This window comes from Lycium barbarum, chromosome 2, assembly GCF_019175385.1.
Source record: "Lycium barbarum isolate Lr01 chromosome 2, ASM1917538v2, whole genome shotgun sequence".
Taxonomy (NCBI): Eukaryota; Viridiplantae; Streptophyta; class Magnoliopsida; order Solanales; family Solanaceae; genus Lycium; species Lycium barbarum.
This window is the reverse complement of record NC_083338.1, coordinates 145,831,346-145,960,007: the sequence shown is the minus strand read 5'-3', so window position 1 is coordinate 145,960,007 and position 128,662 is coordinate 145,831,346. Positions and strand designations below refer to the sequence as shown.

Genomic DNA, 128,662 nt, shown 5'->3' with positions numbered 1-128,662 from the left:
CAAAATGGTCTTGTCAACTGATAAAATTATCTGTACCCGTAAACTTCAAGTTTACCATGACGAGTGCTATTTATTTTAATAAACTTCTGGATTACAATTGCATGAAATTGTATATCAATAAACTTCTGGTTTATCATGGTATGTGATCTCATCATGCTCGAGTAATATTTTACATGTGTATTTCTTACCCGTAGTAACTTGAAATATTTAATATTCCGATCATTTGTAGTCTCAATTTGATAACCATTTTTATTGTTAGTAAACTTCAGGTCTACTACAGTGTTCCAGTCGTACCAATTACGATCCACGATGAATGGTATTATCATATATAACATCTTCAAGAGACTTCAATTTATTTATCATAATCAAATATTATTTGGACACTGCTAGTCTCATGATACTTGCAGATAAATAATTAGCTCTTCTGGAGCCTTTGATCATTAATTTCTATTACCAAATATTTCTTAAATACTTTTGGTACCATGGAAGCAAATTTCGACACTATTGGCGTCACGAAATAAACATTGAATTCTAAACTTCAATATTTCAAACATCTTCTTCAGGGAGATTCATCATTAACTGAATATTTTGTCTTACTGCTTTAGGAGTGAATTTAAAACTATTTACTAATTTAAGAGTAAATTTCAGAATTCTACTACTTCGGGAGTAGATTTCAGAGTTGTACTATTTCAGGAGTAGAATTAAAAGTCTTACTACTTCAGAAGTAAAAATTCATAGTCTTACTACTTCTGGAGTAGAATTCAGAGTCTTACTATTTCGTGAGTAGAGCTCAATGTTCTACTACTTCGGGAGTAGAGTTGAAAGTTTGCTACTCGAGGACCAAATTTATGAGTTTAGTACAATATTCAGAATATTTCTTCTCAATTATTCTACCTCTTCTGGAGATGAATCACGATACTTTCACAATCAAATGCACGTTCATATTTATAGGCCTTACTACATACTATCGCATTCACTTCAGAGAATGGATCTGTATTTACAACATTTATCAGAAGTTTTCATTCTTCAGGAATAAAACATAATTGTCTGAACGTACCTTAAGCATATCAAATCGTGATAGCTTATAACCTCTTTTAAGATATTGCTACTTCAGGAGCAAATTGAGTCATACATATTTAGTCCCAACAATAAGCCCATAAAAATAATCCCACTTCTGGTGGTTATAGACATAAATGAATTTAATCATAACGAGATTTAATAAATATTATCACTTCGAGTGTCTTGTAAACTCTCATTCTTAGTCATTTAAGGGATATAAAATTAGAACCATAATCCCTTGTAACAATATCGTTCTTTAGGAACACTTTGAGGCATACATGATCAGAACCAATTAGGTTCCATGGATCAAACGAAGCACCGAGTCATACTATTAGTAGCAAACTCGTGATAGCCATATCCTTTTTGTGGGCCATCCTTATTACTAACCATATGTTACTGCCACAAAATATGATAATTGCAATTCATTATACTTACGTGGCTAATAGTCCAGATGTTCATGTTACCACTTCAAACATAGTAGTGCAACCAAGAAAGCTTGGATTATTTTTTACCTGCAGCCATCTCGATCTACCGTTTTCATCATATAGTTTAAACCAAAATTTGCTTTTTCCTAAAGATTAAAAGTGAGCGAGCAAATATATGAAGAAATTGGCACGTTATTATAAGCACTGATTAGTTTGGTAACTAAGTTTTGTAGAAAATTTTGTATGATCAGTTTAAAATTTTCGTAGTTGTTAAAGTCAACAACAATCAACCATCCAAACAAAGATAGAAAAATACTTGGAACATGTTACCTGAACTGTTTAGACTAAATAAGTACCGCAAGTCCTTTACTTTATCTCCAGTGAGGCAACGGCTTGTACTCAGTGTAATTCCAAGAATTGCACCTTCGAGGCTTTCAAAGTATTTGCTCAAGATGGTAGAGGCTCGTGTTGATAACGTGTTATGAAATAATAGTAAAACTACACGACACAAGAGATATAGCCAAAGAAGTTAGGGGAGAGAGAGAGATTTTATTGTCTCTATAATTTCTACAAGTAAACTCCTATTTATAGGAGGAAATAAGGCAACAACTTGGTGGCCACACATACTTGATGGGCAAGTATTCTTAGTGCCCAAGTAGTCTTGGTGCCCAAGTTCATGTGATGGGCATCCACTTTACAACAAATACATCAATTTAAAAAATATTTAAGCATCATCATAATTAATTTATTAAAAGACCTCCCCTCCCGTCACCAACAGCAGACAACTCCTCGATGTACGCTTCTCACATTTTCCCTTCTCTTTTTTAACAAATATTGTATTTACTTTAACATTGATTATTGTTTTTCAACAATGACTTATACATTTATTGTTTGACGTGATGCACACGTGCAACACATGTACGCCAAACCTAATAAGAAAGAAATGCATGGACTAGCATCAGCATGATTCAGAGAGAAGAAAATAATTCATCCGCTTAATCCAAGAAATTACAAAGAGAAAAAAATCGAAAGAAAATGTGGAAGATAGTATATATCATTTGGCTACTAGAACAAAATTTACATAGAACGTAAACCATATATAGACAACATGTACCTGGCAGTTACATAGTAATATAGTAGAACATATTATAACACCCAAAAGACCCTTTAATTTCTTCCTAAATATTGAAAGGGTCGTTGGTTCTCAAAGAAAACAAAACACCACAACACAAAAAACACCAACTCAAAAAAAAAAAAAAAAAAAAAATGAGATACAAAAGACATAGAAGCAAAGCCAGCCTAAGAAATCCTGAAACCCCATTTCGAAACATATTGAACAAGGTCATTCATCTCATCTTCATTAATATATCCATCACCATTTGTATCTGCATAACGAAGGGCCCTTCCAGCTTTCCAACGACAAAAATGCAACCCCATCTCTTTAAAAGCTAATCTCAATTCTTGCTTGCTAAGTTTTCCATCGCTATTTTTATCATATCTCTTGAGCATACCTTTCACTTGCTCATCACTTAGTGGATGACTGACTCTTCTTCTAGGAGTGAACCAAGGCATTTTTTTTTGCTATACTTTTTCTTTGTCTTCTTAGGATATATAAGTGGTGGTGGATGAATTTTCAACAAGGGGTGATTCATATATATAGTATACAGGTCAGCTTAGAGTTCTTGAGGAATCATTTTCGATTCTAAAAATATGTTTTTTCCGTGGATAAAGGATTAGGAATTTATTCCTTCTTAAACTGTTTCCTTTTTTAAAACTAAAATTGAAATTTTATCGGTCCATAGAGATCATAAATTACTTGAAGAAAAAGTAACATCTTTCTTTTATCCCATCCGGGCAATACGAAGAATAAAGAAGTAGTTAATATATTTAAGATAATTATGTATTTACTTTAGGAGCTCCGTCTTATTTTCTCATGTAGGTTGAACCTAAACATGTGCTCGATAGATAATTGGCCATACACTGATAAGAGATGTGTGGATTCTCAAGAAGAGAGGAGTGGCGGTCCAATAAAATCTTAATGGTGCTCCGTGTTAAAAAAATTGGGTTCATAGCAGTGGCGGATCCTGTGTGTTAGCGACGGGTTCACTGGAACTCAATAGCTTTTTTCTCATACGTTGTATATGTATTACTTATATCCGTAGAATACCTAAAATATTTGATTATAAACCCAGTGATTATTGTATATTAACTTAAAATCGTTGTAGAAATCCATAAACTTTAAATCGTGAATCCGTCTCTGGTTCAGAAGGCAACATCTACCTCATGATAGTAGGAGTATTTAACAAAAAGTATATCAGTTAAAAAGGGAAATTATCTTAAAGGAGTGTCTAATAATTTTCTCTCTTTTGTTGTTCGTTATCGATGCTTTTGAAGATCTTCAGTATCTTTGAACACGTGCTTCGGGCCGATCAACTTGATCAAATTAAAGTGGCCGAAGTAATTAAGAAGAGGAAACAAGTAAGAGAATTGTAGTTCAGGCTATGAATCAATATTGTTACTCCTTTTTTCGGTGAAATCAACAGTGACCTATGTAAAAATTAAGGGAGGGATTGTGCGTACAGGTTAGGTAAATGTAAATTCGGAAGAACCGTGATATGTAATAATTGAAATTAAATATATTAGACTATTGATCAGAATAAGTTCTAGCTTGTCGACATAACTTAATTAATTATTAATAAACCACATATACCAAATGTTGATTGTTGAACTACTCGATATTTCTCGAAACCTTTTTCTGTCGAAAATGTCGATAAGTTCTATCAAATTAAATTAAAGTAACTTCCTAGAGCTTCATAGGTGAACGAATTGACAACTCGATCGATCCATTTGATTGAAATATCTAATTAAGAATCTTTTTGGACTCTTTTTCGTTGTAACTATTAAGTTTCTCTACTTTATAGTATTTGTTTAATTTTGTTCCAGGCCGGTAGCTTGCTCGCAAAGCACTAAATTTATTAAAGCGTACTGTGCTCCTTATATCGGAGTAACTTTATACCGTAGATGTAGAACTCAAAGCACTAAAAGATTATAAAGCAGTGTAACTTTTTAATTACTTCTTATCCACTTACACTTTTACCTGAAAATTTCTGGTATGTGTTTGACGCAGATTTTATCAATCTCGTGATAAAGAAAGCTCTTTATTATATTGTAGGGGAAATGGTGATTTTAGTCCCTGTATTATTACATAATTTCTATTTTGGTCCCCGTGTTAGTCGACATAACATATTTAACCTTGAATTAAATAAGGTGAGTGATTATGTTCCAAACTCCAACGGAACTTCACAAAACAAACGGACTGCCAACTGCTCAAAGGCCAAATTGGATATTTCTCATGTTTCAACGCAAGAAAAAAGAGAAGAGAAAAAACATTTGTTTGTCCTTTTACTAACACCCTTATACGACGAAACCCATTTTCAGATTTTCTCTATATATGTGTTGCAAAAATAAAAATAATAAACCTTTCCTTCTCTCGTTGGTAACAGGAATTCAAAAGAATATATAAATTTTCTGAATCCTAAAATCCCCCAGTAATTTAGATCTACAGTTAAAATCATAAACTACACTAAAATAAATTAAACCAAAATTACTCATCTTGTTTAATTCAAAGTTAAATATGCTAGGTCTAGTAACACGGGGACCAAAATAGGAATTACGCAATAACACAAGGACTAAAAAACCATTTTCCCTATATAGTACTATACTAATTTAGTCATAACTCAAAATTTTCAAAATCGGATTGTCAGGCATTCCACCTCATAAGGACAACATGCACATCATCTTGTTTGGTCAGATGCAGATTCAGAATTTGAACAATATAACAAGTTTGAAATTCTACCACAACACGACGAATAAAGAATAGATAGTCGTCCAATAAAATAAAAGCATCTGCGTCAACTCATACCCATTACAATTTCATTCAATTAATAATAAGTATCATAAAAAATAGAAAAACTTCTTTTTTCCTGGTTAGTTCGATAAAGTCATGAAATTCTTCATTTTTTTTTATTTATAAAAAATGAATTTATTTGAACCAATACATGATTTTCTTTTAGTCTTTCTAGAATCGGGTCTTATATTAGGGGATCTAGCGGTGGTATTACTTCCCACTCCATTCTATTATGTCGAGTCCGAAATTCCTTATTTGTATTAAGCTTAGAACTTAGTTATATTTTGAAGTAAGATCCCGGACAACTAGATTCAAATGAACCCGTAAATCATACTCCACGTCCGCCCTTCGTTCCCTACAATAACTCATCTCCACATTTGTGTATACATTATACTTAGGCTTAAAAGCTTTCTTTTTGAATAGCAGAATAAGTTTCCCTAAAATTCCAGATTCGTTTGGGCAATCATAGATGAATTAATTTATGGATGGATAATAGAAGATGCTACACAGACCGACACTAGAAATATATAGCGAAAGTTTCAAAGAATATACAACAAAAATAGAGCAATATCTCGCCAAGATACTTTATTATTTATGTTGATTTTTAAACACATTTGGTGGGTTCGGTATGGAAGAAAATGTTTTCTTAGAAAATAAGTAAATTTCTATTTATTTTCTCATGTTCGGTTGGTTTGTAGAAAATATTTTTCGGAAAATACCACTCATGCCCCACCAAACCCACCACCCCATACCACACCAACCCCCATTCCACGCCACCCCACCACCCACCCACCCACCCTCCACCACCCACCACCCCCAACGCATTTCATCTTCACCCATTCCCTCCCAAATTTTCAATTTTATATATTTTAGTTTACTTTTATAAATAATGGAAAAAAAATTCTTATCCACCCCACCCTCACCCACTATTTGTAGATACGTAATTTTGACCCTCTCGGGATTCGGGCACCGTTTTTAGTGTTTATATATTTTTTCCATGTCTTGTTTTGTCGTTTTTACTTTTATTCCATTTTTAGTAGGTTTTGTTTGAAAAATCGAAAATCACGAAAATAGGTGTTGCCTTTCTAGGATTTAAATATTTTATTTCATTTTTTTAAAGAAAAAGAAAATTTGCCAAAAATAGGTTTTTCTTTTAATTTAAGTTTAATTATCCGATATAGTATCTCTTAATCTAGAATTAACTATTCACTTAGTATTTTTATTTCTATTTTTGTTCATCCTTTTAGAATAAAAAAAATGACAAAAAAAAAGAGGTGGGGGTAGGGGCGGGGTGGGGACAAATGGAATTATACCACCTCACCACAAAAATGACAAAGTTTCATAACAAATCTTATCACAAAAGGGGCAGAGAGTCACGTTTTTTGGAGAAATATTATTGATGGGGGCGGGGACCCACACACAAAAAAAAGGAGGGGGGGGGGGGGGGAAACAGAAAAAACAAAGTTAAATACGATTAGCATTAAAAAGGAGGGGGCATTATGAGCCTGTTTGGATGAGCTTATGCCTATAAGCTGTTCAAACAGCTTGTGCCTATAAGCTATAAGCTAAAAAAATAAGTTGGGTAGTCTAACTTTTTTTTTTTTGGCTTATAAGTTGTTTTCAGCTTATAAACTGCTTTAGATAAGCTAAGTCAAATGAGCCCAATTATTTTTTGAGCTTATTTTAAGCACAAAATGACTTTAAGCTGGCCAGTCAAACACTCAAAAAAGCTAAAAAATAGCTTATAAGCAACTTATAAGCCAATCCAAACGGGCTCTATATAGAAAAAGGGGGTTCATTATTTTATAGAATGGAAAAGGGGAAAGAAACAGATTGAGATAGAGAAATAAAAGTGACGGACAGACAAAGAAAGAGAACAAAATATCAATCTTCTTTATTTTTTTTCGGAAAAGGGCCAAAATTACTCCTGAACTTTGGGAAATAGTTCATCTATACCCTTCGTTATATTATAGGGCTAATTATATCCTTACTGTTATACTATAGTCCAGATATACCTTTATGTTAAACGATCTGCCACGTGGCATCATCCTAGATGCCCAACCCATTTTCACCCCCAAATAATTTTTTACCCACCAATTTAACCCAACCTGACCCGGATATAATTTTTTCACCCAACCCATTTTCTTTTCTCTTTCTTACTCTCTTCTTCTTCCTCCATGCCCAACTCCTCCATGTCCACAATCTCCGATCCCTCACCCCGGCTCCTCCAATTTCCAAATAGTACCATTTTTCACTTTGAAAACAAAAACCACTTTTCTCAAATACTTCATGGCCAAACGGTCCTGGAAAACATTTTGCAAGAAAACATTTCCTTCATACCAAACACACCCTTTAATCTCAATCAAACTGGGTCCATAGTATAAATGAATCATCTATACTTATCATTCTTCCAATCAATATAGTTTTCAAATTTGTGAAACTTAATAGATGAAATTTAACATAATTATTACCAGAAAGTTAAGATTGTAAAGATGTACCTTGTTGGATTTAACACGGATTTTGACGGCATAATCAACAACACGTTTTATGGCTACCATTATCTTCATCGTTGTAAGTTGAGACAATTTTGAGCTACACACGCAATTTGCTATTGGTTTGAAAGTCTATTTTAAGAAAATGAAATAGAGTTGTATAATCCAAGGGGAAGAATTTAAAGCCCATTAATTTTGACCCTTAATCTAGTGGTACATGTTTGGTAATTTGGATAGAGTTAACTTAAAAAAAAAAAAAAAAAAAAAAAAAATGACATGGAGGAGCTGGGGTGAGGGATCCGAGATGGTGGACATGGAGGAGTTGGGCATGGAGGAAGAAGAAGAGAGTAAGAAAGAGAAAAGAAAATGGGTTGGGTGAAAAAATTATATCCGGGTCGGGTTGGGTTAAGTTGGTGGGTAAAAAATTATTTAGGGGTGAAAATAGGTTGGGCGTCTAGGATGATGCCACGTGGCAGACCATTTAACATAAGGGTATATCTGGACTATAGTATAATGATAAGGGTATAATTAGCCCTATAGTATAACGGTAAGAGTATAATTGGCCCTATAGTATAACGAAGGGTATGAATGAACTATTTCTCAAAGTTCAGGGGTAATTTTGACCCTTTTCCGTTTTATTTTACCATTAAAACCATCATCTCCCTCACCATTAAACCACCACTGTCCCACCTCCAAACCCACACCGTCTCCATCACCCAAAATTGCCGCCACCCCCACCGGAAAAACCAAAAGACCCAGTCGCCAAACAGGCCCTGTTCACCACCACTTGACCTTCGACCTTCACCACTACACTACCAAAAACCACCAGAAAACCCCCATGAACACCGAAAACCCAAACGAACCACTCTAACAATATTAAAAAAAAAATAGCAATCATCCCTCCGTCGTTCTTATTTTAGTTTGATTTTTTCCTTTTTTTTAAAAAAAAAACTTTTGAGGTGTGTGTTCGGGATTGCGGGTATCGGATTCTGCTATAGATCCGGTTTAATTTGGGTTTTGAGTTTTCACGTAGGGTTTTTGTCGAATGCTGGTTCAAAGCTCCGTTTGAGGTCCATTTCTATCTTAATCTCTTCCTCTTTTGAGTGTTTTTTATCCGGTGTTGAATGATTGTTTGAAGTGGGTTTTCATATTTATTTGATAAATATTGAAATAGAAATTGTTTGATTCAGAAACGAATTGCGTTGCTGGGTTTGGTGAAAATTTATTTCTCTCTTTGTTTGGCCAAAAAATTAGAGCTAAATGTTTAAGGCGAGTTTATTTATTCTGAAACTAATTAAATCTGAAAGGACCATTTGGGGTATGAAATTCAGTGGATATGAGATAATTTTGGGCTTAGAATTTTATTACTGCTTTTAGTAATTGGATGGTAGTAAAATGGACGATTGATATATTGGGGGGTTCGTAGGCAAATTTAGGTCCATTTGTGGTGTGTTTTCTTTTACTCGCTTTAAATCTCATGTATTTATTTCCCGGGTGGGATGTCCCGGAAGAAAACCAAAAATGTAAAAAATGGTGGCCGCTCGTGGAGAAGACCCCGGGATGTCGGGAATAACTTAGAATAAGTTAGCATAGGATAGTATAAGTTTATTTTATCGCAGTTTTCTTTTATTTTGGGTTGTAATAATTCGGACTTTATACTTGAGTTTTCTCGCTTGTGTGCTTGTTTGTTTTATGTGAGTTTATGTGATTGAGTTTCTATTTAAGCCAATATGAGTTAATTAAAGCGACCGTGCTAAAATCACGGGACTCGAGGGATGCCTCACACCTTCCCCTCGGTCAACAGAATTCCTTAACTGGAATCTCTGTCGTTGATCAGTTTTTAGAGTCAAAATTGTTTTGAAAGGGATATTGATTTTACGGTGACTTGGCACACCAAAACTTGATGTCAGGTGGCGACTCTTTTTCTCTAAATAAAATTCCTTTTCGAAACACAATTTTGTCACTTTCGATTTGAAAACCCTTTTGAACTTAACATAATAAATCATTATTTTGTGGGGAAAAAGGGGTGTGACACTATCCCTCACCACCACCCACGCCCACTACCCACCCGCACCAAATTTAACCATACAAACATTCCATTTTTATAAGGTAAAATTGGAGGGGGGGGGGGGGGGGGGGAGGGGTGGAGGGAGGGTGTCGTCGAAAACCAAAATTAAAAAAAAAAAAAAACTTTTTGGTGGGGTGTTGGGGCCGAGAGGTGGGGTGTCTTAGGAAACCAAAAAAAAAAAAAAACTTTTCAAAACTTGTTCTTTTAAAAAAAAAAAAAATTGGAGGGGGGGTGTTGGGTTTAGGGGTAGGGAGTCGTTGAAAACCAAAATAAAAATTCAAAACTTTAAAAAAAAAAATGGAGGGGGTGGGGGGTCCCACGGGACCGGGGGAGGGCGAAGGGATATGTAGTGTAGAAAACCCAAAAAAAAAAACTTTAAAAAAAAAAATTAGGGATGGGGGTGGGGGTGGGGTGGGGGAGGAGCGTGGAGTTGTGGGAGTTGTTGGGGTTTGGTGTTTGGGGGTGATAGGGTGGTTGGTAAAATGTTAATTGTAAACTTGTTTTTCTACTTTGATTAGGGAAGTCATTTTCTCAATTTTTAAGGAATTTTTTTTCTTAAAGAAAATATTTTCCAAGAATTTTGACCAAACAAACATGAGAAGATTGAAAAATATTTTCCTTCGTACCGAACACACTCATTATATCTGTTTTTTTACATTAATTTTAGTGTGGTTGTATATGCATTATCAATAAGCATGCTATTCTTTCCTAAAGACAAAAAAGCATATCTAAATGCTTATTTTTATCTATTAAAAGAAACTTTTAAGGATCATATGTACACGTAATCAATAAAAATGAGCGTTGTTATTCAACAAAACAATATAATTAGTAGCACAAAGGCGTAATACATACATAAGAGTTCGGCAGTTTCAATCTTTTGCTTTTCTAATATAATTTTTTATGAAGCATTTGTTGCACAATAACACAATTTATTATAATGTAAAATACAATATATCTGTATTACCAAGTAATACTTCCTCTGTTTTAATTTATGTGAATCTATTTCCTTTTTAGTTCGTACCAAAATAAATGACCTCTTTCCTAATTTGGAAATAAATTCACTTTATGAATGATTTACAGCCACAAAAATATTCAAGACTTATTTTGACCCACAAGTTTCAAAAGTCTTCCCTCTTTCTTAAATGTTGTGCCCAGTCAACTGGATTCACATAAATTGAAACGGAGGGAGTATTACTTTAGCTATATATTCCTGTATGACCAACAAGGTTTACTGAGGAGTGGTAACTGATAAGTACTCCTTCATCCTTAATTAGAGATCTCATGTTCGAATTTCATGGGTAACGGACACCGGGTGGGAGAAAACCAAAAAAATATATATTCCCACATGCACGTGGCACTTGCCACTTCTTAAAAATACTAAAACGTATTTTAAAAGGAAAAGTAATAACTTGATAAAGACAGCAATCATGAAAGTCTTTATCTTAATCCTACTAAATTGGAAGATTGCCTAAATTTCGGCTGAAGATTATCAGATGAAACGTGTTCTTAATAAACAAGTTTAAGAAAATAACAATGCGATCACATACATATATTTGTACTTTACTTTGCGACAAAAGGATTCTGCATTTGCCAGCCGCGCAAGTCTAGGTTGGAATCAAATCATATGATTATAAGAGTGGATACCTCCACTGACAGCTTAAATATTTTTTTATATATTCAGTGCAATATTTTAATAAGCTCTATAAGCTAAGTTTACTTGCTTTATTTTCAATATTGCAAATTGCATTGATTTTGTAATCTCCTTCGATTATATCTTTAAGATGACTTGATGACGGCGTAAGAAAAAAAATTATATTATCAATGAAAAAGAACCTTAAAACTAGATAAGAAATACTAGAGGCACAAAACAAAAATTAAGTAGCTACAGGAAGGATTCACAGCGTTTATCTTAATCCTGCTAAATTGGAACGTTGCCTAATTTTTAGCTGAGGATCATTTAAGATAATATCAAATATGTTCTAATTAAACTAGTATTTGTATAAAAAAATATTGACACATTAATCAAATATCTTTCTAGCACGTTCTCTTTGTTATTTCAATAAGATTGCAACTATTGTGGCTACACAAGATCATAATCCAATAAGATAACATTGCAACGGTAAAGCTAAGACCTTTAATTGTCATTATGATGCGTCTCCTTCACATGGTTTGTTACTTTTTTTTTTTTTTTTTAATTCTTGTAAACGGGGAGCAGGGTACGTAGCTCCTGAGAATAAAAGGGTAGATGTTGTAAAATGAAGCTAAAAGAGTCACAATATTAATGGATGAAAACCATAGAAATAGAATGACAAAAGAGGAGAGATTTTTACTATTCTTCCAAAATGTTTTTACAAGTGTATCTCATATGAAATTTATGCCTCTATTTATAGTGATACATATGTATTTAATATATGAAATGGTGGAAGAAAATGGGAGAGCCATTAACATGGTGGAAGAAAAAGGAAGAACCATTAACATGGTGGAAGGAGCATTATATTTGAGAAATGGACATTCATAATTTCATAACACTCCCCCTTGGATGTCCATAGATGATGTGCATCGTTAAAAACCTTATTGGGAAAAACCCTGTGGGAAAAAGCCTCAATGAAGGAAATAGAGTACACATATCTAGTAATACGCTTTGAGAGTTGCCTCATTAAAAACCTTACCAAGAAAACCCAATGGGACAAAACTTGATTAAGGGAAAAAGAGTACAACGCGTATTTTCACTCCCCCTGACGAAGACCAAGATTCAGATGTCGGAGTCTTCGCATTCCAATCTTAAATATCATCTTCTCAAGAGTTGAAGTTGGCAAAGATTTGGTGAACAAATCTGCGGGATTGTCACTTGAACGAATCTGTTGTACATCAATATCACCATTCTTCTGGAGATCATGTGTGAAAAATAACTTTGGTGAAATGTGCTTCGTTCTATCTCCTTTTATAAATCCTCCTTTTAATTGAGCTATGCATGCAGCATTATCTTCATATAATACTGTGGGTATTTTTGTATCACACTTCAAACCACATCTTTCTCTGATGAAATGTATCACTGATCTCAACCACACACATTCTCTACTTGCTTCATGAATAGCTATTATCTCAGCATGATTAGAAGAAGTAGCAACAATGGATTGCTTTGTGGATCGCCATGATATAGCAGTACCTCCGCATGTAAACAGATAGCCTGTTTGAGATCGAGCTTTATGTGGATCAGATAAATAACCTGCATCTGCATAACCAACAAGATCTGTACTACCTTTGTTAGTATAAAACAGACCCATATCGCTAGTTCCCTTCAGATATCGCAATATATGCTTAACTCCGTTCCAATGTCTTCGTGTAGGAGAAGAGCTATATCTTGCTAGCAAATTAACAGAGAACGCTATGTCAGGTCTTGTAGCGTTAGCAAGATACATAAGTGCACCAATTGCACTAAGATATGGTACTTCAGGACCAAGAAGCTCTTCATTTTCTTCTTGAGGTCGGAATGGATCTTTACTCACTTCAAGTGAGCAAAAAACTATTGGAGTACTTAAAGGATGCGCATTGTCCATGTAAAATCTTTTTAAAACCTTTTCGGTATAAGCAGATTGATGGATAAGGATCCCATCTGTCAAATGTTCAATCTGCAAACCAAGACAAAGTTTTGCTTTTCCCAGATCTTTCATCTCAAATTCTTTCTTTAAATATTCAATCGCCTTTTGGAGCTCTTTTGGAGTTCCAATTAGGTTTATGTCATCAACATAAACAACGATTATAACGAACTCTGATTTTGCTTTCTTAATAAAAACACATGGACAAATGGCATCATTTATATAACCTTCTTTTACCAAGTACTCACTGAGGCGATTGTACCACATGCGCCCTGATTGTTTTAGACCATACAACGATCTTTGTAATCTGATTGAATACATCTCCCGAGACTTTGAGTTAATTGCTTCAGGCATTTTAAATTCTTCAGGAATTTTCATATAGACTTCATTATCAAGTGAGCCATAAAGGTAAGCTGTAACCACATCCATCAGATGTATTTCAAGGTTTTCATGTACAGCTAAACTGATGAGATATCGAAATGTTATGCCATCCATAACTGGTGAATATGTTTCTTCATAGTCGATACCGGGTCATTGAGAGAATCCTTGTGCAACAAGGCGTGACTTGTATCTCACAATTTCATTTCTCTCATTTCTTTTTCGCACAAAAACCCATTTATGGCCAATTGGTTTTACACCATTAGGCGTTTGGACTACAGGTCCAAAAACCTCACGTTTGGCAAGTGAATTCAATTCTGATTGAACTGCCTCTTGCCATTTTGGCCAATCATAGCTTCGTTGACATTCTTCGACAGATTGGGGTTCCTGATCGTCAATGTCTTTCATAATATTTAGGGCAACATTATATGCAAAAACATTATCCACCATAATCTTCGATCGATTCAAATTTATCCCATCACCAGAAGAACTCAATGATAGTTTTTTATTTGCTTGAGTCTCGAGTTCCCTAATATCTTTCGGAGTATCAGGATTAGTCAGACCTTGAATATCTTCATGATATTCTTTCGTAGTGTCATTTTGATCATTTTTCGTGTTTCTTTTTCTAGGATTTTTATCCTTAGATCCCAATGGCCTACCACGCTTCAGGCGCGTATGAGATTCAGAGGCTATGACACTAGTAGATTGTCCCTTTGGGACATCAATTCGGATAGGCGCATTCTCTGCAGGGATATGTGACTTAGTTATCCTTTTCAAATCAGTAAATGCGTCTGGCATTTGATTTGCTATTTTTTGCAAGTGAATGATCTTTTGGATCTCCTGTTCACATATAGGGGCACGTGGATCAAAATGAGATAGTGATGGAACTTTCCACGCAATTTCTCTTTTAATTTCTTTTTTCTCTCCCCCTAATTGTGGGAAATTTGTTTCATCAAATCGACAATCTGCAAATCGGGCAGTAAATAAATCTCCCGTCAATGGCTCAAGATAGCGAATAATAGAGGGTGATTCAAACCCAACATATATACCTAACCTTTTTTGGGGGCCCATCTTAGTACGATGTGGTGGTGCTACAGGCATATATACAGCACAACCAAAGATTCGGAGATGAGCAATATTTGGTTCATGACCAAATACTAATTGTGATGGGGAGTATTTATTATAATGAGTCGGTCTGAGACGAATAAGAGATGATGCATGTAAGATAGCATGTCCCCAGACGGTAGTGGGCAACCGTGTTTTCATAAGCAGTGATCTTGCTATCAATTGTAGTCTTTTAATAAATGACTCAGCAAGGCCATTTTGGGTATGAACATGTGCTACAGGATGTTCAACTTTTATCCCAACTGATAAACAATAATCATCAAAAGATTGAGACGTAAATTCTCCGGATTTATCGAGGCGTATAGACTTAATGGGATGGTCTGGACACTGTGCCCTTAAGCGTATTATCTGTGCTAATAATTTCTCAAACGCCAGGTTGCGAGAAGATAGGAGGCACACATGAGACCATCTTGAAGATGCGTCTATTAGGACCATAAAATATCTAAATGACCCACAAGGTGGATGAATAGGTCCACATATATCCCCATGTATACGTTCTAGAAAAGCAAGAGATTCAATGTCAACTTTCATTTGTGATGGCTTAGCTATCAATTTACCCTGATAACAAGCAGCACATGAAAATTCACCACTTTCAAGAATCTTCAGGTTCTTAAGTGGATGCCCATTTGAATTTTCAATAATTCGTCTCATCATTATTGATCCAGGGTGACCTATTCGGTCATGCCAAAGCAAAAAAATACTTGAATCATTAAACTTCTGGTTTACGATCGAGTGTGCTTCAATTGTACTAATTTTTGCATAATACAGTCCAGAAGATGAAGTTGGCAATTTCTCGAAAACATATTTCTGGCCGGAGACATTCTTTGTAATAGCAATATATTCATCATTTATTTCGTTTAATGTCTCAACGTGATACCCATTACGGCGGATATCTTTGAAACTTAACAAGTTTCTTGGGGATTTAGAAGAAAATAATGCATCTTCTATAACAAGTTTCGTCCCCTTAGGCAGAAATATAGTAGCTCTTCCGGAGCCTTCAATCAATTTCGAATTGCCAGAAATTGTATTAATATTTCCCCTTTTTCTACGCAAGTTAGAAAAGTATTTCTCATCTTTGAATATGGCATGCGTTGTTCCACTATCAATCACACAAATATCTTCATGATTGGTCATTGATCCAAATAAAATTTGAGGAATTTCCATAGATTCTTCAAAAATGAAATAATAAATAAAGTGAACATCGAAGTAGATATTATGATTAGACAAAGTATTACACACATTTTATTATATAAATATGAAAACATAACCACATACAAATGACAATTATAAAATATCTAAGTTTTCACAGATCCATCACCGATCAAATGATCTATTTTCCCTTCAGGGAGTTCAAAGAAATCTGTCACATCTAGATGCATGGGCTCAATATTATCTTCAGAAATAAAATTTGCTTCAGCATCTTTTTCTGCCTTTTTGAGAGAGGCTTGATACAGATCAACTAGGTGCTTTGGCGTACGACAGGTACGTGACCAGTGCCCCTTTCCTCCACATCGGTAGCATTTATTTTCTGAGATTTTCTTTTGCACAGCTTTATGCTTTTCATCTTTCTTTTTACACTGCTGGTGGTGAAAGATATTATTTGGTGCAAAACGAGAATCATGATTAAAATTTCTTCCTCGACCACGACCATGACCACGACTGGGACCACAATCTCTTCCACGCCTAGAATGGCGAAAATTTGCCTCATTCACTTCAGGGAATGGGGCAGTACCAATGGGTCGGCTTTCATGATTTTTCATTAATAATTCATTATGTTGTTCAGCCACTAGAAGATGTGCGATTAGATCAGAATATTTCTTGAACTTCATTTCTCGGTATTGCTGCTGCAGGAGCATACTCGAGGCAGGAAAAGTGGAGAATGTTTTCTCCAGCATATCATGATCAGTGATATTTTCACCACATAATTTCAACTGAGAAATAATTTTAAACATGGCAGAATTATATGCTTTAATAGATTTAAAATCTTGTAGCCTTAAATGGAGCCAATCAAAACGTGCTTGTGGAAGTATGACCATCTTCAGGTGGTCATATCTATCTTTTAAATTATTCCACAGAGTAAGAGGATCTTTAACAGTGAGATATTCCATTTTCAAGTCCTCATCAAGGTGATGGCGAAGGAATATCATTGCCTTGGCACGGTCTTGGTTTGATGCCTCATTTTTATCTTTGATGGTGTCTGCCAGACCCATCGCATTAAGGTGAATTTCGGCGTCAAGAATCCAAGACATATAGGTATTGACGGATATATCTAAAGCTACAAATTCACGTTTGGTAAGATTTGCCATTAGTAAAGAAAAATAGAAAATCAATACCTTCGAGGCTTTAAAGTATTTTCTCGGAACGGCAGAGTCTCGTGCTGATAACGTGTTGTAAAATGAAGCTAAAAGAGTCACAATATTAATGGATGAAAACCATAGAAATAGAATGACAAAAGAGGAGAGATTTTTACTATTCTTCCAAAATGTTTTTACAAGTGTATCTCATATGAAAATTTATGCCTCTATTTATAGTGATACATATGTATTTAATATATGAAATGGTGGAAGAAAATGGGAGAGCCATTAACATGGTGGAAGAAAAAAAAAGAACCATTAACATGGTGGAAGGAGCATTATATTTGAGAAATGGACATTCATAATTTCATAACAGTAGAGTGTTTTAATATGGTTAATAGATGAATATATCATGATTCTTTGTAAACTATAAGCTCCAAATTAGCATGATCAGTTCCCACAACTATTCCTATGCTCCTTTGACTACATCTTGTTTATGGCAAAAGAAAGAACGGAAAGAAGAGAAATAAAATTACCTTTCGAGATAAGGTAAACGAGGGATCGGATATGGACAAGTCAAAAAAGAGTTAAACAAAAATTGATAAATTATTCGATCCCCTCATATTTAACATGGATAAAAAATGGTTAATGGATGGATAATATGGATAATATTATCCGATTCATGGTTTTAGGAATTGTCGAATGTTGGGTTATGAGCATTTTAATATTATAACACAGTGACTCCTAATAAAGTACCTTGTTGCTTTGCCTTTCACATTTTGTGATAGTGGAATTTTGCTTTATTACTCCTACACGTTAGTAGCCATTAAAAGGCAGATTGCGGCCTTAACTTTCCCTCTAACCACTATCTCCTTATTCATATTAGTTCTGGTAGAATGTGGCAATTCTTTCTCTTGTAACTCTCATAACCTCCAACTCTTTACTACATATTCTTTCAATTGATTACTCCACTCTCTCACTACTTACCCAATTCACCCCAAGGATGAACTTTTTTACCTATAAATAGAAGTCATCCTTAGCTTTTGGTGGGTAGAGAAAAGGATAGAGTGTATGAAAAAGTGAGTTAGAGTTTACTTAGTTGAAGGAAGGTGTTTTTATGGTGGAGCTTTGGACACTTCAACTAGTCCGGCGTTGTTTGAGGCACACGATGTTGTCGGGCTATGTATCCTGAAGGGGGGACAAGTCAGAGTTATACTGCTGGATAGGTGAAGATTATGCTGCAGTGGGCTTGAATCTCTTTAAAGAGAGCGAGAAATCCGCTCCTCAGCCTGAAGAATGTTTAGTTATATTTTTATTCATTTTGTTCATTTTATTTTCAACTATAATTTGTGGTATATTCACTAACATCAGAACACAAGCTAAAAGCTAAAATAATTAAGCTCCATATTTATTAAGAACTCATGAAAAATAGCAACCAGACGAATGGCTATTGATGATACAGAAAGGGCCTATGCCCCCGGACTATCTCAAACAATCTAAATACACCATTCATCCTTCATCCACCCATTTTTCTACCTCTGCGCTCACCTTTTGGCTCACTTTTGCATTTAAAACTAACAGACCTCTTATTTATTTATTTTTAATAATTTTTTTATTTTCTTTCTATTTTTCTTCTCTTTTGTTTTTAAAGTGACAATTAAGGTTGATCTATTTTAATGCTCAAATATAATTTTTTTTAATTATATTTATTACGTGTCATATTCTTATTAAATGAAATCAAAATATTTTTGCTTTAATTAAATTCGCCCCTACCCAACATACTCAACTTTATCATTAAACATAAAAATTACTTTATTTGTGGGTGTATAGAACCTTGACAGAAATTACCACATGGATCTTCCCGTTGAGGGCTCTCACAATTGACCATTCCATTTTGCCTAACGTTTAATTTCTCCATTAACGGTTTAAAACTTAAAATATTCAATAATTCTTCCACGTCATGGTACCTTCGCTTGTTCATTTTGACAACAAGAGACAAGCATGCGCCATGTTGTAATGTCACGTGTTTTTTCTACTAGAATAAGAAATCAATTTTTTTAATTTACATAACTAATCAAATTAGATAGTCCATCTTCACACAAAAAAGGCCTACACTAATGATCCTTGCTTCTCGTATCTTGTGGACAATTTGCATCGCCACGTAGACGGTATTTTTCTTTAAATGAAAGTTTTTTCCGTCTCCGTTAAAAATGAAAAAATGTTAAGTGTGCCTCATTTGATGAAAAACAATAAGCTAAAATTAATTTGGGTGACTCACACTAACAAAAAACAAAATAATTTCTTTCTTACAGTGTAGTATTTTTAAGTATAAAGCTTTTAAATTTACATAGTAATATTATTTCTATTATTAATATTAGTAAGAATTAATTCAAGCTAATAAGATGTTAGTCATGCATTGCAATACAATTCATTGGATGTTATTGTATAAAATTTTATTTAATGTGAGTAATTTAATTCAAAATTCTAAAATATTTCTATAAAAAAGTAGACAATTTTTCTTTCTTTGTTTTTTATAAAGATTTTTTACTTTTTATATTTTTTTTCCTTACAAAACATATCAAAAATTCACTATCAATTAAAAAACTCGAGGTCTCAAATTTTTGGGGCCTGAAGAAAAATCTTTGCTAGCCTTTCCATTGAGCCACCCTTGATTAACTAATTTAAGTCTCTGCAAAAAAAAAAATGGTATGAACATTGTTCATTTATTAATTTTCTCTCTTGCCCTGAGCGACGCAGCAAAATGGACATGCATACGACTTCATATATTTTGGACTTAGAATAATGTATTACATTAGTGGACAAAACAATAACTGGCATTTGATCCCTACAAGCAGGGGAGTATAAATAAAATCGACAATCCGAGTCAAACCGAGAGAGGAGAGGGAGAGAGAAAAGAGAAAGAAAGAGAAGGGAGAAAATGAAAAGAAAATTAAAGAGACTAGATTTTTGTCTAAATTTTTTGAAATTTTCGATTACATTTGGTCGAAAATAATTAGGTCAGATTTGACCGAATTTGCTTAATTATTTAGACCACATGTAGTCGAAACTAGATTTTTATTTTTATTTTTTAATTAATTTTTTTATATTTATATAATTTAATTATGTATAAAATGTTTTTTTCCTATTTATTATTTGTATAAAAATTAATTTCGACCACACGTGGTCGAAATGCACTTTTCCCGTTAAAAAATCGACCCGGTGTGGTCGAAATTCTATAAAAAAATAAATAAAAAATAAATTCTTCAAATTTCGACCCCCAGTGGTCGATTTTTTTCCGACCAAAAGTGCGGTCGAAATTTTTAGGTCGAAAATGCCCATTTTTTTAGTAGTGCTAGTGGTTTGGTTTGACTTGATTTGGTGTTGAAAAAAAACCTGATCATAATTGGTTTAGTTTGGTTTTAACTAAAAAAAGTCAAACCGAACGAAACCAACCCGACATTACATGTATATAATTTTTAGAGATATTTTATCATAAAAACATTTATTTATAATGTAATTTATAAATATTTGTAGGTCAAAGGAAGCCTAATAGTGGTGACTAGCTAAATGAAAATTATTCGTTGCAATGTGTAACCCGAGTGTTATGTCCACGAATGACCCTGCTGGACCAAAAAGCAACATAGTTCAGGAATAAAGGCAAAATAATAAACTGGGAATTCTCTTTAGAAAAAAAGGTGATGAATTTTTTTTCACCGGCCAAAATTGAAAATACGCAAGTCTGATGATGTCATCATAGTGATATCAGATAAAGGAAAATAAAGACTCTTTGAGATCGTATGATTTCTATGATAAATATTTGTCTAGGACTAGAAAAAATATTAAGATTACCAGAATAAACACAACGAAAGAGATCATAAACATAAAATAGTTGAGTTTAAGTTCAATGCATTGATAATATAATAAGTAATTATTTTCTACCGCTAACGAGTGGCTACCTTAAGTACGTTAATAAGATCAATCACCATGTATATATTATAAAGGTTGATATACTGGTTAGCGGATAGAGGCAATATTGTTCTCCTAGAAGGCAGAGATGAATCTGACGTTTCAGTATAGGTTCATATGAACTTGATATTTTCAATACGAAACTATATATATTTATATATTTAAATTCATTAAACTTGCATTAAATATTAGGTTTCATAATTTTAAAAATAAAATGAGTTCAATAGATAAAAAAACTTTAAAAGTTAATTTCATCAAATTTAAATTCTAAAATCTTCTTGATCCTACTGTATGCACAGGGTAAAAAGAGAACATATGCCTTTCCTAGTATACTTTTGGTGTTTGAAGATAAGTGGGAACATGATTCGGTAAAGTCACATATATCTCCTTTTGGATGAGCTTGTGGAGGGCACGCTTTACAAGAATCTAAACCTGGCTAGTCCAGAGTGATTCTAAACATATATTGTTCCAAAATTTTAGGCAAAGTCACATTCCACTAGTAGCGTATTTTAACTGCCTGGAGGAATTAGGAATTTAAATTAAGAGATTAAAAAAAAATCAAATATCGATATAAGAAGATTCAATAACTTATATATAAATTATTTTTGTCCTATTTACGTAGTAATATAATTTTTTAAAGACGGAGTTTAATTGAACTCCTTACACCTCTGCCTAAGGCCTTAAGTCTCCTTCTCGTCCACTTTCTAAATTCGTTATACTTCTTTTTCTGTTAGTATTCTCAAATCTCAATCTTGAACAAGTTCTAAACTTTTGAAGTCCTCGAATTTCAAAATTACTTTTAATCATGAGTCCCTTTCATACAAGGGTCACACCAACACCATCTATAGTTTGGACGGTTTTTGAATACGAATCTCAAGAATATTTGAATAGAAAAGAGAGAGGTAGGAGGGAGATAAAATAAATTGGGATAGTGCACAAGGTGGCAAACTGTGGCTTCAGATTTTTTCTTTGTAGTGCTTCACTGCTTCTTACTCTAAAAAGTACATGTAGAAATGTATATGGTCTAATCTAAAAATTTAAGCGGTAAAAATAATACTTTTAATTAATTATACTATTATTTTTATAAGGAACAATCAATTTTTTGTATTTAATGTAACTCATATTATATTGAAAACGTCAAGTACATGAATAAAGATCAGGATGTACCAAATACATGCACCATTCAGTAATTCAAGCTTAAAATTCATATTACCAGATCGTTTGCATCCTTGGAGATATTCTAAGTAGTTATACGCATACTTTCTTTATGAAATTGTGAAATTGTGAAACAATTCAACTTCCGAACTTAGATACAATATTTTTCCATGCGACGTAATTTTAATTCGGAGGTGTGTACCTTGGCCTTTGCTAAGCTAAGGTGAAGCTCGATATCTCTTGCACTGAAAGTTAGGGATACACGAATAAGAAGAAGAAAGAAATGCATGAACTGGCAATCTGGCATCAGCATGAGTCAGAGAGAAGAAAATAATTCATCCGCTTAATCCAAGAAATTACGAAGAGAAATTAATTCAAAAGAAAATGTGGAAGACAGCATATATCATTTGGCTACTAGAGCAAATTTACATAGGAAACGTAAAACATATATAGACAACATGTACAACCTGACAGTTGCATAGTCCTATAGTAGCACATATTATAACACCCAAAAGACCCGCTAATTTCTTCCTAAATATTAAAAGGATCTTTGGTTCTCAAAAGAAAACAAAACACAAAAAACACCAACCCCCAACACACCCCCCCCCCCCCACACCCACCCACACACACACACAAAAAAAAAAAAAAAAAAAAAAAAAAAACAAAGATACAAAAGGCACAAAACACATTTAAGAAATCTCAAAACCCCATTTCAAAGCATATTGAACAAGGGCATTCATCTCATCTTCATTAATATATTCATCACCATTTATATTTGCATGACGAAGGGCCCTTCCAGCTTTCCAACCACAAAAATGCAACCCCATCTCTTTAAAAGCTAATTTCAATTCTTGCTTGCTAAGTTTTCCATCTCCATTTTTATCATATCTCTTGAGTATACCTTTCACTTGCTCATCACTTAGTGGATGACTTACTCCTCTTCTAGGAGGAGTGAACCAAGGCATTTTTTTTGGCTATACTTTTTCTTTGTCTTCTTAGGATATATATAAGTGGTGGTGGATGAAAATTTAACAAGGGGTGATTCATATATATAGTATACGGGTCAGCTTAGAGTTCTTGAGGAGTCATTTTCTATTCTAAAAATATGTTTTTTCCGTGGATAAAGATTAGGAATTTATTCCTTATCTTCTTCAACTGTTTCGTTTTTTCAAACTAAAATTGAAATTTTATCGGTCCATAGAGATCATAAATTACTTGAAGAAACAGCAAGATCTTTCTTTTATCCCTTCCGGGCGATACGAAGAATAAAGAAATAATTAATATATTAAAGATAATTACGTATTTACTTTAGGAGCTCCATCTTATTTGCCCATTTAGGCCGAACCTAAACATGTGCTCGATAGATAATTGGCCACACTGATAAGGGATGTGTGGATTCTCAAGAAGAGAGGAGTGATGGTCCAATAAAATCTTAATGATGTTCCGCGTTAAAAAAATTGGGTTCATAATGAAGGCGGATCCTGTGTGTTAGCGACGGGTTCACTGGAACCCAATAGCTTTTTCTCATATGTTGTATATGAATTACTTTATCCATAGAATACCTAAAAATATTTGATTATGAACCCGATGATTATTAACTTGAAATCGCTGTAGAAAACTCATAAACTTTAAATCGTGAGCGCCTCTATTTCAAAAGGGAGCATCTACCTCATGATTGTAGGAGTATTTAACGAAAAGTATATCAGTTAAAAAGGGACTAAATTAAAGAAGTATCTAATAATTTTAGGGACTAAATTGTCTTAAAGGAGTATCTAATAATTTTCTCTCTTTTGAACACATGCACTTCGGGCCGGTCAACTTGATCAAATTAAAGTGGCCGAACTAATTAAGAAGAGGAAACAAGTAAGAGAATTGTAGTTTAGGCTGTGAATCAATATTATTACTCCCTTTTTTGGTGAAATCAACAGTGACCTATGTAAACTTAAGGGAGGGATTGTGCTTATAGGTTAGGTAAATGTAGATTCGGAAGAAACGTGATATGTAATAATTGAAATTAAATATATTAGACTATTGATCAGAATAAGTTCTAGCTTATCGACATAACTTAATTAATTATTAATAAACCACATATACCAAATGTTGAGCTACTCGATATTTCTCGAAACCTTTTTCTGTCGAAAATGTCTATAAATTCTATCAAATTAAATTAAAGTAACTTCCTAGAGCTTTATAGGTGAATGAATTGACAACTCGATCGATCCATTTGACTGAAATTGCTAATTAAGAATATTTTTGGACTCTTTTTCGTTGTAAATATTATGTTTCTCTACTTTATATTCGCTTAATTTTGTTCCCAGTAGCTTGGTCGCAAAGCACTAAATTAATAGGATTAAGTTAATTATATCTGGAGTAATTTTATACTGTAGTTGTAAAACTCAAAGCACTAAAAGATTATAAAGCAGTGTAACTTTTTAATTACTTCTTAGCCACTTACTCTTTTTACTTTAGCCTACGTTCCTTCTGAATATTTCTAGGTGTTAACGCAGATTTTATCAATCTCATGATAAAGAAAGCTCTTTATTATATAGTACTATATTAATTTAGTCATAACTCAAAATTTCTAAAATCGGATCATCGACTAAATTATATCCGATTTTGAAAATTTTGAGTTATGACTAAATTAATATAGTATTATAAATTTGTTATAATGTTCAAATCATGAATCTGCATTTGACCGAATAAGATGATGTGCATGTTTTCCTTATGGGGTGGAATGCCATCATGTTGTCCGGTCAAATGTGGATTCATGATTTTAACATTATAACAAGTTTGAAATTCTATCACAACTGATGTCGAGTTCGAAATTCATTATTTATAAATTTTATATTAAGCTTTGAGCTTAGTTACTTTCGGAAACAGCCGTCCTACCTTGGTAGGAGTAGGTCTGCGTACATTCTACCCTCCCCAGACCCCACGATGTGAGATTGCACTGGATTGTTGTTGTTGTATATCTTGCACAACTGAATTCGAATGAACTCGTAAATCATACTCCACGTCCGCCCTTATCCGTTCCCTACAATAACTCATCACCACATTACCACATATGTGTATACAGCATACTAGCTTAGGCTTAAAGCTTTTCTTTTTGAATGAAGCAGAGTGAGTTTCCCTAAAATTTCAGTTTCATTTGGGCAATCATAGATTAATTTATTTATAGATGGATAATAGAAGATGCTAGGACAGGCAGACACTAGAAATATATACCGAAATTTTCAAAGAATATACAACAAAAAATAAAGCCATATCTCGCCAAGATACTTTACGCTTTATGCTAATTTTTAAACTCGTTCTCTGGTTCTTTTACATTAATTTTGGTGTGGTTGTATATGAATTATCAATTAGCATGCTATTCTTTCCTAAAGACAAAAGAGCATATCTAAATGCTTTTTTTCATTTATTAAAAGGAACTTCGTAAGGATCATATATACACGTAATCAATAAAAATGAGCTTTGTTAGTTAACAAAACGATATAATTAGTAGTACAAAGGAGTGATACTTAAGAGTTCGGCAGTTTCAAACTTTTGTTTTTCTAATGTAATTTTTTATGAAGCATTTGTTGCACACCAACACAATTTAATACAATGTAAAATAACATATAGCTACATTACTAAGTAATATTACTTTAGCAATATATTCGCGCATGACCAACAAAAGTTATGGTAGAGAGGTAAGTACTCCTTCATCCTTAATTAGAGGTCTCAGTTCGAGTTCCCCCGGGTATAGAGTTGTTTTTGTTAGGGAGTGCTTTACCCCAGTGTGGGACTTCCCTGCTGGTACCGGACACCGGGCGGGAGGAAAAAAAAAATTCCTGCATGCACGTGGTACTTGCAACTTCTTAAAAATACTAGTAAAACGTATTCTAAAAGGAAAAAGTAATAACTTGATAAAGATTGGGCAATCATGAAAGTCTTTATCTTAATCCTACTAAATTGGAAGATTACCTAAATTTCGGCTGAAAATTATCAGATTAAATATGTTCTCAATAAACAAGTTTAAAACAATAACAGTGTAATCATATACATATATTTGTACTTCACTTTGCGACGAAAGGATTCTGCATTTGTCTGCCGCGCAAGTATAGGTTGGAATCAAATCATATGATTATAAGAATGGATTAATTACATCCACAAACGGAGTAAATAATTTTTCATATATTCAGTGCAATATTTTAATAAGCTCTATAAGCTAAGTTTACTTGCTTTATTTTCAATATTACAAATTCCAATTATTTTGGAGAATCTCCTTCGATTATCTTTAAGATGACTTGATGACAGCGTAAGAAAAGTGTTGCATTATCTATGAAAAAACTTAAAACTAGATAAGAAATACTAGAGGCACAAAACAAAAATTAAGTAGCTACATGTAGGGAAACCTATACACAATTCTAGAAAGAGAAGGTCTCCTTTCTCTCTAACTTTATAGCCGTTATATCATCAATTCTACTGTTAAAAGTACATTTTCTTTCTCTCTCTTCTCGATGGGTTCACCGGCCGGTGACCCATCAACAATTGCAAATACTCAACCCCCTTCTATTCCAGAACCCATCTCCCCTAAGGAGCCCCTAGCAGGTAGCTCTTATGCTACCACTCTATCAGAGCCTCCAAATTTGACAAATCGAGATGAGCAAAACAACACCATAGCAAAACGGACTGTACACAACAGAATGCAGGCTTTGATTGTCAAAGCATGAGATTACTATGGAGCTATGGCCAATCCCTGCAGGCGAACTATTGTTGGTCGATTTTTGAAGTCAAGACCCCAAATTGACATAATAAGATCTAAATTCTCTGAAAATTTTGCTTTGAAAGGAACGGTCACTATTGGGGTTTTTGACAACTTCAACATCTTCCTAAACTTCAACAATGATGAAGATTACAGTGTTATATTATACTAGAGAGCAATTGAAATTGAGGGATTCCAGATTTGGCTCCAAAAATGGACTCCGAACTTCAAACCAGAGGAGGATATTCCGATTGTCCCGGTGTGGGTGCTATTACCAGGTTTGTCCTTTCATTTGCACACATGGAACTATGTTAAACAAATAGAAGATATAATAGGTACCCCTATTGAAATTGATGCTGCTACTAAAACAAGAAATAGACCAAGTATGGCTAAGATTCGTGTAGAAATTGATTTGATGAAGCCTCTTATTCATAGTGTTTGGATTGGCACTGAAGATGAAAATGACCCTTTAAGAGGATATGCTCAAAAAATTGAATATGAAAATATCCCCAAATACTGTAAACACTATAAGAAGCTGGGGCATGCTATAATAGAATGTCATGTGTTGAAGAAGAAAAAAAGAAATTGATAAGAAGAAGGCAGAAAGAATGATGCAACATGATACCTCAAATATAGAGATGCCAATAGAGCCTGTGAAGGAGACAACTCTAACTGAGAATCAAGGAAACCAGGGGAAATATGGAAATCAGGATACACGAAGAAAACAGACTTTTCAAAAAGATCAAATCAGAACTAGACCAAGGGGTAGGAGTGAACCACCAAAAATGTTCAAACCTACTGGAGCAGTATTTGGAATTGATAAACCTTTGCCAGATGCTGATAATTATAATAAAAAAGGTATCCAAATTGAGAAGGATGAAGAGACAAATGCTGAGGTGGTGGAACATATTGAAATCACTGAGATTCACCAACAAAATAAGCAGATTGAAGTAATTCAGGATACTTCATGTGAGCAAAGGGCCCAGAATAATGAAGTTCAGCAACCAATAGAAGGAGAAACAAGTTCTTATGTCGACAAAAGTTCTAGGGAGGAAGGAAGAACTGATGCTTCCAAAGGTAATCATCACCAAAAAGAACATGAGAAAAGACATGTGATTCTGATGAAAGATGCCAATGAGTTGAAAATTTATCTTTTTGGAGATAAATAGGAGGAAGTTGGGAGAAAAAGTGCAAAAAAACATTCTAGTAAGAAGAATGGAAGTCCAAGAAAAGATAGGAATCCTAGAGATGAGAACACCACAATTACTCAAAATAGTTTTGATGAACTTATGGAAGAGGCTGAAGAAATCATTTCCAATAATGTTAAAAGTTGCACTAGTCAGAGAAAAGATAATTTGATTCTACAAATGAAACAAACAAGGAAAATAAGGATGACTGGGACTATAGAACCTCGTCAGAAGAGGATAACACCTCTGAAGAATCTAAAGATATGGAAGAGGAAGAAGATGATGAAGAAGATGATAGTAAACAGGAGGAGGAACAGAAAACTACTGAAAAATAGGCCTCAACAAAAAAGGAGATGAGCATTCCTAAAAAGATGCAAAGAAGAAAAACTGAAATGAAAAAAGCAGGGAATCTCCTATTACAAGGAAACAAAAGCAGAAACAACAAAACTTTACCAAATTGAGTATTAATGATTAAGCTACTCAACTGGAATATTAGAGGTATGAAATCCCATGCTTCTATAGAAAGGGTAAAATTTCTTATTGCAAAGCATAGAATCCATTTGATTGCCATACAAGAACCATTTATTAAGGAAGAAAAAAATTGATAGTTACAAGAAGGATCTGGATATGCATGACTACTTTGCTAATTATAGCAATAAAATTTGGGTCTTCCGAAATCAAAATCTGGATTGTACTATTTATGCAAATGAGGATCAGATGGTGACCTGCAAAATAAAAGATAATGGAAAAGAATTCTACATATCCATTGTTTATGCAAGATCATCAAGTTTAGACAGAGAAGATCTTTGGAATTACATGAGATTTTTTGCTTCAACTATTAATGCTCCTTGGGCAGTTACTGGAGATTTCAATAGCATTCTGGAAATTGAAGAAAAATTTGGAGGAAATCCACACAAATTGAGTAAGAGCATTCCATTCATGGAATTCCTTAGTGACCGTGGTCTGAAGATAGTGGTTATACAAGTCAAAATTTTACTTGGTGCAATGAGAGAAAAGATGAAGAAATCATTTGGAAAAGACTTGATAGAATGGTTCATAATGAGGAGTGGGATGATTTGTTCTCAGTTACCAATGTTCAACATCTTCCAAGAGTTGGATCAGATCATTGTCCCCTATTCATTACCTTGGATAACCCACAGGACACTCATATCAAATACTTTAGATTTTTAAATTTTTGGGTGGATTGTGAGGACTTTCAAGATGTTGTAAAAAGCAGTTGGAAATCCCATACAAGTGGTAACATCTTCTGGGAGGTACAACAAAAACTTAAGAATACTAGTAGAGCTCTCAGTTTGTGGTCTAAGAGCAAGATAGGCAATATTTTTTAGAACACTCAACTGTTAGAGGATAAAGTCAGTAATTTGGAGCAGAAATACATGGATAGCTTGGATCAGGATGATAGAATAAGTTTGAATAAGGCAAAAGCTGATTTGATAATTCATCATAAGCAAGTGAATGATTTCTGGAAACAAAAAGCTAACCTCAAATGGAGCCTAGAAGGAGATGAGAACACAAAAAAAATCCATTCCATTGTGAAAGGGAGGATAAATCATCTACAGATACACAGAATATTGGACAATGATGTATAGATATAAGACAATGAAGAAATTGGGATAACTACTGAGAATTTCTACAGAAATCTTTTCTCTCAAGAAGGTCAATGCATTGATTTGAGTATATTAATGAATCATATTCCTAAGAATGTGTCTGAGGATGATAATCAAATGCTTATAAGCAATCCCACAGAAGAAGAGATCTTCAAAGTTGTTATGGACATTAATCCAAACAGTTCACCAGGTCCTAATGGTTTTAGTGGATTATTTTTTTAAAAGACTCGGGGCACTATTGGAATGGACATTATCCAGTTGGTTCAAGCTGTTTTCAATGGTGATCAACTCACCATATACTATACAAATACTTTCTTAGTCCTATTTCCCAAAGTTGAAGATCTTCAGAGTTTTTCAGAATTTAGGCCCATTAGTCTGAGTAATGTTTCCCAAAAAAATCATTTCCAAAGTCCTGAAAACCAGACTTACCAGTATTTTACCAAAAATATTGTCTTATAACCAAAATGGTTTTATAAAAGGCAGTGCTATTGGAGAAAATGTGTTATTGGCCCAAGAAATCATCCATGATATGAAGAACTCCAACAAAGGGGGTAATATTCTTGTCAAGATTGATATGAATAAAGCTTATGACAGAATATCTTGGCATTTTATATGCTTTGTTATGAGGAGGATGGGTTTTGATGAAAAATGGATCCATATTATATGGAATCTATTATCCAACATATGGTACACAGTGGTAATAAATGGCAAAAAGCATGGTTTTTCCAAATCAGAAAGAGGAGTTAAACAGGGAGATCCAATTTCACCTTCTCTTTTTATTATTGCTTCAGAATGTTTGTGTTCTTTGCTAAATAAGTTATATGAGAACTCTAATTTCAATGGATACTAATGGACTAATGATTAATCACCTAGCTTATGCAAATGATTTAATCATATTTTGTTCCGGAAAATCTCATACTTTGAACCTCATTACTGATTGTTTAAAAAGATATGAGGAAAATTCTGGTCAACTTATTAATAGAAATAAGAGTTGTTTTGTTATGAATAATAAGATTTCTCAAAAAAGAATTAACATAGTCTCTGAAATTCTTCAAGTGAGACAAGAGTCTTTTCCTATAACTTACTTAGGTTGCCCCTTATTTGCAGGAAGGAAAAAGAATCAGTTCTTTACGGAGATGGCTACTAAGATTTTAAAAAAATTGAATAACTGGCAAAGTAAACAATTATCCACAGGAGGAAGAATTATTATGGCAAAGCATGTGTTGAACGCTATACCAATGCAGCTTTTGTATGTATGTCAACCCCCAAAAACAATCTTGAAGCAAATGAAGGGTTGTTTGCTAATTTCCTATAGGGAAGCTATAATGGGAAACCTAAATACCATTGGGCAGCATGGAACAAGCTTTGTTACCCCAAGGAGAAAGGAGGAATTGGAGTAAGGTCACTACATGACATAGCAAAAAGCTTTGAAGCTAAACTATAGTGGCAGTTTAGAACCAAAGACAACATATCGACTCAATTCATGAAGGCTAAATACTCTAAGAGACTGTATGGCTAGAAAATGGAGCTACAAACATTCACATACTTGGAAAAGACTATGGAAGATCAAGGATAAGGTGGATCATAATATTCTATGGAGGATTAATAATGGAAATTGCAATTTCTGGTGGGATAGCTGGAATAGGGAGACTAAGTCAATTTGTAGAGGCATCAACTTCCATCAAATCTAGAGTGTCAGAATTTTTTGACAATGGGCAATGGAATATGATCAAGATTAGAAAATGTATCCCCTATAACATTGCTAATCTAATCCAAGAAATCCCAATTGAGATTGCTTTGGGAGATGATCATCCAAACTGGATTGCTAACAATGATGGGGGATTCAATTGCAAATCAGCATGGGAGATTATTAGGAAAAAACAAATCACATCTTTGAGCAATAAAATGACATGGCACAAATAAATTCCATTCAAAACCTCCTTCCTATGGAAGCTTTTGAGACACACTGTGGCAGTGGATATCAACTTAACCAAGTTCAAAGTGCACCTGCCTTCAAGATGCTCCTGTTGTATCAACTCTGAGCAGGAAGATGAAGAACACTTATTCTTCAAAGGTAAGATAGCTCAGGATATATGGAAGTACTATAACAATATTTTTGGAATTTTGTAAGTAAATGGCTGTTTTAGGCAGCAAATTTTTTCTTGGTGGATGACAAAATCTAAAAATCCAATACAGAAGATGTTGTTTTAAATTTTACCAGCTATCACTTCTTGGCAGATCTGGAAAGCAAGATGCAAGCAAAGATATGAGAAAAAAAGGATGAACTTAATTAACATCAAGTGCAACATCAATGCACAAGTGTTACACCTCGGAAAAATTTTCCGTTGGTACGTAAGTGAACGAACTAGTGATAAGTATAAGTGCATGATGTCCATGACAAGAAACGACGTTTGATGACCTTAGGCGAGATTTCGAAGGTATCCGATGTGAGATGAGAAAGTTGGCTAAATTAAGATGAGATATAAGGTGAGCAATGCATGTGCATGGACGTAGGTGATTAAAATGAGAAGTCTAAGAAATATGGGAAGTTGCAGAATTGCAACTGCCCAGTGGTCGTAAAGTGCTAGGACGGACCGTAAACTGGTATACGGTCCGTAAACTAGCAGGTCGTAAACTGCCATGCAAGGCTTCAACTTTCTGTCAGTCGAGAAATGGTAAAATACGACCTGGAGGACGGACCGTAAAGTGATTTACGGCCCGTAAACCATGGTCGTAAATCACCATGCAAGCAGCCAAAGCTTCTGGTTCTGGAAATGGTTAAAGACGATCGCGAGGGACGGTCCGTAAACTGCAATACGGGCCGTAAACCATGATGGACGACCACTGTTCACCTCAGCACAGATTTTGCAAGTCATTAAATAAAGGGACCAACACTTGTTTTATTTCATTACAACATTACACCACTTCTCTCTAAAACCTCTCTCTACATTTATTATACAAGTTTTTAAGGATATTTGAGGATCAACAACATAAAACAAGGTGAATCACGAGTAAGAACATCTTCAAAGATCATCTAGGTCAAGAAATTCAAATGGAGAAAAACTAGGGTTTTGCTCAAAGTGGAGTATTATTAACCAAAGCTTGTTCCTACAACTTCTAAGGTAAGATTCATGATTTTTACATGATGTTTAAGGTATTGAAGAGTTGAAATACATGGATTGTAGAAAATATGGTCAAGTACGTCATGAATGATGAATAGTGACATTTTGAGGAATAGTTTGAATTGAATCATGAATGTTGTTGTGTTGTGATATGAATGTATTATAAATGGTACTAAGATCATGAACTAGACACTTTAGACGAATGGACGAAGTTGGATGTTATGACCATGAATATGGGTGAATTAGAGGCAAATTAAGGAATCTAGATAATGTGGATAATGTGAATGACTAATGGCCATTGTTATGATATTAATGAAGGTATAGACGCTAGCATTGGAAGGAAGCGTGCCAGTGTAGAATAGTCCGACGAAAAGGTATGTAAGGCTAACCCTTCTTTCATAAGGCATGGTTCCTTGGCCAAACTCTTAAATCTTCTATATGAGTATGTTGTATTCAAATGATTGACACTCCGAGCTCATAAGCTCACGATCCTCGATACGTGCTACGATTGTACTACGCACCCCATATGATGAGTAAGCATAAGATATAGATGAAGCGAAAATGATGATGATAGTGATGACGATGATAATAATAATGATGCTAAAGGTGCCTACGGGCTATTATACTTACATGTGCCTATGAAGGGCTATAATGACACCCCGAGCTTATAACGCCGGGTAGGATATATGTATATGAATATGTATAAAGTATGTATACGATTACGAAACGCGTGCACACCTCTGCAGATGGTACAGATAACCCTGAAGCCTTAGTAGGGCCAGGTATGAGTAACCTTGAGCCTTGGTTGGCCAAGTATGTATGAAACACCGATCCTATGAGGTCGGGTATGCTATGTAAATGATATGTATATGAAATGACTATATATATAATATGAATATAAATGTCATAAGATTATGTATAAGAATACGAATAAGGACATGTATACGAATATGAGCGCAAGTATGGTACGAGTACTATTATGGAATACGGATGATGACGTAGGTGTACAAATACGTATGAAAAATGAAAAGTCCTACGAAAGGCAGGTAAGTGCTATGACGATGATATTATTGTCTCCCCCTCCTATGCTATTTCATATGTTGTTCATGATGCTTATTTATTGATGTTGCTCATGCTTTACATACTCAGTACATTCTTCGTACTGACGTCCTTTTGTTTGTGGACGCTGCGTCATGCCCGCAGGTGCACAGGGAGACAGACTTGATCCATAGCTGCCTATTCGGAGATTACATAGAGAGCTCCATTTCCTTTGGAGCCATATTGATACGTTGGTATTTTACCAACTTATCTCTTCTTTAATCTTATATTTTTGCTATGTTTGCTTGAGAAAATAGTGCATTTAATATCATTTACATCTATTTTATAGGTTTATGTGATTTAGAAGTGATCGGAAGAAACCAAGTGAAAATAAAGTCAAAAAGAGGTCAAATTGGACAAAACTGCACAGTTTTGCAAAACTGCACAGTTTTGCAAAAACGGGACAGATTTGCAAAAAACGGGCAGAACTGCAAAAACGAAAATCTGGGGCATATTTTATCATTTTTTGGACTTGGAAAAACGGGGAAACATAAAAGGAAGACTAGGGGGCAAAACATTTTCATCTTTTGGCAGTTTTCACAAGTTTGGAGGCTAGGGTTTCATCACCAACAACTTGGAAGAGAAGATTTGGAGACACCAATGAGAAATTCTTTACCCATTTCTTCTACTCTTGCTATGTATTGAATATTTATGTGTGTAGTATTTCATTTCAATACTTGAATCTCGTTTATGGAAATATTCTTGATTAAAGTTTGGATTGAATCTCTTGTTTTGCTTATGTGTTGAATGATTTTATTCCTAATGAAGTGAGTTATTGTTTCTTTAATTAATCTCATTTTGAATGATTCTTAAGGGAGTAGCTAACCCTAAGACTTGCCCATTTATTTCGGTTTAAACTTGGAAGAGGCAAACTCGGGATTGGAAAAGATTAATTAACAAGAATTTGGGGCGTTAACCCTCATCTAATGGAAATCGACCTAGGGATAGGCGACACCACTTGTAGTCATATTCGGGTGTTCTTAATGCTCCTAATTGCTTTAGAGATATTCAATTAGGTAGTCTAGTTAGTCTTCGGAAGAAGCTAATTTAGAGTCATTATCCGAGGCTAAGTAATATAAACTCACCATTATTTGTAAATCATGAAGTACATTGGATCGTTACTTGAGCGTAGTTTCCCTTGTATCCATGCTTGTGGCCATTGATCATTTTACTTGCTTTCTAGGTTAGTTTACATTTTTGCATTAGTTATAATTCTCTCAAAAACCCAAAATATTATCCATCGTTTGGCTTTAGCTATTATTGGTGAAAATTCCTACTTTTCCTAATCGCCTACATATTGTTCTCTGTGCGATTCGACCCCGACTCATAGTTGGCTAAATTATATTTGCATACGACCGTGCCCATTCTAATTAATAGGGTGGATTTGGACGTTATCAAAAATGGCGCCGTTGCCGGGGAACAATTTGGCGTATTTGGGTTAGTTTGGGATTTAAGCTAACTTGCTTTGGTCCAAACTTTCTTTGCTTTATAAAAAAAAAAAAAAAAAAAAAAAAACTGTCCAGTTTCTGAAAAACTGTCCAGATTTTGCTTCTGCAAAACTGTCCAGTTTCTGAAAAAACTGTCCAGATTTTGCTTCTGCAAAACTGTCCAGTTTTTGCTTTTGCTAAAAAAAAATGGCATCATATAATGAAAATTGGTTGGATGGTAGTTATTCATACTTTGATGACCCATGTCCATATTGTGAAGGACCTCACTTTTGGCAAGATTGTGAAAATGCTCCCGGGAGAGAGATGTGTGCACCGTCTCAATCCTATGATGGGAATATTTGTAATATATGTGGTGGTCAAAATGGACATTGGAGTGATTGTCCTAATTATTTTCCTTCCCCTCCCCCAAGTTGTTCTAATGAAAATACTAGTTGTGCTTTTGAGTTTGATAGGAACAATGATATGGCAAACGAAGGGCAAAGTACCGGATATGAAGGTGTCATGGAATTGCTCCAAGCATACTTTGACCGGGAAAGGGAGGAGGAGCGAGAACTCATCGGGCAATCCATTTTAGAAATGAACAAATCACTGGAGAATCAAAAAATTTCAATTTCCATGGATGTGCCTATTCCTCAAAATGAAGTAGTTGAAGAAGAGATTTCAAATTTACAAGATGAGCCTGAAAATTCTTGTGACCACAACAAGAGTTGTGAAATTGAAGAAGTGGTTCAACTTGAAGAAAATGAGCTAAGTCATAAAGAAGAAATCTCCAATTCTCGAAAAGAGGAAATTGAGAAAATGTTGAGTGGCATTATGGGGAGAAATGAAAAATATGGGAAAATTGTGACCAAATGGTGGGAAGTAGTTCAAAATAGAGATGATGAAGCTATCCAAAACATGGATTTCACCATGTTAGGATTTTTACAAGCTTTGGACGATTCTCACCATGAAGAAAAACTTGACAAAGTGGATATTGTGAGCCAAGATTGGCTAATGAATCAAGCTCAACATCTTGAAGTCTATGGGGATCACCGTGAAGGCTTTTCACGGATGATGGAAGAATATCTAAAAATGCATGTTGAGCAAAGTCAAGAAGTAGAGCTACTTGAAATTGCTATCCGAGAATTGAAGACCGAGTTGAATGCAAAAGTTGAAGCATGTGATGCTCAATATCAAAGGGTCATGGATTGTAATTTTGAGTTGGTTTCCAATGAAGAAGAGGTCAAGATTGATTTTCATGAGCTAATGATGTATTGCCTACCGACCAATCCAAAAATAATGCAAGATGCCAAAGTTGAAGAAATAATACTAGAGTTGCATAAAAAAGTTCATAAAATAGTTTTTGAAGACTCTAGTTCATTTTTGGGTGAGAATGTCAAAAGTCATGCAAGTTTGGAATTTGAGCGCATTGGACCACATTCTAACCATTTTTCAACATTGTGCTTGGTTGATGATATGGAAGTTGAACCAATCAAGTCAACGGAGATTTTTGGAGATGAAGAAGAAAGCGTTTTTATTTTGAAGTTTGCTATGCCAAGAAGACAAAATGGCATGCCTCACTTAAGGGCCAAGAAGTGCAAAATGCGACACCCGAGAGTTTGGCCTCTTTGCTTTCCTACCACCGCCTCATGAGCATCACCGGAATCTTGATTCAAAGTTGGGGTGCAAATTCATATCTTCCAAATGGAGGGAAAAGTGGTAAAAGGTAACCGTCGTGCCGCGACGTTAACTTAAGCGCTTGGTGGGAGGCAACCCATCGTTTTAAAAAATTTAAATCATTTTTGAAATTTGATTTTTTGGAATGTTTTTGCTTATGGTTTTTGACTAATCTGCAAAGTTTCAAAATTTTTGGAGTTGTTTTGAGCAGGTCGGATTTCCGGACAGCCCCAAACCAGTAGCTGCTGAAAATTGCAGAAACTGTCCAGTTTCTGCAAAACTGTCCAGTTTCTGAAAAACTGTCCAGTTTTTGCAAAACTGTCCAGTTTTTACTTGTGCAGTGAGGACACTGCAATATTTTTAGTTGGGGGTGGCATGTGGTAGCACGTTATATTTTGGTTATGCTTGATTGTGTGCCCTTGTCGGGCTTATTTTGTGACTGTTGGTGTGGCTGTGGATAAACGTTACAAATGGAACTTGCTCAAATTTTTGAAAATTTGGTTCTTTTTGCATGTTGTGGATTAGTCACTTTTGTTATTTTATTTCCGTTCTTAGTTAGGTAGTTTAGGAGTAAAAATGGTGTTGGGATGTGATTTTTTACCCCTTGGCTAATTTTTGGCTTGCTTGGTACCAACATATTTAAACCTTGGCATATGAATTCTTGAATTTTGAAAAAGAAAAATGATTGAAGGAAGGATTCTTGTTGGGACTTTTAGACTCAATTTTTGGCTCTTACTTTCACTAATTAGTCTCTTTAGGCTATAAGTGACTTTCTTTGAGTTCATTTGTTTCAATTGGATTTTGGATACATATTCTACTTGGATTATCATGTGCCATGTGTGGTGAGATTTTTGTGAGTTCTTTTACATTACTTGTGGTCTAGAACTTGCCCGGAATGTGTTTCAAGGCGAAATTCTAGGTTACACTTGGTTTGAAAAATGATGTTAGGCCTTCTTTGGATCGTTTTGCCTTAAATTTCCTACCCTTGCATATTTTCCCTAGTCAACCCCGTTTGAGCCTTTAACCTTTTCTTTGGCAACCATGTTACAAGCTTTAACCTTTTGTTCTTCATTGATCCATCTTTTGGTACCCTACCTCCTTAAGTGCGTTGAAAGTGCAAACGTTGGCTAAAAGCCTAAGTTTGAGGGTGATAGTTGGAAAAAGTTGTGATGTGGGAGTTACTTTAAGGTGAAAGAAAAAAATGAAGTAGTAGAAAAAAAAATTGGAAACTTCCTTGTTATTTTGAAAAAGAAAAAAATAAAAATAAAGAAGGAATAATAAAGAGTTGTGAATAAAGGGAAGACTAGTTGGCGAAATGAAAAATGAAAAAAATGGTGGAAAAGCTTGAAAGGAAGTGTGTTTTGATTGTTGAAAATTGTAGTGCTTAGGGAGGTTTTTGAGTCACTATTTCCAAATTATGTCCTACCTTAACTAAAAGCCTACATTACAACCCTTTAAGTCCTAATTGATTTTGAACCAAGTGTGTCTATATTAGTGGAGAAATACATGAAGGGCAAGCTTATGGTACTACTTGTGCAATTGAACATCTTTGTGAGAGAAGAGAGTTAATTCTTTCTATTTAATATCCCATTTGTGTTTTGAATTACATTTTCTAAGTGTGGGATTCTCTCTTGAGTGTGAGGGCACATGAGAATTTAAGTTGTGAAATTGTTTTATTTTCCAATTGAGAGAAATGAACAAAAGAAAGTTGTTTTGTGGTAAGGAGACAAATTTTGAAGCTTTAGTGTCATGACTTGATTGCTACTTTGATTAACTTGGTGTTTGAGCACTTGAAAGGAAAATGAAGTTTTTAAGAAGAAGTTGGTGATTCATATGTTTTGAATTAATTGTTGGTACCAATCAAAGTTACGTTTTTGTGCTTAAAGTAGACTTTTTAACTTGGTATGATGTTGGTGCACTATTGAGTCGATTTCTTCGAAAGAGATTGTATGTTTTGAATTGCTTGAGGACAAGCAATAGTTTAAGTTTGGGGGTTTGATAAGTTGGTATTTTACCAACTTATCTCTTCTTTAATCTTATATTTTTGCTATGTTTGCTTGAGAAAATAGTGCATTTAATATCATTTACATCTATTTTACAGGTTTATGTGATTTAGAAGTGATCGGAAGAAACCAAGTGAAAATAAAGTCAAAAAGAGGTCAAATTGGACAAAACTGCACAGTTTTGCAAAAAATGGGCAGAACTGCAAAAACGAAAATCTGGGGCATATTTTGTCATTGTTTGGACTTGGAAAAATGGGGAAACATAAAAGGAAGACTAGGGGGCAAAACATTTTCATCTTTTGGCAGTTTTCACAAGTTTGGAGGCTAGGGTTTCATCACCAACACCTTGGAAGAGAAGATTTGGAGACACCAATGAGAAATTCTTTACCCATTTCTTCTACTCTTGCTATGTATTGAATATTTATGTGTGTAGTATTTCATTTCAATACTTGAATCTCGTTTATGGAAATATTCTTGATTAAAGTTTGGATTGAATCTCTTGTTTTGCTTATGTGTTGAATGATTTTATTCCTAATGAAGTGAGTTATTGTTTCTTTAATTAATCTCATTTTGAATGATTCTTAAGGGAGTAGCTAACCCTAAGACTTGCCCATTTATTTCGGTTTAAACTTGGAAGAGGCAAACTCGGGATTGGAAAAGATTAATTAACAAGAATTTGGGGCGTTAACCCTCATCTAATGGAAATCGACCTAGGGATAGGCGACACCACTTGTAGCCATATTCGGGTGTTCTTAATGCTCCTAATTGCTTTAGAGATATTCAATTAGGTAGTCTAGTTAGTCTTCGGAAGAAGCTAATTTAGAGTCATTATCCGAGGCTAAGTAATATAAACTCACCATTATTTGTAAATCATGAAGTACATTGGATCATTACTTGAGCGTAGTTTCCCTTGTATCCATGCTTGTGGCCATTGATCATTTTACTTGCTTTCTAGGTTAGTTTACATTTTTGCATTAGTTATAATTCTCTCAAAAACCCAAAATATTATCCATCGTTTGGCTTTAGCTATTATTGGTGAAAATTCCTACTTTTCCTAATCGCCTACATATTGTTCTCTGTGGGATTCGACCCCGACTCATAGTTGGCTAAATTATATTTGCATACGACCGTGCCCATTCTAATTAATAGGGTGGATTTGGACGTTATCACATATCTTTTGGGTACTTATTCTTTTGTGTATATAATTATGGGCATAGCGGGGTCCTGTCCCGCTAATGTGATATGTTATATTCTTAGAGGCTCGTAGACAAGTGTGTGTGTGGGTAGATGCGTTTGGCCTTGTCGGCCTATGTTTTGTATATCATTTTGTCGGCCACGTTGGCCCATGTACATTGATGTGGCATAGATGCCTATGATGATATAAATGTGTTGTTGTCCAAATGGGACTAGTTGACGAATGAATGGAAATGCATGTATAATTATGTGGCTCACCTAGATGTAAGCATAAGAGTAAGCTAAGAGGGTGCCCGGGTGGGCTAGCACCGGGTGTTCATCGCGGCCCCGAGTCGGGTCGTGACAACAAGTGGTGATGACTGCTCACAAACAGTTTAACGGGATTAATCCTTTCATGAAAGGAGAAGATCTTTATCAGATGATGGATCAAGCTACATACCAGATCAAGCATATACATGTCATATGGAAGAGACCTAAGGCTGATTTTGTCAAATAGAACTCTAATGGTTGTGCAAAAGGTAATCCGGGACCTAGTGGTGCTGGAGGCATTATAAGAGACAATCAGGGAAAATTAGTTGCTGTTTATGGAAAGTTTCTTGGTCATATTACTAACAATATGGCAGAAGTCGTAGTTGTTGAGATTGGTATTGAATGGTGCAGAGATAATGGTTACAGGAAAGTAGAGATAGAGGTTGATTCCAACTCCTAGTAGAATGGCTGCAGAATATCTCTAAGGTTCCTTGGAATGATTGGAATTCAATCAAAAAATCCAAGAGTTTGCTAGATCAAATGGAGGATTGGAACATTAAGCACTGTTTTAGGGAAGGAAATAAGGTTGTGGATGGACTGGCAAATTGGGGATTGAGATGCAATGACATAACTTGAATTAATCAATATCATCTACTGCCTAAAGAGATTAGAGGTGCAATTCTCATGGATAAAATGAACTTTCCTTCTTTTAGGATGAAAAGAATTAAGAACTCCTTTTCTCTGAATAGGAACATGTATAGAATTTATTCTTTTGATGTACCTTGAGAGGAATCCCCTCAAATTTTTTTGAAAGCTTAAGGTGAATCCTACTTGTCTCATAATTGGAGCCTGTTCCAATTAAGTAGGTGTAGGGAACATTGTTCCTCTGTTATGTAAATCATTTTTTAGTAGTGAAAGGCATCCACTCTTGGAAGTGGATGAGCTAAATAAAATAAAATAAAAAAGGTAGCTACATGTAGGGGTGGGGATAGTTTTTCGAATTTCGAATTTTTTAGATATTTGGTTTGAATTTTTAGATTATGGATTGGACTTCAGATTTTATTTAAAAAATTTGGATTTCGGATTTAGCCCTTCGGGTTTTTAGATATCCGAAAATCTAAAATTTTTATACCTTATATTTAGCCCTACCCATATTATATGTGCTCAATACTAATTAGTCAAAGGTCCGATAGATTAGTACCCTACCCATTATAATATTAAGTTCAATATAGAATTTTCTACTGAATTAAATATAATATAGCTTGAAAAGTTGGAGTTTACTTCACTACTTAAAGAATAAGGCAACTTCCGATGAAACAAAGGGAATAATGTAGAATTGAACTACGTGACTTGATGCCTTTTGGTTTAGTGGTAACAACTCTTTGTTGAACCCACATATTTGGTTTCACATTATGTTATGACCTGCAATCTCGTAACCCAGGCACATGAATTTCATTCTTAAAGCATGCCTTAAAAGCTCAAAAGTCAAAACTGAAAATTCGAAATATCCAAACCGATTAATCCGAAATCGAACTTAAAAAATTCAATCCATCCGAGCTTATTCGGATTGAATTTGGATTGTAATTTCTTCAATCCGAAAATCGAAAATCCAAACCGAAATTTTCATATCCAATCCGATGACCGGAACGCTCACCCCTAGCTACATGAAGGATTCACAGCCTTTATCTTAATCCTGCTAAATTGGAACGTCACCTAATTTTTAGCTGAGGATCATTTAAGATTAGATCAAATATGTTCTAATTAAACTTGTATTTGTATAAAAAAATATTGACACATTAATCAAATATCTTTCTAGCACGTTCTCTTTGTTATTTCAATAAGACTGCAACTATTGTAGCTACACAAGATCATAATAATAAGATAACATTGCAACGGTAAAGATCATTATTATTCGTCTCCTTCACATGATTTGTTACTTTGTTTATTCTAGGTATTTTTTTTTAATTCTTGTAAACGGGGAGCAGGGTACGTAGCTCCTGAGTATAAACGGGAAGAGTGTTTTAATATGTTTAAAAGATGAATATATCATGATTCTTTGGAAACTATAAGCTCCAAATTAGCATGATCAGTTCCCACAATTATTCCTATGCTCCCTTGACTACATCTTATTTATGGCAAAAGAAAGAACGGAAAGAAGAGAAATAAAACTACCTTTCGAGATAAGGCAAACGGGCGGGTCGGATTGGATATGGACAAGTCAAAAAAGAGTTAAACAAAAATGGATGAATTATCCGATCCCCTCATATTTAACATGGATAAAAAATGGTTAACGGGCGGATAATATGGATCATATCAATATTATCTGATTCATGGTTTCAGGAATTGTCAGGTGTTGGGTTTTGAACATTTTAATAATACAAATAAGGGCAAAGGTGCAAATATACCCCTCAACTTTGCGATTTAGACCTCTGTCGTTACAAAACGGTACAAATAAACCCCTGTCATTACAAAATGGTGCAAATATATCCCTACCGTTACAAAATGGTGCAAATATATCCCCGCCGTTACAAAATGGTGCAAATATACCCTTTTCGCTGACGAGATTTTTTTAAAAAATAAATCATTAGGTTATTTTTTAATTAAAAAAAAGCCACGTGACTTAAAAAAAAGTCTATCTAATTTTTTATTTTATTTTTACTACACATATTTTTTAAATCCACATGGTAATTTTGTTTCTGGTGTGCCAGGTCTGGTTCGTTGACTTAAAAAAAATAACTCTACCCATTTTTTTAAACAAACCAGACCCGACCCACCAAAAAAAAAATTACTATGTGGCTTTAGAAAAGTATGTCCACTAAAAAAAATGGGTAGACTTTTTATTTAAAGTCACGTGGCATTTTTGTTAATTAAAAAATAACCTTAATGATTTTTTAAATAAAATCCCGTCAGCGAAAAGTGTATATTTGCATCATTTAATAATGGCAGGGGTATATTTGCACCATTTTGTAACAGTAGGGGTATATATACAACACTTTTACAACGAGGAGTATATCTGCTCTAAATCACAAAGTTGAGGAATATATTTGCACCTTTACCCTACAAATCTATATATAATATAAAGCTAAGCATAAACAAGGTGATGTGGCACCTCTCTATGGCTAGCATTCTTATTTATCTTTTTTCTCCTTTTTTTACATTTTTTGGTTCATTTTTGTACATAATCTACTAAGTAAATGGACTAATAAAAGCTTCATAAAATTATTGAAATCATACCCACATAGCAAATAACCAAGGCTATCATAAATCTTTGCAATAAATCCAATTTACCGTTTGGATAAATCAGCCCACGTAGGAGCAATAAAACCCACGTATAGGAGCACTATAACATGACCGTAATGGCAATTAAATTACTATTGATGCATTACATAAATTTTGCATATTGCAAGTGCTATATGTATATCTATATTCAACAACACACTTATAGGAATAAACTGCAATTTAGATGAACATAAATTTTCTACTCTCTTCCTTTTCTTGTAGAACAAACTTTCTTTCAATTGAAGATGTTGTTTCAATATATTTCAATTGACAATCGGTTTTGATATGAAAATAGCAGTATGAGGTTTAAAGAGACCTTAATCAACTACACAAATCATCCGGCTTACAAATTTTGCAAAAGGATTGAGAGTATAAGATGCTACAACAATTTGGAAATCATTCTTTGATTTCTTATTCCTTCTTGAGCATCGGATATTGTAAATTAATATTTTTTATTTCATGAGACTCTATCTAAAGTTGTCCTTTCATTTTATATTTGAAGTAGCAATGTCGTTATATTTACTACAGTATTATTCACGCTTTAATTTGACTTGAAGAAGAAGAAGGCTCTTGAATGGGGATCAGCTTGTGGTAGTGGATATCGACAAGAACTCAAAAAGAAATTATGTATTAATTTCAATTTTTTTCTTCTATTTTTAATGATTAAGGTCGTAACAATGATGTGAGTATTGTATTATTTTCTTCTTTATATATCTTTTCCGTATGTTCTCTTTGTGATTCCTCTTTAGCTTGATTTGTATATGAATTTTTTTATTATCGTAAGTGTATAATTTTTTTTGGTTCAAAATAATTACTTATGATTTTTTTGGAATGCTGCTAACTACTAACTAAATTTTTCCTCTATGGAATCAATTGTACATCAGCGTATTTATATAGAAATGGCCAAGTGAGTGATTTTTTTTCCCTATTTTACATTCTTTTTATGTAAGGAGAAACTTTCGAAAAATATTTAAGAACCTTGACTTAGATATATATATATATTAAACATATATTATTACATAAGAACATTATTATTTATATAAAAAAGGATATATTTTTCTTCAAACTTTAAGAAAGATAATTGATTAATATCAACTTTAAAAATATAATCCATTTTTATAAAAGCCGGGCATTTGTATGCTTTTATAGACAACTTTTAAGACATAATAGCTCTTAAAGCATGAAAATTGTCACCAAATTACTGAAAGCGCTTTATATTTCCGATTTAGCTAATATAAACAAATTATATTATCTATATATTATAAATACCTCTTCTATCTGTATTATATATAATAAATCATCGGTGTTTTTTATCACTGTGCGAAGCGCGGACAAATTCACTAGTAATTATAATAGAGTGACTCCTAATAAAGTACCTTGTTACGTTGCCTTTCACATTTTGTGATAGTGGAATTTTGCCTTTACTCCTACACGTTAGTAGCCATTAAAAGCCAGATCGTGGCCTTAACTTTCCCTCCTAACACTATCTCATTATTCAATTCATATGAGTTATGATAGGATGTGGCAATTATTTCTCTTGTAACTCTCATAACCTCCTACCCTTTACTACTCCATATTCTCTCAATTGATTACTCCACTCTCTCACTACTCATCGAATTCACCCCAAGGATGAATTTCTTTACCTATTAATAGAAGTCATTCTTAACTTTTGGTGGGTAGAGAAAAATATAGAGTGTATGAAAAAGTGAGTTAAATGAGAGAGTTTTATTTAGTTGAAGGAAGGTGTTCTTATGACGGAGCTTTGGACTCTTCAACTAATCCGGAGTTCTTTGAGTCACACGACATTGTCGGGCTGTGTACCCTGGAGGGGGAAAAATCAGAGTTATACTGCAGGACCGGTGAAGATTACGCCGCAGTGAGCTTGAATCTCCTTAAAGAAGGCGAGATATCCGCACTCCAGCCTGAAGAATATTTATTTATATTTTTATTCATGTTGTTCGTTTTATTTTCAATTGTAATTTGTGGTATATTCACCAATATCAGGTAGAACACAAGCTAAAAGACAAAATAATTAAGCTCTATATTTTTCAAGAACTCATGAAAAATAACAACCAGACAAACTACTATTGATGATGCAGAAAAGGGCCAATGCCTCCGGACAATCTCAAACGGTCTAAATACATCATTCAGCCTTCATCCACCCATGTTGCTACCCCTCCACTCACCTTTTGGCTCATTTTTGCATTTAAAACTAACAGACCTCTTATTTATTAATTTTTAATTTTTTTTCTTATCTTTTTGTTTTTAAAGTGACAATTAAGGTTGATCTGTCTTTTGCTCAAGTATAATTATTATTTATTACGTGTCATATTCTTATTAAGGGAAATTAAAATATTTTTTCTTTAATTAAATCCGCCCCTACACAACATACTCAGCTTTATCATAAAACATAAAAATTACTTTATTTGTGGGTTTACAGAACCTTGACAGAAATTACCACATGGATCTTCCCATTGAGGGCTCTCACAATTGACCATTCCATTTTGCCTAAAGTTTAATTTCTCCATCAACGGCTTAAAATTTGAAATATTTTAATAATTCTTCCACGTCATGGTACCTTCGTTTGTTCATTTTGACAACAAGAGACAAGCATGCGCCACGTTAGTAATGTCACGCGTTTTTTCTACTAGAATAATTTGGCAAAAAATCAATTTTTAAAATTAAATTACTAATCAAATTGGATGGTCCATCTTCACACAAAAAAAGGCTTACGTTAGTAATGATCCATCTTCTAGAATCTTGTGGACAATTTACTTCGTCACGTAGACGGTATTTTTCTTTAAAGGAAAGTTTTTTCCATCTCCGTTAAAAATGAAAAAATGTTGACGGTCCCTCATTTGATGAAAACAATAAGATAAAATTAATTTGGGTGACTCACACTAACAAAAAACAAAATAATTTCTTTCGTACAGTGTAGTATCCTTAAGTATAAAGCTTTTAAATTTACATAGTAATATTATACCTATTATTAATATTAGTAAGGATTAATTCAAGCTAATAAGATGTTAGTCATGCATTGCAATACAATTCATTGGAAGTTGTTGTATAAAATTTTATTTACTAATATGAAAATGTGAGTAGTTTAATTCAAAATTCTAAAATATTTCTATAAAAAAGTAGACAATTTTTCTTTCTTTGTTTACTATAAAGATTTTTTACTTTTTATATTTTTTTCCTTGCAAACTATATAAAAAATTCACTATCAATTAAAAAACTCGAGGTCTCAAAATTTTGGGCCATTGAGCAACCCCTGATTAACTAATTTAAGTCTCTACACACACACAAAAAAAAAAAAGGGTTCAAACGTTGTTCATTTATTAATTTCTCTCCTGCCTTGAGCGACACAACAAAATGGACATGCATATGACTTCATATATTTTGGACTTGGGATAATGTGTTACATTCGTGGACAAAACAATAACGGGCATTTGATCCCTACAAGTAGCTAGGGAGTAACAAAGAAAATCGACAAACCGCATAAAATTGACAATCTGAGTCAAATCGAGAAAAAAAATCCGACTAGTGATTTTGTTTCATTTATTTGTAATGTAATTTATAAATGTTTTTAGGTGGAAAGGAAGCCTAATAGTGGTGACTAGCTAAATGAAAACTATTCGTTGCAATGTGTACCCCGAGTGTTATGTTCATGAATGACCCTGCTGGACCAAAAAGCCACACATAGTTCAGGAATAAAGGGAAAATAATAATTGGGAATTCTCTTTGGGAAAAAGGTGATGAATTTTTTTTCACCGGCCAAAATTAAAAATACGCAAGCCCTGATGATGTCATCATAATGATATCAGCTACAAGGGAAAATAAAAGTCTCTTTGAGATCGTATGATTTCTATGATCCATATTTGTCTAGGGCAAGAAAAAATATTAAGATTACCGGATCGAATAAACACAGCGAAAGAGATCATAAGCATAAAATAGTTGAGAATTAGTTGAGTTTAGGTTCAATGCATTGATAATATAATAATTATTTTCTACTGCTAACTAGTAGCTACCTTAAGTACGCTAATAAGATCAATCACCATCTATATATTATAAAGTTTGATATACCTATTAGCAGAGAGAGGCAATATTGTCCTCCTAGAAGGCAGAGACAGATCTGACGTTTCAGTATTGGATTCGTATGAACTTGATATTTTCGAGATGAAATTATAGATATTTATATATATATAAATTCATTAAACTTGCATTAAATATTAATTTTTATAATTTTAAACATAAAATGAGTTCAATAGATAAGAAAAACTTTAAAAGTTAATTTCGTCAAATTTAAATTCTAAATCTTCTTGATCCTACTGCATGCACTGGGTAAAAAGAGAACATATGCCTTTCCTAGTATACTCTTGGTGTTTGAAGATAAGTGGGAGCCGGGTAGGGCACGCTTTACAAGAATCTAACCCTAGCTAGGCCAGAGATTCTAAACATATATTGCTTCAAAATTTTAGGCAAAGTCACATGCCACTAGTACTGTATTTTAACTGCCTAGCGGAATCAAGAATTTAAATTAAGATTAAAAAAATTGTATACCAATGCAAGAAGATTCAATAACTTATATATATAAATCATTTTTACCTTATTTAAATAGTATAATTTTTTAACGACGGGGTTTAATTGAACTCCTTATACCTCTGCCTTAGGCCTTAAGTCTCCTTCTCGTCCACTTTCTAAATTTGTTATTCTTCTTTTTCTGTTAGTATTCTCAAATCTCAATATTGAACAAGTTCCAAACTTTTGAAGTCCTCGAATTTCAACATTACTTTTAATCATGAGTCCTTTCCATACAAGGGTCACACCAACACCATCTATAGTATGGACAGTTTTTGAAAAAAGAATCTCAAGAATATTTGAATAGAAAAGAGAGAGGTAGGAGGGAGATAAAATAAATTGGGATAGTGCACAAGGTGGCAAATTGTGGCTTCAGATTTTTTCTTTGTAGTGCTTCACTGCTTCTTACTCTAAAAAGTCACGTAGCTAGACTTGTTTGCTAAGTAGCTTTGTCCGATTTTTTTAATATTATAATACATGTAGAAATGTATATCTTCTAATCTAAAAATTTAAGTGGTAAAAAATAATACTTTTAATTAATTATACTATTATTTTTACGAACAATCAATTTTATGTATTTAATGTAACTCATATTATATTGAAAACCTCAAGCACATGAATAAAGATCACGATATACCAAATACATGCACCATTCAGTAATTCAAGTTTAAAATTCATATTACCAGATCTTTCGCATCCTTGGAGATAATCTAAGTAATTATATACGCGTTCTTTCTTTAAGAACTTAAGCTTTTAGACAATGAAATTTTGAAACAATTCAACGTCCGAACTTCATAAAACATTTTTCCATGCACTGTAATTTTAAGTTTCCATTTCTTTTGTCAGATGTAATCATTTTAATTTGGAGGTGTGTACCTTGGCCTTTGCTAAGCTAAGGTGAAGCTTGATATCTCTAGTACTGAAAGTTAGGGATACATGAATAATAATAAGAAAGAAATGCATGAACTAGCATCAGCATGATTCAGAGAGAAGAAAATAATTCATCCGCTTAATCCAAGAAATTACAAAGAGAAATTAATTCGAAAGGAAATGTGGAAGATAGCATATATCATTTGGCTACTAGAACAAATTTACATAGGAAACGTAAAACATATAAAGACAATATGTACAACCTGACATTTACATAGTACTGTAGTAGCAAATATTATAACACCCAAAAGACCCTTTAATTTCTTCCTAAATATTAAAAGGATCTTTAGTTCTCAAAACAAAACAAAACACCACAACACAAAAAACACCAACCCCAAAAAAAATATATATATATACAAAAGGCACAAAACACATAGTACTAAGCTAAGCCTGCCTAAGAAATCTTAAAACCCCATTTCGAAGCATATTGAACAAGGTCATTCATCTCATCTTCATTTATATATCCATCGCCATTTATATCTGCATGACGAAGGGCCCTTCCAGCTTTCCAACGACAAAAATGCAACCCCATCTCTTTAAAAGCTAATCTCAATTCTTGCTTGCTAAGTTTTCCATCTCTATTTTTATCATATCTCTTGAGTATACCTTTCACTTGCTCATCACTTAGTGGATGACTTACTCTTCTTCTAGGAGTAGTGAACCAAGGCATTTTTTTTGGCTATACTTTTTCTTTGTCTTCTTAGGATATATAAGTGGTGGTGGATGAATTTTCAGCAAGGGATGATTCATATATATAGTATACGGGTTCAATGGATAACAGATTAGGAATTTATTCCTTCTTCAACTATTTCCTCTTTTTAAACTAAAATTGAAATTTTATCAGTCCATAGAGATCATAAATTACTTGAAGAAACAACAATATCTTTCTTTTATCCCTTCCGGGTGATACGAAGAATAAAGAAATAGTTAATATATTAAAGATAATTACGTATTTACTTTAGGAGCTCCATCTTATTTTCCATTTAGGCTGAACCTAAACATGTGCTTGATAGATAATTGGCCATAATAAGGGATGTGTGGATTCTCAAGAAGAGAGGAGTGGTGGTCCAATAAAATCTTAATGGTGTTTCGTCTTAAAAAAAAAAACGAGTTCATAACAGTGGCGGATCCTGTGTGTTAGCCAGAGGCGTATGTAGCCTATAAGGTTGGGGTTCAACTGAACCCCAAACTTTGAACGCGGAGCCTAAATTTATGTGTAAAAAATTATTAAAATTGCAATAAGTAGTAGATATGAACCCCTAATTTAAAAAATATAATGGGTTCAATGCTAAAATTCTATAGATTGAACCCATAAAATTTAAATCCTGGATCCGCCTCTGGTGTTAGCGATCACTGGAACCCAATAGCCTTTTCTCATACGTTGTACACGTATTACTTTATCCATAGAATACCTAAAAATATTTGAGTATAAACCCAATGATTATTGTATATTAACTTGAAATCGCTGTAGAAACTCATAAACTTTAAATCGTGAATCCGCCTCTAGTTCAAAAGGCAGAATCTGCCTCATGATTGTAGGAGTATTTAACATAAAGTATATCAGTTAAAAAAAGGATTAAATTGTCTATCTAATGCTTTTCTTTCTCTTTTGTTGTTCTTTATCGATGCTTTATTAATTTTGAAGATCTTCAGTATCTTTGAACACATGCGCTTCGGGCCGATCAACTTGATCAAATTAAAGTGGCCGAACTAATTAAGAAGAGGAAACAAGTAAGAGAATTGTAGTTCAGGCTATGAATCAATATTATTACTCCCTTTTTTGGTGAAATCAACAGTGACCTATGTAATCTTAAGGGAGGGATTGTGCGTATAGGTTAGGTAAATGTAGATTCGGAAGAAACGTGATATGTAATTAATTTCAGTCCATTGAACAGAATAAGTTCTAGCTTGTCGACATAATTAATTATTAATAAACCACATATACCAAATGTTGAGCTACTCGATATTTCTCGAAACCTTTTTCTGTCGAAAATGTCGATAAGTTCTATCAAATTAAATTAAAGTAACTTCCTAGAGCTTTATAGGTGAACGAATTGACAACTCGATCGATCCATTTGATTGAAATTTCTAATTAAGAATCTTTTTGGACTCTTTTTCGTTGTAACTATTAAGTTTCTCTACTTTATATTTGTTTAATTTTGTTCCCGGCCGGTAGCTTGCTCGCAAAGCACTAAAATAAGGATTAATTTATTAAAGTGTACTGTGCTCCTTATATCGGAGTAACTTTATACTGTAGATGTAGAACTCAAAGCACTAAAAGATTATAAAGCAGTGCAACTTTTTAATTACTTCTTATCCACTTACCTTCTGAAGATTTCTACGTGTTTAACGCAGATTTTATCAATCTAATGATAAAGAAACCTCTTTATTATATAGCAGGAAACGGTAATTTTAGTCCTTATGTTATTGTATAATTTCTATTTTGATTCCGTGTTAGTGGACATAGCATATTTAACCTTGAATTAAATAAGGTGAGTGATTATGGTCCAAACTCTATCGGAACTTATCAAAACAAACGGGTTGTAACTGCTCAAAGGCCAAATTAGATATTTCTCATGTTTCAGCGCAAGACCCTTCAAGAAAAAAGAGGAGAGAAAAAACACTTGTTTGTCCTTTTACTAAGACCCTCGTACGACGAAACCCATTTTCAAATTTTCTCCTCGTACGGGCCTAACACTTTAGATTATAGTGCATCTATGTGTATGTAGTTATCTTTGAATAGTGATTATATATATATATATATTATGTTCAAAACACGATTAATATAACATTGTAGTTTGTGTTCCGTATCTAAAATTTTATTATATTAATGTTTGCTACGAATACAAAATCGGCAAATTTATTAATATTTTTTAAAAGAGAAGACTTGTTTAAAAGGAAACTATTTTTCTCTCTTTGAGATAAAACAATAGCAATATTTAAGCATCAGTTGATACTTTCAATTTTAATTCGATTAATTTAAAGATGTAAAATACTTATTATTTTTTATCAAATTTTGATTTGGATAATTCTAATTCAAATTATTAAATTAATTTTACATGTTTAAAACGAAACAAAGTAGAAATTGATTTTCTATTTAAACGAAGAAATACTATTTTTTAATTTTTGGTAAATATTCTCGGTTTAGCTCATTTTACTTGTCATGTTGCCTTTTGCATGGGTTTTTAAGAAAACGTCGATTAGAATTATAATTTGATTAATTTACCTTATTCATTATTTGATCTCCATTTGATATATTTTTTTTTTACGACATTAATCTCTTTTCACATTTATTAGAGTAATAATAAAAATAAAAAGTAATTAAATTCTATCTTATTTTAAAATATAAATATTTTAAGTATATTTATTTTAGTGAACATAACAAATAAATGACATTGCGGAATAGCAAATACAACAGTTTAATATCTAGATTAGATCTCAGACTAATATAAAAAAAGAAAGAAAACTGTATGGTTTGACTACTTAACTTTTTGAAGAAAAGCAATTTCATTTGCTCCCACTAATGGATTGATACGCACATGACAATGAATCCATCATTATTGACTTAATGAGATACTCTGGAAATTACATGAATATTGTTTGATTTTTTAATATGGAGCGCACTTTTTTTTTTACATTATTTTTTTTTAATATGGGGTTCACTTTTTTTTTTTGATATTGCTTGATTTGTTAATACGGGGTCCATTTTTTTTACAGTGAGTTTGGAGATGGTGGGTTGCACCTTTTTTTTTTATATATATTGTTTAATGTTATTTAGTATGAGGTTCACCCTTTATGGGTGCACTTTTGTTTTTTTACATTATTAGTTTGTATTATTTTTATGCATATAATATATATACATATACTATGTTCAAAACACGATTAATATAACATTGTAGTTTGTGCTGCGTATCTAAAACTTTATTATATTAGTGTTTGCTACGAATACAAAGCCAGCACTTTTTTTTTAACATTATATTTTTTTTAATATGGGGTTCACTTTTTTTTTATATTGCTTGATTTTGATAATATAGGGTCCACTTTTTTTTTCCCATGAGTTTGGAGATGGTGAGTTCCACTTTTTTTTTCTTCCTTTTTTTTTATTGCTCGGTGTTATTTAGTATGGGGCCCACCTTTTTTTTAAGGGACAACAGACGACGAAGCATATAGTTTCTTCTTTTTTTGTTTTTATTTTTTATATTGCTTGGTGTTGTTTAGTATGGGGCCCACCCTTTTGGACATTATTAGTTTGCACTATTTTTATGCATATATATATATATATATATATATATATATATATACTATGTTCAAAACACGATTGATATAACATTGTAATTTGTGTTCCGTATCTAAAATTTTATTATATTAGTGTTTGCTACGAATACAAAGTCTGCACTTTTTTTTTTGACATTGTTTATTTTTTTAATATGGGATTCACTTTTTTATATACATATATATATATTGCTTGATTTTGTCAATATGGAATACTATGTTCAAAACACGATTAATATAATATTGTAGTTTGTGCTCCGTATTTAAAACTTTATTATATTAGTGTTTGCTACGAATACGCACGTGGCAATGAATCCATCATTATTGACTTAATGAGATACTTTGGAAATTACATGAATGTTGTTTGATTTTTTAATACGGGGTGCACTTTTGTTTTTTGACATTATTAATTTGCACCATTTTTATGCATATATATATTAGAATTATGGGGCCCACAATTATTTTTTGCACTTTTTTTTTGACATTGTTTGTTTTTTTAATATGAGATTCACTTTTTTTTTTATATATATATTGCTTGATTTTGTCAATATGGAATACTATGTTCAAAACACGATTAATATAACATTGTAGTTTATGCTCCGTATTTAAAATTTTATTATATTAGTGTTTGCTACGAATACGCACGTGGCAATGAATCCATCATTATTGACTTAATGAGATACTTTGAAAATTACATGAATATTGTTTGATTTTTTAATATGGGGTGCACTTTTTTTTTTACATTCTATTTTTTTAATATTAGTTGTTATTTAATATATATGAGGCCCACAATTTTTTTTAATTAAATTGGAACGGATATATATATATATATTAGAATTATGAGGCTCATAATTTTTTTTTATATTAGTTATTGTTTAATATATATGGGGCCTACATCTTTTTTTAATTAAAAATTGAAACGAACGACGAGAAAGTGAGCCCAACCGGCTCTTCTTAATAGTAAAAATGTGTTGCAAAAATAAAAATAATAAACCTTCCCTTCTCTCGTTGGTAACAGGAATTCAAAAAAATATATAAATTTTCTAAATCCTAAAATCCCCAGTAATTTAGATCTAATGTTAAATTCATAAACTGCATTAAAATAAATTTTCAAAACCACTGTTATTCTTATACAAAATAAAGCTCACTGTGGGATGCATTCCTATTCTTAATTCACATGAAAGCTTTTTCAAAGCACATGCAATCTCTGTTCTTAATATTTCAAATAAAAAAAGGTTACAACGAGAAATTTTCAGAAACAATAGAACGCTGATTTTGTTACATTCAATGCCATTTTCTATTTTTCTTCATATGGAATTCCCCGGTACTTCATCACTTTAAGTTGAAAACCAACAAGAAGGAGCTCAACTTTAAAAGAAAAATCAACACTGAAAGGCATGTCGTTAGGGGGGGAGAAGATAGATTAAATCAATAAAATCATCTAGAAAAATGCAACGGATTTACAGAAAATAAGAGTGAAAGCTGAACCTCGAATGGAACGCAAGATTGATAAGGGATAGAAAGAACCATAAAAGTCCTAGCTCGAAATATTAGGGAAAATTGAGCCGAGAACTCAAAAATCGAAGCAAAACTAAACTCACCTTATGAGGTCCAACATAAATTTTACAGTGATATCATATTCTAGGATTCATAAGTTTTAGCTTGAAGAGCTCTACATTCTAAGTGAGAAGCATCTGATAGAGAAAGGAGAAGCCATTGTCTTGAATGTGCTCTGCACTTTTGATTTTTTTTATTTTTTATTTTTTATCTTGGAATTGTTTATTAAAAAATTACAGCCACGTGGTATCAACATGTAATACCAATTCTATACAAGAAAGAATGTTGTTTCGTGTAATTTAAACTGGAGAAGTAAATTCCAAAAGCACCCTTGGTAGCAGTAATGATCTGTTTAGCTCTGTCAAGTCCCATTAGAAATTGGACCAAAGTCACTCAGCTTGTTTAATTCAATGTTAAATATGCTAAGTCTACTTACACACGGGGACCAAAATAGGAATTACGCAATAACATAGGGACTCAAATCACCATTTTCCCTATATAGTACTATACTAATTTAGTCATAACTCAAATTTCAAAAATCGGATTGTCAGGCACTCCACCCATAAGGACAACATGCACATCTTGTTCGGTCATATGCAGATTCAGGATTTGAACATTATAATAAGTTTGAAATTCTACCACAAGTCCACAACACTCTATTGACAAATAAAGAATTAATAGTGATCCAATAAAATAAAAGCATCTACGTCAACTCATACCCATTACAATTTCATTGAATTAACAAGAAGTCTCATAAAAAATAGAAAAACTTCTTTTTTTCGGGTTAGGTCAATAAAGTCATGAAATTCTTCGTTTTTTATTTTTTTTATAAAAAATGGATTTATTTGAACCAATACATGATTTTCTTTTGGTCTTTCTAGGATCGGGTCTTATATTAGGGGGTCTAGGGGTGATATTACTTCTCAATCCAATCTATTCTATCGAGTTTGAAATTCATTATTTATATTAAGCTTAGAGCTTAGTTACATTTTGAAGTAAGATCCCGCACAACTAGATTCAAATGAACCCGTAAATCATACTCCACGTCCGCCCTTCGTTCCCTACAATAACTCATCTCCACATATGTGTATACATTATACTAACTTAGGCTTAAGGCTTTCTTTTTGAATGAAGCAGAATAAGTTTCCCTAAAATTCCAGATTCATTTGGGCAATCATAGATGAATTAATTTATAGATGGATAATGAAGATGCTAGGACACGCCGACACTAGAAATATACACCGAAAGTTTCAAAGAATATGCAACAAAAAATAGAGCAATATCTCGCCAAGATACTTTATTATTTATGTTAATTTTTAAACACATTGGGTGTATTCGGTACGAAGGAAAATGTTTTCCTGAAAAATGTGTTTTCTTAGAAAATAAGTGGATTTCTACTTATTTTCTCATGTTCAGTTGGGTAGTGAAAAATAAGTGAATTTCTTAATTATTTTCTCATGTTCGGTTGGTTTGTAGAAAATATTTTTCGGAAAATACCACTCATGCCCCACCCCAACCCCACGACCCCATACCACACCAACCTTCCCATCAACGCCACCCCCATCACCCACCCCAAGCACCCACCCACCCTCCACCACCCACCCAATCAAATCCCACCCCACCCAACCACCACCCTCCAATGCATTTCATCTTCACCCACCCCTGCGCCACACAACCACCCACCCACCCCAGCCCCACGCCACCGCTCTATCCAACCCTCCCACCACCCAAATTAAATATGAGGCAGAAAATTAGGGAGGGGGTAAGGGCGTGCGGGGGGGGGGGGGGGGGTGTAGAAAATCAAAAAAGAAAAAAAATTCAAAACAATTTTGAAAAAATTAAATTTTTTGGAGGGGGTGGTGGGGTGTCGTAGAAAAGCAAAAAAAAAAATCAAAACTTTTTCTTTTTTAAAAAAAAATTAATTATTTTGAAGGGGGTGTTGGGGCTGGGTGGGGAGTCATTGAAAACCAAAATAAAAAAAAACTTTTCAAAACTTTTTTTTTTTTTAATTTGGAGGGGGTGGTGGGGTGTTGGGTCGGGGGGTGTCGTTGGGTTGGGTGTAAAAAACAAAAAAAAAAAAAGCTTTTTAAAATTCTTTTTTAAGAAAAAAAAAATTGGATGGGGAGGGGGAAGGGATAGGTGGTGTAGAATATCCAAAACAATTATGGTGGGGGGTGGGGATGGCGTGGATGGTGGGGTAGAGGGTGGCGTGGGTTGTGAGAGTTGTTGGGGTTTGGTGGTTGGCGGTGGGTTGGGTGGTGATTGGGTGGTTGGTGAAATGTCAATTGTGGATTTATTTTCTTACTTTGATTAGGGAAGTCAGTTTCTCTATTTTAAAGAACTTGTTTTCCAAAAGAAAATGTTTGCTAAGAATTTTAACCAAACAAACATGAGAAAATTGAAAATATTTTCCGTCGTACTGAACACACTCATTATCTCTGGTTTTTATACATTAATTTTGGTGTGCTTGTATATGAATTATCAATTAGCATGCGATTCTTTCCTAAAGACAAAATAGCATATCTAAATGCTTATTTTTATTTATTAAAAGAAACTTTTTAAGGATCATATATACACGTAATCTATAAAAATGAGCGTTGTTATTCAACAAAACAATATAATTAGTAGCACAAAGGAGCAATACATAAGAGTTCGGCAGTTTCAAACTTTTGCTTTTCTAAATATAATTTTTTATGAAGCATTTGTTGCCCAATAACACAATTTATTATAATGTAAAATACAATATATCTACATTACTAAGTAATATTACTTTAGCAATATATTCCTGTATGACCAACAAGGGTTATGGTGGAGTGATAACTGTTAAGTACTTCTTCATCCTTAATTAGAGGTCTCAAATTCGAGTTTCCTGAGTACAGAGTTGCCTTTGTTAGAGAGCGCTTTACCCCAATGTGGGATTTCCCTACTGGTAACGGACACCGGGTGGGAGGAAACCAAAAAAATATATATTCCTGCGCACGTGGCACTTGCAACTTCTTAAAAATACTAAAACGTATTTTAAAAGGAAAAGTAACAACTTGATAAGATTAGGTAATCGTGAAAGTCTTTATCTTTATCCTACTAAATTGGAAGATTACCTAAATTTCGGCTGAAGATTATCAGATTAAATATGTTCTTAATAAAAGAGTTTAAGAAAATAACAGTGCAATCACATACGTATATTTGCACTTCACTTTGCGGCAAAAGGATTCTGTTGCCAGCCGCGCAAGTATAGGTTGGAATCAAATCATATGTTTATAAGAGTGGATACCTCCACTGACAGCTTAAATAAATTTTTATATATTCAGTGCAATATTTTAATAAGCTCTATAAGCTAAGTTTACTTGCTTTATTTTCAATATTACAAATTTCATTGATTTTGGATAATCTCCTTCCATTATCTTTAAGATGACTTGATGACCGCGTAAGAAAAAACAATGTATTATCAATGAAAAAGAACCTTAAAACTAGATAAGAAATACTAGAGGCACAAAACAAAAATTAAGTAGCTACATGAAGGATTCGCGGCCTTTATCTTAATCCTGGAAAATTGGAACGTTACCTAATTTTTAGCTGAGGATCATTTAAGATAAGATCAAATATGTTCTAATTAATTAAACTTGCATTTGTAGAAATAAATATTGACAACATTAATCAAAGATCTTTCTTGCACGTTCTCTTTGTTATTTCAGTAAGACTGCAACTATTGTAGCTACACAAGATCATACTTCAATAAGATAACATTGCAACGGTAAAGCTAAGACCTTTAATTGTCCTTATTATTCGTTTCCTTCACAGGGTTTGTTACTTTGTTTATTCTAGTTTTTTTTTTTTTTAATTCTTGTGAACAGGGAGCAGGGTACGTAGCCAAGGGAAGAGTATTTTAATATTTTTAAAAGATGAATATATCATGATCCGTTATAAACTATAAGCTCCAAATTAGCATGGGTTAGGATCAAAATAATCAAGGCGTCATGCGGAAGTTAATAATTTCAAAACCTTGAACGACGATAAATCAAAAGACAGAGAAACTATATTAGAAGAAACATAATATTAATATGATTTGGTCAATTGACCTATATATTGTGAAAACTAATATAAAAAGCATAAAAACTTATTGGAGAATAATGTCCCCTAAATAAGACTCTTTAGTGACTACATTTTAGATGCTATTGTGTTAATGTGAGAAAGAAAGAATTTCTATTTATAGAAGTCAACGGATAAATATGGTAGAGTCCTTTTCCACAAAAAAAAAAAATCTATCTAGAAATAAATCATTTTTGAAGTAAAACACAATTATGGTAGAATCCAATAAGGTAGGAAATTCAGGAAACCCTAACAAATCTCACCTTGGGCTGTGCAAATTAATCTTGATCCTCCATCTTCATATAATCTTCATCACTGCTGCCTGTCATGGTTAAAAATAAGATTTAAAATAGTATGAGTTAAAAATGATTTAAAAACATTTTGCTTTGTTTTTAAAGATGTTGTAGTAGTAATGTTGAAAATATGGCACTATTTCTCCATATGTAGTCAGACAAAATCTCCATTATCGTGAACTTGGTTTGCAACTTGATTTGAATCTGCCTTGAACCCGTCTTCAACCTCGTTGAACCATTGACTCTGATACCACTTCTAGGATCGAAATAATTAGGGCATCATGCGAAAGCTAATAATTGCAAAACCTTGAACGACGATAAATCAGACGACAAAGAAACTATACTAAAAGAATTGGTCAATTGACCTACATATTGTGAAAACTAATATAAAAAGCATAAAAACTATTGGGAGAATATTTTCTCCCGTAATGAGACTCTTTAGTGACTATATTGTAGATGTTATTGTGTTATTATGTGAGAAGAAAGTCATTTTCCACAAAGAAAACATTTTTTACCAAGAAATCCTTTTTGAAGTAAAACACAATTATGGTAGAATCTAATAAGGTAGGAAATTCAGGATAAACTAGCCCTAACAGCATGATCAGTTCCCACAATTATTCCTATGCTGCCTTGACTACATCTTGTTTATGGAAAAAGAAAGAACGGAAAGAAGAGAAATAAAACTACCTTCGGAATTAAAAATGGCAAACGAGCGGGTCGGATCGGATCGGATATATGGGTGGGCATAGTTTGGGCCAACCCGAAATTCAAATTTTTAAAATTTTTGGTTTGGATTTTTGGAATATGGATTGGATTGCCGATTTTATTTTTGAAATTCATGGATTTCGGATTGGATATTGAATTTAGTACTATGAATATTTGGGTATCCGAAAATCCGAAATTTTTATATCTTATATTCAACCCTACCCATATCATATGTGTCCAATAGACCAATAATACTAATAAATCCAGTTTCAAAAGGTCTAATAGATTAATATCCTACGGGATATGACCCTACCCATTCTAGTAATAAGTCCAAATACGAAATTTTCTACTGAATCAAATATAATATAGGGTTTTTTCTGACATTTGGATACAATCTTATAATTCTTTTATCTTGCATTGCCTAGAATGCTTTTTGCAGCAAGTACCATTGTGCCAGGTGATCGAACTAGCTCAAGTTATTCAATAAATTATTTCCTTTCTGTTGTTCTTACTATTACAGAGTAATTAAGATCTAGATTTTCCTCTGTGAAACTCAAACTTGAAAAATATTCTTGTGTTGAAGTAGAGGAAGATGCACTTTTGAATTTATGCAGAAAGTATATTAACTGCTTTATTTTCTAGTTCTAATTTGGTTTCACATTATGCGAAGACGTGTAACTTGGTAACCAAGACACACGAAGTTAGTTACAAATAAGCCAATCTTAAGGACTCAAAAGTCAAATCCGAAAATCCAAAATATCCAAACCGATTAATCTGGAACCGAACTTAAAAGATCCAATCCAATCCGAGCTTATTTGGATTGTAATTTCTTCAATCCGAAAATCGAAAATCCAAACCAAAATTTTCAAATCCAATCCGACGGCCCGAATGCCCACCCCTAATCAGATATGGACCGGTCGATAAAGAGCTAAACAAAAATAGATAAATTATCTGATCCCCCCATATTTAACATGAATAAAAAATGGTTAACGGACGGATAATATGGATATGAATATTATCCATGGTTACGTTTCAGGAATTGTCAGGTAAAACACAAGCTAAAAGCCAAAATAATTAAGCTCCATATTTTTCAAGAACTCATGATGAAAAATAACAAGTAGACAAATAGGTATTGATAATACAGAAAAAGGGCAGTGCCCCGAGATGATCTCAAAAGATCTAATTATACCATTCATCATTCATCCACCTATTTTGCTACCCCTCTGCTCACCTTTTGGCTCACTTTTGTCTTTAAAACTAGTAGACCTCTTATTTATTTATTTGTAATAATTTTTTAAAATTCTTTTTTGTTTTTGTTTTTGTTTTTTCTTCTCTTTTGGTTTTTAAAGTGACAATTAAGGTTCAGATCTGTCTTATGCTCAAGTATAATTTTTTTTAAGTATTATTTATTATGTGTCGTATTTTTATTGGACGAAATTAAAACATTTTCCATTTAATTAAATCCTCCCCTAATCAACATACTCAATTTTGTCATAAAATATAAAATTTACTTTATTTGTGGGTGTATATAAACTTGACAGAAATTACCACATGGATCTTCCAGTTGAGGGCTCTCACAATTAACCTTTCCATTTTGCCTAACATTTCTCCATCGACGGCTTGAAACTTGAAATATTTCAATAATTCTTCCACATCTGGTACTTTCATTTGTTCATTTTGGCAACACCAGACAAGCATGCGCCACGTTGGTAATGTCACAGGAATATGAAAATCAATTTAAGAATTGGAGGCTGCCCAACCTTCTTGTTAAGTGTTTCGTTACAATGAAGACTAACATCGCCGTCAAGAGTATCTTCACATAAAAAAGTACTCAAGATATCATCTTCGTCCATTGAATTAGAAATGGATCAAAACAGCTAGTATTTCATAGCATTTAGTAATTTTAAATCAATTAATTATAAATGGGAAAAATATCTCATAAGAAGAAAATACAGGGGAAGTATTTAGACACATACAGATTTCAAAAAAGTATACCTTGACTTTGTTGATCTCGAGTAAACTCTATAAGAATATGTTGCACTTTCTCATGTATAGTCGGCTTAATACCTAAATGGACCCTAAAATTTGACATGTTTTGTAAGATAGGCATATAAACTTATAAGGTGACCAGATAGACACTTAAACTTACTCAAAGTGTATTTTTCAAGTTTTTTCAGTTGTTTTGAAAACAAAAACTATATTTTTCAAACACTCACAATTTTCATGACCAAACAAGCCCTAAATATATCACAATTTTTTTTTTTTAAAATGCAAAAATAAGGCAAACGTATATACATGAGACTATAAATGTGCACTTAAACCAATAAATACTCACTAATCGCAATTTTGCAGCTTTCAATTAACTCGGATTTTTTTTTTACACTTGAATAATTAAAAAACAATAACTTTAACCAATAAAAATCCTTAAAAAAAGAAATTTCTAAGTTCAGTATTTCAAGTGTAAAGAAATTTCAAATTAAGAAAACTGTAAAGCCGAGAAGAAAATCCTTAAAAAAAAGAAATTTCTTAATTTGAAATTTCTTTTTTTAAGGATTTTTATTGGTTAAAGTTATTGTTTTTTAATTATTCAAGTGTAAAAAAAAAACCGAGTTAATTGAAAGCTGCAAAATTGCGATTAGCGAGTATTTATTGGTTTAAGTGCACATTTATAGTCTCATGTATATGCGTTTGCCTTATTTTTGCATTTTAAAAAAAATATTTTGTGATATATTTAGGGCTTGTTTGGCCATGAAAATTGTGAGTGTTTGAAAAATATAGTTTTTGTTTTCAAAACAACTGAAAAACTTGAAAAATACACTTTGAGTAAGTTTAAGTGTCTATCTGGTCACCTTATAAGTTTATATGCCTATCTTACAAAACATGTCAAGTTTAAGGGTTCATCTGGGTATTAAGTCTTTTTTGTTTTTAATTAAGACTTTCAGAAAAGCGATTTGGACTTCAGCAGTAGGTGTTGCTTTAAGTAGCGTTATATTATTCTCACAACTGGCAATGATAACTTTTTCAAACTCGTATGTACTAAACTGATAGGTTACTGGAAAAATACAAAAAATATATCATTTAAATATAATTCTTATGGTAAATTATTTACATTAATTTTGTCACTTTTTTTAATTTTCCTTATTTTATCTACATTCTTATTATAACTGGTCAAGAATGTTGTTCTAATTATAGTTGGAACTTTTTAAAGTTTTGACTTAATAATGGGTAACTACAAGGGTGACTCAAGCCAATTTTATAAAGAGGCTTATACTAATTTTTTTTTTTCGTATGGTGCTGTATCCTTAAGTATAAAGCTTTTAAATTTACATAGTAATATTATTGTTATTATTAATATTAGTAAGGATTAATTCAAGCTAATAAGATGTTAGCCATGCATTGCAATACATTTCATTGGTTGTTGTTGTATAAAATATTATTTATTAATATAAAAATGTGAATAGTTTAATTCAAAATTCTAACATATTTCTATAAAAAAGTAGACAATTTTCCTTCCTTTGTTTTCTATCAATTAAAAAACTCAAGGTCTCAAATTTTTGTGGCCTGAAGAAAAATCTTTACTAGCCTTTCCATTGAGTCACCCTAATTAACTAATTTAAGTCTCTACACCAAAAAAAAAAAAATGTATAAACATTGTTCATTTATTAATTTTCTCTCTTGCCTTGAGCGACACAACAAAATGGACGTGCATATGACTTCATATAAATTGGGAGGGAATACATCGAAACTCCCCTGAAATTGATATTTTTTTCAAAAAGACACTTAAACTTTATGGGAGTCCTATTACCCTCCTAAACAACTTTGAACTGATATAATTACCTCCTTTTTTGTCCAATCCCAATTTTTAACAAGTAGGTGTTAACCACGCACCAATCCCCATTTGACACGTGTTATTTTAATTAAAATTACATTTTCTTTTCATTTTTTGTTTTTGTTTACACTATTTCTTTTTTCTCTTTCTAATTTTTTGAACCCCCAACCTACATGTTCTTCTTCTTCAGCTATGCTCCCTCATTTTCTCTTTCTTCTTCTTTATTTTACCACCATCACCACCCCCATCCCCGATAATAAGACGAAGTGTTTGTTGAGTAGTTGATAACCAAAATCATGGAATATATGCTCATGAACCATTTGAAAACCAATCATGAAGGTGCTTCTTCTTCAGTTTTTCATTAGGAAAACGGGGCAGAAAATAATACCACAGAGAAAAACTTCAGAAAATGGGTCGTTTTTCAATCTCTACTGTCCTGTTCCTTACAGTTCTCCATGTTCTGTTCTTGCGTGCACATTCAACTATGTATACAGTTTTTCTTTTCTTGAGTAAATTTAAAGTTTTGGCAATTACATCAAGTAATTTATCTTTTTTTCATGTAATTTTATTTAGCACAATTATAAATGAAGGTTTTGAAAACAATCAATGAATTTCCCAGAATTTATAAGGGGCTGGGCTGAAACTCGAATAAAAGAGCTAGATCTTGCCTCTATTAATCTTAAAATCTAATGGGTTTTGCAGAATTGTTTGAAATGTAACGAAATTCTTTTAATAAGATTTTGGAATTGAAGAAAAAGTTGAAGCGGTAATAGTAAAAAGAAGATGGTCGGAGTTGTGGCAGAAATAATGCCGTTGGAAGTGGCGGAGATGGTTTATGAGGAAGAAAGAAGAAAGAAAAGAAAAGAAGAATTAGGAGAAAAAGTTATATATAGCCATGGAAGCGTCTGATCAGAAAGGTTTGCACCCTTTCAGAAAAGTTGTCTAATTAATTTAAGAACCTAGGTCATGATTTGAATAATTAATTAATAATTAAATAATTAAAATTAATTAAATTTGATCCAAAAATATTATTAATCAAATCATTTGATCGAAGTCGAGTGATGACGGCGGTGCGAGAGAAGGTCCTCTTCTCAACTCTTTAAAAGCTAGAAGATGTGCTTCTATATATAAGCACAGGAACTTTCCTTTTCACAACCAATGTGGAGAAATGCTTAATCCAAAAAGCAACAAAAGAACAATTCAAAATTTCATTTTCCCTCCATTTCCCATTCATCTAAAACTTAAAACCCAACATACGTTGTTTAACCCAACATACGTTGTTTAAAACAAAAGTGGTGTTAGCAAAATATCATAAAGCAGTTGTAATTAACATCAAAATTATAGCTATCAAACCAGGGGCGGATTTAGTGTGCTATATAGGGTTCTCGGGAACCCCCATACATTTGCGGTTTATGTATTTGTATTGAAAAATCTAGTATGTATATAACAAATACGAATTGGGAACCCATTAACGAAGTGTGCTATTAGTTGAGTGGTAGAAAAATAACTTTTTAAGCTTTGTTCCTCTTGGTTAAGGGTTCGAATCTCCTTGGTCACCATGTATCAATTTTTTTATTTTTTAGCTTAAGACGGGTGGGAACCCCAAACTTCAAATCCTAGATCCGCCTCTGTATCAAACTCAGGATAGAATCCTTGGCAACCAAGTTCCCTCTACGCCCCACCAAACAACTATACCCATCGTCCTCTCAGATCTCAGGGTTGTGTGATTTTGGAGTGAGAGAATACTGAAAGAAACAAACAAATAGTTAGATGATTCAAAATCTATGTTCATCGACTTAGACGTAAGTACATGATCCATCCATCATCTTTATCTAATCCCAAGTAATCGAAATGGGAGGAAACACGTACTCCATGTAACAGCAAACATCTAGAACAGGTAATTAGAGGTCTGTCTTTGCTTAGGCATCAAATCACGCGGTAGTATTTAGTTAGAACTCTATTTTATTAGAAAATATACGTAATAACAAATATTTCTAATTGACTTCTGATATCTTTCTGCTAGAAATCTTACCATAAGAAGAAAATTCAATACACGACACTGGTATTGAGTAATCATACTCTGAATTCCAAGCTCTCGGCTAACATCTCTGCATTAAGAAATTGTGACAATAAAAAAATGATAATTATCACAGCGAATATTTCAAAAAAAAAAAAAAAATCTAATATCCATATACTTTGTTTTATTAAATTACAACAAAATAATAGGTATGAACTCATAACTTTAAAATATAATAAGTCTAAATGCTAAAAGCTTTAGACATTGACCTTAAAGCTCAAATCCTCCTGGAATTGGTTTCCAACACCTTCGTCGTCGTTGAGTTTCTCATTCTTGTCATTGTCTTGAGTTGTCTTCGTGTATAGTCGCACAACCTGAGAAGTGATGTATAATTATATATATATATATATATATATATATATATATATATATATTGGCGGTGAGTTATTAGTGTTCAAAAAGAATTAGAATTCTGTTTGCTGCAATTTTTCTCGTAGAACTCCACCTCCTGACTATGCATATCAGCGAGAATTTTTGGTTAAACAAACCTTTTCTGAGTGAAGAGGTAAAAAGGCAACAAAAGTTGCAAAAGGGCTTACGGGAATACCTTTGCTACGTCCTTTTCTTCCTCAATTTCACGCCTGGACTTTTCACCAGATATATCTTCTTCAAAATTGCTCCCTATGATTGAAAATTCTTAGATATATAGACTCTAAGAATCTAAATAAATCCAATCGGTCAGTGGTAATTATCTCTAGCCATTCAACTTGAACCCATGAAACTCTCCCTTTAGAAGAGAAACATCAGCGGTACTTTGGGCATCAACTTAAAAGCCATAGCCTGAAAAAAAAAAAAACTTGTCATCATGTTTTTTTTTTTTTTTAGGTTAGCAAACAAAATTGGGAACTTGATCGTGACGAACGGTAAAATATATGCCTTTCACAAAGCCTATTCTTCTATCAATTTCACGAAACATAATTCCTCCGTACTACTAACCGATTATTTGGCCCGACTGAAACAACGGGAAAGATTGTCAACTTACATAATCAACTTCTCATACCAAGTAAATTAGGTATCAAATCCCTATAATTCGAGCCATTTTTTTCCGGTTCTTGCACTCGCTGCATTGTTGCTATTAGAATTCGAAAAGATCTACAATATTTGAAACTAAACAACCACGATAAGATATTAGGAAAATAGTCAGATAGAGCGAGACAAGTAAAATTCAATGCAGGAATGACTGATCTTCATGATGCTTGGAAGATTACAAAGCAACGATTGCAATTGTTATAATTCAACTCGATCCAAATTGATCTATCGAACTCAAAAATTAGAGCTAATTATCAAATACATGAATTTTTACCAATAATATCGCGTGTATATTCGAACTCAAAATAATGACTGATCGCAATATACTTTATTAAAAAATAAAACTTTAACAAAATCACGCCAACATAATATTACATAACTGGCAACATAAAGACAGATGCACACGTACAACAACATGAAACTCGGTCGTTAGGAGCAAAACGTTCTTGGCTGACCTCCTTCCGGACAACCTAATCTTTCTTCTTATCGGTCTCGCCTTTTCACGCTCTATTCTCTCCTGCCTCCCTCGACTGCTATCTGCTTGTGATTTAAGTCATTTTTCCTTAATTTTTATGTGGCCATCCGGTTATCAATATTTTTGATCGAATGACTAGTTGTGTCCTTGCCCTATTTCTATTTCTGATAGTCCAGTTATTTGAATCGGCGACTTTTCTAGTACAAAAAAAAAAAAGTTGAACCAAACTAGCGAAAAAAAAAAAAAACAGTACTAGGTTTCACGCACTAAATTCGTGCGTGAGGGACCAAACTGCACAAATGGAACTTGGGCCTTTCACGCACGAATTTAGTGCGTGAAACAGGGCAACAAAAAGCCGCCCCCTCCTTCCCCACCACAGACCCGACAGTCACACGCCCACCCGCCATTAATGGCGATTTCAGGTGGTCCCCAAGCCCCAAAACGCTATTTTGTTGTTATTTTTCAATTCAAAACTCAATATTCTTGGTATATTGAAGTCTAGGAACAAGTTTCTAAGGTTAGATTTTGGAATAGAGCGGCGCAGAGCTCATTTTGAAAACTCAAAAACACCTTCATTCTAGGTATTTTACTACGAATTTTTTATTACATTGCTAAATATATTATTACCTTAGATATGGTGGGAGGGATCTCTGGTGGATTGCACATTTTTTTTGCGTGTTGTGGGCAGTCCACAGTGGTGACTGCCCTTTTTTTTTTTTAATTTGTTTATGTATTGTTAATTAGTTAATTATTTATTACTTGTTTATTTAGTATTTGTTAATTGTTCGATTAGCGACTTAAGTATTTATTAATGGTTAGACTAGCTATTTCAATTGTTAGACTGGCTAATTATTTTTTTAGTTTTTGCTAAGCGAATTGTTTATTTGTTAATAATTTCTTAATTGTTTCATTAGTTAATTAATTGTTTATTTGTTAAATATATGATAATAATTTATTAATTTTTTGATTAGTTACTTAATTGTTTAATTATTAAATATATGAAGATGATGATGATGTTCAAGTTGGTATGACCAACAATATTCCTCAAAGCCAAAACCAACAAGAACCCATGCACCATCACGTACCACCACCGATGGCTGAAAACCCAACTTCTGAAAGCCTAATTCAGTGGCATTCTAACAATATCCCTTATCTTGACAGCCTGCAGGGTCGTGATGATGCATTTGTCTTCCCAAGAGAAGATGATGATAGTCGCCAAAAAACCTGGATTGAACCAAAGGATCTCAACAAAGATCGATGCTACCTTGCAAAGGGAATGTTGTTCGCATCCAAAAAGGCGTTGCAACGGGCTGTCAAAATTTATTGTTTTAAGGACATGAGGGAGTTTAAGGTTGATCAGTCAAACACAAAGATATGGAGACTAGTTTGTAGACGACGGTCTCAAGGCTGTGAGTGGTTGCTTCGGGGAATTGTTAAGCCTGATGGTATGTGGGCTATCACAAAATTCCGCGAAAGACACACTTGTGATATGGAAGAAAATCGAGCAGATCATTATAATTTAGATACAAACATGATTGCTCAAGTATTACTTAAAGACGTTGCTGAAACGCCAAGGTAACTTATCCTACCTAGTACATTATATGTCTTATATCGATTAAAAGATCATTACTAAATGTTGTTTGTTTAAACTTGTGCAGGATCCCCATCAAAGATTGTATTCGAAACGTTCAAACCGTATATAGTAAAACTATAAGCAACAGAAAGGGATAACTCGGGCGTAGACGCGCTTTTGAGATGGTCTTTGGAAATTAGCATACTTCTTTTCAATCGCTGCCAAGGTATATGGCACCTCTACAACATTTTAATAATGGTAGTGTTGTAGAGTGGCAGCTTATAGAGGGTAAAATCTTCAACTTTGTATTTTGGACATTCAAACCATGCATTGATGGTTTTGCTCACTGCCGACCAGTGATATCCATGGATGGTACGCATGTATATGGTGCCTACGACATCAAGCTCCTAATTGCAATAGGAATGGATGCCAATGGGTCAATATTTCCTCTTGCTTTCGCAATTGCCGCTAACGAGAGCAACGACACATGGGGGATCTTTTTTACCCATTTGAAAACTCATGTTATTAAGGATCGTACCGGCATATGCGTGTTGTCTGATCGTCATAAAGGCATATTGCACAATATGGCTAATTTACCGGGGTGGCAGCCTCCCTTTGTTACCATCGCTATTGTTTAAGGCACTTGAAGACAAATTTGCAATCAACGTTTCACAATGGCACTCTAAACAAATTGATGTGGGGGGTTGCGATGGAGCATCAACAACGAAAATGGGCTGCAAAAATGGATCTGATCAGGGCAGTGAGTGAACTCGCATACGTTTGGTTGATGAAGCTCGAAGTTGAAAAATGGACGCTTCATGCTGATGGAGGCAAAAGATGGGGTATGCTCACAACAAACAACTAAGAGTCTTTCAATGGCTACCTGAAATCTGCTCGAGGACTACCTGTCACCGCAATGGTGAGAATGACTTTTAAGCAGGTTGTGGAGCAATTTGTTGTTAGGACAAGGCAGGCTAGAGCGATATTAGCCGACGACGGGACATGGATGCCAAAGCTGTCACGACCCAACCCCGTGGGCCGCGACCAGTGCCCTATCTGGGCACCTATACGTACCCGATACCCAAATTATCATATTATCAGAATAATAATATAATAATAACATTAGTGGATGCTACAGAATTTAGCCGAAGAGCAGACTTGGCACACAGAAGCCGATAAGGCTATCATAAAACAAAACATCCCAAACATATGTACAGAACCCACACAGATGTATCCACAGACCTCTACAGAACATATCATAATCATAAGACGGGACAGGGCCCCGTCATACCCTGAACAAAGTACATATCCAGATAGCAGTGACAGACTGTACCAAAAGATGGGCTCTGTAGAAGAGAGCGCCCCAAAATAGCAGAAATGGGATCCTAAACGTGCGGATCAGCAAACCTGTCGTCTGTACCTGCGCGGCATGAAAACGCAGCCCCCGAAGAAAGGGGGTCAGTACGAAATATGTACTGAATATGTAAAGCGGAATCACAGAAGTCAAATCATAATGATTACAGAAAATGGGTACAAAATCCAGAGTGTCAAATGCATATTTCCAAATCAGACAGAATGTGTACAGAAACATATGTCATATCATATCCGATCCCTGCCACGGGACTCGGCAGACAGAACGTGGTCACCCTCCCGACACTGGTGCCACAATACAGAGGAATCAGAAAAGGGGCGTGGCCCCGTATCATATAATATCATATCAAAATGGCCATAACAGATCAGATCAGAATAGGCGGACATGGCACATCATACTCCACAGACCCATGTACGCGTATACCTGCCCCCTCACATCGGGACGCGGCGAACAATGCAGAGAATTACGCTTGACAACATATCCTGGCCCGGGCTCAGTGGGGGAAACATTGAGGCATCCACGAACGGAGTAGTGAGAAACTAAATGCACTAAAAATACCATATATATATTTCCAGAGACTCAATGAGGCATATCGAATGTCAAATCAAATCAATGAAATCGGACGGAAACATAGTAAGTAAATTTAGATGTCATAACGGGTTACGGAGGCATAATCTATCCGAGATCGTTTTCAAGATTCAAAACAATTTATAAGACTTAATGAAATATTTAAAATAGTTTTTATTTAGTAGATAAAGGAGTAGTTAGAGTATCTCTAACGAAACGCTCGAAGACAAGTCATAGACACATAAAGGGTAAAATTGGAAATAGTGGGCCCACCTCGGGACAAACGAAGCGGTGGGCTCAAATTACGTATTTTAAGCTTATAAAGTCACCTACGGAGGTTCTAGGGACATTCCAAAATTTTCTAGACAATTTGCGGAAGTTTGCACAATTCTTTCAATAAAGCATACTTATAGGGTTCAATTCAATTGAATGAAAAAGGGGTATTTTCAAATGCAGATTCCGATGAGCAGAATACTTTCCGAGGCTCAAATCCGATCCTAGTACACCTAGGACATGCCAAAAGAAGAATCGGGATAGCCTTACATACCTTATATGCTCTTTACGCCTTTCCAAATTCAATTCCCGTTTCGCCCAAAATCTGCAATTGGTCACATTTACCAATTCTCAATTTCCAATCTTTAAGTATTCAATCTTTATTCATAATTGCCTACAGAAATTTGGGCAGCATCTCCCCTATACATATAGCATCCCCGAGAATTTAACTCGGCCAAAACAATCAACAACAACCCAACAACAACATCAACAACAACAACAATCACTATAAACACAATATAACTTAACTAGCTATCTTTCCAACATAATGTCATAACCTTCATTTCAACTTCAATTTCCAAACTAATCCCAATGGTTTCACATTCATCATTAATCTAGATCATCACAATATAATTTGGAAATATTTCATATCATTTCTACGAAATATTCACAAGATATACAAAATATACAAACTTTCCACCAAAACATAATTCACCCAAAACTTCAAATTTTCAACCTACATATTCATAACATATTTCCATCTTCCAATTTCATCAACCATAATCATAATTCACATCTTAACAACTTCATTTCCATAATATCACAAAATCATTCTAAAGTGACATAATCTTCTACATTCCAACTTCAACCAAAATTCATTCAACTTTCATTCCCAATATAATTTTCACCATAACCACAACTAGAATACAACATAAAATTCAACTCATATATGTATACAACATATATACACTCATGGCTACATATATATATACATACCCACTTTGCAAACTTCCTTATTTCCATAATTTCTACTCATTTCCACATACCACAACATAAACAAACCTTCATAACATAAGAAAAAGGAATTGATTCTTACCTTTTTCTACAACTCCTTCACTTGAACAAGTTGTCAACTTGAAGAAATAAGTGCTCCTTCTTCCAAAACAATTACACCAAGTTGTAAAGGACCCTTAAATTAGTAGGAATACCACAAGAAAATAATTTTTGGAGGAAGATTTGGAGGGGTGAATTTTCTATGGCCAAACCCGAAATGGCCCTTTTTTTTGCTCTTGTTTTGTTTGTTCTTTCTCCTTCTAAGTTTCTTGAATCATCTAAGGGATAATGATCCCTTTATAATTAATTTGCCACATGGAAATTAATTAATTTGGTGGGCTTGGACCAGGTATGGCCGGCCACCCTCTCACCTTGGGCCTAAATTTTTCTTTTCATTTTTTTGGGCCAACTCGGTTGGTCCCGAGTTGGGCCTAGCCCACTGACCTTTCGACCTTAAAATGTCCATATCTCCTTGTACCGACGTCACCTGGGAACCCACGACCTATGGTTGGAAAGATAATTCAATGATCTACAACTTCTACTTCTTGGTATTTTTCCAAATTCCAAACATATAATACCGTTTTTGCCCCCCAAAGTCAGGTCACCCGAAAACGTTTTCTTAAAAATATTCGTTTGGAGGACTTCCACTTTGATTTGGCCCAAGGGTCCTTCTTGAGTTGTGTTTAACTTCACATATGTGATTCATATAATTTGTCACATGTCCCAAAAAAAAATAAAAAATCTTGACGTGTGGACCCCACCTCAGCTTACAAATAATCCGACGTTCAAAAATACGGGATGTAACAAAAGCCCTTCAAAAATATGGAGCATTATAGAAAAAAATGTGAGCATCACCAAATGACCGAGTATGACCCAATTCAACATGTGTATGAAGTTAGGACGGGTTATTACAACGGTAAGTGAGGAAACGTGCATACCGTTTATGAGGCAACAAGAACATGCACTTGTGGTAAGTGACAAACGTACTACATGCCGTGTTCTCATGCTGTCAAGTGCTTCGAGAGAATGAGAAAAACGGTAACAAGTTATGTGGCGGGGGAATACAAGGTCCACAGTTACCTTAGAGCATATTCCGGCCAATTCCACCCACTTGGTAATGAAGCTTATTGGCCAAACAAGCCGTTTTCGATGGTTGCTAACAAGGATTACATCAGGAAATTGGGCATTAACTCACGGAGTCGTAGACCCAATCAAATGGATGTTAGTGAAAGAACTTACTCTCGCAAGTGCTCTACATGTAAGCAATATGGCCATGACAAGCGTTCGTGTGGGCAACAAGGCCGTGGTAGTACAAGCACGTCTCGAAGTAATAGAGCCTCTAGAACTTGAAGATTGTATTGTTATAGTAATTTATTATTGTATTGCTTTGAATTAGTATTGTAATTAAATGGAATGAATTATTTTTTAATTAATATAAACCTCTCGTATTGGATGAATTATTATTAAATCAAATATTTATATTTGTACATTCAAATATAATAAAACACTTAAATCAAAACCCTATAAATATGACAAGTTTCAAAACTTACTTCAGGGCACTTTAGAACCCCTAAAACGATGATCCAAACGTTTAGGTGGACTTGATGTAATGAGCCGACATTATTGTACGCAAAAAAAAGATATTAAGTTTTATATAAAATATTGATATTTTGGGGTTTTGAAACATGACTAATCTTTGCCCAAAGTATGGAAAAAAATGTGATTTGAAAGGTAATACCAAAAAAAAAAAAAAAAAAACAGAAGAGCTGCTTCACGCACGAATTTCGTGCGTGAAAGGCCCAAGTTATATTTTTGCATTTTGGTCCTTTCACGCACGAAATTCGTGCGAGAAACCTATTAATGTGTTTTTTTTTTGTACTAGTTTGGTTCAATTTTTTTTTTGTGCTATTTAAGTCGCGAATTCCTAGTTATTTAGAATGGGCCGAAATATTGCAAGCTGTCCCAAGTCCATATATATAAGGGAAAGTCACATAAATATAAGTTTTTGAAAATTAATTTAAAATCATTACAACTACTTTCCAAAAATTACGCAAATACAATTTACTTCAATTTACTACCATTAATGTATATACTTTTTACTTTCTCTTTCTTTAAAATATGGAGAGGACATGAGAGAGAATTAATGTAGCTTTCCAAATAAAATAAAATTAAATGAATGCTATTTTTTAATAGACATTTAAATCCAACATCTATCATTTTGAAAAGATTCTTTTTCAATTCCTTTTACTTTTCACCTGATGCAATTACTTGTTATGACTAAAAGAAATTATTTAAATATATTAATATTAATAAAAGTACATGAATATACAGTAATTATTATCCATGATTCAGCATAAAAACAATTTGTAACTTTTTCATTGTACATATGTGTGTGTGTTTATATATGTATTTTATTTCATTAAAATAGTTGATATACCAATGTTAAATGTTGGATATAATATGCTTAATAATATATAAAGTATACAATATACAATATATAGATAGAATAATATAATTACTTATGGATTACCACTAAAATAGGATCTTAATTAAAATTTGACACCCCGTCCCCTAAAACTTGGCTTCCTTTCTGCCATCACATATTTGTTATTTAATTTTTTTCCTCTCTCTTCAGTGAAATAGGAAAATTAACTCAATTAAATTTATATATATATAACACTTTTTGTTTAATATACATAAGAAATTATTTTATATACTAGTTAATAGACATAAAAATAATATTATTTATAGTATATAATAGTGAAATATACGTAATATATAAGTACAAGAATATATATACTTGTTCAAGTAATTGTATCATATAAACAGTGGTATACTATTTTATGGATTAAAATGCTAGCTGAGTATATTGGGATGTTTAGAAAAGTAATTAATGTATTTTGATATGTATTTAATTTGGTTATCACTAATATAGGAAACTCCTTATTATTAGCCTTTTATTCATAACAATATTTTTTTAGGGAAAGTCACACAAATACAACTTTTTCAAATGGTAATGAAAAAGATTACAACTATTTTAAAAAAATTACATAAATACAACTTATTCAAAATTTAACTTCTTAATTACAAAAATACAACTTTTTACATTCCTAAAATATTAATAATACTTAATTTTAGGAGTTACTACCATTAATGCATATCCACTTTTTACTTCTCTTTCTTTCAAAATCATTAGAATGTAATTTTTCGAATAAACATAACAAAATCACTTCAAATCCCATATTCCATCTACCGTTTTAAAAAAAGACTTTTTTTTCTTTCATTTACTTCTTTTTATTCTTCTTTTTTTTAATTTCACTTGATGATGATTCAATTATTTTTTTGTGACTAAAAGAAATTATTTGAATATATTAATATTAAGAAAAGTACATGAAAAGATATGGTTTATGGAAATATGGTATAAGAAATGTACATGAAAATATACCTTAAAAAGTATATGGTATATTCAAATTGGTATATTTAACTGAAAAGATGATAACAAAATATTTGTGAATATAATAGTAGAAATTAGTATATTTAAGTTTGTTTGTATATTATATATAGTATATAATATAATAATATTATTTGTGTATATAGTATATAATATTACGATATACCTAATATATGAATATATTACTCTATGTGCCAACCAATTGTACTCTAATATAAAATATTCAATAGACAATATATAGAAAGAATAATATAATTACTTATGGATTACCACTAAAATAGGATCTTAATTAATAATTGACACTCATCCCATATAACTTGGCTTCCTTTCTGCCATCACATATTACTTATTCAATTTTTTTCTCTCTCTTTTCCATGAAATAGGAAAATTGACTCAATTAAATTTATATTTTTATATATTTAATATAATAAATAATATATGCCTAATATATACAATAATGTATGTGGTCAAATATATATATATATATATATATATATATATATATATATATATATATATATATATATATATATATATATATATATATATATATATATATAATACTTTTTGTTTACTATACATAAGAAATTATTTTATATATAGTATATACGAGTTAATATACATAAAGAATAATACTATATATAGTATATAATAGTGAAATATATGTAATATATAAGTGTGTGTATGTGTATATATATATATATATATATATATATATATATATATAATACTTTTTGTTTACTATACAGAAGAAATTATTTTATATATAGTATATACGAGTTAATATACATAAAAAATAATATTATATACTCCCTAACGGTGAAATATACGTAATATATAAGTACAAGAATATATATACTTGTTCAAGGAATTGTATAATATATATCATATAAACAGTAGTATACTATTTTATGGATTAAAATGCTAGTTGAGTATTTGGGATGTTTAGAAAAGTAATTAATGTGTTCTGATATTTATTTAATTTGGTTATCACTAATATAGGAAACTCCTTATTATTGGTCTTTTATTCATAGCAACATTTTTTTATTTATGGTATAAAATCATACATATACCCTAAATATAGAATATATATTGTAGATTATGTAATTTAGTTAATAGTTGCAGATTACGAAATATTTTACTTATTTACTTGTATTTATGTAACTTTCCCATTTTTTTTATTTATGGTATAAAATTATGCATATACCCTAAATATAGAGTATATACTGTAGATTATGTAATAGTTAATAGTTGTAGATTATGAAATATTTTACTTATTTACTTGTATTTATGTAACTTCCCTATGTATAATTTGGTGCGGCTCATCAAAGACTCTATGTACAGTATGATATTGTGCAGTATGGTATGGTATTGTACTGTACTGTATTAATGAACATAATATTTGAATACACTGTATCGTTTCTTGTGGTTTAATAACCATCTTATTGTTTGGTTTGACTGTATGGTGTTGTATAATAACATATAAGTTTACTAAAATATCCTTAATTAATATAACTATTAAAAATATCAACAATTACTAGGATAATCCCAATTAAAAAACAATAAATAATTGTTTTCTTCTCTTCTTCTTTTTCTTTGACTCTATAACCTTTAATTCTTCCAGAAACATATGAACAATTATCAGCAAAAAACTTCTCCAATAATATGAAACAATCCAAAAATTGTGCACAAGTCGTATTTGGACCACACATATATATGGCTTTGAAAATAGGATCTATATTTCCCTATTATGTATAGAGATTCCACGTCGGATCCTCCAAAAATGCACTACTTTTAGAGGATACGACACACACCGTCGATATTTTTGAAGAGTTCGAACAAAATATTCTTGAATATATATCTCTTTCTATTAAAAAAAGTTTATATATTCCACGTATAGAGGAGATAAGTCCTCAATCTCGATACATTTGCACAGTATAGTAAGAAGTTAAAAGCACTGTACAGATGGAAGGTATCAATAAATTGCTAAAGATATCAAAAATGTCCAAAAGAGATAAGTTGGACAAAGATACACGACAGCTTAGACAATTGGTTTGAATCCACTAGCAAACCATAAGCCTCAATCAACTGAAAGCAACCACAAGAGATACTTGTTACGCTGGTGACTATATAATAGTTGAAAACACCAATTCAACAATTTTAATCCATAACACCAATTCAGCAATTTTAATCCATAACCTACGGTTACAACTGAATTTCACTGCCGATGGAGTTCATAGAGGAATTGGCTTCAGACGTTTGAAGGATTTGGAGGCAAAATAGAGAGTTGGAGGCAAAATTAAACATCTAGTTTATATATATTAATAAAACTAGGGTAAAGGATAAAATAGGAATTTTAAAATATAAGTAGGGGTATAATGGAGAAATAAAATACGTAACCACGAAAAAATCACCAAATCCGTGGTTACAAAATTTGAGACTTTTCATGGTTATATAATCATGGGATGAACCATGGGTTTACAACACCATACCACATAATTTTAAGAACAATGGAAACAAACATGATTTCTTAGAAAATCATACATTAATGAATCACGGGAAACCACCATCCAAACAGGGTTAAGGGTGGAGGGAATCTGTTCATCCCACCACAATCATGTTGGTAGACTATACTGTGAGCTAGCTGGTTTGATTTTTTCCTTTTTATTATAATTTGGGAGTGAAGCTCTGTTTGCTCCCATGAATTTACAAGATTATTGTATCCAAGGGCGAATTTACACATTAAATTTAGGGCACTTAAATTCATGATCTCTCCGTAAAATTAGATATTTTATATACATATTTTTGAAAATTGGTATAATAATATATGTTGGCACTTGTACTACAAAAAGGCTAAATAGTGCACTTGATTGAAGGTTGAGTTATTTACCTAGAGAATTAGGGATCAATTTCCCACTTAATACATTTTTCCTTCTTTTTTAGTGGTATATCCATATTCTACGAATCCTAGATTCTCTTCTGAATTTGTATCCTAGAAAAAATTGTTTGGCTTTTTGTCAATAGGAGTTTTTTTTTTTTTTTGGTCGTTGTTAGAATAATAATATTCCACACCTCAAATTCCTTGCTTCTTACTCCCACGGGCGAAGCTAGTAAGGGGCAAGGGGGGCTCATCCGAATCTCTTCGACGAAATATTACACTGTATATATAAAATTAAAATTATTTTTTATGTGTTTAATAGATGTTGAACCTCTTGATTTCTTCTGTTTCTTTACTTCTTTGTTTTTTAAACACTCACTGCTCACTCCGTGTCATTGTGTTTTTTAGACTTCATACAGTTATTGTTATTTGAAGCTTAAACTGAAAATTATCGAGGATTACAATGAGTATAGTGCTAACTTATTTTACTCATATAGTAAGTTAGCAAGATCATCGATAACTGTTAAGAACGAGGATCTTGATCTTAGAACTATATATATATATATAGTGTATAACTCAAGAATTTCATGGTAACAATGTCATAATTAATACTCCATTCGTCCCAAACAGTCTGTCTTAGTTTGACTTGACATGAAGTTAAAGAAATAAAGGGAAGACTTTTGAAATGTGTGGTCCAAAACAAGTCTTAGATATTTATGTGGATATAAATCATCTCATAAAATTAAATTGTTTGAAATATAAAAATGTGTCAATCATTTTGGGACAAACTAATAAGAAAATTGAGACAATTTACGTCCTCTCAATCATGATAATGCAAAATATTTGAATGTATTTCATATTTGTCAAAGCATTACTTTTATAAACTACTCCTCTTTTAGAAAAGACACTCTTTATTTCATGTTATTATATGACACTCCAATTAATTAAATAGGTATGTTGGAGTTGGTAAAGATGAGGAGGTGCAACTTTTCTACTACTTTTTGCCATCTGAATCTGACCCTACTGCTGATCCTCTTTTGATTTGGCTATCTGGTGGGCCCGGTTGCTCCTCTGTTATTGCGATGGTGCATGAAATAGGTACTCACATTAATCCTAATCCTAATCCTAATGCATGTTGTGTAGCTTCTTAAAGGTTTTTTTTTTTTTAAAGTACAATATTCATATTGATTACTTAAGAGTGATATTCATATAATTATTTATTGTAAATTCTGGGAATTAAATTATTGGTATTTTTGGATTATCTTTGCAAAAATTTGATTTTTGTATAAATTATTCAACTTAGAGGGAGAATATAATTGTGTTTGAATTATCAAAGAAAATTTTGTTCTAGAAATATCCGTCCCTGTATTTCACCGCCTGTGGGAGAGGTAGGCTATCCTCCTCATCTCCTCTTCACCTTTTCTTAATAGAATTATTTAGGTATCACATAGATCCTTATTCTTCCTATGTGTATATCATACTATGTATTGCTTCATTTGTTTTCTATCTTGCTATTTGATTGTTTTAATTATTTTCCTTGTAATCCTGCATCGACTATGTTTCTTTTGAGCCAAGGGTCTATCGGAAACAGCCTCTCTACCCCATAAAGATAGAGGTAGGGTCTGCGTACATTCTATCCTTCTCATACCTTTCTTGTGGTATTATACTGGGTATGCTGCTGTTGTTTTGTTGTGTTTCACAAATGTTTTCCAAACGCTAAATAATTTTTTGAGTTTCCATAGAAAACACAAGTCCAAGCCTCTTTACCCCACAAAGGTAAAGGTAAGGTATCCTACCCTTCTCAGACCATACTTGTGGTATTACACTGGGTATGTTGTTGTTTTGTTGTGTTTCACAAATGTTTTCCAAAGGTTAAATAATTTTTTGAGTTTCCATAGAAAACACAAGTCCAAGCTAAGATTTTTTCTTGTTCACGAGGGCCATTCCGTTTTGTTGAACAAGTCTACAATGGGAGTTTGCCCACGTTCGTACTAAACCCACACGCATGGACCAAGATAATTCACATGATCAATATTCCATTATTGTTTTAATAAAAAAAATGAATAATAATTAGCGTGCATCAATTTTCAGATTGCAAGTGTAATTTTCTTGGATCAACCCGTAAATACTGGATTCTCATATGCAACAAATGACGCCGCATACAAGTACACTGATGTACAAGCATGTGAATATGTCTATGAATTCCTAAGAAAGGTAATTTTCGATTCTGAAATTAAATTTGCATTCCGAATTTGCTATTATAAAGAAAATTGAAATGTTCTAATATGAACACTTGACGATGAATTCATTAATTATTTCAGTGGCTCAGTGATCATCCCCAATTCATCTCAAATCCATTTTACGTTTCTGGAAATTCATATTCTGGCACTACTATTCCAATTATAACCCAGCTGATATCAATGTTATGATTCATGTATACGACAAAAATACTGAGTATCCCAAAGTAATATGATGTACATGTTACATGGACACATTTAAGAGTATACACGTACTCGATACATATTGGCTTATGTACATTTTTAGTAAAGCGCACTACCAAAATAATACTCCATCCGTCCCAAAAAGATTGTCCTCTTTTGACTTGACATAAAGTTTAAGAAATAAAAGAAGACTTTTGAAATGGATGGTCCAAAACAAGCCTTAGATATTTGTGTGACTGTAAATCATCTCATAAAGTTAAATTGTTTCTAAATATAAAAATGAGACAATCTTTTTGGGACAGACTAAAAAGAAAAAAAGAACAATCTTTTTGGGACGGAGGGAGTACTATTTACCACTGAAATTTTCCACTGAAAAATGTTCAGTGGATATTCCCACTGAATCCTGATCCGATTAAGTACTACACATTATACAGGAAATGCAGCAGGCAAAAAGCCATTGGTTAATCTTCAGGTCAATATATCTTCGTTTCTCTAATTTGGTATCTAACCATACTAATTACCATCATGAAGTAATCCTTTTTCTAAAAGTTGCATGTTTAATTTCAGGGATACTTAATTGGCAATCCTGTAACATTTCGTCCTCAAGAATCCAATTATCGTATACCTTTTAGCCGTGGGATGGGACTTATACCTGATGAACTTTATAAGGTTAAGTCAGAATTAATTTGTTTTCCTGTTACTTAATTTCTATATTATTCCAAAATATAAGGTTTTTTTGAATTTGACATGTCAAACTTGAATATTTGTCTTAACAGTCATTGGAGAAGAATTGTAGAGGAGAATATACAGACATAGATCCCAACAATACGGAATGTGCAAATGACGTTCGAACTTTCAAGCAGGTTATAAGTATTGCTTCTAAATATGTATTAATTTATATATTAAACAGTAAAGATTTTTTCAGTACTATCGATCTAGTTTAACATGTGATAGTAGGTTATTTATTATTTTTATGAAAATTTGCGATAAATTAAAATAATTATGCAGATCGTAAGCAACATTAATGTGGAACATGTATTTAGAGCCCTTTTGCGTAAGTGATGATGACCTACAAGGCCCACACCAACTGTCTGGTGAAAGAAGATTACTTGATGATAAACTCATCTCCTTGCAACGTGGAGACAAGTGTGCTGTAAGTTCTTTCTATATTTATACTAGATGGCGTATGCCCGTGGGATTACAGTGTATATATATATATATGTAATTGTGTTTAGATAGTAATAATATATATATATATATATATATATATATATATATATATATATATATATATATACTATGTTCAAAATACGATTAATATAACATTGTAATTTGTGCTTCGTATTTAAAATTTTATTATATTCGTGTTTGCAATGAAAATTTATTAATACTTTTTAAAAGAGAAGACTTGTTTAAAAGAAAACTATTTTCCTCTCTTTGAGATAAAATAATAGAAATATTTAAGCATCAGTTGATATTTTCAATTTTAATTCGATTAATTGAAATGTGTAAAATACTTATTATTTTTTATCAAATTTTGATTTGGATAAGTCTAATTCAAATTATTAAATTAATTTTACATGTTTAAAACGAAATAAAGTAGAAATTGATTTTCTATTTAAACGAAGAAATGCTATTTTTTAATTTTTGTTAAATATTCTCGGTTAGCTCATTTTACTTGTCATGTTGTCTTTTGCATGGTTTTTTAAGGAAACATGAATTAGAATTATAATTTGACTAATTTACCTTATTCATTATTTGATCTTCATTTGATATTAATCTCTTTTCACATTTATTAGAGTAAGAATAAAAATAAAAAAAGTAATTAAATTCTATCTTATTTTAAAATATAAATATTTTAAGTATATGTATTTGAGTAAACATAATAAATATATTTATTTGAGTAAACATAATAAATAAATGACATGGCGGAATAACAAATACAACAATTAAATATTTTGAAGAAAAGCAATAATATGGGGTCCATGTTTTTTGCTGTGCAATAATTTCATTTGCTCCCACTAATGGGTTAATACGCATGTGCCAATGAATCCACTATTATTGACTTGATGGGGATACTTTGGGAATTACATGAATATTGTTTGATTTTTTAATATATGGGGTGCACGTTTTTTTTTTTTTGAAATTGCTTTTTTTTTTTTTAATATGGGTTTCACTTTTGTTTTCATGAGTTTGGAGAGAGTGGGATCCGCTTTTTTTTTTAAAAAATATTGCTTGGCGTTTTAAGTATGGGGTCCACCTTTTTTTTTAAGAGTGATTGACGACGAAACATGGGTAAACCGATGCTTCTATATAGTAGAAAAATAGAAATATAATAAAATATTTCTATCTATCTACTGACGTTTCTATATAGTAGTAAAATATAAAAAAACATACTACTAAAACAAAAGAAAGAGAAAAAGAAAAAATATGACTTAAAAAACAAATTGTCATTTTGACGGGCTTAACATTATCAAGAGTATATAAACGTAAATTAAAAACAAATTGTTACACTAATATCCTATATAGAAAACTTAAATGAATAAACAAAATACTACTAATTGCGGAAACGTATTTCCAATTACTTCAGTCCGATTGGCGCAAGCATATGAGGTATTGGGCTAATGACCCTGAAGTCCAAGAAGCTCTTCATGTTCGGAAGGTACGTGAATTACAATATGAGTGTGCGTGTGTATATATATATATATATATATATATAAACTAGTGTCGTTTGGCCCGTGCTGAGTCCGGGCCCAAACTACATTAAAATTTATATTTACAACCTTTTTTGTGTTTTTTTTTTGCTACTCTTGCTTTTTATTTTGCTTTTGTAACATTATATTAGTTGTAAAAATAGTTCGACACTTTCTTTATGTTTCTAATATATTGAATCATATAGAAGTTTTTGTAAGTTAGAAAATAATATTTTTCTTAGAGTATATCTAGACTTCCTTTTTATTTTCAAACAAATGCATGCACTTTCCAAAGTTTCTTAAAATTTGCCAAAATGTACAATGACAAATAATATGAAAGGTAATCTAATAGTCGACTCGGTCTATATTAACTTGGGCACACCCCTTGAGAAATCACTTATCCTTAGAAAGTAAAAAACATTTTTACTAAATCACCTTAATTAAAGAGTGCCCATTTAATATGATTTTTTAGTTGTGTAAAAATTCACTTATATAAATAATGATAAATTTGATATATAAAACTATTAATATCTTCTTAATTATATATAAAAAATATTTATTTGGACTAAATATAAAAGCTAAAAGTACCATATAAAAAATATTCACAAAAGTATTATAACTATTAATATACACCAATTTTAGGAACTCACATAGAAATGGACAAGAAAATAGAGTAGAAAATGATAATAGGCTAAGAAAGTCAAAAGGAAAGCCTAACCATTAGTTTGAATCTAACTAAATGACTACAAAATCCTTAAATTCCCCTTTATTATTAGTATATAAATAATATAAAGCACTGAAGTAATAAAATGGAAAGCAAAGAGTCAAAGCACTGAAGTAATAAAATGGAAAGCAAAGGGTATAAATAGCAAGTGGACTTGGACGTGGGCCCACTGCAAATAAGAGATTAGCAAATGCAAGGAACTTAAATTACAGCAGCCACGTGTTTAGTTAGCAAATCTAGCCAAATACAAATCCTTGTAGTTAGCAAATAACCCAATCAAATAGTTGAGATGTAATGAGGGACGACAAAACCCATTTGATTCTCCCTTATTATATCTAGTAATATATATATATTACATAATTAACTACAATATTCGGCATACAGACATTAACTAAACTCATGATTTTACTCTTCGTAGGGAATCATAGGAAGCTGGATAAAATGTAGGAAAAGTATATATAGAAGCTCTCAAAACTACACAATGACTGTAAATAACGCTGTAGCATATCATGCAAACTAGTGGTGGCAACCGGTTGGAACCGGAACCGGTTATGGAACCGGTTAGAAAACCGGCCGGTTCCGGTTCCAAAACCGGAACCGCCTAACCGGTTCCGGTTTAACCGGTTCCGGTTTACCGGTTTTAAACCTCAAACCGGAACCGGTCCGGTTTGGAGTGATTAAAATCTTTTTTTTTTTTGTTTTTTGTATTATATATATATATTATAGTATTTATTTGTATATTGTAGCTATATTTTCATATGTTATACAACTTTATAATTAAAGTTTAAATATTTACTGACTAACAGCCTAACAGTAAATCAGCAATACAGAATAATGCTTTTCGTATACATATATATGTATAACTTACATATACTTATATATAAATATGTACTATATACTATATATACTTATATATATGTATAACTTAATATATATACTATACATACTTATATATATGTACTATATACTATATATACTTATATATATATGTATAACTTATTATATATACTATATATATGTATATATACTAAATATATGTATAACTTATTATATATGTATATATATGTATAACTTAATATATATACTATATATATGTATAACTTAATATAGTATATATACTTATATATATGTATAACTTAATATATATACTATATATACTTAATATATATGTACTATATACTCTATATACTTATATATATGTATAACTTAATATATATACTATATATATGTACTATATACTATATATAGGTATAGCTTAATATATATATATATATATATATATATATATATATATATATATATATATATATATATAGATATAACTTAATATATATACTATATATACATATCTACTATATATACAATATATACTTAATATATATACTAAATATATGCATAACTTAATATATATACTATATATATGTATATATATGTACTATATACTATATATAGGTATAGCTTAATATATATATATATATAGGTATAACTTAATATATCTACTATATATACATATCTACTATATATACAATATATACTTAATATATATACTATATATATATATATAACTTAATATATATACTATATATATGTATAACTTAATATATATACTATATATACATATCTACTATATATACAATATATACTTAATATATATACTATATATACAATATATACTTAATATATATACTATATATATGTATAACTTAATATATATACTAAATATATGCATAACTTAATATATATATATATATATATATATATATATATAAGTATAACTTAATATATACACTATGTATACATATCTACTATATATACAATATATACTTAATATATATACTATTTTTTTTTTTAATTTTAACCGGTTTAACCGGTCCGGTTCCGGTTAAAAAAAATTTGGAACCGGACCGGTAAATTAATATCCGGTTAACCGGAACCGGTTAACCGGTATAACCGGTTCCGGTTCCGGTTCCGGTTTAACCGGTTCCGGTTACCGGTTAAACCGGTTACAGTTTAACCGGTTGACACCCTTAATGCAAACCTAAGCACTAAAGGTTATCGATCACTTATATAGAGGTAATATTCATTGTTACGTTTGTGTCTATGTAAATTTTATATATTTGGCATGAGATTAAAGTCATTGTCTAATGATTACAATTTTAACTTGCATGATATACATCTGAATAATGCGAAGTTTAAATCTCACCAAGGGCTACAGAAGAAAAGATCACTAAAAAAAAATTTGTGTCTCCTACAAAGATATATCGAAGTACTTTTTTCATGTCATTAGAATTTTAGTTTTTGATGTATTTATAAAAATTTGATGAATAAAAATGGAGGTTTTTTATGTTTAAACAGTGGCGACCATGATTATATGGTTCCTTTTCAATCCACAGAAGTATGGATAAAGTCTCTGAACTACTCTATTATTGAAGATTGGTGTCCATGGAACGTAAATGATCAAGTTGCCGGGTATAGCAATCTCTAAATTTAACAGCTTAAATTATAATTATGAATTTTTAAAACTAATTATGTGAGCTAATAATGCTTGATTATTTTTCTGTCATATCTTTGTAGTTATATGAGGTCTTACTCCAACAAAATGACTTATGCAACAGTGAAGGTATGGAAATAATTGTAGAAATAATTTACATGAAAATTGAGAAGTAATTAATTTACGAGACAATGGTCAAAAACACACCTCAAGTATCACTACTCTTTGAGTTTCCTACCTGAATTATCAGGTGTGAGAGTTTCCTATCTGAATTGCGAAACACACCTCAACTATTAGTTGTTCACTTTTCCTACCTGAACTATCACCAACTAGTTTCCTATCTAAACTACCTGAACTAGTTGGTGATAGTTAGGTAGGAAAAGTGAACAATTGATAGTTGAGGTGTGTTTCTCAAATTAGTTGAGTAGTTGGTGATTGCTTAGGTAGGAAACGCTCACACATAATACTTTATAATATTATGTAGAAAACTCAAAAAAAACCCTGATAGTACTAGTGGTGTGTTTTTTCCCTTTAACCCTTAACTTATCTCAATTTAGCCAGATTGAGTTATATTTAAAGAGCTTTGTTTTGGATTTTTTTTTGTTTTTAACTCCGCATTTATTTTTCTTTAATAGGGATCAGGACACACAGCTTGTTCCGACAAACCTGAAGAATGTTTTGCTATGTTCAAAAGATGGATAAATCATGATCCTCTATAAATTGTCCCTCGATTTTCTCTATATATCTTTCTACTATTTCTTTTTGAAGTTTGACTAAAATAATCTCTTCTTAACTCTGCGAGGTGAATTTATTACCCACAATAGTATTGAAAATATTAATTCAACAATTAAGTTTTAATAAATTAAATATTATGTTATCATTTTTGAGTTAGTATTAATAATGTTTGCATTAGTTATGAAGTAATTTTGTTCTGTTATTTCTCTCGATATATACTTATCACGTTATTCTAGCTATTTCTCAGGATATATTGCTATATCTCACGATATTCTAGATATTTCTCGCGATATTCTGGATATTTCTTGGGTTGGGAAAAATTCTTAGTAGGGAGTGCTTATTCCGAATGGGCTCTACGAGACGCAAATCTAGAATGGTTTGGGTCCAATGTGCCTCGTAGGGCCATTCTAATATTACCTGGTGGCACCCATGCTACAAAATGGCGCACTTAGTTGAATATTGAGTTATTTACCTAGAAGACTAGGGACCAATTCCCACTTATTGCATTTTTTCCTTCCTTCTTTTTTTTTTTTTTTAGTAGTGCACCCATATTCTAAAAAACTTAAATTCGTCTTAGAGTCTTAGCTAGTATGTTGATTGCATAGTATGGTTTCAATCAATTGCTATTAACATGTTTTGATCATTTTATTTGAACTAACATCCAACAGTTTGGCATGTGTATGGAGTGAAGTTGATATATCACTCCATGCTTTATAAACATTGATCGGCAAAAGAAATTGTCGGGTGCGGAGTTTGACTGCGATGGCACATCTATTAAAACATAACACATATGTCCTAGATGAGTAAATCCATTTGTCAAAATCAAGAATGAATCTACTGTCAAATTCATTTTCTATATATGTTCACAAAGAACTTTGAAGTTTCAAAAAATAACATTAATATATTTAATAAAATTTACTATTTTTAATTATTTAACACATTATCTAACATATTATACTAGTCAAGTTCTTCATAACATTTTTTCAACGAACATGAAATACTGTAATGATTTTTTATCCGTCATCCATCTGCAAGGAATTGAAACATTAGATTTAATAAGAACACATATTTTAGAGGGTCTGTTTCCGCCTGTTAAACTAAATTTAAAGAGACGGAGATTTTAATTGATGGTTAAAAGGAAATATATTAAATTGAAAAAGTTATAGAACTTTTTTTTAAGATAGAACACACTTCCCTTCTAATTCAATATGTTACATCTTCCTTCTAACAAAATTAACAAAAAAAACTCTACAAATGTTCATATTCAACTGAGAGCTGAAAATGAGAAGGAAGTATTTTGGCCAATCAAAATTCTTAACATTTTGATAAAAAGGGAGAAAACTCGGGAGAAAGTTCATTAAAAGGAAAAAGCCTTTCTTGAACTTGATGAGATGACCCTCATCAAATGCAGCAACACTTTTATAATCCGCCATGATGACGTCGCTATCTTCATCAAACAAGACCTCAGCTGATTATTCTACCAGGATTAGATGACCCTCATCAGATTCAACATCGGGCATAACGAGATCGCCCTTTCCATCAAACAATAAAGAACCATCAGAACCCACAGCAGGCCATTAGAAGGTCACCCCCCTCATCAAATAGTAACAATCCATCAGGAAGACGCTCAGCCTCAATCATTTTGATCCCATTACAATCTTTGACAATCAAGGTTGCCTCCTCCATAATTCTTGAGTGATAATTTTCTTGAATTGAATTTTCTTTCTTGAATTGAGAGAGAGAGTAAGTGTGTTTGATCGTTAATGTTGAGAGGGAGAGAGTGTTTGATCATTAGTGTTGAGAGGGATGATCAAGAATTAAGAAGAATTTAAAAAGAGTGGGGTTTATAGGCTGAAATCCAATACTAACGGCTAAAAAGGAGAATTCGAGAGAAAATTCATGAATTTGAAAACTATAAGCTGTAAAGTTTATTTATCGATTGGATGGAAAAACCCTAAGTGCAAAAAGTGAGAATTTGGGGATTAAGAGGGAATAAAGGAATGAGGAGTGAGAAGTGATGAAGGAGGAGTACATAAAGTTAAAGAACTAAAAGTTACTTGTAACAACTTTCACGATGATTTGGTTTGACTTGATACTAATGGTGTCTTTTGTTCACTCATAAATGAAATACAATATGTATAACTTTGATAGAAAAAAGCTTGTAAAAACAAAAGGAGTTACCACGTTGATACTTCTAGTAGAGCGCAACCGTTCCATTCTGCTAAACGTTTCGCCAGTGTCTTGTGACCTGAAATTTTTAATTTTTTCCACTTCGTGGTACCTTTATGGGTTCATTTTGTAAGCAAAAGACAAGCAGGTGCCACATAAGAACGTCATATTCTTTTTGCTACTAGAGTAATTTGTCAAGAAAATCAGTTTTTCAATTAAATAGCTAATCAAGTTAGATAGAAAATTGTCTCACAAAAAAGTCTTACACTGATGTCCTTGCTTCTACAAATTTATGGATAATTTGTATTGCCATGTAGATGGTGTTTTTTTTTTTTTTAAATAGATGCTTTTCCAGATTTGCACTGAAAAATGCAAAAAATATCTAATGTTCTTTCTTTGACGAAAAAAAAAACTAAAATTAATTTGGGAGACTCACACTAACAAAGAAGTGAAATGATTCCTTTGTACGCTATCTGGTTTGGAATAACGCATTACAGTGTTAGTTACAATGAAGACCAACATCGTCAAGAGTCTCTTCACATAGAAGAGGACTCAAGATATCATTATCTTTTACTTATTCTGAAATCAAATCAAAATAACTAATATTTTAGAGTGTTTCTTAAATTTCAAATCAATCAATTATAAATGGAAAAAATCTCATAAGAAGAAAATATTGGGTAAGTATTTAGACATCTGCAAATTCCCAAAAGATATACATTGAGTTTTGTAGAATATGTTGCACTTTCTCATGTATAGTTTTCGATTTCTAATTAGAAAAGCGATTTGGATTTCAATATTTGTGGCGCAACGTGTTGCTTTAAGTAGCATTGTATTACTCTAACAACTGTCACACACGTGCTGCCAATAATGACGTTTTCAAACTCCCACGTGCTAAACTGAAAGGTTAGAGGAAAAATATTCTATGGTTGTGAAATATCGTTTAAATATAATTCTTATGGTAATTTATTTAACATTAATTTTGTCACTTTTTTATTTTTTTATTTTTTTATTTTCCTTATTTTATCTATATTCTTATTATAACTAGTTATGAATGTTGTTTTAATTATAATTGGAACTTCTTAAAGTTTTTACTTAATAATGGTTAAATACAAGGGTGACTCAAGCCAATTTTTAAAGATTTTATGTTCTTTTTTCGTCTTCATATGATGTAGTATGCTTAAAAGACATAAAACTTTTGACTTTATACAGTGCCCAAAAGCTAGTCTACTTCGAGAGACTCAAGCCAATTTTTAAAGAGGTTTATGTTCTTTCTTCTTCTTCATTGTAGTATGCTTAAAAGACATAAAACTTTTGACTTCATACAATGCCCAAAAGCTAGTCTACTTCGAGAGACTCAAGCCAATTTTTAAAGAGGTTTATGTTCTTTCTTCTTCTTCATTGTAGCGTGGAAGAGAAAGGTGTGATAATTTATTTTAAAAACAATGTTACTTTTTATTTCACTTACTCTTTAATTTTAATATTCTTTTTGTATATTTAAAATCACATAATATAAAAACTATTTTAGTATGTTATACATATTTTAAATTTAAAATTAAAAGATTCAAAAATTCATCTTAGTTTCTTAAATTTCACACTCAACTAAACTAAAACACACAAAGGAATACTCTTTTAATTATAAAGGAGTCGTGTGGTACGCCGGATAAGGCCGTGAAGTATCCCAGGATTACGTTTAGAATTAAATGTATAATGTGTTTTGTTGATGATATAAATTTATCCCATCAAATTTGAGACTTTAATATTTTCTAAGCGAAAGTAAAACCATAAAATCTACTATCAATTAAAAAAAATCGAGATTTCAATATTTTTGGGGCCTAAAGCAAAAATTTTACTAGCCTCCTTTGAGTCACCCCTTATTAACTAATTTAAGTCTCTGTACAAAAAAAGTACAAAAATTGTTCATTATTTAATTTTCTCTCTTGCCTGGAGCTACACAACAGAAGGGGCATGGATATGATCAAATGTTTTGCACTTTGGGGTAATGTATTACTTTTTTGGACGAAAGAATAAACGACATTTGATCCCTTACAGGCTACAAGGAGGCTTGATAGGAAGAAATTGCACTAATTGTCCTTCAAATGGGCTGGTCTTTAATTTTTTCCCTTCAAAATCAAATTTATATCTAGCGAGTTAAAAGATTATTAAAAGCGCGGTATATTATGATGCGAAAATGTATAGTAATGTCCCCCAAAAAAGTTGTTTGTTTGAGGAACAAAAATTAAAGACCAGCACAAAATAGGGACAAAAGTGCAAATGACCCTACATACTATCCAATTACAATTGGACCTAATAATGATGAACCCAAGTCCAACTAACTAAAGCCCAAATTTGAAAAATATTCAGCCTTTCATTCCTCCCTCTCTCTCTCTCTCACTGAACAAACAATGGAGTCCAAACCCTCAACCGGATTCGGACCTTCCACTAGTCCTCTCCTCTCCCTTTCCACCTTCATCCACCAACACGTGTCCCGCCTCGGTACCGAAGCGAAACGGCTCGGTGCCGAAGCTAAACGGCTCGCCGATGGCTTTATTCAGCAACCGTTTCCGGCTGCTGCTGTAGGGCAGAGCTGTTCGTTTCCGGCGAACTCTTATCTTCCGTTTGCTTCGGTGTCGCAACAGCGTCAAGAGAAGGTTTCCGGTTTGAGTTCGGGTTATGTGGCGAAGACATTAGCTGGAACTTGTGTGTATACTGTTAGCAATTCTAATAATGAGTTTGTTCTTATTTCGGACCCGAATAGTGCTAAATCAATTGGATTATTGTGTTTCCGTAAAGAGGACGCCGAAGCATTTCTTGCTCAGGTTATACTTCATTTTATTGAATTGGATTTTTGTTATGTAGAAGAATGCGAATAGAATATTTGTTATACAGAAGAGAGAAGTTGTAAACTAGTCCAAAAGAGCAAAACCAAGTTAAAGATGATTGATTTATAAGATATTATTTACTCCCCCTGCTTCAATTTGTTTGTCTTAGTTTAACTCGGCATGGAGTTTAAGAAAATTTAAGAAGACTTTTGAATCTTGTGGTCTTGAATATGCCATGTAGGATGTTGGGTTTAAAAAGTTAGTAAATATAGAAAGTTGCATTCTTTTTTAAAAGGACTAAAAAGGGAAGTAAGATAAACAAATTGAAACGGAGGGAGTAGTATTTAGCATTGGAAGATGAGATTGCCTTAGAGGACAAGTTATTTAGTATTGTAATGTAATGGACCTGAATAGAGTGGAGCAGATACAGAAAGACTTATAATGTTGACCTTATTAGTTTGGGATTCAGGTGTAGTTTATGAGTAATTGATATAGTTTTTTTGAAACACTAGTGGTGCGGAGAAATGAACATGTGAAGGTTTTTCAGGTGCGGTTGCGGAAGAAGGAAGTGAGAGGTGGAGCTAAGGTTGTTCCATTGACACTTGATCAGGTCAATGTTTTTGTTTCCTTTTGCTTTGAATTTTTCTTTCTAAGATATATCTGCTTTGGTAGTTTTTAATTTGAAGAACTTAAAAGTTAGTAGATTCAATGGAAAAAGATTGCAAACTTTAAGATAACAACATACCCAGTGTATTCCCACAAGTGGGGTTTGGGGAGGGTAGAGTGTACGCAGACCTTACCCCTACCTCATTGAGGTAGAGAGACTGTTTCCAAAAGACCCTCGGCTCAAGTATCGCACATCAAAACAGTTAGAAAAAGAAAATACAGAATTAAAGAGGTGTGGAAAGCATTACATAGCATTCAGGAAAAAAGAAACAATAACAACAGCCAAATAATGCGATACCAAAGCACAAGAAACTACATGTAGTAACAGGAATCGAAGACAAGGAAAAGGCCAATTTATTCTACTGAGAAGGCCATTATCTTGCTTAAAGGTTTGAACTTTAGCGAAATTTTATGACCCTGAGAGTGTCTGGTAATATATTATGGTATTAGTGATGGAGAAAATTTGTCTCTGGTGCTCATCAAGGTTGATTGGTGGAAAGTCAGACAAGCTAGTGGTGATTTACTTTTATGTATAAATTCGATCTAGGTCTGTGCATATTTGACAATTCACTGAGCCACTTCCCTTTACTTTTCTTTTTAGTGATTTGTTCATTAAGGTGTATGCATTATTGGAACATTTCACATCTTTTTTTCATCCACGATAAAAAAGGGATCATTTCATATGGTTTTGAGCCTCAGGTTCTGCTTTGTCCTCTTTAATATCTCCTCTTCTGTTATTAAGTTAAAAGGGAATAGTTGAAGCCTAACTTAAGAATGGAAGCCGTTTTTCTCCTTACTTAACAGGTTCAGTTTAGGTTAAGTAATCTATTGCAATTAGTTGCAGTTATCTGTATGTCCAAGAATTTCTAATGTTATGTTTTTTCCATTTGTTCTTAAAGGTGTTGCTAGGCATCAGCCCCATATTTTGATTGGTTACACATACTTTCTTTTTGTATCAACTTGCAGGTTTACATGTTGAAGGTTGAAGGAATCGCATTTCGGTTTTTGCCAGATCCTGTTCAAATTAAGAATGCAATGGAGGTTGTTATCCTCGTTGGTCTTCCCTAAGTTTTGGTTGGGTATCCTTGTAGTTTTAACTGAATGCAGTAAAATTGCACAGGATGTCTCTTCCAGTTGTGCAAGTAAAGTTATGCTGTATATTCATCTACATGTGATAGTTTCGCGTGAAAGTACACTGGCATGTAGTTCAAACTAATGACCAGATGTAGCAGAATTGGTTGCAGCCCACCAATTCTGAGTTTCACTAACTTGCCCTTATCTTTTCTTTTTTCTGGTAAATAACAATTTTCCAAAATGGATGTCTTTCCGAAATTTGAACTTGGATTACCAACTTGCCTTGTACATAAGCTCTTGCTCACTAGCCTTGAAGATGACACAAAGATTACTAATTGCAGCACCTCCATTGCCACCCAACCTCTTGTCTCCTCTTCCTAAATAATATACCTCTTTGGCTAAACATGTTATTTTAATGCGTGCTTATTAGAAAATCTGTTCGCTTTAACATTTGACTTTTTCTGTGACAGTTAAAAGCTTCTGATGTAAAGACTGGATTTGATGGAGTCCCTGTTTTCCAGGTACCGTATAAACTTCTTTTCCGACTGTATGCAAGAAAACCTGTGAACATTATATACTCTCTCTGTGTATGTTTTAGAATTTTATGAACTTTCACTCACTGGAAAGTTTTTGCTGGAAATTTTATATGTTGGGGGTGGACTGTACTGAATATTGTTAAACTCCGCTTACTTCTTTAGCTTTTTTCCCTTGTGCAGTCAGACCTCCTTGTTGTGAAAAAGAGAAACAGACGATACTGTCCAATATATTTCCGAAAGGTATGCTGGTTTAATATCTTGAAATGTAGCTAGTCAGAAGAAAAAAGAAATCAGATGTGATTATATTTTTATGATGGTTATCATTTGGGTTCATATTTTGGTATGCAGGAGGATATAGAAAAGGAGATATTGTCAAGGGCATCTAGAGGATCTGGTGTCTCTCAGCACATTATGGTATCATAATCACTTTTGCTTTCTGTTTGCTTTCCAATACGGCATGCAGATAGTTATAGGATGGTCAAACATGTTTAAGGTGAATATAAAATGTCTCTGAGTAAGTATTTTTTCTTACAAGTGTCTTGGAGTAAATCTCATTGGCGGTACTCTCTCTTTTATTAAGTCTAGCATTGTCTGACATCTTGAAAGATGCTCCTAATTATGCATAGTTCGCGTCACGGAGGATTAATCTGGCCTTCACTTCCATAAGTGTGTCCATGTCTTTCACTTTTTTCATTTGGGGCATGCAGATAGAAGTAAAATTGCAGGAACAGCTCTTTCTAAACTGAAGGTGTGGAGAGAATTTCAAAATTTGGATTTACGTCAACAGGTTTCACTTGGAGAGTCCATAGTAAATTTTGCATGTAATGGAGAGATTATGGTTGAAAGTCCATTTTTCAAGTAATAACATGAAAAATAGATCTAAGTCTCTCTAGTTAATTATCATGTTAATGCAAAATTTCTTACTTCAATTATGAGAAGGAAATGGAGTTAAGAACCCTGAAGGAGGTTTGATAAATGCCAAGTACATTAATACTTTGATGTATAAAACCTTTTGTATGTAAAAATTATCTTGCCCATCCTCTTACTGGCAATAGCTTTTTTCTAAGTTATCAAAAGAATAGTGTTTCTTTTCCTTTCTAAAGATTCCTGTAGGACTATCATAGGGGCTTGTCCATGAAAGGACAAGACTTGCAGCCTTTTCTGTATTCGTCAAGGGTTATTTGTCATCTGATCTGCCATTATAACAAGACACTATAGCAACTAATGTTGACTTACTAATATTCTTTTTCCTCATCAACAGGTAGGGACTTTGGAAGATGTCCTGAAAAAAATGGAGGTAGGTGCTTGGACATTTCATATCTTATTAGTATTTACATTTTAAAAGGTTGATTATACTTTGAATTCTTAGTCTCATTGCTTCTGTTGGCACCAATAACATTTGTTCTGGCATTACACCTTGTAAAGATGTCTATCGGAAACAGCCTCTCTACCTCCCAATGTAGGGGTAAGGTCTTCGTACACTCTACCCTCCTCAGACCCCACTTGTGGGACTACACTGAGTATGTTGTTGTTGTTACACCCTGTAAAGATGAACTTCCCCACCCCTGAGTTCAGAATTATAATTGATGTCATATCAATTACATCTCGGTCCGAAACTTGTTGGGGAATTGATACCATAGTTATTCATTTCAGTGAAAGTAACATAATGAGTGAACCAGAAGACATGGAAATTAAGACTAATCTACCAGCTTTAACCACTCCCCTTCCTTTTGTCAAAGGGATGAGGAAAAGACTAAAAAATTACACCAGTAGTTCATACCGTCAAAAGATGTTTGCCCATTGTTAAATGGTTCCTTGCTGGAAATTGAAAGGAAGAAGTGTGAAATGAAAACACAAAGGCAAGTGCAGAAATGAAAATTAAAAGGGATGAAGCTCATCCCCAAGTTTGAATAGTATCAAACAGTGCATAGATGAAATGTTTTGTGAGTAATATCCTAAAGCTTTTCTATTCTATCCTTTGTTTAAGCAAAAGCAACAGTATTCCGACATGGAACACCCTCCATTTTTTTCTCTCAGTTACTTCTCTTAACTTTGTATTTCCTGTGGCAGATAAGTCAGAGAAATTCTGGCTGGGAGGACCTTATCTTTATTCCCCCCGGTAAAAGCCATTCACAGCACATTCAAGATGTCACAAAAGCATGAATTTCTTGGAAGCAACTTATGTTTGAAACAAATCAAAATACAGGCAGGTGCACATTCTCCTTTGCACTTGGCCGACCAGAAAAATCCAAATAGTTAAGCTCCGTATGCTTTCTCCCTCTGACTTGTTTTATTATTAGTAATTTCTAGAAGCATTTACTAATGACTTGCTATGTTCAGGTACTGCTGGAATAACTTAAAGATACATCAAGGATCAAATTTTGCTTGAAAATTTAATGGGGTAATATCTAACATGTTGTACATTAAAAGTCAATGAATTGGTAACCAGAGGCATAATTTACTTGGTGTCATCTGTACATTGCACAGTTTGAGTCGTTGAATTATGTTTGACTCGTCTACCATAACTTCCATCCATTGATGAGGTAAATTTTGCTGGTAATGCATTCACTACTTCATACTTTAGGAACTAGGAAGTCATTCTGATGAGTGGCTGAATTTTAATCATATCTCAAATAGCAGTGCAGTGATTTTACATTACGGAAGATGCTTTGCACACTGTCACCTCCCATTTTATTTGAGTGTGAACGAAGTGATAACACATATGGACCCCCCCCCCCCCCCCCCCTTCATGGTGCCCCGAGTTTGGGACGAAATTTTTAAAAATGTGCTCGTCGGTTCCTTATTAAGATTATATTTAAGAACCAGTAGCTGTGTAACCAATTATTCTTGATTTTTGGTGCATCATTTTGTTTATTCTGTCCAGTGTCATCCGTCTTGACTTGTGAGTCATGCTAGAACGTTAAAAATAAGTAGACCACATATTTGAGCACACTGATCTGTAAAGAAATGTCAATTTGACCACCTAACTGCTGATGCTGATGGTGTAAAAATAATTGGAGGCTGAATTAAGGTCTCTTCTGGAATTATAGTGGTAATATAGTAATGAACAATCTGATGAATGTGCCGGCCTTATTTGCAGACTCATATATATTTTTGTGCAGAGTGCCTTTCAAATGCAGTGGTCTTTAATTTTTGGCCTTCGCCTAAAACTCCTAGGTTCCGGGTTCGAATCTCCGTTCAGTCAAAAATTTAAAATAATTTTGTCAGGTAGAACTTGGATTAGCAAGGCAGAGTTTTGCTTGCGAAACTCTCGTTTGAAGGTAAAATTCTGCCTTAAGGCAGAGTTTTGCCAAAACCCTACCTAAGGTAGAGTTTGAAACTCTGCCTGAAGTAGGCAAAATTCTGTTTGCTGGCTTAACTTTGGTTTGAATAGGCCTAAGTTTGTTATAAAATTCTGGCTTGCGATTTTTTTTTCTTGACTTAGCCGGGGTTTGAACTCTAAACTTCATGGTATTAGATTTGACTTAGTCGGGATTCGAATTCTAAGTCTTATGGTATTAAGCGAAGGATAAAAATTAAAGACCACCCCAAGAAGGACATTCCTGCGAATTTTCCCTTTTATATCACTTTGAAGGTTACTTTTTTGACATCTAGATTTGATGACAAATGCCATCAAGAGATCGCGGCTAATAATTGGACTCTCTTGTTTTTCTTTTCATTCTGGTCAGTCTTTTGACCGTTTAATGTCCATTTTACCTTTTCAAACTTCTCTCTGGGAAAAAAAGTTTTTGTGATAATTGTGTTGTCAGAAGCCTTTTGAAACGGAAAATTTTGTGGTGTAGTCAAAATGTCATTGCACTTTTTTAGCTTTGCCAAAAAGGACTTGCAAGCCTACGTTTTACTTCTAAAAATGAATGATATCGAAGCTAGACTATGTACCTAAAAAAGAGAATATTTAGCTCATCCGCAACTACTATGTTCTTTCCATTAACATAGTTTACGATGTTGTTACCAACGTAATTTCGATAATCTCCTTTGTGATTAAAAAATGGAAAAGAAAGATGATAGATAAAAAGGATAAGGTGCTTATTAGTTCCAGTATTGGGTGTCCTGTTATGCGATAGAGTAATATTCATGTAATTATTGAAAGGGTTGACATTGAGTGTGCAACAATGATTTTCTACCCAATATCTCGTGTTTGGTGGACATGGCAGTCTATTGTTTTGGTAAGGAGTGGTTATCCCACCTAAAGCCTATTAAAATGATCATTTGTTAAAGGCGATCATTGCTGTTTCTTACTTAATTTTCTTTTGTTTATTATAGCATGTATACAAGTTCTAAAAATGTGTAGAAAATCAAGGATTGGTGCGACCTTGCGATTTCGTAACAGCTAAAAGCGACATTTGTTTGTTCATAAGACATTGACACGGCAACTACAAAAGTTGTTGGCAAAGGCCTTTCCTTTTTAGCAATTTAGCTAAGCTATTTGGAATCGTGGATTTTCAAATTTTCTCTTCTCACGCTTTATTTTATAACAGATATTGTAAAAGTTTATCTGTACCGGATGTACCATATTAATTTATCATGGTTAAGTCATAAGTGATTTAATGACGTGAGAACATATATTAGTTAATCTTAGTTAAATAAAGAAGTAAAAATATACAAACACGTCATGCATCGATTCGTTTGGTGTATATGAGTGAAAATTATTTCCATCCCCCAACATTGTGTTAAAATTAAAATTTTCAATTAACTTTAAACGATAAACATTCTTCCCCTTTTATCCTAAATGACTTTCGTAAATGTCTATTTTACCCTTATATTATCAATCTTTATCATTTTTTTACTTCTTTAATATCATGATATTTTTCATTTTTAGTCAATGTAACAAATTTTCTATGGAAAAAAATAAATATTGCTTTTACGACGAAAAAAGAAAAGTGAGAAATACCAATTGACGATATACACTAATGATGTTTTATAATAAAATAAATGAGAATAATCAAAAACTAATTTTATTGACAATATCAAAACTCTAGTATCTATTTATTAAATGAAAATAAAAAGTAACAGAAATTTTATAAACATATTTAAATGCAAGTAATACAAAAATAATTAATAAGAAATAGAGGTATATTTTATAACAAAATTTTAAAATATTATATATCTATATTGTAAAAACAACAACATACTTAGTGGAATTCAATCAAGTGAGGATATATTTATATTGTAAATGAAATTTAAAAATAATTTAAAAACTATTCCACTAGAGACAACCATAATTCGTTTAGTTATATGGACAACAGAAAAAATAATGAAGTGAAAATTAAATACACAAACGTACATGTTTAATGTATGTAATATCATTAGGAATATTTTAAACCTTTTATAGCAGGTTATTTATCTCATTTATTATGTTATTAATTCAACCTTTTATAAATAGCTATCTATAGCTTTTTTTAGTGACCTGATCAAAGGAGATAGAAGTAAAACTCAATGACTTGCCCTTCCCTTAAAGAAAAACAAATTGTCTCTACGGTCATTATCAACTCGTTATCTTGACAATTAAGGATACAATAGTTTTTTTTTTCTTCTCAAAATGAATAATAATTAAAAACAACACTCAAAACATATGACAAACAATTTAAAGCTCCTTCCCTTATTTTGATCTCCAAGTGAAGGAACTCTAAAAGGACAAGGAAACAACACTTGGAGCTTTCCTAGTAGTTCTAATTACTTATTCCCTAATCTTTTCATAATTAGGCCTCCTCTCTGTCTCTGTAACAACAATTGCCAAATCCCTTTTAAATATAAGTTAATCACTCGGATTAACTTAATATTCTCTCTACTTCCTCACTATACAATTATTTAGCTTGGAGAGAAAGTGAAAGTGTACATTTTATATAGCACCAGAACTAGCACATTGCTTTCTACACTGTTTCTTTTTTTCCTCTCTTGGGAAGATGATTATGAAGTCCCTTCCTTCTAAAGCATTGATCATTAAAATCAACTTGGTTTTCTTGGCTTGCTTCTTAATTGCTTATGTTGCTATTCTTTTCAAGCCATCAACTTCTGTTTATCATGAATATGCAGCATCCCTTGTTAGATGTTCATTGAGAGAATGCCATCATAAGGTAAGGTGAGCTTTTTTTGTTTCTTTGTAGAAAAAATTACTTCGAAGTATACTAATTTTACACTCCGTTATACTTCGGAGCTATTCATATTCGTGGCATTAGCGAACTGTCCGTCCGGTATTCGCTCATGACTTTAATGGACGAAACCTGGCTGGACCAGGGTATAACAAGACGATTTACTAATGTCAAATGTATGAATGAATCCAGGGTATAACAAATGATAAAATTAGGATACTTTCTAGAGTAAAGGTGAAATTTCCTTGTTTTTAAAAAGATAAAAAATTCAACTTTCTCATTTGGTGTTCGAAATATCTTAATTTTACACTTCATAATGCTTTGTGGTTATTCATTCCATTGTCGTTAGCAAACCGTCTTGTATTTGCTCTTCATTTTAATGAACAAATTTACGTTGGATCCTTGTCAAAGTCAAGAGCAAGTACGATAAAATTTGCTAACACCAAAGGTACGACCGACTCCAAATTATATGGAAGGGTAAACTTAAGATATTTGGTGGGGTACGGCATAAATGCATTTTTTTGTACCCTTTGTCCTCCTTTTTATTCAGTTCAAGAAAGTTATAAATCAAGATTCATCTATTTGAAAAGAGAAAAAACCCATGAAGTATTTTTCCTGTTTTCTTGTTTTAAATAGGGAGAAGGAGGAATAAAGATGAAAGCAGTGTTAGAAGAACGAGCTATAGAAAATGGAGCAAAGGCAGAGAAGATGATGGTGAAGCGCGAAAAGCCAATTTTTTTAAATAAAATGGGGAGAGGAATGAAGATAGGAATGGTGAATATGGAAGGTGAAGATGTTAGTGAATGGAAGGTCCATGGACAGATAATCAAAGTGAATTTCGAGAAAGTTTCGGATTTATTAGAATGGAAAGACTTATTTCCAGAATGGATAGATGAAGAAGAAGAGATGGATGGTAACGAGTGTCCAGAAATACCAATGCCAGATTTCAATAACTATAGTTACATGGACATAATAGTTGTGAAATTACCATGCAATTATCCAGAAGAAGGGTGGGGAAAAGATGTTTACAGGCTACAAGTGAATCTTGTGGCTGCAAATTTGGTTGTGAAAAGAGGAAAAAGGGATTTGAAAAATGGGAAAATGAAGTTGATTTTCCTGAGTAAGTGTAGGCCTATGGTGGATATGTTTAGATGTGAGGAGTTAAAGAAAAAAGAAGGGGATTGGTGGTATTATAAGACAGATATGGAGAAATTGGCTCAAAAGGTTTCATTGCCAATTGGTTCTTGTAATTTGGCTTTGCCTCTCTGGGGAAAAGGTATGTTACACTTACAAATATCACTACTTGTTTGCTACCATTGCTAATGCAAGATTTCTTCTTTTCTTTATCTTTCTTGATATCGCGAAGTTGATTCTAGCCGGTAAAACCATCAAACATTACGTTTTCAAAAAATTAAAATTTCCGTTATAACATGTTAAACTACACTTGTGAGAGACTTAAATCCTTAAGCAGTATTGGAATGTGTTAAATCCAAAAAAGGGGATATAACGCGCCAGGTAGGGGTCGAACCTACGACTTTCTGCTTAGGAAACAGACGCTCTATCCACTGAGCTACAGGCGCTTGGTTGTTTGAGAGTACTAAAATTTTACTACTATTAGTTATCGCCCTTTAAAAAAATCTTTAATCGTAATATTATTTTCAAACGTTTTCGTCCCCTAAGTGTAATAATCGTATCAAATGTTTTGCTCCTCACCTAATTGTAATAATCTTCTTAAATATTGTTGGCAGGTGAGGATTGTCTGACATCTAACTTGGCTATTTTTGTAAGACAATCGATGGTATAATTATGAGTTTTAAGTAATTATTTACACATCAAGTGTGGAATTTTTACACCATCAAATCATTTTACTTATTGTAGCAAGCCAACAGGTAGCCTGTCGTACTTTCAAAATTAAAATTTAAGGAGACTTACCTATAAATATTTTTCGAATAATGTGATAATGTAAAATATTTCTTACACTGAAGGTTGATTTGAGAGTTTGGTGGCAAAGAGAGGAAGAAAAGCATTATCCTGTTAGTCAGTAAAACGTTTGGTAGATGTTGAGACATCAATTGTGTCTACTTACAGTTTTGCATGTAGAATAGAAATACAAAAAAGGCAAAGGCGTGTCATGAAAATTGCACGAAAACGATATCAATTATACTTTTTTCTTCATAGAAACTAGAGAGTCAACGAAAATAAGAGCTAGCCACCATCTTTGCTCTCTTCAATTAATCAAGAAGCTAATAATATAAATTAATTGAACATAAGATGCAAACTAAAATATCTAAGTTCACATGCTGGAGCTTTCTATTACTTCACTAACTTCCAATATTACATTTATTGCTCTTTTTTCAACTACAAGTACCGATTGAAAAATATGAAGTGTTATTATACAACTCGTTTTCATATAATTGCATTCAATATATAGTATTATGAGTTAACTTCTTTATTGCATAATGTATTCACTATCAAACAATTCATAATGAGTGGATTTGGACTCAGAGGCGAAATAAGGATGTGACCCTTATGAGTTCTGGATTCTCGAACATGATTTTCAAGCGTTAGTAATTGAGTTTTAAATTTAATTTTTTTACATATTAAGTGATATTTTTAAGAGATAAAAAAGTTAGACTAAAATTATTGGTTTCTACCCAATCCACATGTTATATATTACTTATGTACCTGGATTTAGTATTAATAAAATAAGGAAGGTTACCTGCTACAAATAGTAAATACATTTTCAAATAAAATTCTTTATACTTTCAGTAGATTCGTATGCTGTTAATGTATTTGTTTTGCATGCTTTTTTGATATTTTCACTCCCAACTTTTAATTTTATAACATGTTTGGCAAACCATTGATTACAGAAATCAACGAAGTCTATGATATATCCAACATCGAAAGCAGCACAAAAATAGCACGAAGAGAAGCCTACGCCACAGTTCTTCATTCCTCAGAAACATACGTTTGTGGTGCAATAACACTAGCTCAGAGTCTTCTTCGAACCGGAACCAAACGGGACCTTATTCTTCTTCTAGATAACAGTATTTCTGAACCGAAACGAGATGCCCTAACTAGAGCTGGCTGGAAACTCCGGTTCATAAAGAGGATAAGAAATCCTAAAGCTGAGAAAAATACGTACAATGAATACAATTATAGCAAGTTCAGGTTATGGCAGCTCACTAACTATGAAAAGATCATCTTTATTGATGCGGACATTATCGTTCTTCGTAACATCGATATTCTTTTCCATTTTCCTCAGATGACAGCTACAGGTAACACCTACGTACTGTGTCGATTTCAATTTATGTGCCTTACTTTTCTTTTTTGTTTATTTTTGAAAAGAATTATTAGATTCCAATATTCCTATTTCACTCTTAGGTGTGTTTGGAAGGAAGGAAAACATTTTGCACGGAATTGTTCTAGAAAATAAGTGATTTTCTTACTTATTTCTACTGTTTGTAAGTAAGCAGAAAATATTTTCATTTACTTATAATATAGGCAAGTACTACAGAAGTCATGAGTGTGTTAGCCGGTGGAGGTACAGATTTAATTTGGGGTGGATCGGGTGAAGGCATCTTGGGTGGGATGTTGGGGATGGAGAAGAGACAATTAGCATGGCATGGTAGTACTTATATAGAACTTGCTATCTCTATACCATCCTCAAAGTCATTTTCCTGATTTAATTTTGAAGGAACTTTCAGATATATATACGCATATACCGAATTGTCCGTTCATTAGTATTTAAATCTTGAATCCGTCATCTGTAGGTAACGATGCGTCAATCTTCAATTCCGGAATAATGGTGATCGAGCCATCAAATTGCACCTTCAAAATGTTCATGCAACGTACAAAAGAGATTGTTTCATATAATGGAGGCGACCAAGGTTTCCTTAATGAAGTGTTTGTATGGTGGCATAGATTGCCTCGAAGGGTTAATTTTTTGAAGAACTTTTGGTCAAATAATTCGAATGAGATCAGTCTTAAGAACCAACTATTCGGGGCAGATCCTCCAAAAGTATACGCGATACATTATCTAGGGTTAAAGCCGTGGGTGTGTTACAGAGACTACGATTGTAACTGGGACATAGGAGATCAACGTGTTTATGCTAGTGATGTCGCGCACAAGACATGGTGGAAGCTTCATGACTCCATGGATGAGACCTTGCAGAAATTTTGTGGGTTGACAGAGCGGAGGAAAATTGAATTAGAATGGGATAGGAAGTTGGCTGGAAAAAAGGGATTTAAAGATGAACATTGGAGGATTAATGTTACTGATCCTAGAAAATTTACTTGATCTCTTTCCCTTTTTTCCTTGTTTTCCCTTTTAATTTCCTTTTTTTCCCTTGAACCTTTGTCGCGTATATATACCACTAGTGTTTTTGCTCAGAGAATTTTATGAACATGGCCTTCACATTTTATTATTTATTTATCGTTGTGTATAGAGGATGGTTGTACTCCATTATTTTTGGAACATGAGAGAAGTAGCTATTATATATCTTCCTTTCTTATTTCCTCCTCTATGTACATTTTGGTAAATGGAAATGGTATGGTAATGTTATTATTTCTTCATATGCTATATGGATTCCATCACGTTAATTACCGGTATTTATTTTCCAACTTAGAAATACCTCATTCCGTCCAAGTTTATATGTCTCCAAAACAGAATCATTTATTTGCTTGCTCTGATTTTTGTTTTTTCCTGGAACGGTGAATTTTGCTTTAGCTAAAAGATTTAGTTGTTTGATATATTAGTTTCAATGTTAGAAGAAACTAAAAGTTACGTTATGATCTTTGATGTTGGATAGAAGAAAAGGTAAATTAGCCAAATGATTGGGGTGAAGGCCAAGAATTGTTATGCGATGGTGATAGAATTGAAAAAACAAAATGAGTATTATTGGTTGAGCAAACTAATTTTAGGTGCACCTAACAAGTGCTAACAAATTGTTTAAATAGTAAATACATTACAATTCAGGTAACACAGTATATTATAGAAGCTTCCAAGAGTGCAAAATCTGAGATGTTGTCGGCTATATATTTTAAAATCAGCAAAAAGTGTCTAATTGGAATAAATTTTAATAGTATAAATGTTCAATATGAACACCCCTAAATTTAGGTATCTAAGTGAAAAATCGTGTCAACTTTAGATGTCTCCCCATGAATTCAACCTATTTAAATTCACAGAGGGAAAAAACTTGTGCATGTTCAATATTTTTAGTTATTTTCTTATGTTGGATCCATAGACATGGGGTCCCCTACTATAAAAATAATTGTGAAAATTTAAATTTCACTTCTTTTACCCACTTCCTTGGTCAATTTTATCTTAATTTGGCACTAGGTGAATGGTCTTTTTTTCTTAAAGAAAATACAAAACTTATTACTCTTTTTGTTCAACTTTATGTGGCAAAGTTAGTCAAAATACTCTATTTTTAAATGAATTCGGACCTAGATTTACTGGGCCATAAGAACCTAGGGTTTATTGGGCCATAATACTTTAGTTTTCGTTAATTGGGCCTTCATCAAGCTTTAATCAAAGTATCAGAGGTTGATGCAATTTGGACTATTGATAATTTAACTGGACTACTGCTCAAGCTCAGATATTGAATCACCTATTTGCCAATTTTTTGCGCAGATTGCCTTCATACGGAGTACCGACTGGTCTTTAATTTTTGTCCCTCAAATCGTTGGTCTTTAATTTTTATCTCTGCTTCTTATTTAATTACAATTTGTGGATTAAAGTATTCTTATTCGCTGGTCTACGAAATCAGAGATTTTACATAGAAATTTTGCCTTGTCCGACATAAGTTCTGTAGAAATGAAGTTATCCGACATAGGTTATATAGTAACTCATTTGCTCGGCATAAGTTTATAGAAACTTTGCCTCGTCCGGCATAAGTTTTGTAGAAATGAAGTTATGTTAGATAACTTAACTCCTATGAAACTTATGACGGACAAGACAATTTTTTTATGTAATTGTGAAATTAGGTCATAGATAAGGGTAGGCCGATTTTTTTTTCGATTTCAGCGGTATTTTCAACCACTTTTTTGTTACTTAAAGTGCCGAAGGACAAAAATTAAATACCAGCGATTTGAGGGACAAAAATTAAAGACCACTCCGAGACAGGAGCATTCGTGCGAATGGCCCCCTATTTGCCCTTGTGATTCTTTTTCCAATTTTGCCCATATGATTTTGGAAGGACATTTTTTATCCTAGTTCATTGCTTATTTTCTGCGTGGCCTAATTTTTTCCTCGGAAAGGAAATGCAGAAGAAATCCTAAGGAATTTTTACTGGTTATAGCTTCTTATAAGACATATTTAATGATAATAACTACCATTTTATTTATTTATATTTAGTAACTAATTTACTTTTTTTATTTACCATCTATAACTACATCAGTAAATTACAGTTATTGATAAATATACACAGTTAAATACACTCAGTAACTGACCGTATTAGACGCTACCATATTCCCATATCCCAAGTTTAACGGATACATCATTATTCAACTTGATTTCTCTCTCATTCTTCATTAATTTTCACCGTTTTTTTCTCCATTACCTCCTTCACGATCAACATTAGCAAAAAAATCTTCCATGATTTTTGGGGAATGTATATTTCTTTAGATTTTTTCTTGCTCTAATAGTGTATTTTCATATTTTAGTCTTTTTCTTTCCACCAATTTCAAGTCAATTGAAGTATTAAATTGCTAGGGTTTCAAGCAAGTGGAAGTTAAATGCTTATACATTAATGGTAGACGGAACAAAATCAAACATGGTTACTCGAGGTATACATTCTACTCTTCAAAATTTTGGTTATCCTTCTTTTGATTTGGGGATTTCTCAACAACAACATGATGTTGTTGCAGGTTCGGCTGAGAGAATCATTGCTGAAAGAAGGACAAAAAATAAGCATGATCCTTCCCACATGCAAAGGTCTAAAAAACCGGTAGTTACAAAATCAACAAAGAAAATAGATACCGGAAAAGAGATGAAGAGGGAAAAAGTCGTACAACATGAAGCAGGAGAAGAGGAAGAGTTTGACCCAGCGATGAAGCAGGTATTTTTGAACTTCCGAATATTTTTGATGTATGTTATGTATTGATGTATGATATGTAATGATGTATGTTATGTATTGATGAATGTATTTGATATATGTTATGTATTGATGAAGAGTGTTTTTTTTTTCGTATTTTTTGAATGTATGTTATGTATTTAGAAAATTGATGAACTGAGAATCATATTTTTTTCTGTGTATCTTATGTTATGTATTTGGAAAATTGGAAAATTGATGAACTGGGAATCACATATTTGGAAATTTGCTGAGTATTTGAAAAGGTTGTTGAACTGAGAATCATGTATTTGAATTTGGAAAATTGAAGAACCTGGAACCATCTTCAATGTATGTGATGTATTTAGAAAATTGATGAATTGAGAACCACATATTATTGAAATTTTACTGTGTATCTGAAAAGGGTGATGAACTGAGAATCATATATTTTTTAATGTACACATGGTTATTTCATCATTTGTGTACATATTTGTTGTAGTTATGTATGGTTCACTATAATTTTCTTCATCAGTTTCATATGATATTCGTATACATATATTTGTTGTGTCTTCTTTTTAATTAACAACTTGTATTTATACAGGATGTTAAATTCTTTGTCCAATATCCTCCCAGTCATGCAATACGATATGCTTCTTACATGAACCCGAAAGTTAAAAAAGAATTGAAGGACAAGCTTACGGATAGACAGTTTGAACTCTTTTCCGAGACTATATTTGGGAAATACCTCGACATGCAGCATTGTGAAGTTCAACCACAGATGTTCATGTTTTTATGGTTAGAGAGCTTAACGGAAGATCGATGAACATGCTATGAGCGACATTGAGGCGCCACCAAAACCAGTTAGGCCAGCAGTGGATTATGGCAAAGCTGACATAATTGATATTACTTAGGATTGATATAGGAATATTTAATTGTAATTTCAGACTATGGCTATTTTGATAGCAAATATTTTAGATTTAGTTAGTTTAAGACTATCTTATCATTTTACTTAAGTTTTAACTGGAACATTTAAGCTTATTCTAATTTATCAAAGTTGTGTGATTTTATTTTGGGAATTTAGATGGATGTGTATATCTGGATATATCTTGGATGCGACTAAGTGAGGTACACTATAAATACGTACACGTATTTAGATATTGAAACAAGGGGGTTATATGTATTTAAAATTGCCAAACCCATAAACATTAACATATTTCAAATACATCTGCAACTTTTTCAGATGGCAGAGTCAGATACACTGTTTAAATTACATGTATTTGATGTATGTTGGAATCAATACTACATTTTAATATACGGTGACCATTTTTTGGATGAATGTGTAAATCTGCCTACATTCTAATATACAGTGACCATTGTGTGATTTTGTTTTTGCAATTTATATGAATGTGTATATCTTGCTATATGGGTTATATGTATTTGAATTCGCCAAATCCATAAACATCAACATATTTCAAATACATCTACAACTTATTAAGATGGCAGAGTCAGATACACTTTTTACAATATATATATTTGAAGTATTTTGGCATCAATAGTACATATTAAAATATAGTAACTTTTTTTTTTTTGAAAGAACTGATGCAGCCTTTTATATTCATTTGTGAATGAATTTAAAGATAATTATTCAATACAATTCTAAATGAAGATATCACACAAGTAGTATGTGAAACAGATTTCGTTTTTCATTAAAAAAAATGCAAACCAACAGTGTATCTAGTGTAACAAATCTAAACTTTTACAAAAAAAAACAACTACTTCCTTCTAGGAGCATTACTACAAGATCGTCTATTGTGTCCAGTCTGTCCACAAGTACTGCAAGCATGTCTCTTTTTTTCAAGAAGCAATTCAAATAACGGTTTATCACACTTTTTCTTCGGCCTACCAGGAGGTCTCTTGTATCTTGGTGACAAAACAACATCCTCTGATATGTATGTTGGAATCTTCCATTCCCGCTCGTCAGGGAGAGGATCCACGGCGACATCATACGTCTTCACCACGGTGTGCGGTTTGAACAATTCGGAACAGTAATCATCAGCCATTAGATTTTTCTTCTTAATGATAGCCCATGATTGTGGGCATGGAATTTCGTCTATTTGAAACATCCGACAACTGCAAGTTTTGTTGTCCAAGTTAACGATGAAACGCCTTCCTGCATCATATATTCTGTACAAGTATTCGGTTGATAGTTCGACCTACAACAGATCAGTCAAATTCAACAAAAACATACTTCACGTGAATTCAAATACACATAAGTTCATGATTACATACAATTATCAACGCTTTTATCAGTTGTAGTTATGCACAAAGGATACATCGCTAACCGTTTGTTCTCTTTCTTCAATTCCACATACACCCTAACACTCATATCATTATGTATTTCCATTGGCGTATCGTTACTTTCAACGATATATTTGATGTATATGTTTTTCAGTTGCATGTCTATATTCAGCTGAGTTGCAACTGCTTGTAATAAATCTATATATGTCGAATATTCTCTGAAAGCCACTGCATCGATTTTGAAATTCACATAGCAGTTTTCATTGTTCCAATTACCTGAGTGTCTTAGCAACGACGATACAGTGGACATTCTTGTACTCAAAATGAATGAATTAGTTGAGATTGATTACAACCTGAAATACATTATAAAATAATAGACAAAATTAATACAAAAATCAACTACATACATATTTTCAAATACATTAACATTTGTGTATCTGAGATAGCTTATGAAAACACTATCTCAGATACATAAATACACACACACACACATATATATATATATATATATATGAAACATATTTCAAGCAGAAACTGTGTTTATCAAATACACACATACTTTCAAATACACCAATACATATGATAATGAACACATGAAACAGTCTACCAAATACATAAATACCTACAGAATTATATATACAGCAATCCATTCTATACAGTATGCCAAATACATTAATACTCGTGACAAACATAAGAGATATACTATACACTGTCTCAAATACAAAAATACATACCGAGATATCGTATGTATTTATGTATTTGGAATGGGAAAACAACAACACAGCAAAAAAACCAAGATTTGTGTATTCACAAATTGAAACAAACTATATAAATACGAAAACTGAATGTATATGTTTTCAACACACAATTCATCACTGGTCAAATACCCAACCAACATACAACACAAAAATACTACATTCAGTTTTTTTTCCGAACATATAACACATTTATTTGAAGCTCGTCACTGAAGAGGAATTCAAAGACGAAGGTACTTACGACAGTTTGACAAATAAGAAGTAAAAAAACTACAAAAATCAATTCCAATCTGAAATACATTTTTAGTGTTTTTATTAAAAAAAAAAACTCGAACTTTCAAATTACCATTAGAATGATCGTATTTTGCTGTGTTGCTGTTTTTCCTCTACAGTTGATTGGTTTGAATTTTTGAATTTTACGTTGCATTTGAAAAAGAAGGGTGGAGAGAAGGAGAATCGTGAAGAATATGGAAATGGAAGCTAAATTTGTGGAGCAGATTATGAAAGATATTATTATGAATTATATTTTCCCATTTAAGACCAAATTAAATGCCTATTTCTAAGGGATCTGTTTTTAAAGATACAGCTTCTGAGTCTATTTACTATACCGTAAATACATGCAATACATATGGTAATTAACTAAAAAGGTAGCTACGAAATGTAATAAATAAAATGGTAGTTACTAATGGTAAGAACCTATAATAAGGTAGTCATTCCTGTAAGTTTGTCAAATCTTAAAAGGGGGAATAGTTGTCCTAATGGGCCTGCGTTTGGCTGGAAAAATCCAGTCCTATGTGTCTCAATTTGTACTGGCCCGATTAATTTGTATTCGAGTCACTTAAGGTCTATTAAAGCAGAAAACACTTTCAATTAGAATTTTTTTCGCATCTAAGATTCGAATTCGAGACCTATTAAAGGTGGATGAATATATTAGCCATCGCCTCAATCATTGTTGGTCATATATTTGTACTTACATGTTTTCCCTTGATGTATCCATACACATAAGGACAAAACTCATAAAATATCTCACATTAATAATCTGGATTTAAGTTATACAATTTCTAATCAATTAATTAATGTGTTTTAACACGTATTTGTCGTATTCCTTTGGTTACTAAGCTTATTTTTATGAATTAATGACTAAGTAATTACTATCTTTTTAAATAATGTAAAAGAAATTATATTCCCTCCGTCTCATAATAAGTGTCACCTTAACAAAAATAAATTGTCTCATAATAAGTGTCACCTTAGGAAATCAAGACACAAATTGACTAGCTTTTTTCAATTTTACCTGACAAGTTAAAGTATCATCTAAATGATGATTGAAAAAGTCACATAGTAACTTGGTATTGTTGGATTCTCAATGTCAAAAGGTTCACTACTTATGTATGCTCTAATCAAGAAGAAAAATAATTTATTTTTATTATATAAAATAATTTGATAAACTTTGTATAATTAATTTTTTAATATACGTATTTTTTATTAAAGTGACACTTATGGAACGGAGGGAGTATTGATTAAAGAAGATAAACAAAAGAAGTCTCGAGATAATCTCGCTACTGAAATGCATGCGTTACAGCTTCAACGTCGGCGGATCTGTCATAGACATAAGAGCTCAGCACGTGACACTTTTTGCCTGCTATAATTACTCCATAATTAAATACAACTTTTCTTTTTTCAAGAGACATAACGCGTACGGTAAACAGTATTAAAAGATCCTTCTTTTGATCCGACCCTTATATTGCTGCCAAGTATGCTAATCACCCAAATTAATTATTGTCTCGGTTTGCTACAATTATTAGGCAGAGAATGCATTCTTTACGCTCAGTATATTTAAACTTTTTGTGTACCCTATCTTATTTTTAAGTTTAATAATTTAAGATTCATAATTAATTAATTATGAGTCGTGTTGGCACTCGTAATGTTTTAATATGTATATGTTATAAAAAAATTTCGTATGATTTTTTTTTATATTTTAACGATTTAACTCTGCTTAGTGAAAACCTGACTCGGTCACTATTATGAGCTATTAGATCCTGTTGTAGAGTATTCCTATTGAACTAGTAGCATTTTGGTTTCTGGAAACGTTGATTATGAAGTCCCTTCCTTCAAAGGCTTTGATAATCAAAATCAACTTAGTTTTCTTGGTCTGTTTTTTAGTTGCTTATGCTGCCCTTCTTCACTGGCAATTATCTTCTGTTTATCACGAATATTCAACATCTCCTATTAAATGCACACTGTGCCAATGTCATCACAAGGTAAGTGACCTTTTTTTTTTCAGTTCAAAAAAGCAAAATCGCTAATATTTGACGGACGTCTTGTTGGAATTTGGCTAGTTCATAAGGGATTTCTGATGAAAAATCCGTAGAAAAAGTTATCAACCAGCTAAATTCCATAGGAAATTAGCGATGTTATGATAGTAAATCAAGTTTATCTTTTTGAAAAGAGAAAAATAGCCTTGAAGTATTTTCTTGTATTGTGAAGGTGGAAGCTGCAAAGATGAACTCATTATTAGAAGAATCAATCGGGAATGAGACAAAGGCAATATTGAAGAAAATGGTGAAACACAAAAAGCCAAGTTTTGTGAATGAAATAATGAGGAGAGGAATGAAGATAGGAATGGTGAATATGGAAGGGGAAGATGTTAGTGAATGGAGAGTCCATGGGCAGATAATAACAGTACAATTCCAGAAGGTTTCAGAGTTGTTGGAATGGAATGACTTGTTTCCAGGTAAAGTATGTGGCAAATGAGCGAATTGGGTCAAATTTAAACTGATCAAATCAGTAAACGGGTAATAATTCAATTACTCATCTAAAGTTTGATTACGCCAACAGGTCATAATCCGACTTGCCCAATGTAATCCGATGTCCCTTCCTTTTTTATTTTAATTTTTGCAAAAAAAAGGTGAAAGTTAATGTATTTTCTTGAATTATTAGCTTAAGGTCTTCCAGAGTTGCATCATTATCTTCAATTTTGATGTTTAATTTGGGATGTTGCATTTTGACATGTTGTATCACAATCTTTGATTCGTTCTGGCCCAATAATTTGATAGGTCATTTCGATTTCAACCTATTGATTCAAGCCAACAAGTTAGGCATAATCTCACCCTTTAGACTTGAACGGGTTAGACGAGTTACTAAAAGATGAATTGATTTTGCCACCTTTATTTCCAGGACAGGTAGATGAGGACTTAGAAGAGATGGATGGTCGACAAACATGTCCAGAAATACCAATGCCACCTATCTATAGCTATAGTTACATGGACGTGATAGTAGTGAAATTACCATGCAAGCATCCACAAGAAGGCTGGAGAAGGGATGTTTTTAGACTACAAGTGCATCTAGTGGCTGCAACTTTGGCTATGAAGAGAAAAGGAGGTAAGATTGGGAAGATGAAATTGATTTTCTTGAGTAAGTGTAGGCCTATGATGGAGATTTTCAGATGTAAAGAATTAAAGAGAAGGGAAGGAGATTGGTGGTATTATGAGCCAAATATGGCTAAGTTAGAACAAAAAGTTTCATTGCCAATTGGTTCTTGCAAATTGGCTTTGTCCCTCAGGGAAAAAGGTATGTCACAGTTTCAAAAATTTTATTGCTTCATTGCTTAATTATACTTGCATTTCTTCTTTTCTTTATTTTTGTGACACTAATTAGAACATGATTATATATTGCTAGCAAATAATACAGTTGGTAGTATCAACAATACATTCTCAAAAATAAAAGAAAGCGCCAAGGAGGGGTCAGATATATAACTGTCGGTGTACAGATGAAGTTAAAAATTTTATTCTTAAATGTTGTTGACAGATCGGAGTGGAATCGACCTAATATTGTTGGAAAGTAAATTTATTAGCAGTATTTTTTTTGTTATAGCCGAATTGAGATATAAATAATTATTGGTGGGAACTTGATTCCGATAATTTAGCGTCAGATGTTTCAGTAAAGGCATTATTAATTTGCTCGTAAGTACCAATGGATACGGTACTTTTTGGAAAAACAAATGGGGTACTTGTGTGTAGAAGTACAAAAGAGCGAAGGCCTGTTATGAAATACACACGAATGAAATATATATATATATATATATATATATATATGCATATGGGATTAATAGTAGTAGGATTAAAAGGATTAACTAGAAAGAGCTTAGGAACAAAAATTTTTATAGTAATTTATGACGATAGATGGTCAGACATGAAAAAATCAATAATAGGACTAACAGAAGTAGACATGACAAATAATGAAGGAATCTTTTATATTAGCCCAGATTTTATAATGAATTTAGCAGAATTTGGAAAACACATAAAAATAGGAATACAGACCAAGGGATATGAAGAGATGTGTGACGGTAATAATTTATTAATATGCGTAGGATTTCTAGGAAAAATGACTAATAATAGTAATACAAAATTTAAAATTAAGGTAGAAGATGTAGTAGAAATAATGGGAAATAAAGGAATAAGACTAATAAAGCCTATAAAAATAAACCCTGAAGAATATGCAGGGATGAAATGGAATCTAAAAGATTTTAATAGAAAAAAAAATTTACAGCCAGAATCTCACCTAATGTACACTAATTCTAAGGGAGAGACATCTGTACGTTTTACTAATTATAATTATATGCCTCAAAAAGACATAGAAGAAGAAAGTACTTTAGACGAAAATGAAATTACAAACACAACTTTTATGAATATAGAATTAATACAAGACGAGTTTGCGGTAGACAAAGCTATAGAAAAAGCAAAAAAACTTCAAAAAGAAAACAAAAATATGCTTTTTAAATGTAAAGGATGTAAGTTAGGAGAATTAACAATAGAAGAAACCATAAGTCACTTTAAATTATGTGAAGCCCGAACTGATAATTGAGGATATAGAGTAGAACAGATAAACCAAAGAAAATCAGACGATTTTGATAAAATATTAGAAGACATGCAAAATAGTGATGACGAACTAGAAATAGACTCTATAATAAGTCAAAAAGAATTAATGGAATCTAGTGCATCTAGTTCTAGTCCATTTCAAAGAACAACAGGAGAACAATATACTATAGATACTAGCACAGGAAATGTACCTAGAAGAAGAGTTTTTAGAACAGCAGGAGAACCCTTAGACAATGTCAAACCATCAGGAAAAAGAATGCCCATAGAAGAACTCATTATTCTTCAAGAAGGAGGTAATAAAGGTAAAATATTAAATATAGCATCACATGATCCGCAAAGATGGAATTCAGTAATAGATCTTTGGAAAGGAATAGTAGTAGCAGACTATATAAAAACATATAGTGAAACAGACGCGGAAACAATGTATAAATATTTAGAAACCTTTTTAGGAGAATCAGCCAAAGCTTTATGGGAAGCTTATAAAGAAATTTTTCCAATGGAATTTCAACACTTAGTATCCATGGGAGCAAACCCATATAATTTTACTAATAAAATACATACTTTGATTACAGGGGAAAATTCAAATAGTGGATTATTAGTACTACAAAGAAATGCAGTAATAAAATTAGAACAACTAAGCATAAGTAGTTGGTTTCATATTAAGAAATTTTTAAACGATTATTTTTACTACTGTACTATTAGTGGAAATGCATTTGATCAAGAATTAGGTAAAAAATTATTTAATAAACTACCAGGAGCCTTAGGAAGAGAAATAGAGGATAGATGGAATAAGAGAGACGGAGTAATGCAGAATCCTAATTTAACGTGGTCCATAGGACATAGAATACAACATATAATGGATATACTACAAGAAAAATGTACTCATATACAAATACAAAAACAGTTAAAAAAAATGAAATGAACTTTTGTAAAAGCGTAGTTTACACTACACAAAGCTACGATAAAGACAATTACAAAAAGAAAAAGCATAAAAAATACAGAACACAGTATAATAGAAATTATCCTCAATATAATAGAAAGAAGTATTATCTTAGAAAATCACCAGCTAGAAAACCTTATTTAGACAGAAATAGGCACGTAAGAAAATATCGAACAAAAAGAAATTATAGAAATAAATTAGAATGCTTCACTTGTAGAAGTGTAGAACACTTAGCAAATACATGTCCAAAAAGAATAAATAATAAGACAAGAAATTCCCAGCTAATTGAAGATTTTCAAGAAACATTAATAAATGTAGACGAATATATGTCAGATACAGAAAGCATATATTCTATAGTAAGTGTAGACACTGAAGAAAAAATCAAAACAGACTCATCAGACTCAGAAGCAGACGAATTAATTAATGAAATAGGATTAGAAAATCTAAACTTAGAAGCAATGGATAATTTAGTAAATATAGCCGAAGACTGTAACCATGAGTTTGAACGAAATAAAAGATTGGATAGTAATGCATGTTTCTTTTGTAAATGGTATCCTAGTAGAGACAAAAGAGCTAAATGTAAAAATTGTTACATAGAAGGATGTACAATGTGTATAGAAAAAGAAGGATGTACAATGTGTATAGAAAAAGAATTTAAAACAAAAATAAATAAAGAGACAACTCATAAGAAAATTGAAGACCCTACTATTAATCTAAGAATAATAACATTAGAAACAAGAATAAATGAATTAGAAACTAGATTATGTAACCTAGAAAGAGGAAAACAAAAAGTAGTAGATAGTGAAGACGAAGAAATAAGATTATCAAACATACAACCAATAATGAAACCATTAAGAATAATACCGGAAGAATCTCAAGCAGAATTAATGAGCATAGAAGACCATGAAGCATTAGTATGTAATGAAGATAAAAAAATTAGGAACCATAAAAATACTTGCAAGAATTAAAATAGATTATTATGAGATAGAAACATTAGCATTAGTAGATTCAGGGTGCACAAAGTGCATAATAAATAAAAGAATAGTTCCACCTAACTTAATAAAAATTCTGGAAAAACCAGTTGCGGCCATGCAAATGGATGGAACCCATAATATATATAGACATTATGTTCATAAAGCCTACATTAGCTTTATAAATACATATTCAGAGTTTTACAAACCAAGTTATAAAATGGATAAGATATGGGTAAGAGACCTTAATATAAATGTAGACTTTGTCATAGGATTAGACTTCATGTTACATAATAATGGCAGTTGTATGATTACAAGAGATGGAGTAATTTTCTTAAAAAATATTACTCATACACCAGTATAAGTTCTTAAGACTGAAACAAGGATTCGTCATAAAAAGATCCCTACTACAGACCTGCAAAAGAAAAAAGATAGTTGCTGTAAAGAATGTCAAGAAAAGAATACATGTTGTAAAGACAAACCAGAAACAAAAAAATTTAACTCTAGAAGAAAAAGAAATTCTAGGAGAAGAGGATTCGTTAGAAAAGGATTATACTTTAATAGATATAGAGACAGAGTTATATAATTTTAAAACAGGAATAGAAAGAATAGGAATAATAAAAAATCAAAAAGACCTAGATAATATAATAAAAATACTAGATGAAATAGAAATTATAGGAGAAAAACCATTAAAACATTGGAAAAATAATAGGATTGTATGTAAACTAGATATAATAAATCCAGACTATATAATTAAAACAACTTCTATTGAAGCAACAAATCAAGATGTAGAAGATTTTAAAGTACAAATAAAAGAACTATTAAACTTAGGAGTAATACGGAGATCTACTTCTAAACATAGATCTGCAGCATTTATGGTAAGAAATCATAGCGAAATAGTAAGAGGAAAAGCAAGAATGGTAATAAATTATAAAAGACTTAATGATAACACTAGAACAGATAGATATAAATTACCAGACAAAACAGAACTAATAAATAGAATACAAGGAAAGAAAATATTTAGTAAATTTGATTGTAAATCAGGATATTGGCAGGTACGAATGCATGAAGATAGTATAGAATGGACTGCATTCACCTGTCCTGAAGGACATTTCGAATGGTTAGTAATGCCATTTGGATTAAAGACAGCTCCACCAATTTTTCAAAGAAAAATGGATAGTACATTTGGAGAATACAAAAGGTTTGTATTAGTATATGTAGATGATATACTAGTGTTTAGTAGAGATATTAAAGAACATTTAGGACACCTACAAACGGTATTTAGACTATTTGTAGAAAATGGGATAATAATTAGTAAGAAGAAAATGGAATTATGTAAAAATTATATAAACTTTTTAGGAGTAGTACTAGGAGAAGGTAAGATAAAATTACAACCTCATATAGCCAAAAAAGCTTTAGAAATGCCAGATAAGTTAGACAATGTTAAAGAATTACAATTTTTTTTAGGAATAGTCAATTATGCTAGAAATTTTATAAAAGATCTAGAAAAAATAGCAGGACCATTATATTCAAAGACTGGATCAAATGGTCAAAAACACTTTAATACTGAAGACATTAAATTAGTACAAAAAATAAAAAACATTCTCGATTTAAATATGCCTCTAGAAACAGACTATTTAATTATAGAGACAGACGGTAGTTTTGAAGGATGGGGAGCAGTACTAAAAGCAAAACCTAGTAAATATAGTAATAAAAATAAAGAAAAGATATGTGCTTATCAAAGTGGTAAGTATAAAGAAAAAGGAAATATGAGTAGTATAGATGCGGAAATTTTAGCCGTAATATATGGATTGAATAGTTTCAGACTATATATTCTAAATAAACCAGAAATACTAGTTAGAACAGACTGTGAAGCTATAGTTAAATTCTATCAAAAGATAAATGATAAAAATAGCAGTAGAAGGCGATGGCTAAATTTTTTAGATACCATTTCAATTTATAATTTAAAATTTGAACATATAAAAGGAAAAGATAATAATTTAGCAGATCAATTAAGTATATTAAATATTACTGCTAACTAAATTTTTTATTTGAACAGCATGAGACCTTCCAGTTCTCAGACAGCAGACAGGGGGAAAGGCATAGCCTCAACCCAAGACACATACAGACAGACAGTATTAGGTAACCTTCATTTTAGATCTACATCTTTATTAGAAAGAAATACTATGGAAGAAAGAATACAATTCGGAGCCAATAATTTAGTAGCCTACCAACCATCAAATTGGACTTTTAAAGTATTACCAGAATATGTAATAGACAAACAACAAAGATGCTTAGTGGATAATTTATGGATTTCGCATAATAGAAAAGCCCCTAAACATTTTGTAGCCACTATAAATGCACTTTGTCAGTATTTTACAGACCGAAATTTAGACAAAATATTTAAATCTTATGTTGTAGTTCACGGTAAAACTAATGGTATTTTTCAAACTTCGATATAAGTTTTAGACTCTACACATAGTTTTAGAGTCTAAAACTTCTCATGTCTTTTATAGAGTCTAAAACTTATATCGAAGTTTGAAAAATACCATTAGTTTTACCGTGAACTACAACATAAGATTTAAATATTTTGTCTAAATTTCGGTCTGTAAAATACTGACAAAGTGCATTTATAGTGGCTACAAAATGTTTAGGGGCTTTTCTATTATGCGAAATCCATAAATTATCCACTAAGCATCTTTGTTGTTTGTCTATTACATATTCTGGTAATACTTTAAAAGTCCAATTTGATGGTTGGTAGGCTACTAAATTATTGGCTCCGAATTGTATTCTTTCTTCCATAGTATTTCTTTCTAATAAAGATGTAGATCTAAAATGAAGGTTACCTAATACTGTCTGTCTGTATGTGTCTTGGGTTGAGGCTATGCCTTTCCCCCTGTCTGCTGTCTGAGAACTGGAAGGTCTCATGCTGTTCAAATAAAAAATTTAGTTAGCAGTAATATTTAATATACTTAATTGATCTGCTAAATTATTATCTTTTCCTTTTATATGTTCAAATTTTAAATTATAAATTGAAATGGTATCTAAAAAATTTAGCCATCGCCTTCTACTGCTATTTTTATCATTTATCTTTTGATAGAATTTAACTATAGCTTCACAGTCTGTTCTAACTAGTATTTCTGGTTTATTTAGAATATATAGTCTGAAACTATTCAATCCATATATTACGGCTAAAATTTCCGCATCTATACTACTCATATTTCCTTTTTCTTTATACTTACCACTTTGATAAGCACATATCTTTTCTTTATTTTTATTACTATATTTACTAGGTTTTGCTTTTAGTACTGCTCCCCATCCTTCAAAACTACCGTCTGTCTCTATAATTAAATAGTCTGTTTCTAGAGGCATATTTAAATCGAGAATGTTTTTTATTTTTTGTACTAATTTAATGTCTTCAGTATTAAAGTGTTTTTGACCATTTGATCCAGTCTTTGAATATAATGGTCCTGCTATTTTTTCTAGATCTTTTATAAAATTTCTAGCATAATTGACTATTCCTAAAAAAAATTGTAATTCTTTAACATTGTCTAACTTATCTGGCATTTCTAAAGCTTTTTTGGCTATATGAGGTTGTAATTTTATCTTACCTTCTCCTAGTACTACTCCTAAAAAGTTTATATAATTTTTACATAATTCCATTTTCTTCTTACTAATTATTATCCCATTTTCTACAAATAGTCTAAATACCGTTTGTAGGTGTCCTAAATGTTCTTTAATATCTCTACTAAACACTAGTATATCATCTACATATACTAATACAAACCTTTTGTATTCTCCAAATGTACTATCCATTTTTCTTTGAAAAATTGGTGGAGCTGTCTTTAATCCAAATGGCATTACTAACCATTCGAAATGTCCTTCAGGACAGGTGAATGCAGTCCATTCTATACTATCTTCATGCATTCGTACCTGCCAATATCCTGATTTACAATCAAATTTACTAAATATTTTCTTTCCTTGTATTCTATTTATTAGTTCTGTTTTGTCTGGTAATTTATATCTATCTGTTCTAGTGTTATCATTAAGTCTTTTATAATTTATTACCATTCTTGCTTTTCCTCTTACTATTTCGCTATGATTTCTTACCATAAATGCTGCAGATCTATGTTTAGAAGTAGATCTCCGTATTACTCCTAAGTTTAATAGTTCTTTTATTTGTACTTTAAAATCTTCTACATCTTGATTTGTTGCTTCAATAGAAGTTGTTTTAATTATATAGTCTGGATTTATTATATCTAGTTTACATACAATCCTATTATTTTTCCAATGTTTTAATGGTTTTTCTCCTATAATTTCTATTTCATCTAGTATTTTTATTATATTATCTAGGTCTTTTTGATTTTTTATTATTCCTATTCGTTTTATTCCTGTTTTAAAATTATATAACTCTGTCTCTATATCTATTAAAGTATAATCCTTTTCTAACGAATCCTCTTCTCCTAGAATTTCTTTTTCTTCTAGAGTTAAATTTTTTTGTTTCTGGTTTGTCTTTACAACATGTATTCTTTTCTTGACATTCTTTACAGCAACTATCTTTTTTCTTTTGCAGGTCTGTAGTAGGGATCTTTTTATGACGAATCCTTGTTTCAGTCTTAAGAACTTATACTGGTGTATGAGTAATATTTTTTAAGAAAATTACTCCATCTCTTGTAATCATACAACTGCCATTATTATGTAACATGAAGTCTAATCCTATGACAAAGTCTACATTTATATTAAGGTCTCTTACCCATATCTTATCCATTTTATAACTTGGTTTATAAAACTCTGAACATGTATTTATAAAGCTAATGTAGGCTTTATGAACATAATGTCTATATATATTATGGGTTCCATCCATTTGCATGGCCGCAACTGGTTTTTCCAGAATTTTTATTAAGTTAGGTGGAACTATTCTTTTATTTATTATGCACTTTGTGCACCCTGAATCTACTAATGCTAATGTTTCTATCTCATAATAATCTATTTTAATTCTTGCAAGTATTTTTATGGTTCCTAATTTTTTTATCTTCATTACATACTAATGCTTCATGGTCTTCTATGCTCATTAATTCTGCTTGAGATTCTTCTGGTATTATTCTTAATGGTTTCATTATTGGTTGTACGTTTGATAATCTTATTTCTTCGTCTTCACTATCTACTTCTTTTTGCTTTCCTCTTTCTAGGTTACATAATCTAGTTTGTAATTCATTTATTCTTGTTTCTAATGTTATTATTCTTAGATTAATAGTAGGGTCTTCAATTTTCTTATGAGTTGTCTCTTTATTTATTTTTGTTTTAAATTCTTTTTCTATACACATTGTACATCCTTCTATGTAATAATTTTTACATTTAGCTCTTTTGTCTCTACTAGGATACCATTTACAAAAGAAACATGCATTACTATCCAATCTTTTATTTCGTTCAAACTCATGGTTACAGTCTTCGGCTATATTTACTAAATTATCCATTGCTTCTAAGTTTAGATTTTCTAATCCTATTTCATTAATTAATTCGTCTGCTTCTGAGTTTGATGAGTCTGTTTTGATTTTTTCTTCAGTGTCTACACTTACTATAGAATATATGCTTTCTGTATCTAACATATATTCGTCTACATTTATTAATGTTTCTTGAAAATCTTCAATTAGCTGGGAATTTCTTGTCTTATTATTTATTCTTTTTGGACATGTATTTGCTAAGTGTTCTACACTTTCACAAGTGAAACAAAAATAAATAAAGAGACAACTCATAAGAAAATTGAAGACCCTACTATTAATCTAAGAATAATAAAGTTTCAATAGATATATTATTTTGATAGAAAGAAAGATAGCAATATTTGAATGGTTTTTTACTTATATGTTAAACAATGCTACTCGGTACTCCCTCACTCCTTGAATCTTCTTATCATGTAGGTGTTTTTCTTATTTTCTGCCTATTCTCCCAATTTTTATAATTTTCGTTTTTTTTTTTAAAATCTGTTTAGTTATGTTGGACCTAAATCTGTATCTTAAACCCATATTTTAGACGAAAATACAAACTAGTTTCACTTAATTTTTTTTTTTAGGTAATGAAAGATAATTATTTAGCTGTAAAACAAGAGTTAGAAAAATTATATCGGGAATATACTAAATTAAGCAGTACCAAAGAAAACCAGTTAAGACTACAAGAGTTAATAGATATAATATCAGGATTAGAATATAAATTACTACGATATATAAAATCTAGAAAAGTAGTATTCTGTTGTATTATTATTTGGTCCGATTTAGCGTTAGGTATATAATCTTTATAGTCTGCTGGTAAAGGTATAGATTTTTCTATTAATTTCGCGGCTTCTTCTTGAGCTAATGTTGGTCTACTCATGAAAGAGTGATTTCTTTTAGTTCTGCTACTGTCTTTTTTAATTCTCTAATGTCACTAGTTAAAACTTCTATTTGTTGTGTTATTTTAGAGACTACGTGAGTTGTTTTTAGTTCTATTTCTTTTGGTTTTTCTATAATAACTTTAACTAGCTTTTCTATTTCCGTTTTTGTAGGTAATTTTTCTAGATTAAATTTATTAACTAGAGTCTGAACTTTCTTTTCTAATATATATATATATATATATATTTTTTTTTTTTTTTTGGTGAAAGATTTATATTTTTTGTTGATACAACATGAACGAAAACCCACTCCTTTTCTCTCTTCAACTTATCAACTGTAAATACTTTTATTACCGCAATTTTCTGCTTTTTAAAACGTTCTTCGTTTTAGCAAAAAACCATATCAACTCCTCTCATCATATACTAGAAACTTCAATCTATATAAAAGAAAAAATACTTTGAACATAAGATCCAAAGTGATTTTTCTCTGTTTTCTTTCTAATAGGTGGATCTATCTATAAATAACTAATTAACCACCAAAAGTTTCCTTTGTTAAACATCACTTATTAATATAAAAACATATGGTGCATTTCAGTGTATCACTGAACCAAATCGTTATCACATGGGGCAACTGATAATTTTATTCCATGTTTATTCTTCAGTCGTAGTTTCTTAGTAGTAATCAAGTTAACTACTTGTCTACTTTCTCATTTCTATTAAAAAAGACTCATACGTTTCTCTAGTTTGAAACTATTAGCATCCCATTTTTACCCTTAATTGCTTAACGTGTTTGGATCCAATTGATATAAAAGATCAGACTTTTAAAAATAGACAAAAAGGTAAAAAGATATGTGAAACTCTGACTACTACTCAATTACTATCGGTAGTATGCGTATATTTAGTTTATTTATCAGAAATTTCTTATATTTCTTAAACTCTCTGTCCAATTTAATTAACTAGCACTGTTACATAAAATGAAATTAAGGAGTAATATAAAATGTTTGACAAAAATTTATCATTTCAGAAATCAACGAGGTCAGCACGAAGTTAACAAGAAGAGAAGCTTACGCCACAATTCTTCATTCCTCTGGAATATATGTATGTGGTGCAATAACACTAGCTCAGAGTCTTCTTCGAACAGGAACCAAACGTGACCTTATTCTTCTCCTTGACGAGAAAATCTCCGAACCCAAACGCGATGCCCTAATAAAAGCCGGGTGGAAACTCCGGTTCATAAAGAGGATAAGAAACACTAGAGCTGAGAAAAACTCGTACAATGAATACAATTATAGCAAGTTCAGGTTATGGCAACTCACTGACTATGAAAAAATCATCTTCATTGACGCTGATATCATCGTTCTTCGTAACATCGACCTTCTTTTCCATTTTCCTCAATTGTCAGCTACAGGTAATTTAGTATAGCACTTCTTTTGCTATGAATACATATGTGTGTGTAAATATGTGTCTTGTCAAATTACAAAATCTGCTTATTCTGAAAAATATTTCTTTTTGCAAAAGTAAGACATTTTGAAAATTTATTTTTTTAGACTAGCAATTTGTAGTTGACTGATCAATTTAAAAAGCATTTTTTTCAATATTAGAATAGTAATTTGTGTTTGACCAAGCTTTTAAAAAAATGCTTTTGAGAAGCTGTTTTTTTCAGTGTCTGGAAAATAACCTCTACCATTGCTCAAAAGCACCTTTTTCTTTCTAAAAGCGTGACCAAACGCCTAAACTCTCTAAAATAAGCATTTTAAAAAAAGAAAAGAAAAAAAAGAGGCACTTTTGACTATCCAAAAGCTTGGCCAAACAGGCTCTTAGTTTGACTGAGCATGAAGTTTAAGAATATAAAGAAGAATTTTAGTTGACTGTCAAATATACCTTTTGAATCTAGCTGTTTCATTCATGTCATGCCTTCACGGTGTTATTAAGGGTAAACAATGTTAAACTAAAAAGCTTACTAAATATAAAAGTGACATTCTTTTTTAAACAGAGGGAAGTAGAACACACAATTGAATCAAAGGAAGTATATATCAGACTGTTGATATACTAAATAGTTTTTCCATATTACAGGTAATGCTGGATCAATCTTCAATTCTGGAGTAATGGTGATCGAGCCATCAAATTGCACCTTCAACATCTTCATGCAAAGTACAAAAGACATTATTTCATATAACGGAGGTGACCAAGGTTTTCTTAATGAAATATTTGTGTGGTGGCATAGGTTGCCTAGAAGAGTAAACTATTTTAAGAATTTCGAAAATTCGAATGAGGTTAGTGCTAAGAACCAATTATTCAAAGCAGATCCTCCACAACTCTATGCGATACATTATCTCGGGTTAAAGCCATGGGTATGTTACAGGGACTATGATTGTAATTGGGACGTTGGTTATTTACGTGTTTATGCTAGTGATGTTGCGCATAAGACATGGTGGAAATTACATGATGCCATGGACGAGAAGTTACAGAAATTTTGTGGGTTGACAAGGCAGAGGAAAACAGAGTTATATTGGAGTAGAAAGAAGGCAGAAGATTTGGGATTAAAAGATGAACATTGGAGGATTAATATTACTGATCCTAGAAGATTGACTTAACTTCTTGAATTGGGTTCTTCTAACTATTTTAATTTCCCTTTTGTTTATGTATACGCCCTTTCGTTTTTACTTTAAAACTTTTTCACCCATCATACTAGTATTTTTACACAAGAAAAATTATATACATGGCCTTATTGACTTAATTTATTTATGTGTATAGATAGACATGCATGATAAATGTAGAGACAGATCTATGATTTGAATCTTTGGGTACATTCATAAGTCTACAACCACTAAATTTATTGGATTCGGTATCTATCATTTGTACATACTTAATAATTTTATTAACACATATGCATTACCTAAGCCAAAATCTATAAGTTCAAAACTTCAGATGAACCCAAAGCTTATTGGATATGCCACTGAAAAATGGCTAAATATATTCCTTTCATATTTGTTCGAGTTCATTTTTCAAATGGTCATTTAGTTTATGTTTTTTCTCAGCCAAAATGACTAAACTAATGTTTACTGAATGAAATAAACAATCGAAGGCCCCATGAGAAGTCACGTAACATTCTAATAAGAAGTGGAGGATCTAGCATATATTTTACGGGTTCACGGGAACTCAATAGCTTTTATCCAGACATTCACCAAATATCTATAAATATATAATTAACTCTACATTAACTTGAGGTCATTGTAGGAAATCATAAACTATAAATTCTAGATCCGCGGCTAATAGCATTAGCATGCTACATTGACAAACATGCAAAGGTGGCTATGCCATGTCAGCCCTAGACAAATTAAGTTTAATCTGATGTACAAGTGATGAAGCAAAATTTCCACCTTTGAGTAAAGTATTTAGTTTTTGAAACTTGTAGATACATCTGTTTTTGAGTGAAAATCTGCAAGGATGTGTAGGTAATGACGTCGTATTGACTAAAATTTCAAGATCTTTAAATTCCTATCGCCCTTCCTTAATGAGTAATCAATAATTTTATTGATGTTGGAATTCTAAGGTGAAATGACAAAAAAAAAATCTTATTTTCTAAACTAATAAGTATCTCAAGTTGATTATTTTTTTTTTAGTTAAAGTGAAAGATAAAAGCGATTGGAGAAATAGTTCCTATAAAATAATTAACTATAATTAAAAAAAATCATAGCATCACAATTTGATTGCAGGTGTATCCTTATTTAACCCTTAGTCACATGTTTTATAGCCATGAAATCTCAGGCCATGTTTAAAAATTACAAACTTTTACAAAAAAAATCACTCTTTCTCAAATTTCATATGTGTCTAGCCAAACTAACGTTACATAAATGCAAACGTTAATATAGTTGGCATACG

The 128,662-nt window shown here is 32.4% G+C and overlaps 3 protein-coding genes, 1 non-coding gene and 1 pseudogene across 9 annotated transcripts; 4 read left to right on the top strand and 1 right to left on the bottom strand.

Moving 5' to 3' along the window:
• The first annotated feature begins 31,632 nt into the window (after positions 1 to 31,632).
• LOC132629105 (serine carboxypeptidase-like 12) lies at positions 31,633 to 88,239 on the top strand (annotated as a pseudogene).
• Positions 88,240 to 92,676: 4,437 nt separating this feature from the next.
• On the top strand, positions 92,677 to 98,077 carry LOC132627870 (protein TIC 22, chloroplastic). Of its 4 annotated transcripts, none has more exons than XM_060343477.1 (9): positions 92,680 to 93,140; positions 93,691 to 93,753; positions 94,776 to 94,850; positions 95,354 to 95,404; positions 95,600 to 95,659; positions 95,768 to 95,833; positions 96,681 to 96,716; positions 97,490 to 97,684; positions 97,760 to 98,077. In XM_060343477.1, the coding sequence occupies exons 1-8, from the start codon at positions 92,727 to 92,729 to the stop codon at positions 97,580 to 97,582; spliced, it is 858 nt and encodes a 285-aa protein (XP_060199460.1). In that variant the 5' UTR covers positions 92,680 to 92,726; the 3' UTR covers positions 97,583 to 97,684; positions 97,760 to 98,077. The 4 variants fall into 4 exon arrangements, with proteins under 4 accessions (XP_060199461.1, XP_060199462.1, XP_060199460.1 ...); XM_060343476.1 differs by having other exon boundaries at positions 92,681 to 93,140; positions 97,490 to 97,674; XM_060343478.1 differs by lacking the exon at positions 97,760 to 98,077 and having other exon boundaries at positions 92,677 to 93,140; positions 95,768 to 95,912; positions 97,490 to 97,651.
• Positions 98,078 to 100,888: 2,811 nt separating this feature from the next.
• LOC132627869 (UDP-glucuronate:xylan alpha-glucuronosyltransferase 2) lies at positions 100,889 to 106,104 on the top strand. 2 transcript variants are annotated; one of them, XM_060343474.1, is made up of 4 exons: positions 100,889 to 101,514; positions 102,166 to 102,805; positions 104,400 to 104,807; positions 105,303 to 106,104. In XM_060343474.1, exons 1-4 carry the CDS (start codon positions 101,344 to 101,346, stop codon positions 105,827 to 105,829), a joined length of 1,746 nt encoding a protein of 581 aa, XP_060199457.1. In that variant the 5' UTR covers positions 100,889 to 101,343; the 3' UTR covers positions 105,830 to 106,104. The 2 variants fall into 2 exon arrangements, with proteins under 2 accessions (XP_060199457.1, XP_060199458.1); XM_060343475.1 differs by having other exon boundaries at positions 101,381 to 101,519.
• Positions 103,037 to 103,109, bottom strand: TRNAR-CCU (transfer RNA arginine (anticodon CCU)). The gene has a single exon. It is a non-coding gene; the product is annotated as a tRNA-Arg (tRNA).
• Positions 106,105 to 113,369: 7,265 nt separating the features above from the next.
• LOC132627868 (UDP-glucuronate:xylan alpha-glucuronosyltransferase 2-like) lies at positions 113,370 to 127,566 on the top strand. 2 transcript variants are annotated; one of them, XM_060343472.1, is made up of 6 exons: positions 113,370 to 113,892; positions 114,119 to 114,365; positions 114,809 to 115,201; positions 125,805 to 126,188; positions 126,854 to 127,053; positions 127,143 to 127,277. In XM_060343472.1, exons 1-6 carry the CDS (start codon positions 113,728 to 113,730, stop codon positions 127,149 to 127,151), a joined length of 1,398 nt encoding a protein of 465 aa, XP_060199455.1. In that variant the 5' UTR covers positions 113,370 to 113,727; the 3' UTR covers positions 127,152 to 127,277. The 2 variants fall into 2 exon arrangements, with proteins under 2 accessions (XP_060199455.1, XP_060199454.1); XM_060343471.1 differs by having other exon boundaries at positions 126,854 to 127,566.
• Positions 127,567 to 128,662: the final 1,096 nt, after the last annotated feature.

Coding starts and splice junctions, on each gene's coding strand:
- LOC132627869 (XM_060343474.1), top strand. CDS start 101,344: ATGATTATGAAGTCCCTTCCTTCTAAAGCATTGATCATTAAAATCAAC. Junction 101,515..102,165: donor TGAGAGAATGCCATCATAAG/GTAAGGTGAGCT, acceptor TGTTTTAAATAG/GGAGAAGGAGGAATAAAGAT. Junction 102,806..104,399: donor TTTGCCTCTCTGGGGAAAAG/GTATGTTACACT, acceptor CATTGATTACAG/AAATCAACGAAGTCTATGAT.
- LOC132627868 (XM_060343471.1), top strand. CDS start 113,728: ATGAAGTCCCTTCCTTCAAAGGCTTTGATAATCAAAATCAACTTAGTT. Junction 113,893..114,118: donor TGTGCCAATGTCATCACAAG/GTAAGTGACCTT, acceptor TGTATTGTGAAG/GTGGAAGCTGCAAAGATGAA. Junction 115,202..125,804: donor TTTGTCCCTCAGGGAAAAAG/GTATGTCACAGT, acceptor TTATCATTTCAG/AAATCAACGAGGTCAGCACG.
- LOC132627870 (XM_060343477.1), top strand. CDS start 92,727: ATGGAGTCCAAACCCTCAACCGGATTCGGACCTTCCACTAGTCCTCTC. Junction 93,754..94,775: donor TTCCATTGACACTTGATCAG/GTCAATGTTTTT, acceptor ATCAACTTGCAG/GTTTACATGTTGAAGGTTGA. Junction 95,834..96,680: donor GTGTCTCTCAGCACATTATG/GTATCATAATCA, acceptor CCTCATCAACAG/GTAGGGACTTTGGAAGATGT.